This window comes from Salvelinus namaycush, unplaced genomic scaffold (assembly GCF_016432855.1).
Source record: "Salvelinus namaycush isolate Seneca unplaced genomic scaffold, SaNama_1.0 Scaffold300, whole genome shotgun sequence".
Taxonomy (NCBI): Eukaryota; Metazoa; Chordata; class Actinopteri; order Salmoniformes; family Salmonidae; genus Salvelinus; species Salvelinus namaycush.
The window spans coordinates 1-113,448 of NW_024059898.1; the positions used below are offsets into that span (position 1 = coordinate 1).

The 113,448-nt window shown below is 44.6% G+C and overlaps 1 protein-coding gene and 1 non-coding gene across 2 annotated transcripts; one reads left to right on the plus strand and one right to left on the minus strand.

The window, feature by feature from the left end:
• Positions 1–13,712: 13,712 nt before the first annotated feature.
• Positions 13,713–82,801, minus strand: LOC120039803 (sodium-dependent noradrenaline transporter-like). Its single transcript, XM_038985178.1, has 14 exons — positions 82,504–82,801; positions 80,876–81,007; positions 64,898–65,135; positions 42,494–42,632; positions 36,254–36,388; positions 35,397–35,500; positions 27,967–28,091; positions 26,348–26,460; positions 24,238–24,366; positions 23,824–23,923; positions 22,323–22,423; positions 18,383–18,550; positions 14,189–14,263; positions 13,713–13,762 (listed from the first exon to the last, which is right to left on the minus strand). Exons 1-14 carry the CDS (start codon positions 82,799–82,801, stop codon positions 13,739–13,741), a joined length of 1,881 nt encoding a protein of 626 aa, XP_038841106.1. The 3' UTR covers positions 13,713–13,738.
• Positions 82,802–89,537: 6,736 nt separating this feature from the next.
• On the plus strand, positions 89,538–89,592 carry LOC120039804. The gene has a single exon (XR_005475503.1). It is a non-coding gene; the product is annotated as a U7 small nuclear RNA (small nuclear RNA).
• The last annotated feature ends 23,856 nt before the right edge of the window (positions 89,593–113,448 follow it).

Below are 113,448 nucleotides of genomic sequence, written 5' to 3' on the forward strand. Positions count from 1 at the left end.
GTGTTAGATATAACTACTGTACTTGGGTTATGATATAACTACTGTACTGGTTAGATATAACTAATGTAATGTGTTAGGTATAAGCTACCTGTTACTGTTTAGATATAACTACTGTACTGTGTTAGATAATACCTACTGTACTTGTGATTAGATATAACTACTGTACTGTGGTATATATAACTACTGTAGCTGTGTCAGTTGGGACATAACTACTGTATGGTGTTAGATATAACTACTGTCTGTGTAGGATATAACTACTGTAGCGTGGGTCAGGATATAAATACTGTAACTTGTGTTAGTCATAGAACGACTGTACTGTGTTAGAATATAACTATCTGTACTGTTGGCAACATAACTACTGTATTGTGTTAGATATAACTACTGTACTAGTGTTAAGACATTAACTACTGTACTGTGTTAGATATAAACTACTGTAGCTGTGTTAAGATATAACTACTGTAACTGTGTCCAGTGATATTACCTACTGTACTGTGTTAGATATAACTACTGTACTGTGTTAGATATAACTACTGTATTGTGTTAGATATAAAACGACCTTGTACTGTGTTAGATATAACTACTGTACTTGTGATGTAGATAAATCTACTGTTACTGTGTTAGATCATAACTACTGTACTGTGTTAGATATAACCTACTGTACTGTGTTAGATATAACTACAGTTACTGTGTTAGAATATAACTACGGTACTGTGTCAGAATATAACTACTGTACTGTTGTTAGATATAACTACTGTACTGTGTAGTCATAACTACTGTACTGTGTTAGTCAAACTACTGTACTGTGTTAGATATAACTACTGTACTGTGTTAGATATAACTACTGTACTGTGTCAGTCATAACTACTGTACTGTGTCAGATATAACTACTGTACTGTGTTAGATATAACTACTGTACTGTGTCAGATATCACTACTGTACTGTGTCAGAAATAACTACTGTACTGTGTCAGATATAACTACTGTACTGTGTTAGATATAACTACTGTACTGTGTCAGTCATAACTACTGTACTGTGTTAGATATCACTACTGTACTGTGTTGGACATAACTACTGTACTGTGTCAGATATAACTACTGTACTGTGTCAGTCATAACTACTGTACTGTGTTAGATATAACTACTGTACTGTGTCAGACATAACTACTGTATTAGATATAACTACTGTACTGTGTCAGATATAACTACTGTGTTAGATATAACTACTGTACTGTGTTAGATATAACTACTGTACTGTGTCAGATATAACTACTGTACTGTGTTAGATATAACTACTGTACTGTGTCAGTCATAACTACTGTACTGTGTTAGATATAACTACTGTACTGTGTTAGATATAACTACTGTACTGTGTCAGATATAACTACTGTACTGTGTTAGATATAACTACTGTACTGTGTTAGATATAACTACTGTACTGTGTTAGATATAACTACTGTACTGTGTCAGTCATAACTACTGTACTGTGTTAGATATAACTACTGTACTGTGTTAGATATAACTACTGTATTGTGTTAGATATAACTACTGTACTGTGTTAGATATAACTACTGTACTGTGTCAGTCATAACTACTGTACTGTGTTAGATATAACTACTGTACTGTGTTGGACATAACTACTGTACTGTGTCAGATATAACTACTGTACTGTGTCAGTCATAACTACTGTACTGTGTTAGATATAACTACTGTACTGTGTCAGACATAACTACTGTATTAGATATAACTACTGTACTGTGTTAGATATAACTACTGTACTGTGTTAGATATAACTACTGTACTGTGTTAGATATAACTACTGTACTGTGTCAGTCATAACTACTGTACTGTGTTAGATATAACTACTGTACTGTGTTAGATATAACTACTGTATTGTGTTAGATATAACTACTGTACTGTGTTAGATATAACTACTGTACTGTGTTAGATATAACTACTGTACTGTGTCAGTCATAACTACTGTACTGTGTTAGATATAACTACTGTACTGTGTTAGATATAACTACCGTACTGTGTTAGATATAACTACTGTACTGTGTCAGATATAACTACTGTACTGTGTTAGATATAACTACTGTACTGTGTTAGATATAACTACTGTACTGTGTTAGATATAACTACTGTACTGTGTTAGATATAACTACTGTACTGTGTCAGATATAACTACTGTACTGTGTTAGATATAACTACTGTACTGTGTTAGATATAACTACTGTACTGTGTCAGACATACCTACTGTATTAGATATAACTACTGTACTGTGTCAGATATAACTACTGTGTTAGATATAACTACTGTACTGTGTTAGATATAACTACTGTACTGTGTCAGATATAACTACTGTACTGTGTTAGATATAACTACTGTACTGTGTCAGTCATAACTACTGTACTGTGTTAGATATAACTACTGTACTGTGTTAGATATAACTACTGTACTGTGTCAGATATAACTACTGTACTGTGTTAGATATAACTACTGCACTGTGTTAGATATAACTACTGTACTGTGTTAGATATAACTACTGTACTGTGTCAGTCATAACTACTGTACTGTGTTAGATATAACTACTGTACTGTGTTAGATATAACTACTGTATTGTGTTAGATATAACTACTGTACTGTGTTAGATATAACTACTGTACTGTGTTAGATATAACTACTGTACTGTGTCAGTCATAACTACTGTACTGTGTTAGATATAACTACTGTACTGTGTTAGATATAACTACTGTACTGTGTTAGATATAACTACTGTACTGTGTCAGATATAACTACTGTACTGTGTTAGGTATAACTACTGTACTGTGTTAGATATAACTACTGTACTGTGTTAGATATAACTACTGTACTGTGTCAGTCATAACTACTGTACTGTGTTAGATATAACTACTGTACTGTGTCAGACATAACTACTGTATTAGATATAACTACTGTACTGTGTCAGATATAACTACTGTGTTAGATATAACTACTGTACTGTGTTAGATATAACTACTGTACTGTGTCAGATATAACTACTGTACTGTGTTAGATATAACTACTGTATTGTGTTAGATATAACTACTGTACTGTGTTAGATATAACTACTGTACTGATGTTAGATATAACTACTGTACTGTGTCAGTCATAACTACTGTACTGTGTTAGATATAACTACTGTACTGTGTTAGATATAACTACTGTACTGTGTAGTCATAACTACTGTACTGTGTTAGATATAACTACTGTACTGTGTCAGATATAACTACTGTACTGTGTTAGATATAACTACTGTACTGTGTTGGACATAACTACTGTATTGTGTTAGATATAACTACTGTACTGTGTTAGATATAACTACTGTACTGTGTCAGATATAACTACTGTACTGTGTTAGGTATAACTACTGTACTGTGTTAGATATAACTACTGTACTGTGTTAGATATAACTACTGTACTGTGTTAGATATAACTACTGTACTGTGTTAGATATAACTACTGTACTGTGTCAGATATAACTACTGTACTGTGTTAGATATAACTACTGCACTGTGTAGTCATAACTACTGTACTGTGTCAGTCATAACTACTGTACTGTGTTAGATATAACTACTGTACTGTGTTAGATATAACTACTGTACTGTGTCAGTCATAACTACTGTACTGTGTCAGATATAACTACTGTACTGTGTTAGATATAACTACTGTACTGTGTCAGATATCACTACTGTACTGTGTCAGAAATAACTACTGTACTGTGTCAGATATAACTACTGTACTGTGTTAGATATAACTACTGTACTGTGTCAGTCATAACTACTGTACTGTGTTAGATATCACTACTGTACTGTGTTGGACATAACTACTGTACTGTGTCAGATATAACTACTGTACTGTGTCAGTCATAACTACTGTACTGTGTTAGATATAACTACTGTACTGTGTCAGACATAACTACTGTATTAGATATAACTACTGTACTGTGTCAGATATAACTACTGTGTTAGATATAACTACTGTACTGTGTTAGATATAACTACTGTACTGTGTCAGATATAACTACTGTACTGTGTTAGATATAACTACTGTACTGTGTCAGTCATAACTACTGTACTGTGTTAGATATAACTACTGTACTGTGTTAGATATAACTACTGTACTGTGTCAGATATAACTACTGTACTGTGTTAGATATAACTACTGTACTGTGTTAGATATAACTACTGTACTGTTTTAGATATAACTACTGTACTGTGTCAGTCATAACTACTGTACTGTGTTAGATATAACTACTGTACTGTGTTAGATATAACTACTGTATTGTGTTAGATATAACTACTGTACTGTGTTAGATATAACTACTGTACTGTGTTAGATATAACTACTGTACTGTGTCAGTCATAACTACTGTACTGTGTTAGATATAACTACTGTACTGTGTTGGACATAACTACTGTACTGTGTCAGATATAACTACTGTACTGTGTCAGTCATAACTACTGTACTGTGTTAGATATAACTACTGTACTGTGTCAGACATAACTACTGTATTAGATATAACTACTGTACTGTGTTAGATATAACTACTGTACTGTGTTAGATATAACTACTGTACTGTGTTAGATATAACTACTGTACTGTGTCAGTCATAACTACTGTACTGTGTTAGATATAACTACTGTACTGTGTTAGATATAACTACTGTATTGTGTTAGATATAACTACTGTACTGTGTTAGACATAACTACTGTACTGTGTTAGATATAACTACTGTACTGTGTCAGTCATAACTACTGTACTGTGTTAGATATAACTACTGTACTGTGTTAGATATAACTACTGTACTGTGTTAGATATAACTACTGTACTGTGTCAGATATAACTACTGTACTGTGTTAGATATAACTACTGTACTGTGTTAGATATAACTACTGTACTGTGTTAGATATAACTACTGTACTGTGTTAGATATAACTACTGTACTGTGTCAGATATAACTACTGTACTGTGTTAGATATAACTACTGTACTGTGTTAGATATAACTACTGTACTGTGTCAGACATACCTACTGTATTAGATATAACTACTGTACTGTGTCAGATATAACTACTGTGTTAGATATAACTACTGTACTGTGTTAGATATAACTACTGTACTGTGTCAGATATAACTACTGTACTGTGTTAGATATAACTACTGTACTGTGTCAGTCATAACTACTGTACTGTGTTAGATATAACTACTGTACTGTGTTAGATATAACTACTGTACTGTGTCAGATATAACTACTGTACTGTGTTAGATATAACTACTGCACTGTGTTAGATATAACTACTGTACTGTGTTAGATATAACTACTGTACTGTGTCAGTCATAACTACTGTACTGTGTTAGATATAACTACTGTACTGTGTTAGATATAACTACTGTATTGTGTTAGATATAACTACTGTACTGTGTTAGATATAACTACTGTACTGTGTTAGATATAACTACTGTACTGTGTCAGTCATAACTACTGTACTGTGTTAGATATAACTACTGTACTGTGTTAGATATAACTACTGTACTGTGTTAGATATAACTACTGTACTGTGTCAGTCATAACTACTGTACTGTGTTAGATATAACTACTGTACTGTGTTAGATATAACTACTGTACTGTGTAGTCATAACTACTGTACTGTGTTAGATATAACTACTGTACTGTGTAGTCATAACTACTGTACTGTGTCAGATATAACTACTGTACTGTGTTGGACATAACTACTGTACTGTGTTAGACATAACTACTGTACTGTGTTAGATATAACTACTGTACTGTGTTAGATATAACTACTGTACTGTGTTAGACATAACTACTGTACTGTGTCAGTCATAACTACTGTACTGTGTTAGACATAACTACTGTACTGTGTCAGTCATAACTACTGTACTGTGTTAGATATAACTACTGTACTGTGTTAGATATAACTACTGTATTGTGTTAGATATAACTACTGTACTGTGTTAGATATAACTACTGTACTGTGTTAGATATAACTACTGTATTGTGTTAGATATAACTACTGTACTGTGTTAGATATAACTACTGTACTGTGTTAGATATAACTACTGTACTGTGTTAGATATAACTACTGTACTGTGTAGAAAAAACTACTGTACTGTGTTAGATATAACTACTGTACTGTGTAGTCATAACTACTGTACTGTGTTAGATATAACTACTGTACTGTGTTAGATATAACTACTGTACTGTGTTGGACATAACTACTGTACTGTGTTAGACATAACTACTGTACTGTGTTAGATATAACTACTGTACTGTGTTAGATATAACTACTGTACTGTGTCAGTCATAACTACTGTACTGTGTTAGATATAACTACTGTACTGTGTCAGTCATAACTACTGTACTGTGTTAGATATAACTACTGTACTGTGTTAGATATAACTACTGTACTGTGTCAGCCATAACTACTGTACTGTGCCAGTCATAACTACTGTACTGTGTTAGACATAACTACTGGACTGTGTAGTCATAACTACTGTATTGTGTTAGATATAACTACTGTACTATGTTAGACATAACTACTGTACTGTGTTAGATATAACTACTGTACTGTGTCAGTCATAACTACTGTACTGTGTCAGATATAACTACTGTACTGTGTTAGATATAACTACTGTACTGTGTTAGATATAACTACTGTACTGTGTTAGATATAACTACTGTACTGTGTTAGATATAACTACTGTACTGTGTCAGTCATAACTACTGTACTGTGTTAGATATAACTACTGTACTGTGTTAGATATAACTACTGTACTGTGTTAGATATAACTACTGTACTGTGTTAGATATAACTACTGTACTGTGTTAGATATAACTACTGTACTGTGTCAGTCATAACTACTGTACTGTGGCAGATATAACTACTGTACTGTCTTAGATATAACTACTGTCTGATTTATTTATCGGTTTTATCTCTCTCTCTCTTGCTCTCTCTCCATATACTGAGCCCCTCTATCTTACTCTTGCTCTAGCTCCACCTCCCTATCTATCTAAACTGACCACGTCTCCATCTCTTTGACTTCCTCATTCCTAAGAGTCACAGCTAAAAAAACGCCAGTGACCCTTGGCCCACAGATTGACAAGCCCCTAAATATCACAGGGTTTCAACTCTCCCTACCTCGGTAGGATGCGTGTAAATGTGTATGAGGAAGAGGAGAAACAGCAGAATGGACAGCATGGAACATTCTCCATACCATGACTCCCTATGAACAGTTCTCAAACACATTAACACAGTTCCAATAATGACCTCTTGTCACGTTCTGACCTTAGTTCCTTTGTTATGTCTTTATTTTAGTTTGGTCAGGGCGTGAGTTGGGGTGGGCATTCTATGTTGTTTTTCAATGTTTTGTTCTGTTGGTAGATTTCTATGTGTTGGGCCTAGTATGGTTCTCAATCAGAGGCAGGTGTCAGTCGTTGTCTCTGATTGGGAGCCATATTTAGGTAGCCTGTTTTTCATTGTGTTTTGTGGGTGATTATTTTCTGTTCTGGTTTTTGTTTCACCGTACAGGAGTGTTCGTTTGTCGGTTTATTGTTTTTGTTCAGTGTTCATTTTTTTGTTTTAAAACAATATGGACACTTACCACGCTGCGCATTGGTCCTCCTCTTCTTCCAACCACGACAAGCGTTACAGAATCACCCACCAACCAAGGACCAAGCAGCGTGGTAAATTGGAGCAGTGCAATCTGGACTATGTAACAACCTGGGAGGAAATAGAGAGGTGGTCGATCGATCCAGGGAGAGTGCCGGAGCCTGCCTGGGATTCTCTGGAACAGTGCGAGGAGGGATACAGGAGAATGGAGTTGGTGACAAGAACACGGCAGAGCAACAGGCACGAGAGGCAGCCCCCCCCCAAAAAAAAATTGGGGGGGGGGGCACATGGGGAGTGGGGCAGAGTCAGGTTGGAGACCTGAGCCCACTCCTCGTGCTTATTGTAAGCAGCGCGTTATTGGTCAGGCACCGTGTTATGCGGTTAAGCACACGGTGTCGCCAGTATGCGTCCATAGCCCGATGCGCTATAGGACAGCCCCCCGAAAGTGTCATGCGAGTGTGGGCATCCAGCCAGGGCGTATTGTGCCTGCTCAGCGTGTCTGGTCTCCGGTACGCCGTATCGGTCCAGGGTATCCTGCGCCAGCTCTGCGTGCTGTGTCTCCGGGGCGCTGGGAGGGTGCAGTGCGTGCTGTGTCTCCGGGGCGCTGGGAGGGTGCAGTGCGTCCTATGCCTGCGCTCCGCTCGTGCCGGGCGAATGTGGGCGTTGAGCCTAAGGAAGAGGTGCGCGTAGTATGCACTAGATCTCCAGTGCTCACCCACAGCCCGGTTCAACCTGTGCCTGCACTCTGGAGGGTCCGGGCTAGAGTAGTCATCCAGCCTGGGAGAGTGGTGCCAAGGCTGCGCACCAAAGCTCCAGTGCTCCCCCACAGCCCGGTCCTTCCGGTGCCTCCTCCAAGCACCAGGCCTCCTGTAGGTCTCCCCAGCCTGGTGGGTCCTGTGGCAGCCCCACGCACCAGGTTGTCTCTCCGTCTCCTCCCTCCAGGTTCTCTCTCCAGGCCAGAGCCGCCCGTCTGTCCTGAGCCGCCTGAGCCGCCCGTCTGTCCTGAGCCGCCCGTCTGTCCTGAGCCGCCTGAGCCGCCCGTCTGTCCTGAGCCGCCTGAGCCGCCCGTCTGTCCTGAGCCGCCTGAGCCGCCCTTCAGTCAGGAGCCGCCTGAGCCGCCCTTCAGTCAGGAGCCGCCTGAGCCGCCCTTCAGTCAGGAGCCGCCTGAGCCGCCCGTCAGTCCAGAGGCGCCCGTCAGTCCAGTGGTGCCCTTTACTAGGGTCTCCAATCCAGGGACAGTGACGAGGGTCGCCGTTCCTAAGGTGTCACAGAAGTGGGCCGAGACTATGGTGGAGTGGGGTCCTCGTCCCGCTCCAGAGCCGCCACCGCGGTAAATGCCCACCCAGACCCTCCCCTATAGGTTCAGGTTTTGCGGCCGGAGTCCGCACCTTTGGGTGGGGGGTACTGTCACGTTCTGACCTTAGTTCCTCTGTTATGTCTTTATTTTAGTTTGGTCAGGGCGTGAGTTGGGGTGGGCATTCTATGTTGTTTTTCAATGTTTTGTTCTGTTGGTAGATTTCTATGTGTTGGGCCTAGTATGGTTCTCAATCAGAGGCAGGTGTCAGTCGTTGTCTCTGATTGGGAGCCATATTTAGGTAGCCTGTTTTTCATTGTGTTTTGTGGGTGATTATTTTCTGTTCTGTGTTTTGTTTCACCGTACAGGAGTGTTCGTTTGTCGGTTTATTGTTTTTGTTCAGTAAAACAATATGGACACTTACCACGCTGCACATTGGTCCTCCTCTTCTTCCAACCACGACAAGCGTTACACCTTTTTACTTAATGGAAGATGTGGTCGTACAGTATCAATAGTAGAATATCTGGGTGTAACTCTACATGTGGGTATTCCATTTTTCTAGTAATTGTTTAGTTTTGTTCTCAGGCTAAACTAGAACATTGGATATTGTTAATTGAATAGGATCTAATTAGGTCAATGAATTAGCAACAGCAAAAAGACCAGAAAGCCTGTAGTCAGTCTCTGTGGGTGTGAGCTGTTCAGAAAGAGAGAGAGACAGGGAACAGGGAACAGGGAGAGAAAGAGAGAGGGGGACAGAGAGAGAGAGAGAGAGAGAGAGTCTTAAAAAGCACTGCACAGTCACACGTGATAGCTTTTGGGGATCCCTCCAGAAATATGTGCATTAATACCATTGAGCAGTTTGGCAATAGGCATTCAGGAGAAACAGACAGGGATTATGTACTGTTCTGGATCCCACACCTGCTGCTGATTAAAAACAATAGCAGCATAGCCGGCCACTCAGCCGACAGCAGAGCGGAGCTCAGGGACAGTGGCACAAAGCTTTGGTCATTGTGTGGTGGCCTGTGTGGTGTGGGGTATGACATGGGCACAGAGCAGCAGCACATGAAGAGAAAAGAGACACGACAGCAGAACGCCACCGTTAGCTACAGTACTGCAATGAGAAATCCTCGCTCAGCAGAAACAGAGAACACTGTCAAAATACTGTCAAAGAGCAGCATCAACCGTGTTGTTAAATTGCTATTTGGCTCACCACACACTAAGCATCTGTTAACGTCATATTATATGTGGAGAGTGCTAAAACTCTGTATCATATACAGTGATTCTGATGCCTTTGAATCATGGATACTAGATCTGATGGATGTGAGATGTGAGATTTGTTTGACTAACTCGTTATTGTTATTTTTATTGTATTGCTATTTTTCCTTTAGTTTATTTAGCAAATGCTGTCATACTTTTTTTTTTAAACTCGGCATTGTTGGTTAAGGTAAGCGTTTCACGGTATACAACATATTCGACGCATGTGACAAATAACATTTGATTTGCATCAGTCTGTGTAAGGTGAGAGAAATGAATAGGCTTTGTTGTAGTTATAAATGATTCACCTCTGTATAAAGCTAGTGCCATTAGCTTCTCTTTGTACTGTATATCCTTCACTTGTTGCTGAGAGAAAAAATAAAAAAAATAATTTAAGGAACCTGCATTCCTCTCTACTCCTGTGAATATGCAATGTTTTTGCACCGGCAGAGACGCTTCGCTGTATCTGTGTCAGTCAACGCTGCAGAATATATATCCTGATGAAACATAAACAATATAATTCCCACATAGCTTTACTTCAAAAAATAACTGACAATAAACGCATGATGCAGGAAGCTGGAGCCTCCAGCAGTGAAAACGGAAGTTTATTTTTTTCTTCTGTTGAAGTACAATAATGCAACACTTGCTGAATCAGTGGAGAGACAGACAGAGAGACAGAGGGAGAGACAGAGACAGAGAGACAGAGAGAGACAGAGAGAGACAGAGAGAGACAGAGGGAGAGACAGAGACAGAGACAGAGAGAGACAGAGAGAGACAGAGAGACAGAGAGACAGAGAGAGAGAGAGAGAGAGAGAGAGAGAGAGAGAGAGAGAGAGAGAGAGAGAGAGAGAGAGAGAGAGAGAGAGAGAGAGACAGAGAAAGACAGAGAGAGACAGAGAAAGGTATGTAGATGCTCCCTTCCAGAAGAAGAATCCTCTTTCCCTCATCAGAGAACTCCAAACATCCCCCTTTCTGGTTCCTCTATTATCTAAGCCCCATGCATTCATCCTTTGGCTACTGTACAGTCTACCCTCTCTAACACAACACAATGGACTGGGAATTCAATTCCATTCACAGAAGCTTATAATCCCATTCTTCCAACAATAAATCAATGCTTATACCCCCATCTGTGTGTGTAGAAGAACTCTTTATTATAATAGTGTGCATATTTTGACTTCTTCATAGATAGTTGTCACTCACGTTCAACAGGACTTTTGTATTGTACACAGTGTTCTGTAAACTTAGCTCAGGTAATGCCAGGGCTCTACATTCACGTTGCAAAGTTACCCCGGTTACACTGGAGAATACATCTGTAAATAGATTCATCTGACCTACATCAAACACAATGATATAACAGTAACAGTGGACAGTTACGTTTAAAAGACTTTACATTCACGTTTTGTTTATAAACAATTTGATAAATACAAGATTAGATATATAACAAAAGAATATATTTATATATTTTTCCATATCTTATACTCCACATACAATATAATTGTTGTGTGTGGCTTGCTTCCTGCCATTAATGTTATTTCACAATAAAAAATAAAAAATTACATTTCAACTCCATTTCAATAAATAAAGAAACAGAAAAGAGAAACAGAACAAAACAAAAAAGAAAGACAAAAACAGCAGACATCTCTAAAAAAAGGGGTGAACATTTTGGCACTTCCTTGGTGGTGAATTTTCTTTAAGTCAAGTTTGACAAAAAATAGGCTTCAGCAGATGACAATGTAACATATAAAGACACCATAAACGATTTAACATAACAATCCAATGAATGAGGCATTTCAAACTTAAAATACACTAGCTATCCTTCCACACACACACACACACACACACACACAAACACACACACACACACACACACACACACACACACACACACACACACACCACTCTTTGAAAGAGAAGCTCCTGATTTCCCTCACCCATATGGACCACAAAACAATGCATTGGAAAGATGCAACATAACAAAGAGAACATTGTATGAAAAGTAAAGAAACGTCACTTGTTTTGTTGAGTCTACCTGTGTTAGTGCTGTAATTCAGTTAAGCTTTTGATAAAACAGGGCATTTCTTGCATGCCTGAAAACATTCCCTAAAACACTAAGAGTGCTTACCTATCCATAGAAAACTGAAACAAGTATTTCTGTTAAAGACTTCTTTCAAGTGCTGGATTCAACTTCATTTAATCAAAGCCTCCCTTTGTGTCTTCACCACTCTTCAATTACTACTGTTTATCCACAAGCACGGTGAAGGCAAAATCATTGGATCAAGGGCACAAGCCTCTCTGAAGAGGAAAATATGTTAGTACTATGCAACACATTAAAGTTGGTACACACAGTACCATTAGTAACCATAGCAGGACAATGTAGACCTCTACTCTGTGTAAAGGCCGCGTGTAAAGCATAAGGACGACCACTTGTAAGACAAAACACTTCTGAATCTCAACATAAATTGTTCCCTTTTCTGTAAGACAGGTGACAAAAGCTTCAGATCTGTTTCAGGTAGGTTTCAAAAGATGGAGAAGGCAACTGGGAAAAACCTCTACTGCTGTAAGATGAATATCTAAAGGACATTGTCATTCAAACTGAATAACGTATGTTGGTAACCATAAAGTGTATCTATCATCCACGAGCTCTGATCTGCAGGAGGATTCCTGAGTTGTCGGGCAAAACCTTTCTGTATGGACCAATGAAAGCATTTACCTTTCTGTATGGACCAATGAAAACATTGACAGTTTCTGAAGTGTCTAGCTCGATAAGGCACTGACACAGTTGAGCTGCTGTTATCTAGAGTAGTGACTGGGGACCTACTCAGTCAGACATACAAAGAGGGCAATGAAACTAGATTTCTTCCCTTTCTCGTTCACCTAAAAGCTTGAGGGTCCTCTTTGAAAAGAATCAAGAAGATAAAAAGCAATGTGAGTCATGTTTGTCTCCCCCTGCCTAGAGTATACATGATGACAGAACTGGTCATTTGGTACATTTTGACTTGGTTTAAGTGTCTAACTCATGTATAACTAATGAACACAGAACAACAGTCATCGTAAAAAAAAACATGTAAAAAAACAAATGATATGAAAAACAATAACATGTCCATGAACAAAGAAAACACCTGTAGATGCTCTGCATGGAATGTCTCCATCTCATGAGTTGTATACATTTTTAAAAATGACGATGATGATGATGTCACATGGTAAAAAGTTTTAAATAAAAAGATACTTCAAAAGCAAAAACATGGAGGATACTGAGTTGACTCTGTAGGCAGAGGTTGATGAGAGAATCTGTAGTCACTCGACAGAGAGAGAGGGAGATGAGGGGCGGAGTGGAAAAGAGGGGATGGCAGGTCGCAGGTTGGCTCAGCACCAACAGAACACAGAGAGGCAGAAAGGAGCATGGCGTTTTCCCTGTCCATCCTCCAGTAGCAGGAGGCTCAGCAGCAGGAACATCTGCTGTCGAAACACAATGACTCCAACACCCCAGAATTGTGAGTAGTGGGGAAGGTTGGGTGACATCAGGTTGTCAGATAGCCAACCAGTGCTTGAGCTGAAATAGAAAATAGTGAATTTGATAAAGCCTCATTGCCAATGCAGTATGGAGCATCATTAGAGGTCACATTCATTCATAGTTTTCCATTCTGGTCATCACTCTGTCTACCTCCACTATACCTCTCTGTTTTCCAGCCCTTACAGATGTAGAACCTTAAACACACTACAAGTTTGCATTTCCTGCTGTGCAAGAAAATTGTCAGGAACAAAAGAGTGATCAAATTGAGTTTTAAAAATGTTTCTAAAGTTTGTCATTTTCACTTTAAAATGTCAGACTTAATTTGCCATAATGAAAAATATATCAACCCCTACAAAAATGTCCATTCATTATAATACACATAATAATTCAAATGTCCTGTTGCTGCAGGATTATTTTCCTGCTCTAGCACACTGGCTCAAATTAAGATCCAACATCTGTACTCACCGTGAACTGTCTGATGGTAGCTCCCTCCGCCACCAGATGATGTTCGTGTTCTGGTGTGATGCAGTAGGCTATCCTCTAAAAAATAAACCATTACAGTACATTATATCACATAACTCATACCTTACAATAAACACATAGTCTTACACTGCATAAAACAGAATCCAAAGAGTTTAGATGCACATTGTCCCAAGCACAAGAGATATGATCTTGAAGCTTGTAATAAACTAGCGCTTTAATGTATGGTCACAGTTTATTCTAAAGATCCACCATTTCTTCTATAGAGAAGGAACTTCGAGATAGCTGAAATATGTCGAACAGCGTTCTGATTCTGATGTGATCAGGCTGGACTGGATGTACACTGTACTGTAGTGTGTACTGCATGACCTCTGATGTCTCTTCCAGATTGCCCCCATCCTCATATCTGACTGAGTGCACTTGGTGTGATAACAGTATGATAGACTGTGATCTCAGCTGGAGGAAAAGCATGGGAGATAGTCATGGAAGGAGTCTAAACACTGCCAGGATATCAGAAGGAAATGCCACGAGGAGTGAGTAGGAAAACACAAGGTAACACTGTTTACTGCTCAGGAAGATAATCAAAGCTGTGGAATGTTGTTTTTATGATTGTACTGTACACTGTTCAGGCTTTGAACCCTCAAGATCTCTAACCAGCGTCCCAAAAGTACTGACATCATCAACCATCAACCATTGAAAAGGCTAAAAGCTAAATGCCTGCCATTGATCTAAGATTATCTTTGCATAAAATAAACACATACTATCCCAGGGGGGCAACCCTGGTTGAAATTACGTCATAATCTGGTTATAAGGATGGCATTTAAACCAGTTTTGACCGCTGGGATACAGATAAGAGGTTGCTATTTACCACAGCTTTCAAGCTACATGACTTCAAGCTACAGTACATACTGTACCTGCCAACATTAACACACTACATGTTAAAACCTCTTAAGGATTGGACCCTTTTTCGCCTAAAATTATATACCCAAATCTAACTGCCTGTAGCTCAGAACCTGAAGCAAGGATATGCATATTCTAGATACCATTTTTTTTATTTTTTTTATTTAACTAGGCTAGTCAGTTAACAAATTCTTATTTACAATGACGGCCAACCCCGGCCAAACCCTGACAATGCTGGGCCAATTGTGCACCGCCCTATGGGACTCCCAATCACGGCCGGTTGTGATATAGCCTGGAATCAAACCAGGGTCTGTAGTGACGCCTCTAGCACTGAGATGCAGTGCTTTAGACCGCTGCGCCACTCGGGAGCCATTTGAAAGGAAACACTTTGAAGTTTGTGGAAATGTGAAATTAATGTTGGAGAATATAACACATTAGATCTGGTAAAAGATAATACAAACAAAAAAACATGCGTTTTCTATTTATTTTTTGGTTCCATAATCTTTGAGATGCAAGAGAAAGGCCATACATTAAGATAGTAGCCTATGTGTCATTTAGATTGTGTCCACAAGATGGCAGCAGTGTGTGTGTAACGTTTCAGACTGATCCAGAGAAGATTTACCTCACTACACAACATTTTGCATCAATTCTGCCAGGAGTTTGCCCAAATGTGCCGAATTGGTCAATTTATACATTTTCAAGTACATAACTATAGAGAACATACAAAAATGCTATGGAAATAAAAAATTGATCATTAGCTCCCCTACAGAAAAGACACATCTAGATGGCCCTGCAGGGTGGGTGTGGAGCCAGAGACAGCAGTGGGGTCAAACTGTAGAACCCAGTTCCTACATTTGAATATCAAAATCGATTTTTTCAAACAAAACTACACTACATTTGTGACCCGATTCAGGAAACTAGGCGTATTTCGCAAGTCACGACCTCACAGGGGAGCTGTTTGAACGTCCAAAATATTTTTTTTGAAAAATGCGTTTTTTGGCAGAAATGCCTTTTCAAACGTGAACTTTCATGTGCCTTAATATCAAACTTGTATGCCATCTGTAAATATTAATACAATTGTTAAATTACGAGCCTAGTTGGTTTAGCCACAGAAAAAGTGAGCAACCTTCCCATTAGTCATGATTTACTTGAGATAATGAGTGGGCTGGACATGCCGAGAGTTGGATTTGGATTGGTCTACCATATAGCCCACGTCTGTCTATTGGAGCTGGTCAGTATGTTTAGGTAATCGTGTCGATCGCTGCTTTTTTTTAAAAATGTATCGTGTTGTATATTTGTAAGTCGCTCTGGATAAGAGCGTCTGCTAAATGACTTAAATGTAAATGTAAATGTAAAACTGAATAAACCTAATGTCAAGTTAAAGTGTACTGTTAGCTAGCTAACATTAGCTGGCTGGCTCGCTAGATAACGATATGTGTACGCTCTCCACTTTCTGGAAGACCGAGTTTTGAAATCAGTGGAATTCGAGCATGATAGCTAAGGAGATAGAGAAAACACCAGTCTGGATTACACTGTCAAACTAAGGCAACCATTCATGGCATCAGACAGGAGACACGTCCAACCATGATGTATACTGGTAAGATTTTCAGATATTACACGTTTCTAATTTTGATAGAAAGTGAGCTGTTAGCTAGCTAACGTTAGCTGGCTGGGTCGCTAGCTAACGTTAAGTGTATGAGCTTATTCTTCGTATCTCAGACACATTTGCTTGACTAGTTATAGCCATAGAACCTGGTTGGTTAGCTACCTGCAGATTCATGCAGGGTAGTAACGTCATGAGTTGTGATTATGGTCCATTGTTTAGCTTGCTAGCTAGCTAGCTACATATCTTAACAAAAGACCCCACTCTAATTTTGACAAAGTATTTTCATTTCAAGTTAAAGTGTACTGTTAGCTAGCTAGCTAACGTTCGCTGGCTGGCTTGCTAACTAACGTTACATCATGCGTTGGGATTCATTGTATACCTAGCTAGCTATCTAGCTACATTTCTTAACAAAAGACTCTCATCTTAGTGTGCCAGAGCGCAGAATAGTTGATGCATTTTTGAACGCTTCACACCTGTTGAATATGTCCGGTGTCAGCAAACATCGGCAACAAAGCGTATTTCAATTGTTGCCAGCAGCACAGTTACAGTCATCAACGCTCTGGATAACATGAAAAAAACCTAACCAGCTCTGCTATGGGGGAGTAAAATGGTCAGTGTGGGGTGTTCTCGCATTATGTGTCTGGAAGTAGCTAGCCAATGTTAGCCAGTTAGCTTGGGTGCTTGACTGTAGTTGTGAGGGCAGAGCTTTCGTAACAATCCTACTTATTGGCCAGAGCGTCCAGTGTGCACTCTGAACGCAAAACCACAGATAGAGCAATAGGGCGAGTAATGTTCAATGAGCTGTTCTCTCTCTCAGATGTCTGGAAGTAGTTGGCAAGTTAGTACAGAACGCACGGATCAACCCTTAAAGATATTGGTGGGGCTTAGGCTTAAGAGGGTGTGAACAATGTTGAATGGGTGTAGACAAAGAAGGGCTCTCCAATAGTAGCACCAAAACATTGAAAGACGGTTTTCTCAAAAGTGAGTTTACAAGTTGAACAACTTTCAAAGCAAATTTACTTTCCCATTGTTTCCTCAAATGCAGTGTATGATATAACATTTTGTAGCTCTAAATCTCTACTTTTATCCAATGTAAAAAAAAGAAATTCAAATGTTGCTACATAAGACCGAATCCAGGTGGTGAGTCACATTTTATCTCTGGGACCCTCAGGATGACAAATCAGAGCAAGATTACTGAATGTAAGTACATTATTTACCTTCAGAGGTGACTGTCTCAAACCAGTGTTTTGTTGTTGTGCATTATCCTCAAACAATAGAATGGTATTTTATTTCTATAACAGCTACTGTAAATTGGACACTGCAGTTAGATTAACAAGAATTTAAGCTTTCTGCCCATATAAGATATGTCTATGTCCCGGAAAGTTGGCTGTTGTATACGTTTTCTAGTCACATTATCGCATATGACCAACAACCTTCCCGGTATAGGGACACCGATCCCGTAGAAGTTTTAATGTTTTTTCATGTATGTAAATTGTAAAGTCTTTTGTCTGTAATGTCTTTTATGTTATATGTCGGACCCCAGTAAGACTAGCTGTCGCCATTGGCGTTGGCTAATGGGCATCCTAATAAATCAAATCAAATCGATCTAAGGTTATCTTTACATTATATAAACAACAGCTATGCAGATGAGAGGGATTTGTTTTTCCACAGACCTGTTTGAATGTCCCTGGCATACTGAGGAACTTGTAGATGGCGTAGATGGGCACAAACATCATGGAGGACAGAGCTACGCCCCAGCCAATCACATTGGACCATGAAGGAAAGACATAGTCATCATAACTCAGGCCCGTGGACGTCACGATGCTGGCTATCACCACGACCTGGGGAGAGGAGAGAAACAACAGAACAGATAGCTAGGTCATCATACAAACTGAGGACAGGAGAAACAACAGAACAGATCGCTAGGTCACCATATAAACTGAGGACAGGAGAAACAACAGAATGGTTAGCTAGGTCACCATATAAACTGAGGACAGGAGAAACAACAGAACGGCTAGCTAGGTCACCATATAAACTGAGGACAGGAGAAACAACAGAACAGATCGCTAGGTCACCATATAAACTGAGGACAGGAGAAACAACAGAATGGTTAGCTAGGTCACCATATAAACTGGGGACAGGAGAAACAACAGAACAGATCGCTAGGTCACCATACACACAGAGGACAGGAGAAACAACAGAACAGATCGCTAGGTCATCATACAAACTGAGGACAGGAGAAACAACAGAACAGATCGCTAGGTCATCATACACACAGAGGACAGGAGAAACAACAGAACAGATCGCTAGGTCATCATACAAACTGGGGACAGGAGAAACAACAGAACAGATCGCTAGGTCACCATACACACAGAGGACAGGAGAAACAACAGAACAGATCGCTAGGTCATCATACAAACTGAGGACAGGAGAAACAACAGAACAGATCGCTAGGTCACCATACACACAGAGGACAGGAGAAACAACAGAACAGATCGCTAGGTCACCATACAAACTGAGGACAGGAGAAACAACAGAACAGATCGCTAGGTCACCATACACACAGAGGACAGGAGAAACAACAGAATGGTTAGCTAGGTCATCATATAAACTGAGGACAGGAGAAACAACAGAACAGATCGCTAGGTCATCATACAAACTGAGGACAGGAGAAACAACAGAATGGTTAGCTAGGTCATCATATAAACTGAGGACAGGAGAAACAACAGAACAGATCGCTAGGTCATCATACAAACTGAGGACAGGAGAAACAACAGAATGGTTAGCTAGGTCATCATATAAACTGAGGACAGGAGAAACAACAGAATGGTTAGCTAGGTCATCATATAAACTGAGGACAGGAGAAACAACAGAATGGTTAGCTAGGTCATCATACAAACTGAGGACAGGAGAAACAACAGAATGGTTAGCTAGGTCATCATATAAACTGAGGACAGGAGAAACAACAGAACAGATAGCTAGGTCATCATACAAACTGAGGACAGGAGAAACAACAGAATGGTTAGCTAGGTCATCATATAAACTGAGGACAGGAGAAACAACAGAATGGTTAGCTAGGTCATCATACAAACTGAGGACAGGAGAAACAACAGAACAGATAGCTAGGTCATCATACAAACTGAGGACAGGAGAAACAACAGAATGGTTAGCTAGGTCATCATATAAACTGAGGACAGGAGAAACAACAGAATGGTTAGCTAGGTCATCATATAAACTGAGGACAGGAGAAACAACAGAATGGTTAGCTAGGTCACCATATAAACTGGGGACAGGAGAAACAACAGAATGGTTAGCTAGGTCACCATATAAACTGAGGACAGGAGAAACAACAGAATGGTTAGCTAGGTCACCATATAAACTGAGGACAGGAGAAACAACAGAATGGTTAGCTAGGTCACCATATAAACTGAGGACAGGAGAAACAACAGAACGGTTAGCTAGGTCACCATATAAACTGAGGACAGGAGAAACAACAGAACAGATAGCTAGGTCACCATATAAACTGAGGACAGGATAAACAACAGAACGGTTAGCTAGGTCACCATATAAACTGAGGACAGGAGAAACAACAGAACAGTTCGCTAGGTCACCATATAAACAGAGGACAGGAGAAACAACAGAACGGCTAGCTAGGTCACCATATAAACTGAGGACAGGAGAAACAACAGAACAGATAGCTAGGTCACCATATAAACTGAGGACAGGATAAACAACAGAACGGCTAGCTAGGTCACCATATAAACTGAGGACAGGAGAAACAACAGAACAGTTCGCTAGGTCACCATATAAACAGAGGACAGGAGAAACAACAGAACGGCTAGCTAGGTCACCATATAAACTGAGGACAGGAGAAACAACAGAACAGTTCGCTAGGTCACCATATAAACAGAGGACAGGAGAAACAACAGAACGGCTAGCTAGGTCACCATATAAACAGAGGACAGGAGAAACAACAGATCTGCTAGGTCTTGATGCTGGCTATCACCACAAAGTAAGGAAAGGAGAAAAAACAACAGAGTGGTTATAATATTCCCAACGAGACATCATACAGAGCTTCTGTAGAAATAACGAATACTCCTCCTCCACTCCGCCACTGTTCATTTTGACAAAATAATGTAAGCATTGCAGAGATGAAATTGAGTTGAATAGAACAGACTAGGGCATGGTCGCTCCCTCTGGGGTTTGAACATACTGTAGTAGACTTTCACTGTAAGTACTCTGGTTCACCAGGCTGCTGTAGACTAGAGACTGGAGGCCCATCACCACTGAACTGTAGCTCTGTAGCTTTGTAACTGTTGCCCCAGAGAGCAGCAAACATCACTAGTAGTTATAATACAACACTGGAAGGTCAGGGAAGTGTCTCTTCCTCATCTCCAACTGAATATCAAAGGCCAACAACATTCTTCTATGTCCTTCTTCTACAAATGCCATCTACGCAACAGCCAAAGTTGCATGCTATCTTCCTGATATTAGCTGTTTCTGCCTTGCTTCTGGAGGTAAGGCTAGCAGAACTATGGTAGCATACACTACACATTAAAACTAAACACTGATAGCTCTCCTCAGACATAAGGTTTAAAGATCATGGTGATATATTGGCTTACAATCTAATCTACCTCTTTTCCTGGCTTTCAACCTTCCTCTGCTCTTTTTATTTCCTGTTTGCCATATAAAACATATAAACTTCCCATATGGAAGGAAGACTATTGACTTATGACTGATTATAATCAATGTAAAAGCATTAAGGGAATAACATAATTTCCCACCAAGACAAATAATTTGCTTTTGGTAATCCTTATCTATACAAACCCATACAGTATCTGTGCTTCATTGACATAGCATATTTCTAATATTATAAAATATAGAGACCTACACATCCTTAACTAATTACCAGTGCACTGAACATTCTGTAAATCAATAAGTTGTAGTTCAATCAATCAAATGTATTTATAAAGCCCTTTTTACATCATCCGATATCTCAAAGTGCTATACAGAAACCCAGCCTAAAACCCCAAACAGCAAGCAAAGCAGATGTAGAAGCACGGTGGCTAGGAAAAACTCCCTAGAAAGGCAGGAACCTAGGAAGAAACCTAGAGAGGAACCAGGCTCTCAAGGGGGCCCAGTCCTCTTCTGGCTGTGCTGGGTTGAGATTATAACAGTATGGCCAAGATGTTCAAACATAGTTATATTGTAGTTGAATCAGTTTTCATGGTGAGTTCATGTGATGCTAATCTATTCCTGGAGATACAGTACTTCTAACATGGAGGCGAACAACCTTTAAAAAAATATAACAGGAAAACATATTTCCTGTGGCAAATATTACTTATATTACAAATTGCTGGCACATAATAGGAGTTTAAAAAGACTATAGTACAGTATATGGCAGCCAGTAACAATTAAGTTGTGAATTTCCTAATGTTGTGAATTTCCTAATTTAAGCACAATGACATAGATCATGATTCCTACAGTATGTTTAATACCTTAGGCTTGTGTCAGGTACTTTGCCCTCCCATCCCCAACCCCAGCACCATGCCAAAGGCTTCCACCCCACCCCTGTCCCCCAACCAGCCCTTTCTTGCCCCCCGGGGGTCTTACCAGTAGGAAGGTGGGGCTGACAAACTTCCAGCACAGCCTCCAGTAGAGACCTGGCTTGAAGCCCATCATGCGCTCGATATCCTCACTGAAGCGGTCCACGCCTGGAGAGGAAACACAGGGCAGAAGACCAGGGCATGAACTCACGCACACAGAACCAGACCCATAAACCCACTGCAGACCTGGGTTCAAATAGTACTTGTTTCCTTACAAACACTGAAGCTGAGCTTGATTGATTGAGCTTGCCCGGTGCAATACAACCAATAGTCCCGAAAGTAGAAACCCTGCCCATCTGGCACTACGGGAAGGTTGATTCAAACACTCAACGTACTTGAAAGAAAACAAGTACTATTTGCACCCAGGTCAGACCCACACTCCGCTTTGCTTCTGATGTCTCAAGTTCACAGGAGAACTAACGCTCCTCTCATCAATTTCCATACATAACAGGTGGAGCATTGGCTGAGAAAGAGCTTCATGGCACACAACTTCAATTTCTTGTATAATTATGAGTTCACACAGCAGTAAAAATGCAACTCAATGATATCTGTTTCATAAAAGTCTCTGAGCCTTCCAATTATGTTATATTATAATTTCACACAGGGTTAAGTCTGCCTATAAGGAGATGGACTGTGTCCCAAACGGCACTATATAGTGCACTACTTTTGACTAAAAGTAGTACACTATATAGGGAATATGGTGCCATTCGGTACACAACCATGATGTTTCTATAGCTTGGGCATACTGTTTCTTTATCAGGGCAGCCCAGGCCTGTTAACATCTACAAGAAGACCCTCTCCGTTTATCTCCTCCCTACAACAGCTCAGCATCTGAGGTGCTCTGTCTGTCTCACCTCCTCATGAGGTTCAGTTTCAACAGTTAATGCTGATTATAAATCATGGTGTACATTCATGGGCTGTAGTTTAAAGATAAAGCACAATTCATCTTGTCGACGTACAGTATTATCTCTGTGCAATACATAAAACACTAAACAGAATGCATACAACTGTTCACACACCATATAATCATTCACTACTCTCCCTCACGCAGAGGAGAGGAGTATTGGGAGAGATGGAGATCTATTAGTGAAGAGAGGCAGTCTAGAAGATAAGAGGAGGGAGGGAGTGTATGGAGAAATGGAAAGAGGAGTATTGGGAGAGATGGAGAAAGGGGGTTAACAGTGGAGGTCTAAGGAAGGGAAGCACGGTGTCTCTACACTGCCAGTAAAGGTCAGGTGTAGCTGCAGGGCCTGGGTAGTGAAGATGCCATGGAGTTAGGGAGGTTGAGAGAGCCCAGCGGAGGAGAGGGCAGGCCAGGAGAGGGCAACTGTGGGCAGGGGGTGATGGAGGGTGGGGTGATGGAGGGATGGACAGAACAAAGGGCTGGGCTCTAATGAACAACAGAAGAGGATGAGGAAAGGTACAGTAGATAAGCAGGTTCACCACAGTAAGAAGTCAGCATTAGTATGTGCCTCTGTACTAGGCTAAGGGGGACCGATTATACATACCGTAGAACCAGGACACCCCAATGGCCTCAATCAGCACCCCAAACAAGATGGAGGTCCCCGCCGCGTAGTTATCCAACAAAGTCAGCACATATATACCTCCCTGACAGACAGAGAGAGAGAGACAGATACAGAGACACAATGACAAAAGGTTGTTGCAGATGTTACTGAGGGCAACCTGGCTGCAGTTAACTACTGTGAGCTGACAAGGATAAGCATGAAACAAAGCTTATCCAGTCAGTCAATAACAATACTTCACATGGTTGGACAGGGCTTTCCCTTTTCTGTCTTTGCTGTGACTGATCCACCTAAATCACAGAGGCACACTCTATCTTGTGTCTCTTTGGTTTGATTTATGCAATCATATGACAACTATGGAAATCATATGTGACTCAGAGGAACAGGAAGTGACCTCACATTAGTGACGCAGAAGAGCGCGACAAGGAAGGTTCCGAATGCCGTGGCGAAGGTGAACAGCTTCCTGTTCCTCTTCAGGATCTTGAAGTCGTCCGACAGTCCTGTGATGACTGCCTCCATACCGCCCATCTAGAAGACAGACAGACAGACAGACAGACAGACAGACAGACAGACAGACAGACAGACAGACAGACAGACAGACAGACAGACAGACAGACAGACAGACAGACAGACAGACAGACAGACAGACAGACAGACAGACAGACAGACAGACAGACAGACATTAGGATGATTCAGTGGCACAAACACATTAACCGTAGTGCCTACAGCAGCAATGTAACAGAATCACACAAAGTCTTCGCACCCAAACAGAATACCTTTGGCCTAGAATATAAATGATCAGACCTAGCTTTCTTAGTGCAGTGCTACATTGGGCATGACTACTACTGTAAAATAAAATGTTCCCCTACTGTGGAATTTCCTTTCTCTCTTCATTTACAGTAAACGATCACCTTGTGTAACTGAGAAATTGAATGAGGAAAAATGTAAATCTCTGTGAACAAAGTTTTCCTGTGTTTCAGGTTGCGGTGCATGTGATTTTCCACCTCATGCTTCATGGTTATTGGGTAACAGTCAAAACAACTGCCTTCCCACACTGCCTCTAGTCTAGACAATACCTAGAGCACTCACTGCAACCATGGGAAAGTAGAATAATGCAGAGAGAGACAGAGCGAGGGACAGCGAGAGGGACAGAGAGAGACAGAGAAAGAGAAAGACAGAGAGAGGGACAGCGAGAGAAAGAGAGAGACAGAGAAATAGAGAGACAGAGAGAGGGACAGATAGAGAGAGAGAGAGAGAGAGAGAGAGAGAGAGAGAGAGAGAGAGAGGGAGAGACAGAGAGAGAGAGAGACAGAGAGAGAGAGACAGGGAGAGAGAGAGAGAGAGAGAGGGAGAGAGAGAGAGAGAGACAGGGAGAGAGAAAGAGGGAGAGAGAGAGAGAGAGAGACAGGGAGAAACAGAGAGAGAGAGAGACAGAGAGAGAGCGAGACAGGGAGAGACAGAAAGAGAGAGAGACAGAGAGAGAGAGACAGGGAGAGAGAGAGAGAGACAGGGAGAGAGAGAGAGACAGAGAGAGAGCGAGACAGGGAGAGACAGAAAGAGAGAGAGACAGAGAGAGACAGAAGAGGGAGAGAGAAGAGAGAGAGAGAGAAACAGAGAGACAGAGACAGCGAGACAGATATAGATAGATAGACTGGAGGAGATTACATAGTATTCTAATCTTCACATACTATAAATCCACTAGATAGATCAGATAAACCCACCATAAGATAGAAACAAAAGGTCAGTGCCCTGTGGTGGGACATAGCATGCAGTCATTCAAGAGACAGAGCGAGAGAGACAGAGCGAGGGACAGCGAGAGGGACAGAGAGAGACAGAGAAAGAGAAAGACAGAGAGAGGGACAGAGGGAGAAAGAGAGAGACAGAGAAAGAGAGAGACAGAGAGAGGGACAGATAGAGAGAGAGAGAGAGGGAGAGACAGAGAGAGAGAGAGACAGAGAGAGAGCGAGACAGGGAGAGACAGAAAGAGAGAGAGACAGAGAGAGAGAGACAGGGAGAGAGAGAGAGAGGGAGAGGGAGAGAGAGAGACAGGGAGAGAGAAAGAGGGAGAGAGAGAGAGAGAGAGACAGGGAGAGACAGAGAGAGAGAGAGACAGGGAGAGACAGAAAGTTAGAGAGACAGAGAGAGAGAGACAGGGAGAGAGAGAGAGAGACAGGGAGAGACAGAGAGAGAGAGAGACAGATAGAGAGCGAGACAGGGAGAGACAGAAAGAGAGAGAGACAGAGAGAGCAAGACAGGGAGAGAGAGACAGAGAGAGAAAGAAGAGGGAGAGAGAAGAGAGAGAGAGAGAGAGAGAAACAGAGAGACAGAGACAGCGAGACAGATATAGATAGATAGACTGGAGGAGATTACATAGTATTCTAATCTTCACATACTATAAATCCACTAGATAGATCAGATAAACCCATCATAAGATAGAAACAAAAGGTCAGTGCCCTGTGGTGGGACATAGCATGCAGTCATTCAACCCTGAGGAGGGCCAGTAACTCACAGAGCTGTCGATGCCCAGAGTCAGCAGCATGATGAAGAATACTATGGCCCAGAAGGTAGATCCAGGCAGGGTGGAGATGGCCTCAGGATAGATGATGAACACCAGTCCTGCACCTGCACTCACACAAAGATACACAGATAGAGACACTTGTGATAGGACATACCAGAGCCAACTGATTACCATCAGTCTATAAAACGGTGCCTTGTTTGGTGGGATGATGAAATAAAACAGTAAATTGTTGGGTGGGATGTTGATGTATAACTTCCTTGTCCTGAGCTTGACCCTGTCCACAAGGTCGTTTTAGAGGAAATAAGAGATGATTTAACAATGGAAAGGAAAGTGAAAGAAGGAGGAGCGGATGGAGAAAGACAGAAGTGAGGACACAAGATGACAAAGAAATGACAGACAGCTAGAGACAGTGGAAAGTAGAAGACAGAAGAACTAGAAAGCAAAGCAGATTTTTAACAGATCCCATTCTTTTTGTATGTCTGCCAACCCCTCTCCACAGCAGGCCAGTATTTATGTGACTTCTTGGAAACTGTTTCCCTTAAAAAAAACTGTTTGAAATGTTCTCTGGTATTTCAATTCCATCTGAACCCCAGAGCCTCTCAGCTACTGTTGCAATCAATTATATTAAAAGCATTGCACGTTGCTGCTCATTCTTAAAGGGATGATTCACCCATTTTGAATGTTACATCATTTTTGTGCATCACTGAGCGATGTTTGATCGATTCCCGGGATCATTTCATGTTTTCATGTGTATCTGAGCTATTGCCGTACAAGCAGGCAGAAATACAGCCGGTATGATGACTTTTGCATCACTTGTCATACCAGCTGTATTTCTGCCTGCTTGAATGGCAGTAGCTCAGATATACATGAAAACATGAAATCGCTTACAGATGCACAAAAAAGATATAACATTCAAAATGGGTGAATTTTTTCTTTAAGTTGTTTGATTTAGTGAGCAGTAACAGTAAGCTTGAGGAATGTTTAGTTCCATGATGAATTGATATGTTTTGACTGGGTTTGAAACTCTCTAAATGGTGTGTAGATGACTGACTGTTGGGTGTTGTCAGAATCCTGTCCTCCCTTAGAGCAGGTGACTCCCCTCGCTCTTCTCAGGGTCAGACAGGGACTGTTCATGTGTTGAGTCTGTCCTAGCTGAGTCATAGCCTGGGTGGATCCACCATACAAACACAGCACTCTGGGGGCTGGCCAGGGAAAAGAGAATACTGTGGGTAGCCTGCGATATAGCCTTATACTGTATGTTTCCTAATAAGGCATGTCTATCTTCCTATCTTTTTCTTTGTGTTTTATGAGGTATCTATGCTGTGGACAGTTTGGTCATAAATCTGGTTCTAAATGAAGTTGGGTGTGTTGTTGGAGTGTGTGTGGTCTGGGTGTGTTACGCATGTCATCCTCCTGTGTGTGTACATGTGTGTATGTGTGTATGTGTGTGTGTGTGTGTGTGTGTGTGTGTGTGTGTGTGTGTGTGTGTGTGTGTGTGTGTGTGTGTGTGTGTGTGTGTGTGTGTGTGTGTGTGTGTGTGTGTGTGTGTGTGTGTGTGTGTGTGTGTGTGTATGCGTGCATGCATGCATATCTAGTAGGGTTCCTTTCACCTTCGGTGGCCACGTCCTCTATCCTGACTCCGTGTTTGTAGGCCATGTAGCCGAGCACAGAGAAGATGGCAAACCCTGAAAAGAAGCTGGTGACACAGTTCACTGTGCTGGTCAGGATAGCATCCCTGTTGGGAAGAGAACACACACACATAAAACATGTTTAGAAAAATAAAGCTACCATGATAGTACCAGGACAGGTTTTAGAACAATAATAAACCCACCATATTAACACTTCGACTATTGGACTTCCTGTTGCTTCCTTGAACCATAGTCAATCTAAACCAACATTTCTATTGGAACCATATCTTGGGTCTTGTCTTGAGGGTCTTGTCTTGAGGGTCTTGTCTTGAGGGTCTTGTCTTGAGGGGCTTGTCTTGAGGGGCTTGTCTTGAGGGTCTTGTCAAGGTATTAGAATACAGAATAACGAAGGGGCCGTAACCCCCCACCCCACCACCAAGCCCTGGGTCCAACCTCACCACATCACAGCAAGCTTCTGCCACAACGTGGACCCAGCAGAGATCTCCCAGATCCGGAACGTGGTAGCCCACCAAGGAGCACTGTTAGGACGGCAGCAAGAACAGGTCTCCCAAATCTCCGGGAACCTTCGGGCACTTGCTGAGTCCCTCCAACCATGGCACGCCCCCAACCCAGGAGGAGCCAATGCCCAGGTCTCATCGCCCAGTGCTACAGACGTCGTTGTGGTTCCTCCAGGGAACCTGCACCGGGAGCCCAAGATCCCAGCCCCTGAGCGGTATGACGGTCACCCGGGAGGATGCAAGGGGTTTCTCACTCAGTGTACTCTGGTGTTCGGGCTACAGTCCTCCTCATTCCACACCGATCGGGCCATGATCACCTACATCATCTCTCTACTCTCGGGCAAGGCCCTGGCGTGGGCAATGGCGGTGTGGGAACAGCAGCCACCATCTTGCAGAGCCGTAGTAGCCTTCACTGCCAAGCTGCAACGAGTCTTCAACCACCCAGTCTGCCGGACGAGAAGTGGCTAGCCAACTGTTCAACCTCCGCCAAGGGGCCATTGAGTTCCGCATCCTCGCCGCCGAGAGTGGGTGGAATACGGAGGCACTGGTTACCGCTTTCCACCAGGGTCTGTCTAACTCCATCAAAGATGAGCTGCCCACTCGGGAACTGGGAGAGGACCTCGAGTCCCTGAAAACACTGACAATCAGGTTTGACAACCGGGAACGGGGGAGACAGCACCCTTTTGACACCACTCCAGAATTCCGGTTTCCTGAGCACCCCCAAGGCCACCGAGCCCAGCATGGAGGATCCCATGCAGCTGGGTCGCACACGTCTGAGCCCACAGGAGCGTGACAGGCGCATGTACAAAGGCTCCCCGGGGTCATCTGTATTCTCTCTCGACCCCTGAAGCAGCAGTCATGGACAATTACATCCGGGAATCGCTGGAGGCAGGTTTCAATCGCCCCTCTACATCCCCTGCTGGTGGATGTAAGAAGGGATGGAGACCTGCATCCCTGCTTCGCCTACAGAGGGCTGAACCAGATTACAATCAAGAATTGTTACCCCCTATCCCTGATGACCTCCGCATTGGAGTTGGTCCAAGGGGCCCAATTCTTCACCAAACTAGACCTCCGCAACGCTTACAATCTGGTGAGAATCAGGGAGGGGGATGAATGGAAGACAGCCTTTAATACCCCTAGTGGCCACTATGAGTATTTAGTCATGCCCTTCAGATTATCGACCTCACCGGCAGTCTTTCAAGCATTGGTCAATGACACCCTGAGGGATATGTTGAATCGGTTCGTCTTTGTTAACCTCAACGACATCTTGATTTTCTCCAAGGCCCTTCCAGACACATACTGCATGTCCACCAAGTCCTGAGACACCTCCTGCAGAGTCAACTATATGTCAAGATAGAGAAGTGTGAGTTCCACATATCCCAGGATTCCTTCCCGGGTCACATTATCTCTATCACAGGCACCCAAATGGACCCCGTAAAGATTGAGGCGGTCGCAAACTGGCCCCGTCCCACCTCTCTCAAGCAGGTCCAGGGGTTCCTTGGGTTTTCCAATTTTTACAGGCGTTTTACATACAACTTTGGTGCGGGTGCAGAGCCTCTCACGGTCCTAACCCGCAAGTCCCAGACCCGTTTTTGCTGGACCCAGAGGATGACAGGGCATTCATGGAGCTCAAGGGACGTTTCACCTCTGGACCCATCCTCGTTCATCCTGATTCGACTCGTCCCTTTGTGGTGGAGGTGGACGTCTCGGACACCGGAGCAGGGGCGGCCATTTCACAGCGGAACAAGTAGGACAAGAAACTGCACCCATGCCCTTTTTCTACAAACGGTTCGCAACTACGATGTAGGCAACCGGGAGCTCTTGGCAGTTAAGTGGGCTCTTGAGGGGTGTAGACACTGGTTGGAGAGGGCACCTCATCCTTTCGTGATCTGGACAGACCATAAGAACTTGGTCTCCATTCAAGAAGCCAAGAGGTTGAACGCTCGCCAGGCTAGGTGGGCTCTGTTTTTTAATATGTTTGATTTTACACTAGCCTATCGCCCGGGATCCAAGAATCAGAAGGCAGATGCCCTGTCGCTCCAACATGATATCTCCAACGAGTTGAGGGATCCCGAGCCCATCATCCCCAGCTCACGCATTGTGGCCCCTGTGATATGGAGTATTGAGACCACGGTCCGACAAGCCCAGACCCGAGAACCTGACCCCGGCGATCAGCCCGGTCCCAAGTACTACAATGGGGACACTCCTCTAAATGAACTGGGCATCAAAGGGTTAATCGGACACTGGAGTTCCTGAGGTGGAAATTCTGGTGGCCCAACATGATGGAGGATGTGAGATCCTTTGTTGCGGCCTGTTCCATCTGTGCCCAAAGCAAGTCATCACGTCAGCGACCGGCCGGGTTGCTCCAACCTCTACTCATCCCCAGCCGGCCCTGGTCACATCTGTCTGTAGATTTTATTACAGGGTTAACTCCATCTCAAGGGCTTACCACTATCCTGGTGGTGGTCGATCGGTTCTCCAAGGCAGCCCATTTCATCGCCTTACCCAAGATGCCTTCAGTGAAGGAGACCGCTGATCTCGTGATTATCCATGTCTTTCGACTACACGGAGTTCCCCCGAACATTGTCTCAGATCGTGGGCCCCAGTTTGCCGTATGGTATTGTAAGGCCTCTTCTCGGGATTCCACCCTCAGTCGAATGGGCAAACTGAGCGGGCCAACCAGGAGCTGGAGAGGTTCCTCCGCTGCTTTGTCTCCACTCAGGCCAGCAACTGGAGCAAGTTCCTCGTCTGAGCAGAGTATGCTCATAACACACTGCTGAACTCGCCATTTGAGTGTCAGTTCGGGTTCGACCCCCCCCTATTTCATGAACAAGAGGCCGAAGCGGAGGTGCCATCAGCCGAGGCGTTCATTCGACGATGTCATCGCATCTGGATCAGAGCGCGATCCTCCTTGCTCCACTCCTCTGCCCAACACCAACATCAGGCAAACCGGCACTGAAGACCTCTTCGACTCCTCCGACCGGTTCAATGGGTGTGGCTGTCCACCTGTGATCTTCCCTTAAAGTTGGACTCGCGGAAGCTCGATCCACGCTACATAGGACCATTCAATATCCTGAGTCGCATCAACCCGGTCACCTATCATCTTCTCAGGTCCATGAGAGTCTGTCCGTACTTTCATGTCTCCCGTCTCAAGCTGGTAAGGACCAGTCCATTCTCTCCCCTGACACCTGCTCCTCCGCCCCCTCAACTTATGAATGGCCGCCCGCCTTACACGGTCCAGTGTCTGTTGGAGGCTCGTTGAGTCCGAGGGACCCTGCAGCAGAGGTGTGGACTCGAGTCACATGACTTGGACTCGAGTCACAAATATGATGACTTGGAACTCGACTTTGACTTTAACACCGATGACTCGTGACTTGCCTTGGACTTTAGCCTTTTGACTCGACCTGACTTGATACCCTCCCCAAGACCAAATATAAAAATGTATGCTATTAAAAAAAGTGTGCAGCGCATCAACTCTTCATTTAACGGATTACAGTTTGATTCGGACAGCAGCCAATCAAATTGTGCCAGCTGAGAAAAAGTTGTGCGTGGCAGTGCAGAGGAACGTCGGCGGGTGAATTCAGATGGAGCCCTTGGAAAGATGATACCCAAAATTATTATTTTCGGATATAAATACGACGCTGTATCAACAAAAAACGGATTGCAACTTGCAAAACATTCGTGAAGAAAATTACAGACGGAGGCACAACAATTTCCAACTTTGTTCGACATTTGAAGCTGCACAAAGAACGGTAAGTCGTGGCTAATATAGCCGACAGCTATATAATTTATCAATTTACTAGTGTAGCATGTAGGCTAACGTAACGTTAAATCAATGAGCCTCCACACAGTCAGTCAGTGCGGGAACGTGATCATTGCACCCAAGATTGATCTACAATTCGTTAGCCAGATGGTAGCCTAAATCCTGCCTGATGTTACTGCTGTTCCTAAAACCATTGACACACGTTAGCCTACTGTAACCACACAGAGAGAGAGAGAGTGTGTGTGTGTGTGTGTGTGTGTGTGTGTGTGTGTGTGTGTGTGTGTGTGTGTGTGTGTGTGTGTGTGTGTGTGTGTGTGTGTGTGTGTGTGTGTGTGTGTGTGCGTGTGTGTGTGTATGTGTATGTGTGTGTGTGTGTGTGTTAAGGTTGGGCGATTGTGTACAAGCCTACATCGACCGATTGCGCCCCATAGTGATCCTCGATCACTATTGGGGGGGTGGGGGGGTCTTTCTCATGGCTACCCATGTATTTCCATGGAAATATAACGTTTATTTGGAAAGTAATAAATATATAGATATTTTTTAAAGGATTCATGATTTGCGTAAATGTAATATACTAACTATTACTCTTGTTAAAAATATGAAATGGTATTACATTTGGTGAAGAGCACATTATGACTTGGTTAGGACTCGAAACTCAAGGTTTAGGACTTGAGACTTGACTTGAGACTTGACTTGATACTTGCCTGTCTTGACTTGGGACTTGACTTGGGACTTGAGTGCTAAGACCTGAGACTTACTTGTGACTTGTAAAACAATGACTTGGTCCCACCTCTGCCCTGCAGTACCTGGTGGACTGGGAGGGCTACGGTATCGAGAAGCAGGCGTGGGTGCCTGCCCGGGACATCCTGGATCCGGGTCTTGTTAGAGAATTCAAACAACTACGTGGTGGTCATCATGGCTGTCATGGTTCCTCCTGGCACCAGAGGGCAGCAGAGACCGCCCTAAAGACTTTTATTGGACTCAGGTGTGTCTTATTATTTCATGATTGTGTCCTTGTTAAAAGAGGTGTGTTTTTTGTGGTTTCTTTGCAGAAGCTTGAATTGTTTACAGTGTGTGTTTGTTTATTGTGTGAGTTTGAGACTTAGTGTACTATGATCCTGCGGCTACTGTTTCTCAGTAAAGTATTTATGTTTATCCTTAACCACTGATTCCTCGTCTGGTCTCTTCTCTGCACCTGGGTTCAACCTCACCACATCACAGAAACAATAAAAAAGAGTCCCACCCCCCCACCCCTGTTTTGGTAAGAAGCAGTGGGATGCGACTGGAGAAATGTAACCTCTCTCAAATTCATAGACAGAGCTATAGATTCAAGGACTGACCATCCACGATATCAAATGTATAGTGTAAACCATGCTTTGAGGCTATATCGTGTTTGTTTACATTTACTTTGTTTACAAACTTTGGAGTAAAACAAAGCTTATATTTTGGGTTCTGTTGGGGTACGACAGTTGAACTAAGCTCATGAGGCATTTATAAGTTATATTCTTCAAGAATCAATGAGTACATATCATTAATTAATATGTCCAAAAATGGATACATCAACTGCTGATTGCCCCTTTAAAAAGTTTAATTTTGTATTGGTTTTAATGAACCATTTTGATGCCAGAGGGACTGGATGTTGTTTGAGAGCCTTTGAGGCCCACCTGGAAATCAAACTAGGTGAAAGCCTGAAGATTGTTTGTGGTCAGTAACCCACGATCAGTCAGCAGACATCAACCCATGTTCAGTCAGCAGACAGACCGAGAGAACATGGACCACAGTCTGACCTCAACCGTCCCAGCTGTGTACAATATGGAGAATAATACAACCAGCTGCTAGCCACTCAGATGTCCTTTGAGAATATCTACGGATGTAACAGCCAACTTTCACAAGTCCTCATTCAGCCTCTCAGCTCCCAAATATGGCCCAGCTGAGCACACATGAGGCCTTCAGCTGTGTTGGGGGGGGGGGGGTGTTTAGATCAGGACAAGTAATCTATAAGAGTGGGAAATTGGCTGTACAGCGTCACACTACAATAACCCTACCCAGCTAACACATAACGTTCTGAGAACCATATGTTTCCGAGAGCTTGGTGAGAGCATGGTAGTCCTATAGTCATTTTGCATACAACCTTCCCACAATGTTCTGTGAATGATGCAGGACACCCAGTTAGCACATACTGTTCTGAGAACCATATGTTTCTTTGGTGGGAAATTCACAACGTTTCCTACAGATTTGTAGCAGATAGCTATACACCTTGACAAACTTAGCAGTGAGTGAGTGATGACCATAAAAACACACAAGACTGATGGCTATAGCTAATTAGCTATGTTCAACAAGTATATTATTCTTCTGTCTTTATCTAGCTCTATTTGTGATATTTTACCTTGCCTTGCTGGCTTGCTAGTTTGCTAGGTAATCAATCCTGTGATGACATCTGTGATGTTGTAGATGATAACCATCTGAATACATGAGCTGCATCTGAAGTTGGATGTGGTCACTTCAATGTAAACAAGCCCATTTTCTGGTGCGAACCTGCGCATGCAACTTTTCATGATGCGGCCGGGAAATTGGTCTATAGAATGGGTGGACAATGGTCCATGGACAAACATTACTGTACTGTTACCACTGCAGCCAGCGAGACACCTACTGACCTATACATACACAAACACAGCTGGAATACAAAAGAGACCATATATCTACACACATTTTTTTTTAAGCAGAATGGGTCTGATAGCAGCACCCACCTCTCCACTTTCACAGGAACCTATTAGTGATGACAAGGATCAGCAGACCGCACAGTCTAATGTCTGTTTCTCTGTGAGGGGTTTAGAGGATGACAGAATGGCAGGAAAGGTAACACTGCCTATGGCTATAGCCATCATCTGGCCTAGCATGGCCTGCACTTATCCTGTTAGCTCCAAGCCAGAAGGTCCACTGGCCTGATACACATCACCTTTCTGTCCAGTTAAAACAGGAAAGATAAACCTTAAGAGAACTAAACAAAGCACAGGATCTGTTCTATCTCGTTGCCTGGTTATGGGTTATAGAAGGTCATGTAAGCCTTGTAAGGTCATGATAGAGAAGCACTGAGGACAGCACCGTGATATCAACACAGTGATACGTCTTACCTGTAACAGTTGTTGTCAAATTTATTGTAGCTGGCAAATGCAATGAGCACTCCAAAGCCAGCTCCCAATGAGTAGAAGATCTGGGTAGCAGCATCAATCCACACCTACAGCAGGAACATAGAACGATACTTTATGTGTTGCTCTCAAAGATTTGTCCTTGTGGCCTGTGTGATCCAGCGGTGACAGCCTCTGACCCCGGCCCACTGCCCTTTGACTCACCCTTCCCCTATCCCCCCTATCTTTCCAACACTTTACTATCTCTTCAATCAAGCAAAGAAATTAAGAAACTGCCCCATTCCTTGAAAATATATATATATTTGTCATCAAAGAGCCCATGGCATTACAATACAATACAGAGAAGAGCACTACATTTGACAGAATCTCTCCTGAGTACTGACTATCTACTGACTATTGGCTCTAAATAATCTCGTCTCTGATATGATTCCTCGGCCATATTTTCAAAAAGAGCTCCTTACCGTTCATTTACTGAGTTTTATATTGAATATGGCATATTTTATTCCTATATTTTTTCCCTCCACTTTGTTTACAAAAACAGCTAACACATGTTTTGGTTTCTAAATTAGTTAATTACATTTATTTCCATATTGGACGTGACTATGGGAGCTCTAGCAGTAACACTGTCCTGCACTCTGAGGCTGTGTCTCCCAGTAAAAGGTTTACAAATTCTTGTATCTTTTTCAAAATTCCCAGGTTTTAAGAAATCCTGTTCGGTGGATCCCGGATTTCTAGTTAATTCTCTCTTGATTCCGGGATCCTGGGAATTTTGTAAGTTATTGGAAATATTGCATCCCTAATATCAGTAACACATTGTATTGTACTCTAAAGACCTGTCTGACCTTGGGGTCGTTGAGTTGTTTAAAGTCGATGTGGAGGTAGGCCCGTATGCCGTCCATAGCCCCTGGCAGAGTGATGCCTCTGATCAGCAGGACGAACAGCACCACATAGGGCATTGTGGCCGTGATGTACACCACCTGGACACAACACAACACAACACAGAACATTAGCTACATGACAACAGTAGTGTTCAATACACCACCTGGACACAACACAACACAGAACATTAGCTACATGACAACAGTAGTGTTCAATACACCACCTGGACACAACACAACACAGAACATTAGCTACATGACAACAGTAGTGTTCAATACACCACCTGGACACAACACAACACAGAACATTAGCTACATGACAACAGTAGTGTTCAATACACCACCTGGACAACATAACATTACAGATTACTCATTATTGCTGTGAGATCATGTCCTATGACATGCAGACATCATGTGAATTGTTGTATTCTCCCTGGTCTGTCAGCTTTGGTTATCGTATAGATGTTCTTTTTCAGATGTGTGTAGACTCACGCACCAAGCCGTACTAAACAGGGCTTAGATCTGTCAACTCAGAGACTGGTTATTGTCACACTCAGGTTACTGTTTATAGATTTTATTTCTCAAGGTAGTGTAGCACAACCACAGTTCATTTTGTGTACAGTAGGAGTAAGTGCTATACTAGGGAAAGGGAAGGGGGATACCGAAATGTGTCTTCCGCATTTAACCCAACCCCTCTGAATCAGAGAGGTGCAGGGGGCTGCTTTAATCAACGTCATCGGCGCCCGGGGAGCAGTTGTTGTTGGGGGTTAACTGCCTTGCTAAAGGGCAGAATGACAGTAGGAGTGTGTGTTGTATTACAGTAGGAGTGTGTGTTGTACTACAGTAGGAGTGTGTGTTGTACTACAGTAGGAGTGTGTGTTATATTACAGTAGGAGTGTGTGTTGTATTACAGTAGGAGTGTGTGTTGTACTACAGTAGGAGTGTGTGTTGTACTACAGTAGGAGTGTGTGTTATATTACAGTAGGAGTGTGTGTTGTATTACAGTAGGAGTGTGTGTTGTACTACAGTAGGAGTGTGTGTTGTACTACAGTAGGAGTGTGTGTTGTACTACAGTAGGAGTGTGTGTTGTATTACAGTAGGAGTGTGTGTTGTATTACAGTAGGAGTGTGTGTTGTACTACAGTAGGAGTGTGTGTTGTACTACAGTAGGAGTGTGTGTTATATTACAGTAGGAGTCTGTGTGTTGTACTACAGTAGGAGTGTGTGTTGTATTACAGTAGGAGTGTGTGTTGTATTACAGTAGGAGTGTGTGTGTTGTACTACAGTAGGAGTGTGTGTTGTATTACAGTAGTTGTGTGTGTTGTATTACAGTAGGAGTGTGTGTTGTACTACAGTAGGAGTGTGTGTGTTGTACTACAGTAGGAGTGTGTGTTGTATTACAGTAGTTGTGTGTGTTGTACTACAGTAGGAGTATGTGTTGTACTACAGTAGGAGTGTGTGTTGTATTACAGTAGGAGTATGTGTTGTATTACAGTAGGAGTGTGTGTTGTATTACAGTAGGAGTGTGTGTTGTATTACAGTAGGAGTGTGTGTTGTATTACAGTAGGAGTGTGTGTTGTATTACAGTAGGAGTGTGTGTTGTACTACAGTAGGAGTGTGTGTTATATTACAGTAGGAGTGTGTGTTGTACTACAGTAGGAGTGTGTGTTGTATTACAGTAGGAGTGTGTGTTGTACTACAGTAGGAGTGTGTGTTGTACTACAGTAGGAGTGTGTGTTGTATTACAGTAGGAGTGTGTGTTATACTACAGTAGGAGTGTGTGTTGTATTACAGTAGGAGTGTGTGTTGTATTACAGTAGGAGTGTGTGTTGTACTACAGTAGGAGTGTGTGTTGTACTGCAGTAGGAGTGTGTGTTGTATTACAGTAGGAGTGTGTGTTGTATTACAGTAGGAGTGTGTGTTGTATTACAGTAGGAGTGTGTGTTGTACTACAGTAGGAGTGTGTGTTGTATTACAGTAGGAGTGTGTGTTGTATTACAGTAGGAGTGTCTGTTGTGTTACAGTAGGAGTGTGTGTTGTATTACAGTAGGAGTGTGTGTTGTATTACAGTAGGAGTGTGTGTTGTACTACAGTAGGAGTGTGTGTTGTATTACAGTAGGAGTGTGTGTTGTATTACAGTAGGAGTGTGTGTTATACTACAGTAGGAGTGTGTGTTGTATTACAGTAGTTGTGTGTGTTGTATTACAGTAGGAGTGTGTGTTGTACTACAGTAGGAGTGTGTGTGTTGTACTACAGTAGGAGTGTGTGTTGTATTACAGTAGTTGTGTGTGTTGTACTACAGTAGGAGTATGTGTTGTACTACAGTAGGAGTGTGTGTTGTATTACAGTAGGAGTGTGTGTTGTATTACAGTAGGAGTGTGTGTTGTATTACAGTAGGAGTGTGTGTTGTACTACAGTAGGAGTGTGTGTTATATTACAGTAGGAGTGTGTGTTGTACTACAGTAGGAGTGTGTGTTGTATTACAGTAGGAGTGTGTGTTGTACTACAGTAGGAGTGTGTGTTGTACTACAGTAGGAGTGTGTGTTGTATTACAGTAGGAGTGTGTGTTATACTACAGTAGGAGTGTGTGTTGTATTACAGTAGGAGTGTGTGTTGTATTACAGTAGGAGTGTGTGTTGTACTACAGTAGGAGTGTGTGTTGTACTGCAGTAGGAGTGTGTGTTGTATTACAGTAGGAGTGTGTGTTGTATTACAGTAGGAGTGTGTGTTGTATTACAGTAGGAGTGTGTGTTGTACTACAGTAGGAGTGTGTGTTGTATTACAGTAGGAGTGTGTGTTGTATTACAGTAGGAGTGTCTGTTGTGTTACAGTAGGAGTGTGTGTTGTATTACAGTAGGAGTGTGTGTTGTATTACAGTAGGAGTGTGTGTTGTACTACAGTAGGAGTGTGTGTTGTATTACAGTAGGAGTGTGTGTTGTATTACAGTAGGAGTGTGTGTTATACTACAGTAGGAGTGTGTGTTGTACTACAGTAGGAGTGTGTGTTGTATTACAGTAGGAGTGTGTGTTGTATTACAGTAGGAGTGTGTGTTGTACTACAGTAGAAGTGTGTGTTGTATTACAGTAGGAGTGTGTGTTGTACTACAGTAGGAGTGTGTGTTGTATTACAGTAGGAGTGTGTGTTGTATTACAGTAGGAGGGTGTGTTGTATTACAGTAGGAGTGTGTGTTGTATTACAGTAGGAGTGTGTGTTGTACTACAGTAGGAGTGTGTGTTGTATTACAGTAGGAGTGTGTGTTATACTACAGTAGGAGTGTGTGTTGTATTACAGTAGGAGGGTGTGTTGTACTACAGTAGGAGTGTGTGTTGTATTACAGTAGGAGTGTGTGTTGTACTACAGTAGGAGTGTGTGTTGTACTACAGTAGGAGTGTGTGTTGTATTACAGTAGGAGTGTGTGTTGTATTACAGTAGGAGTGTGTGTTGTACTACAGTAGAAGTGTGTGTTGTATTACAGTAGGAGTGTGTGTTGTACTACAGTAGGAGTGTGTGTTGTATTACAGTAGGATTGTGTGTTGTATTACAGTAGGAGGGTGTGTTGTATTACAGTAGGAGTGTGTGTTGTACTACAGTAGGAGTGTGTGTTGTATTACAGTAGGAGTGTGTGTTGTATTACAGTAGGAGTGTGTGTTGTATTACAGTAGGAGTGTGTGTTGTACTACAGTAGGAGTGTGTGTTGTATTACAGTAGGAGTGTGTGTTGTATTACAGTAGGAGTGTGTGTTGTATTACAGTAGGAGGGTGTGTTGTATTACAGTAGGAGTGTGTGTTGTACTACAGTAGGAGTGTGTGTTGTATTACAGTGGGAGTGTGTGTTGTATTACAGTAGGAGTGTGTGTTGTATTACAGTAGGAGTGTGTGTTGTACTACAGTAGGAGTGTGTGTTGTATTACAGTAGGAGTGTGTGTTGTATTACAGTAGGAGTGTGTGTTGTACTACAGTAGGAGTGTGTGTTGTATTACAGTAGGAGTGTGTGTTGTACTACAGTAGGAGTGTGTGTTGTACTACAGTAGGAGTGTGTGTTGTATTACAGTAGGAGTGTGTGTTGTATTACAGTAGGAGTGTGTGTTGTATTACAGTAGGAGTGTGTGTTGTATTACAGTAGGAGTGTGTGTTGTACTACAGTAGGAGTGTGTGTTGTATTACAGTAGGAGTGTGTGTTGTACTACAGTAGGAGTGTGTGTTGTATTACAGTAGGAGTGTGTGTTGTACTACAGTAGGAGTGTGTGTTGTACTACAGTAGGAGTGTGTGTTGTATTACAGTAGGAGTGTGTGTTGTACTACAGTAGGAGTGTGTGTTGTATTACAGTAGGAGTGTGTGTTGTACTACAGTAGGAGTGTGTGTTGTACTACAGTAGGAGTGTGTGTGTTGTATTACAGTAGGAGTGTGTGTTGTACTACAGTAGGAGTGTGTGTTGTATTACAGTAGTAGTGTGTGTTGTATTACAGTAGGAGTGTGTGTTGTATTACAGTAGGAGTGTGTGTTGTACTACAGTAGGAGTGTGTGTTGTATTACAGTAGGAGTGTGTGTTGTATTACAGTAGGAGTGTGTGTTGTATTACAGTAGGAGTGTGTGTTGTATTACAGTAGGAGTGTGTGTTGTACTACAGTAGGAGTGTGTGTTGTACTACAGTAGGAGTGTGTGTTGTACTACAGTAGGAGTGTGTGTTGTATTACAGTAGGAGTGTGTGTTGTACTACAGTAGGAGTGTGTGTGTTGTATTACAGTAGGAGTGTGTGTTGTACTACAGTAGGAGTGTGTGTTGTATTACAGTAGGAGTGTGTGTTGTATTACAGTAGGAGTGTGTGTTGTATTACAGTAGGAGTGTGTGTTGTACTACAGTAGGAGTGTGTGTTGTATTACAGTAGGAGTGTGTGTTGTATTACAGTAGGAGTGTGTGTTGTACTACAGTAGGAGTGTGTGTTGTATTACAGTAGGAGTGTGTGTTGTACTACAGTAGGAGTGTGTGTTGTACTACAGTAGGAGTGTGTGTTGTATTACAGTAGGAGTGTGTGTTGTATTACAGTAGGAGTGTGTGTTGTATTACAGTAGGAGTGTGTGTTGTATTACAGTAGGAGTGTGTGTTGTACTACAGTAGGAGTGTGTGTTGTATTACAGTAGGAGTGTGTGTTGTACTACAGTAGGAGTGTGTGTTGTATTACAGTAGGAGTGTGTGTTGTACTACAGTAGGAGTGTGTGTTGTACTACAGTAGGAGTGTGTGTTGTATTACAGTAGGAGTGTGTGTTGTACTACAGTAGGAGTGTGTGTTGTATTACAGTAGGAGTGTGTGTTGTACTACAGTAGGAGTGTGTGTTATATTACAGTAGGAGTGTGTGTTGTACTACAGTAGGAGTGTGTGTTGTACTACAGTAGGAGTGTGTGTTATACTACAGTAGGAGTGTGTGTTGTATTACAGTAGGAGTGTGTGTTGTACTACAGTAGGAGTGTGTGTTGTACTACAGTAGGAGTGTGTGTGTTGTATTACAGTAGGAGTGTGTGTTGTACTACAGTAGGAGTGTGTGTTGTATTACAGTAGGAGTGTGTGTTGTATTACAGTAGGAGTGTGTGTTGTATTACAGTAGGAGTGTGTGTTGTACTACAGTAGGAGTGTGTGTTGTATTACAGTAGGAGTGTGTGTTGTATTACAGTAGGAGTGTGTGTTGTATTACAGTAGGAGTGTGTGTTGTATTACAGTAGGAGTGTGTGTTGTACTACAGTAGGAGTGTGTGTTGTACTACAGTAGGAGTGTGTGTTGTACTACAGTAGGAGTGTGTGTTGTATTACAGTAGGAGTGTGTGTTGTACTACAGTAGGAGTGTGTGTGTTGTATTACAGTAGGAGTGTGTGTTGTACTACAGTAGGAGTGTGTGTTGTATTACAGTAGGAGTGTGTGTTGTATTACAGTAGGAGTGTGTGTTGTATTACAGTAGGAGTGTGTGTTGTACTACAGTAGGAGTGTGTGTTGTATTACAGTAGGAGTGTGTGTTGTATTACAGTAGGAGTGTGTGTTGTACTGCAGTAGGAGTGTGTGTTGTATTACAGTAGAAGTGTGTGTTGTACTACAGTAGGAGTGTGTGTTGTACTACAGTAGGAGTGTGTGTTGTATTACAGTAGAAGTGTGTGTTGTACTACAGTAGGAGTGTGTGCTGTCCTAAGCGGTAGGGTACAGCACAGTGTCTCAACAGTACCTTGCCGGAGGACTTGACACCCTTCCAGAGACTGAAGTAGAGAAGAAAGACCACAGCCACCAGACAGAGGACCAGCTCCCAGCGAGGCATGCCCAGGTCCTGGATCCCCCTGCTCTCATGGAGGTGGAGTACGCCACGCCTGGAGAACACACACACACTAAGGCTGAGTCCCGATTCTACAAGCTTCTACCGTAGTGTCCTTTGCACACTTTCACATGGCCAATGCTTACACCAACCCTATGCTTTTAAATCAACGACGGGGAGTCGGAAAGTGTGTACTTCTGGAAAAGGGTGTAGAATCTGGAAGCATCCACATACTTAACAAGACAGTGGTGTGCTTCTACACCTGCATTGCTTGCTGTTTGGGGTTTTAGGCTGGGTTTCTGTACAGCACTTCGAGATATTAGCTGATGTACGAAGGGCTATATAAAATAAACTTGATTGATTGATTGAGTGTGGAGGATGACATGCGTAACACACCCAGACCACACACACTCCAACAACACACCCAACTTCATTTAGAACCAGATTTTTGACCAAACTGTCCACAGCATAGATACCTCATAAAACACAAAGCATAGATACCTCATAAAACACAAAGAAGGAAGATAGACATGCCTTATTAGGAAACATACAGTATAAGGCTATATCGCAGGCTACCCACAGTATTCTCTTTTCCCTGGCCAGCCCCCAGAGTGCTGTGTTTGTATGGTGGATCCACCCAGGCTATGACTCAGCTAGGACAGACTCAACACATGAACAGTCCCTGTCTGACCCTGAGAAGAGCGAGGGGAGTCACCTGCTCTAAGGGAGGACAGGATTCTGACAACACCCAACAGTCAGTCATCTACACACCATTTACTCCAGTCTGAACTTAAACCACTTCAATCAGGTAGAAAGTGTGTAGAAATGATAATGAACTCAACAACTTTTCTTCAATCACAGTATTTTCAATAAAGAGCTATCAGCAGCACTATTTTGATTGATTTTGTGGTCTCAAGCCAGTGAGATTATTAACATGAATATGGGCAAAATGTAATTACTGACAATGAATGAGGTGGGAATGTTGTTCACTTGTCATATAATTGCCACATTTAATATCAATATAGCATTAAAAATAGTTTTCCAGATTGTATTTTGGCGATTATTTTTCGCGATGTGAATACTGGGTCACGACAGAGACAACCTGGTTCAATTTGGTTCCTGAGGTGTTAAAACCTGTAACGTCCTGACCAGAGTTCTTATGTGTTTTGCTTGTTTAGTGTTGGTCAGGACGTGAGCTGGGTGGGAATTCTATGTTGTGTGTCTAGTTCGTCTGTTTCTATGTTCAGCCTGATAAGGTTCTCAATCAGAGACAGCTGTCAATCGTTGTCCCTGATTGAGAATCATATATAGGTGGCTTGTTTTGTGTTGGGGATTGTGGGTGGTTGTTTCCTGTCTCTGTGTTTGTGTTCTGCACCAGATAGGACTGTGACGGTATGTTCTTTTGTTATTTTGTATAGTGTTTTTGTTTTGTCTAATTAAATTCATTATGTCAAATTACCACGCTGCACATTGGTCCTCTGATCCTTCTCGCCTCTCCTCGTCTGAGGAGGAGGATGAAGTAGACTGCCGTTACAGAACCACCCACCAAACCCGGATCAAGCAGCGTGAGAACGGGCAGCAGCGACAGCAGCAGCGGTACCAGGAGGAATGGTCATGGGAGCAAATATTGAACGGAGAAGGACCCTGGGCTAAGGTTGGAGAATATCGCCGCTCTCGGGAAGAGATGGAGGCAGCTAAAGCCCAGGAGCGGTGGTATGAGGAGGCAGCACGGAAGCGTGGCTGGAAGCCCGTGAAGAAACCCCAAAAATTTCTTGGGGGGAGGCTAAAGGGTAGTGTGGCGAAGGTAGGTAGGAAACCTGCGCCCACTTCCCATGCTTACCGTGGAGAGCGGGAGTACGGGCAGACACCGTGTTATGCGGAAGAGCGCACGGTGTCTCCTGTACGTGTGCATAGCCCGGTGCGGGTTATTCCACCTCCCCGCACTGGCCGGGCTAGAGTGAGCATTGAGCCAAGTGCCATGAAGCCGGCTCTACATATCTGGCCTCCAGTACGTCTCCTCGGTCCGGTGTACATGGCACCAGCCTTACGCATGGTGTCCCCGGTTCGCCAACACAGCCCAGTGCGGGTTATTCCACCTCCCCGCACTGGACGGGCTACGGGGAGCATGCAACCAGGTAAGGTTGGGCAGGCTCAGTGCTCAAGGGAGCCAGTACGCCTGCACGGTCCGGTATATCCGGCGCTACCTTCCCGCCCCAGCCCAGTACCACCAGTGCCAACACCACGCACCAGGCTTCCAGTGCGTCTCCAGAGTCCTGTTCCTCCTCCACGCACTCTCCCTGTGGTGCGTGTCTCCAGCCCAGTACCTCCAGTTCCGGCACCACGCACCAAGCCTCCTGTGCGTCTCCAGAGCCCTGTACGCACTGTTCCTTCTCCCCGCACTCGCCCTGAGGTGCGTGCCCTCAGCCCGGTACCACCAGTGCTGGTACCACGCACCAGGCCTATAGTGCGCATCGAGAGTCCAGTGTGCCCTGTTCCTGCTCCCCGCACTAGCCTTGAGGTGCGTGTCTCCAGTCCGGTACCACCAGTTCCGGCACCACGCACCAGGCCTACTGTGCGCCTCAGCAGGTCAGAGTCGGCCGTCTGCCTAACGCCGCCTGCACTGCTCGTCTGTCCAGCGCCGTCTGAGCTGCCTGCCTGCCCAGCGCCGTCTGAACTGCCTGCACTGCTCGTCTGCTCAACGCCGCCTGCACTGCTCGTCTGTCCAGCGCCGTCTGAGCTGCCTGCCTGCCCAGCACCATCTGAGCCATACGCCTGCCCAGCGCCGTCTGAGCCATCTGTCTGCCCAGCGCCGTCTGAGCCATCTGTCTGCCCAGCGCCGTCTGAGCCATCCGTCTGCCCAGCGCCGTCTGAGCCATCCGTCTGCCCAGCGCCGTCTGAGCCATCCGTCTGCCCAGCGCCGTCTGAGCCATCCGTCTGCCCAGCGCCGTCTGAGCCATCCGTCTGCCCAGCGCCGTCTGAGCCATCCGTCTGCCCAGCGCCGTCTGAGCCATCCGTCTGCCCAGCGCCGTCTGAGCCATCTGTCTGCCCAGCGCCGTCTGAGCCATCTGTCTGCCCAGCGCCATCTGAGCCATCCGTCTGCCACGAGCCATTAGAGCCGCCCGTCTGTCCCGAGCCATTAGAGCCGTCCGTCAGTCAGGAGCCGCTAGAGCCGTCCGTCAGTCAGGAGCTGCCAGAGCCGCCAGCCAGTCAGGAGCTGCCAGAGCCGCCAGCCAGTCAGGAGCTGCCAGAGACGCCAGCCAGTCAGGAGCTGCCAGAGCCGCCAGCCAGTCAGGAGCTGCCAGAGCCGCCAGCCAGTCAGGAGCTGCCAGAGCCGCCAGCCAGTCAGGAGCTGCCAGAGCCGCCAGCCAGTCAGGAGCTGCCAGAGCCGCCAGCCAGTCAGGAGCTGCCAGAGCCGCCAGCCAGTCAGGAGCTGCCAGAGCCGCCAGCCAGTCAGGAGCTGCCAGAGCCGCCAGCCAGTCAGGAGCTGCCAGAGCTGCCAGCCAGTCATGAGCTGCCCTCCAGTCATGAGCTGCCCTCCAGTCATGAGCTGCCCTCCAGTCATGAGCTGCCCTCCAGTCATGAGCTGCCCTCCAGTCATGAGCTGCCCTCCAGTCATGAGCTGCCACCCAGTCCGGAGCTGCCACCCAGTCCGGAGCTGCCACCCAGTCCGGAGCTGCCACCCAGTCCGGAGCTGCCACTCAGTCCGGAGCTGCCACTCAGTCCGGAGCTGCCATTCAGTCCGGAGCTGCCATTCAGTCCGGAGCTGCCATTCAGTCCGGAGCTGCCACTCAGTCCGGAGCTGCCATTCAGTCCGGAGCTGCCATTCAGTCCGGAGCTGCCATTCAGTCCGGAGCTGCCATTCGTCCTGAGCTGCCTCTCTGTCCGGAGTTGCCCCTCTGTCCTGAGCTACCTCTCTGTCCTGAGCTACCTCTCTGTCCTGAGCTACCTCTCTGTCCTGAGCTACCTCTCTGTCCTGAGCTACCTCTCTGTCCTGAGCTACCTCTCTGTCCTGAGCTACCTCCTAAATCATGTGGGGGCCTTGGGGAGGATTCTTAGGCCAAGGTCGTGGGCGAGGGTCGCCACTCAAAGGACGCTAAGGAGGGGGACAAAGACAGTGGTGGAGTGGTGTCCTCGTCCACCGCCGGAGCCGCCACCGCGGACAGATGCCCACCCAGACCCTCCCCTTGAGTTTTAGGGGTGCGTTCGGAGTCCGCACCTCAGGGGGGGGGTACTGTAACGTCCTGACCAGAGTTCTTATGTGTTTTGCTTGTTTAGTGTTGGTCAGGACGTGAGCTGGGTGGGAATTCTATGTTGTGTGTCTATTTCGTCTGTTTCTATGTTCAGCCTGATAAGGTTCTCAATCAGAGACAGCTGTCAATCGTTGTCCCTGATTGAGAATCATATATAGGTGGCTTGTTTTGTGTTGGGGATTGTGGGTGGTTGTTTCCTGTCTCTGTGTTTGTGTTCTGCACCAGATAGGACTGTGACGGTATGTTCTTTTGTTATTTTGTATAGTGTTTTTGTTTTGTCTAATTAAATTCATTATGTCAAATTACCACGCTGCACATTGGTCCTCTGATCCTTCTCGCCTCTCCTCGTCTGAGGAGGAGGACGAAGTAGACTGCCGTTACAAAACCCAGTCACAGCATCTATACATTCATCATGGAACTAACCATTCCACAAGCTTACTGTTACTGCTCACTAAATCAAACAACTTAAGAATGAGAAGCAAAGTTCAAAGCTTTTATCTCAACATACTATGATCACCATTTGTTCTGTATCCATTCAATCATCTAGCTAACAGAATCACGAGGGAAGAATGAAGGACTCAGGGTTTGGAGTACCTGAGAAAATATGTTCTACTCTTAACATGCACAAAAGCACGCATGCATGCACACACACACACTCTCTCACACTCCTTCAAAGACCTTGGCAGCTAGAGGTTTTAATAACAGACTTTGTCAACCCTCTTGGGAGCCATTCCCCTCAAAGCACTCTGACTACTACTCTCAGTTGAAGGGGCGCTCAAAGGTTCAAGTGCTTTACCGGAACATATATAAAAGAGGGGAGATGGCAGGAAGACAAATGGTGTCTCATCCTTCCCTACATAAATATTGTTTCCTGCTATCTCCTCATTCCCAGATCATCCTCGGATCTTCCCAGGACAGGCATACTGAGCCACACCTGCTCTGAGTCCCACCGGACTGACAGCGGATCTGGATCAACTTCCAGCTCAGCGATATTAGGGAGCATCCCGTTCCTGCTCTGCATCTCAAGTGGCACCCTATTCCCTTTATAGTGCACTACTTTTGTCCAGGGACCATAGGGATTTGGTCAAAAGCTGTGCACTATATAAGGGAATAGGGTGCAATTTAAAGACACTGCCTTGCTCAAAGGGAAGCAGGGGTCAGAGGTCATAGTGTTTAAATTATCAACGGTATTGACCAATATTGACCTCTAGCGAGAACGGCCATGTGTTTTTTTCCCTCTTCTTCTAAACTGAGTAAGGAGGAAGGAGTAAACGTGAGTCATCACAAGTGGACAGTATTATGGGACATCTGATCTCATTCTAATATCAGAGGGTGCCCTAAAACAATTTAAGTTTACATCGAGATGACAGATAGTTTGTTTCTGCTTTGAAAACACGGCGTTTAAAAACCCGGTAATCATAGCTCCCTGAGGAGCGGGTTGATGGCTGCTTGTTTCTTCATCTCCAGTCTTTGAAACAGGCCTGAGGCTCAGTGTTACAGCCCAGCCGAGGGCTCACCGCCATTGGGGAGAGAGATGTGGGACCCCATGGAGCCGACAACAAAGAGCCAGGCCAGAATTATGCTCACCACGAAGCTCATATCCAAGACAACATGATCTTTAGGGTCTCCTCTGTCTCTCCAAGACCTGATGTTTTGTCTGCTGTCTGTTTCTGGAGCCCTCAAAGTTGTTGTCATGTGTTGCTGCCATGCTATGTTGTTGTCTTAGGTCTCTTTACGTAGTGTTGTGGTGTCTCTCTTGGTGTGATGTGTGTTTTATCCTATATTTGTATTTTTAATCCCAGCCCCGTCCCCGCAGGAGGCCTTTTGCCTTTTGGTAGGCCGCCATTGTAAATAAGAATTTGTTCTTAACTGACTAGGTATCCCCCTTTCCCTAATACTATGTTCACTTGCCTAGTTAAATAAAGGTTAAATCAAATCAATCAAAATAACACCCATCCTATTCATCAGAGAAACAGCTGTCTAAGAGCTGCACATCAAAACAATCCATCCTTTAACTTCATTATCTGTTTCTGATTCCTCCTCTCTGTCTGTTTGACCGGTGGGCTAGCGAGGCGATCCGATCCGGCGGGCAGCCTCTCTCTGTGATTATGCTGATAAGTGTAGCTACGAAATGACATGTGGAACTGATGCCCCCGGATGGTTACACAACCCACTGCCTGGCAAGCCAGAAGAGAAGACACAGGAACAACTGTCTGTCCAGACTAGACACCAAGGACAAGGGGACTGTCAGATCAGACAGCCCAGTCCTAAATATGTCTATAAATATGTCGTGATTTATATCCTGATGATAATACATTTAAAGCTGCTAGAACCGAAGAGAAAACGAGAGATAGAGGAGAGGGCAGGGGAGGAAAGAGGAGAGGAGAGGAGAGGAGAGGAGAGGAGAGGAGAGGAGAGGAGAGGAGAGGAGAGGAGAGGAGAGGAGAGGAGAGGAGAGGAGAGGAGAGGAGAGGAGAGAGGCTGTCTAAGAAGGACAGAACGGAACAAGAGACAGACACGTTGATATTTCTGACTAGTCATGTATAGGCAGGGGGTCTAGGGTTGTTGTGGTGCTTCCAGGCTGTACAGTCCATCTTATATCACACTAACCGTAAATGTTATCAAACATCAACGCATGTTCTTTGGACCAGTTATTCTAAAAACAAACTCTTATCTGCTTTCCCTGAAATGGTCAACACATCAGTGATCTGAAGCTATTTGGCCAAAGTATATCAATCCCTAAGGCCTCTTTTACAAATTCTGGCCTAAAATGTTCTTTAAGAAGCATATATACACAACAGAGACACACATATAATATGGTAGTGATATGAACAATATGCCATTAAAAAAAAGGACAACAATGTCTTCCAGGAAAAAATTCAAGCAATACTGTATGCTTTATCAAATATTATTGACTAGTATTAATCTCTTTGGCCATTTTCTCAGACATGTACAGCATGTTCTCCAGAATGAGGTAAACGTCTGACTTGACTTTAAGTAGACACACCAAGCAGGATCACTAATTACTACAAATACCCTCAGAACCATGCAAGTGGAACTGATGGAAAGTGAGATTGATCAAATAAAAGCTAATTATCTCTTACGTAATTGTTCAAGCAATTTCGTCAAAAAACTGTTTAATTGAGCACTTCATCAATCGAGTGACATTGAAATCAATCGTCTAAAAATGCAAATAGCCCTTTTTTAAGGAAGGCTACACTCTTAGAAAAAATAGTTCCAAAAGGGTTCTTCGGCTGTCCCTATAGGAGAACTCTTTTTGGTTCCAGGTAGAACCCTTCTTGGTTCCATGTAGAACCCTCTATAGAAAGGGTTCTACATGGAACCGAAAAGGGTTCAACCTGCAATTAAAAATGGTTCTTCAAAGGGTTATCCTATGGGGACAGCCGAAGAAACCTTTAAGTTTCTAGATAGTGTAACAGTTTAACTTTAGTCCGTCCCCTCGCCCCGACCCGGGCGCGAACCAGGGACCCTCTGCACACATCAACAACAGTCACCCACGAAGCATCGTTACCCATCGCTCCACAAAAGCCGTGGCCCTTGCAGAGCAAGGAGAACCACTACTTCAAGGTCTCAGAGCAAGTGACGTCACCAATTGAAAGGCTATTAGCGCGCACCACCGCTAACTAGATAGCCATTTCACATCCGTTACACTCACCCCCCTTTCGACCTCCTCCCTTTCCGCAGCAACCAGTGATCCGGGTCAACAGCATCAATGTAACAGTTTAACTTTAGTCCGTCCCCTCGCCCCGACCCGGGCGCGAACCAGGGACCCTCTGCACACATCAACAACGGTCACCCACGAAGCATCGTTACCCATCGCTCCACAAAAGCCGTGGCCCTTGCAGAGCAAGGGGAACCACTACTTCAAGGTCTCAGAGCAAGTGACGTCACCGATTGAAAGGCTATTAGCGCGCACCACCGCTAACTAGATAGCCATTTCACATCCGTTACAATAGCACTTTTATTTCTAAGAGTGTATCAGGTTGCTGGATCGAATCCCCGAGCTGACAAGGTAAAAAGCTGTCATTCTGCCCCTGAGCAAAGCAGTTAACCCACTGTTCCCCGGGCGCTGAAGACGTGGATGTCGATAAAGGCAGCCCCACACACCTCTCTGATTCAGAGGGGTTGGGTTAAATGCGGAGGACACATTTCAATTGAAGGCATTCAGTTGTACAACTGACTAGGTATCCACCTTTTCCTTTCCTTTCCCTTTCCATCAAGTCAAGCTATCCCTGATACTAAATCAAACACAGCTATTTTAGCATGTAAAGGATGTAAAGAATCTATAGAAACCATCTGTTGTTGATGAAACGGTGTGAAAATCTAATGTTTCAACGTTCACACAGGATGTGTATAGCATGTCTGCTGATTTAAATACAGATCGTTGTTGAACTGACCATGCAAGGACCACTGGGATATTCCTACTAAGACCAAAGTCCAGCCTGAGGATGTATTGGACTGTTGGACTAGATGTACCAAGCTTCTATCACATACCTTTACCCTGGTCATACATCTACAAACATGACTGATTACTTCTCTCAGTGTCTAGGTGATTGGCCAGTTGCTAGGTTGATGTTCTATATGGAGACATATTTGTGCTGGATTTAAGATTGAAGCATTTGACCTTGAGAACTATGGGCACCTGGGGGGTAGACAGGTCATAACCTAACAAGTGTTCATGTTGACCTGTGCCCTGACCCCTGACTTTTAGGGATTAGCCTCTACCATGCAGAGTGCCGAGTGAGCCACCCTGCCACGTGACTCACCTTTAACACTAATTGAACTGCCATGGTTTACAAACACATGTTAACATAATAAAACTAACTAGGTTATCTAACAAGAATAATACATACATAGCACTGTGTATCAAATACATGCTGTGTCAAAAGGAGTTTAAATCAATGGTCTATAAACAGTCTCCTCTGACCTTCCCAGAGAACATGATAAAAAAATATTCCATTAAGGTTCAGCTAACCTCTGGTGGACTTGCAACGGCTCTTGGATATATCCCACTGATAGAGGGTGGGCTAGAGAGCCAACTAGAGTCAGAGGGGGAGAAACATGTCTAAAGCAGGGAGACAACTAGAATCAGAGGGAGAGAAACATGTCTAAAGCAGGGAGACAACTAGAGTCAGAGGGAGAGAAACATGTCTAAAGCAGGGAGACAACTAGAGTCAGAGGGGGAGAAACATGTCTAAAGCAGGGAGACAACTAGAGTCAGAGGGAGAGAAACATGTCTAAAGCAGGGAGACAAATAGAATCAGAGGGAGAGAAACATGTCTAAAGCAGGGAGCCACCTAGAGTCAGAGGGAGAGAAACATGTCTAAAGCAGGGAGCCACCTAGAGTCAGAGGGAGAGAAACATGTCTAAAGCAGGGAGACAACTAGAGTCAGAGGGAGAGAAACATGTCTAAAGCAGGGAGCCAACTAGAATCAGAGGGAGAGAAACATGTCTAAAGCAGGGAGACAACTAGAGTCAGAGGGAGAGAAACATGTCTAAAGCAGGGAGCCACCTAGAGTCAGAGGGAGAGAAACATGTCTAAAGCAGGGAGACAACTAGAGTCAGAGGGAGAGAACATGTCTAAAGCAGGGAGACAACTAGAGTCAGAGGGAGAGAAACATGTCTAAAGCAGGGAGCCAACTAGAATCAGAGGGAGAGAAACATGTCTAAAGCAGGGAGACAACTAGAGTCAGAGGGGGAGAAACATGTCTAAAGCAGGGAGCCACCTAGAGTCAGAGGGAGAGAAACATGTCTAAAGCAGGGAGCCAACTAGAATCAGAGGGAGAGAAACATGTCTAAAGCAGGGAGACAACTAGAGTCAGAGGGTGAGAAACATGTCTAAAGCAGGGAGCCAACTAGAGTCAGAGGGAGAGAAACATGTCTAAAGCAGGGAGACAACTAGAGTCAGAGGGAGAGAAACATGTCTAAAGCAGGGAGACAACTAGAATCAGAGGGAGAGAAACATGGCTAAAGCAGGGAAACAACTAGAGTCAGAGAGAGAGAAACATGTCTAAAGCAGGGAGACAACTAGAGTCAGAGGGAGAGAAACATGTCTAAAGCAGGGAGACAACTAGAATCAGAGGGAGAGAAACATGTCTAAAGCAGGGAGACAACTAGAGTCAGAGGGAGAGAAACATGTCTAAAGCAGGGAGACAACTAGAATCAGAGGGAGAGAAACATGTCTAAAGCAGGGAGACAACTAGAGTCAGAGAGAGAGAAACATGTCTAAAGCAGGGAGACAACTAGAGTCAGAGGGAGAGAAACATGTCTAAAGCAGGGAGACAACTAGAGTCAGAGGGAGAGAAACATGTCTAAAGCAGGGAGACAACTAGAGTCAGAGGGGGAGAAACATGTCTAAAGCAGGGAGCCAACTAGAGTCAGAGGGAGAGAAACATGTCTAAAGCAGGGAGACAACTAGAGTCAGAGGGGGAGAAACATGTCTAAAGCAGGGAGCCAACTAGAGTCAGAGGGAGAGAAACATGGCTAAAGCAGGGAGCCAACTAGAGTCAGAGGGAGAGAAACATGTCTAAAGCAGGGAGCCAACTAGAGTCAGAGAGAGAGAAACATGTCTAAAGCAGGTAGACAACTAGAGTCAGAGGGAGAGAAACATGTCTAAAGCAGGGAGCCAACTAGAGTCAGAGGGGGAGAAACATGTCTAAAGCAGGGAGCCAACTAGAGTCAGAGGGGGAGAAACATGTCTAAAGCAGGGAGCCAACTAGAGTCAGAGGGAGAGAAACATGTCTAAAGCAGGGAGCCAACTAGAGTCAGAGGGAGAGAAACATGTCTAAAGCAGGGAAACAACTAGAGTCAGAGAGAGAGAAACATGTCTAAAGCATGGAGACAACTAGAGTCAGAGGGAGAGAAACATGTCTAAAGCAGGGAGACAACTAGAATCAGAGGGAGAGAAACATGTCTAAAGCAGGGAGACAACTAGAGTCAGAGGGAGAGAAACATGTCTAAAGCAGGGAGACAACTAGAATCAGAGGGAGAGAAACATGTCTAAAGCAGGGAGACAACTAGAGTCAGAGAGAGAGAAACATGTCTAAAGCAGGGAGACAACTAGAGTCAGAGGGAGAGAAACATGTCTAAAGCAGGGAGACAACTAGAGTCAGAGGGAGAGAAACATGTCTAAAGCAGGGAGACAACTAGAGTCAGAGGGGGAGAAACATGTCTAAAGCAGGGAGCCAACTAGAGTCAGAGGGAGAGAAACATGTCTAAAGCAGGGAGACAACTAGAGTCAGAGGGGGAGAAACATGTCTAAAGCAGGGAGCCAACTAGAGTCAGAGGGAGAGAAACATGGCTAAAGCAGGGAGCCAACTAGAGTCAGAGGGAGAGAAACATGTCTAAAGCAGGGAGCCAACTAGAGTCAGAGAGAGAGAAACATGTCTAAAGCAGGTAGACAACTAGAGTCAGAGGGAGAGAAACATGTCTAAAGCAGGGAGCCAACTAGAGTCAGAGGGGGAGAAACATGTCTAAAGCAGGGAGCCAACTAGAGTCAGAGGGGGAGAAACATGTCTAAAGCAGGGAGCCAACTAGAGTCAGAGGGAGAGAAACATGTCTAAAGCAGGGAGCCAACTAGAGTCAGAGGGAGAGAAACATGTCTAAAGCAGGGAGACAACTAGAGTCAGAGGGAGAGAAACATGTCTAAAGCAGGGAGCCAACTAGAGTCAGAGGGGGAGAAACATGTCTAAAGCAGGGAGACAACTAGAGTTAGAGGGAGAGAAACATGTCTAAAGCAGGGAGCCAACTAGAGTCAGAGGGGGAGAAACATGTCTAAAGCAGGGAGACAACTAGAGTCAGAGGGAGAGAAACATGTCTAAAGCAGGGAGACAACTAGAGTCAGAGAGAGAGAAACATGTCTAAAGCAGGGAGACAACTAGAGTCAGAGGGGGGAGACATGTCTAAAGCAGGGAGACAACTAGAGTCAGAGGGGGAGAAACATGTCTAAAGCAGGGAGACAACTAGAGTCAGAGAGAGAGAAACATGTCTAAAGCAGGGAGACAACTAGAATCAGAGGGAGAGAAACATGTCTAAAGCAGGGAGACAACTAGAGTCAGAGGGAGAGAAACATGTCTAAAGCAGGGAGACAACTAGAGTCAGAGAGAGAGAAACATGTCTAAAGCAGGGAGACAACTAGAGTCAGAGGGAGAGAAACATGTCTAAAGCAGGGAGCCACCTAGAGTCAGAGGGGGAGAAACATGTCTAAAGCAGGGAGACAACTAGAGTCAGAGGGGGAGAAACATGTCTAAAGCAGGGAGACAACTAGAGTCAGAGGGAGAGAAACATGTCTAAAGCAGGGAGCCACCTAGAGTCAGAGGGGGAGAAACATGTCTAAAGCAGGGAGACAACTAGAGTCAGAGGGTGAGAAACATGTCTAAAGCAGGGAGACAACTAGAGTCAGAGGGAGAGAAACATGTCTAAAGCAGGGAGCCAACTAGAGTCAGAGGGAGAGAAACATGTCTAAAGCAGCAGTCTCCTGAGGAAGCTAGGCTTTTGGCCATCCTTTTACCTCACCCCTTTTTAGAGCCCCATGTGTTCATAATTACTGACCCAGGTCTGCCCAGGTCCTTCAGCCTCTGCTCTTACTCAATCACTCTTTCCCATCCAGTGGTCTACAGGCTCCCCTCGTCCACATTATATTACATTCAAAAGTCACGCCCAACTTAACTCCATGTAACTGTGTGATTGATAACCTACCACAGATGTAGGAATAGATTTTTGAGAGGATTCACACGCACATGCAAAAATTATATCAAACGTTTTACCATTGCAACATTTGATAGGCTACAGTCACATTCAAAGCGAAAGTGAGTTCACAGATGGCGATCCCTCATCGTGATTAGTAATTTGCAACAATCTCAATGAACGTAATCATTATCTTTCTTTTGCAGTATCTCAAACTGTCGTAATTGCCAGCTGAGATAAACTTTTGTGAATTGATTATACTCCTGGTTCAGAGTTTCTTAACATCATCCTAAAACCTGCTTTGAGCTGGGAGTTTTTTTTGTCTTAACACTGATTTTAACAGGATTCCTTGGGCCTTTTCTGAGACACTTCATGGATACAGGCCCAGACGTGTGCCTGGTGTCTGTTATCTTTGGCCTTTATAATTAGGGTACAGGGTCTGACACAAAGCCACTAATAAGCATTTTTCTATGGCTGGCCATGCTTTCCACCTGGCTACCCCTACCCCGGTCAACAGCCCTGCGATCCCCACAGCAACTCGCCTAAACCTCCCCCACTTCTCCTTCACCCAAATCCAGATAGCTGACGTTCTGAAAGAGCTGAAAAATCTGGACCCCTACAAATCAGCCGGGCTAGACAATCTGGACCCTCTCTTTCTAAAATTATCTGCCGAAATTGTTGCAAACCCTATTACTAGCCTGTTCAACCTCTCTTTCGTATCGTCTGAGATTCCCATAGATTGGAAAGCTGCCGCAGTCATCCCCCTTTTCAAAGGGGGAGACACTCTAGACCCAAACTGCTACAGACCTATATCTATTCTACCCTGCCTTTCTAAGGTCTTTGAAAGCCAAGTTAACAAACAGATTACCGACCACTTCGAATCTCACCGTACCTTCTCCGCTATACAATCTGGTTTCAGAGCTGGTCATGGGTGCACCTCAGCCACGCTCAAGGTCCTAAACGATATCATAACCGCCATCGATAAGAGACATTACTGTGCAGCCGTATTCATCGACTTGGCTAAGGCTTTCGACTCGGTCAATCACAACATTCTTACTAGCAGACTCAACAGCCTTGGTTTCTCAAATGATTGCCTCGCCTGGTTCACCAACTACTTCTCCGATAGAGTTCAGTGTGTCAAATCGGAGGGCCTGTTGTCCGGACCTCTGGCAGTCTCTATGGGGGTGCCACAGGGTTCAGTTCTCGGGCCGACTCTCTTCTCTGTATATATCAATGATGTCGCTCTTGCTGCGGGTGATTCTTTGATCCACCTCTACGCAGACGACACCATTCTGTATAGATCTGGCCCTTCTTTGGACACTGTGTTAACTAACCTCCAGATGAGCTTCAATGCCATACAACTCTTCTTCCGTGGCCTCCAACTGCTCTTACATGCAAGTAAAACTAAAGTATTTGGTTGGGAGGAGTATTTGGTTGGGAGGAGTATTTGGCTGAGAGGAGTATTTGGTTGGAGCGGAGTATTTGGTTGAGAGGAGTATTTGGTTGAGAGGAGTATTTGGTTGGAGAGGAGTATTTGGTTGGGGAGGCGTATTTGGTTGGGGAGGAGTATTTGGTTGGAGAGGAGTATTTGGTTGGAGAGGAGTATTTGGTTGGGGAGGAGTATTTGGTTGGGGAGTAGTATTTGGTTGGGAGGAGTATTTGGTTGGGAGGAGTATCTGGCTGAGAGGACTATTTGGTTGGAGAGGAGTATTTGGTTGGAGAGGAGTATTTGGTTGGGGAGGAGTATTTGTTTGGGGAGGAGTATTTGGTTGTGGAGGAGTATTTGGTTGGGGAGGAGTATTTGGTTGGGAGGAGTATTTGGTTGGGAGGTGTATTTGGTTGGGAGGAGTATTTGGTTGGGAGGAGTATTTGGTTGAGAGGAGTATTTAGTTGGAGAGGAGTATTTGTTTGGGGAGGGGTATTTGGTTGGGGAGGAGTATTTGGTTGGGGAGGAGTATTTGGTTGGGGGGAGTATTTGGTTGGGGAAGAGTATTTGGTTGGGGAAGAGTATTTGGTTGAGAGGAGTATTTGGTTGGGGCAGTATTTGGTTGGGGGGAGTATTTGGTTGAGAGGAGTATTTGGTTGGGAGGAGTATTTGGTTGGGGGGAGTATTTGGTTGAGAGGAGTATTTGGTTGGGGGAGTATTTGGATGGGGGAGTATTTGGATGGGGGAGAATTTGGTTGGGGAGAGAATTTGGTTGGGGGAGAATTTGGTTGGGGGGGGAGTATTTGGTTGGGGGAGTATTTGGTTGGATATTTGATTTAAAATACTTGATTTGAGTGAAAGTTGAGTGAATGGCAATTCTGGTACTTTGATAAAGAGGACAACAATACAATAGTGTTTCAAGACGTGATTTCAAGATTTGATGTTTGATTCAAAATAAATCTGTTTTCTTATTGTCTTATGTATCACTAAAAATACATTTTATCCAAGGTATTGGAAAAAGAAGTCTGAGCGGGTTATGGTGTATGTTTCAGATCCCCTGTGAGTGTTCACAATGTCTAGACTTGGAACACATGACCTATTGATCTCCCAGCAGCGGACTTGTTCAATTAAGACCGATAAAGGTTGTGTGAGACTTCCAACGGAGGTGTTCTGAGTTCTAACCTTTTGATAATCTAATAGCTATTTAATGGATAATCTGAGCTGCTAATAGAATAAAATGGCTCTCAATTTAGGTAGAAAAATATAAATAATTTGTTGAGTAACAGATTAGTTTGTTATATTAATTAGAGAATGTCATCAATAATATTACGCAAAGTCAATGTATTGAAATATCTGAACATTTTGCAGTGTCCTCAAAATATTAGGATATTTCTTTACAGTGACTGTGCATAATAGTATTGATGGCATTCTCTAATTAATATAACAAACTGATCTGTACTCAAACTGTATAAACTTACATGACTGATTGACCTTGATTGATATAAACTGAGACAACCCATCAGCACCATCAACACAGAAGGTATATATTTACCCAGCCTCTTGGTAGCCCAGCTTGGTTTCTGAGAATTGTAGTCTGTCATTAGGTGTTGATAGCTATGTTGAGCCCCTGTGATAGCATTGTAACTGACACCTGCTGTGTGTCCGCCCCTGGATGTTGCCATGACACTAATGACTATACTCCAGGGACCTTTGCACTGCAGCACCACAGATTGCAGGGCAGCCGTGATCAATGAAACCAATAATAAAGGCCTAATAGGAGAGGAAATGAGGGCCTAGCACATCCTCAGTCAGCTGAGGAGAGGACAGCAACACATCACACAGCAACACATCAACGTGGCCTGGTGTGAGAACCAGAGCAATGCAGCAGCAAAGGAAAAGTAAGCTGTGTGTGTGTGTGTGTGTGTGTGTGTGTGTGTGTGTGTGTGTGTGTGTGTGTGTGTGTGTGTGTGTGTGTGTGTGTGTGTGTGTGTGTGTGTGTGTGTGTGTGTGTGTGTGTGTGTGTGTGTGTGTGTGTCTTGAATGTTACAGGTTAACCACATGCCCTCAAATCTCTAAAATCTCTTGAGAAAATGTCTCCTCTGTCCCTGTCCATCTCTAGGGGATACAGGAGGATCAAATCTCCATATCTAAAAACTAAGAACACCTGCAGCTCCTTGAGACTCTCAGAGATCACTGCTCATTACATAAGGAGGCAAACTTACGTCGGAAAGAAAGAGAAAGAATAGAGAGGGAAAACATGAGGGGAAGAGATAGAGAGAGAAATTAAGAGAGAGAAAGAGAGAAAGTAAGAGAGGGAGAAAAATAAAAAGATAAGAAAAGGACAGAAAGAGGTAGAAAATGAGAGAGAGAACGAGGGGAAAGGGAGAGAGAAAGAGAGAATGTAAGAGAGAAAGAGGGAGAAAAAGAGAAGAAAAAAAAGAGAAAGAGGGAGAAAAGGAGAGGGAGAAAATGAGGGAAAGAAGGAGAGAGAGAAATATGTTGACTCAGTCACTGTGATCTCTCCCAGAGCATGCAGTGGTCTGATGGTCTTGTTCCTGTTCCTGGTGCTCTGTGGGAGCAGGGGGTTTATGTCCCCCACACAAGACCAGACTGAAATATACAATGAGATTAGAAGTGTTGTCAGAGAAAAATCACTGTCTATTCTAGAGATTCCACTGCCTGGGTCTCTGTGTTGTTCATTCAGCCTGTCTAGAATCAACTACAGTTATACTGGGATATAGTGGCTCTCAGGGGAGTATGGACCTAAAGCTCTTTGATAGAGCCGTTGTCAATACACCAATGCGTATTCAAGGTCTGTGAAGATGGTAAAATACACAAAGAACAACATTTTCTGGTAAATAAATGCAGGAAGATATGCTGTAAAAGGAACCAACTTGACTCCATTGACTTCCTATAATTACCAAGAATTGAAGGTCTATGAATAATTTTTACAGTACGGTAGAAGCAGTGGTTAAGTGGAGGGTAAACACACATAAACGTTGTTCACCTAACTTTTTTTCCCTCCCAAAAGTTTACCCACCTTTTGCACAAAAATGCATTGAAAGTATACGGAGAGTAACTTTATTCACCACAGATGGCGATCAGAGCAGAGTTTACACACCAATTTTCTTACCACTACATCACTGGGTCAAAAGAATGAGAGTGCAATTTTATGCTAAAAGAAAGAAAATATGATGTAACGGAAACTGACTGTATTCAAGTTTAGAGGGATTGATGAGAGAAAAACATTGGAGGAAATCCAGAGATGTTGATTACATAAACACACGAGACATCAATGCAGATCAGCATTCTGGTAGACGGTCTTTCATCTGCTCTTATTGGCCGCCTGTCACGCACTCTTAGGCCGCGTCCCAAATGGCTCACTATTCCTTATATAGTGCACTAGTAAAGTTTAGAATGCAAGCTTAGAATGTTTTGTTTGCCTCCCTGGCGCTCTACTCTGTACTGCACATCAGCTGCAGGATAAGGATGCTGCTGTATGTCCCAGTCATTTCAGACGACTTCCTTCGGGCTGCAGAAGTAATCTTCACACAGAGCTCTGGAAAGGAATTCTTTGAAGTGCAAACGGATGGGGCTTTTCGTGTCAACTTCAAATGCAGCATCTAAGCTTTTTTTATATGCCTTTCTGTAGAGCAATCGGTATATGGGCGGATGGCTTCAGACATTTTGGGGATACTGCACAAACTTTTTAATGACAGTGGCACACTTCACAGTGGAATTGTTTGAGTATGAGTAGGGTTGCAAAATTCCTGAAACATTCAATAAATTCTCTGGTTTTCCCGAAATTCTGGAAAGGCAGGTTCCTGGAATCAGGAGGGAATAAGCAGGAAATCTGTAAGCCTCCAACCAGGAATTCTGGAAAACCGGGGAATTTATTGAAAGCAGGAATTTTGGTATCCTAAAATGAAGTGTCATATACACTGGTACCATGCAAAGATGCAATAATAGTCAATAAAAACACTTTCAATTTAGATTCATTGCTTAGTAAAGGCCTTTGTTGCCTGAACACGTTCTGCTCAGCATGTAAGCAGATTGAGCCACGTCATCAGAATCTACTGAATGGTAAAAGTCACTCTTCAATGAGACAAGGCCCCAGAAGCATAAAGACACACTGTAAGACTGTGACTCTGCAGAAGTCCAAGGCTTATCTATTCCTCAAGCCACTCCAGGACTTTAGACTTCATACTGGTCAGTCTTGGTAAGATGTAGAGTGAGTAAGCAGGGGTTTCATGGCAGGTGATGAGAGTGAGTGTGTGCAGTTTGCTGTCCACTCACTGATGTACACTAACTAAATATTGATTTATGAAGACCTGCCATACTGTACACGCCATTAATAATACATTTAAAAACAGTTATTTCCTGTTTATGAAATGCTTAAGTGTACAATTTCCACTTCAAAAAGTGGTCAGACTAAATAACCAAGCTTCTAAAAGGTTAAGCCTACTTCTAACACATTTAGTCTCTAATGAAAATACTTGATTTGACACAGTTCATATTTGGCACAGTAGGTCAGCTCTATCCCAACGAGAAACATGTTAAAAGGCTGGTTTCTTGAATCTTTTAGATACCGCGACAGAGGAGGGTCAGACTCAAGACACACGTCAGAGGCACAGGTCAAGAACAGGACAGGACCCACTGTACTCACTCATAGAACAGGGACAGGACCCACTGTACTCACTCATAGAACAGGACAGGACCCACTGTAATCACTCATAGAACAGGGACAGGACCCACTGTACTCACTCATAGAACAGGACAGAACCCACTGTACTCACTCATAGAACAGGAACAGGACAGAACCCACTGTACTCACTCATAGAACAGGAACAGAACCCACTGTACTCACTCATAGAACAGGAACAGGACAGAACCCACTGTACTCACTCATAGAACAGGAACAGGACAGGACCCACTGTACTCACTCATAGAACAGGAACAGAACCCACTGTACACACTCATAGAACAGGGACAGAACCCACTGTACTCACTCATAGAACAGGAACAGGACAGAACCCACTGTACTCACTCATAGAACAGGAACAGAACCCACTGTACTCACTCATAGAACAGGAACAGGACAGAACCCACTATACTCACTCATAGAACAGGAACAGAACCCACTGTACTCACTCATAGAACAGGAACAGAACCCACTGTACTCACTCATAGAACAGGAACAGAACCCACTGTACTCACTCATAGAACAGGAACAGAACCCACTATACTCACTCATAGAACAGGAACAGAACCCACTGTACTCACTCATAGAACAGGAACAGGACAGGACCCCCTGTACTCACTCATAGAACAGGAACAGGACAGAACCCACTGTACTCACTCATAGAACAGGAACAGAACCCACTGTACTCACTCATAGAACAGGAACAGGAGAGAACCCACTATACTCACTCATAGAACAGGAACAGGACAGGACCCACTGTACTCACTCATAGAACAGGAACAGGACAGGACCCACTGTACTCACTCATAGAACAGGGACAGGACCCACTGTACTCACTCATAGAACAGGAACAGGACAGGACCCACTGTGCTCACTCATAGAACAGGAACAGAGACAGAACCCACTGTACTCACTCATAGAACAGGAACAGGACAGGACCCACTGTACTCACTCATAGAACAGGAACAGGACAGAACCCACTGTACTCACTCATAGAACAGGAACAGGACAGGACCCACTGTACTCACTCATAGAACAGGGACAGAACCCACTGTACTCACTCATAGAACAGGGACAGAACCCACTGTACTCACTCATAGAACAGGGACAGAACCCACTGTACTCACTCATAGAACAGGAACAGGACAGGACCCACTGTACTCACTCATAGAACAGGGACAGGACCCACTGTAGTCACTCATAGAACAGGACAGAACCCACTGTACTAACTCATAGAACAGGAACAGGACAGAACCCACTGTACTCACTCATAGAACAGGAACAGGACAGGACCCCCTGTACTCACTCATAGAACAGGGACAGGACCCACTGTACTCACTCATAGAACAGGGACAGGACCCATGGTACTCACTCATAGAACAGGGACAGAACCCACTGTAATCACTCATAGAACAGGGACAGAACCCACTGTACTCACTCATAGAACAGAGACAGCACCCACTGTACTCACTCATAGAACAGGGACAGAACCCACTGTACTCATAGAACAGGGACAGAACCCACTGTATTCACTCATAGAACAGGGACAGAACCCCCTGTACTCACTCATAGAACAGGAACAGGACAGAACCCACTGTACTCACTCATTAAACAGGGACAGAACCCACTGTACTCATAGAACAGGGACAGAACCCACTGTATTCACTCATAGAACAGGGACAGAACCCCCTGTACTCACTCATAGAACAGGGACAGGACAGAGCCCACTGTATTCACTCATAGAACAGGGACAGAACCCACTGTACTCACTCATAGAACAGGAACAGGACAGAGCCCACTGTACTCACTCAATGAACAGGAACAGGACAGAACCCACTGTACTCACTCATAGAACAGGAACAGGACAGGACCCACTGTACTCACTCATAGAACAGGAACAGAGACAGAACCCACTGTACTCACTCATAGAACAGGAACAGAGACAGAACCCACTGTACTCACTCATAGAACAGGAACAGGACAGGAAACCACTGTACTCACTCATAGAACAGGAACAGGGACAGGACCCACTGTACTCACTCATAGAACAGGGACAGGACCCACTGTACTCACTCATAGAACAGGGACAGAACCCACTGTACTCACTCATAGAACAGGGACAGAACCCACTGTAATCACTCATAGAACAGGAACAGGACAGGACCCCCTGTACTCACTCATAGAACAGGAACAGGACAGAACCCACTGTACTCACTCATAGAACAGGAACAGGACAGAACCCACTGTACTCACTCATAGAACAGGAACAGGACAGGACCCACTGTACTCACTCATAGAACAGGGACAGGACCCACTGTACTCACTCATAGAACAGGAACAGAGACAGAACCCACTGTACTCACTCATAGAACAGGAACAGGACAGGACCCCCTGTACTCACTCATAGAACAGGAACAGGACAGAGCCCACTGTACTCACTCATAGAACAGGAACAGAGACAGAACCCACTGTACTCACTCATAGAACAGGAACAGGACAGAACCCACTGTACTAACTCATAGAACAGGAACAGGACAGAACCCACTGTACTCACTCATAGAACAGGAACAGGACAGAACCCACTGTACTAACTCATAGAACAGGAACAGGACAGAACCCACTGTACTCACTCATAGAACAGGAACAGGACAGGACCCCCTGTACTCACTCATAGAACAGGGACAGGACCCACTGTACTCACTCATAGAACAGGGACAGGACCCATGGTACTCACTCATAGAACAGGGACAGAACCCACTGTAATCACTCATAGAACAGGGACAGAACCCACTGTACTCACTCATAGAACAGAGACAGAACCCACTGTACTCACTCATAGAACAGGGACAGAACCCACTGTACTCATAGAACAGGGACAGAACCCACTGTATTCACTCATAGAACAGGGACATAATCCACTGTACTCACTCATAGAACAGGGACAGGACAGAACCCACTGTACTCACTCATTAAACAGGGACAGAACCCACTGTACTCACTCATAGAACAGGGACAGAACCCACTATACTCACTCATAGAACAGGGACAGGACAGAACCCACTGGACTCACTCATAGAACAGGAACAGGACAGAACCCACTGTACTCACTCATAGAACAGGACAGAACCCACTGTACTCACTCATAGAACAGGACAGAACCCACTGTACTCACTCATAGAACAGGACAGAACCCACTGTACTCACTCATAGAACAGGACAGAACCCACTGTACTCACTCATAGAACTCTGCAGCCGGTGTCATCTTGTACTTGGCATAAGACGTCCCGTTGCCCAGGAAGGATCCGTTTAGAAGCTTGGGGTCTGTGCAGTTCGGACTGTTCCAGGCGTTGCCACAATGGAGCCAGGGCAGCTCACTGGTCATAGAGGAGAACAGGTAGTACAGGGACCAGGCTATGATGACGTTGTAATAGAAACCCACATACAACGCTATGATGATCACAGTGTAGCCCACACCTGAGGGAGGGAGGGAGGGATATGAATGAGAGAAACAGAGAGAGAAACAGAGAGTGAGAGAGAGAGCAGAGAGAGAGAGAGAGATGGTTACATAGTGTAGGTTACATAGGGTTACAGAGGGTGGAAAGCTGTTACTCCTGTGTAATGCCAATCATAAATGTGTATGTGTCACAGGGAACACAAATATCAAACCAAACTATGCAGCATGTATCCACAAGGCCTTGGACAGCAGAGACTACTGAAAACAAGCAGGGCAGTGGAATACCAGCTAGTATTATGTTTAAAAAAGAACTTGAGGAAATTTGAGCATTCAACCACTTATTTCACCTGATTCAATGTATTATTTGAGCAGAATGTGATGTGCTATAACTCTACCATCAGAACAAGCAGCAGATGAACTTAACAATGTCACTTTAACGTTGTCTTTTACCCCTTTTTCTCCCCAATTTCGTGGTATCCAATTGGTAGTTACAGTCTTGTCGCTGCAACTCCTGTACGGACACAGAGCCATGCATCCACCGAAACACAACACAACCAAGCCGCACTGCTTTTTACACAATGCCCGCTTAACCCGGAAGCCAGCCACACCAATGTGTCAGAGGAAACACCGTACACCTGGCGACTGTGTCAGCGTGCATGCGCCCGGCCCGCCACAGGAGTCGCTAGAGCACAATGGGACAAGGACATCCCTGCCGGCCAAACAACAATATACAATAGACTTAATGTGTAACATACTGTAAATCACAACACTGCCTGTAAACTTCTGGTGAAGCTTTCAGGTTCAACAGTTCAGATGTCATGGTGTGTGTGGTAACAGTATGCCATGGTGATAAGGCTGTCAGTAGTAAAACTAATCAACAAACAGCCTTTATGTGTCCATCTTCATTACAATGCATATCTCTGTTTCTACACTATATCTACTGTATGTTTATTGTTGTACAGTGTGTTGAGATTTACTGTATACTTCTAAAAGACCACATCTCTCCTTCCTCTCTCCTCTGATCAAGGCTTTTGGAAAAGTGGACAGGGAGAGCTGAAGACGGGAAAATGAAAAAGAGAGATACTGTATATAGGAGAAAGGAGAGATGAAGACAGGAAAATGAAAAAGAGAGATACTGTATATAGGAGAAAGGAGAGATGAAGACGGGAACATGAAAAAGAGAGATACTGTATATAGGAGAAAGGAGAGATGAAGACGGGAACATGAAAAAGAGAGGTACTGTATATAGGAGAAAGGAGAGATGAAGACGGGGAAATGAAAAAGAGAGATACTGTATATAAGAGAAAGGAGAAATGAAGACGGGAACATGAAAAAGAGAGATACTGTATATAGGAGAAAGGAAAGATGAAGACGGGAAAATGAAAAAGAGAGATACTGTATATAGGAGAAAGGAGAGATGAAGACGGGGAAATGAAAAAGAGAGGTACTGTATATAGGAGAAAGGAGAGATGAAGACGGGGAAATGAAAAAGAGAGATACTGTATATAGGAGAAAGGAGAAATGAAGACGGGAACATGAAAAAGAGAGGTACTGTATATAGGAGAAAGGAGAGATGAAGACGGGGAAATGAAAAAGAGAGGTACTGTATATAGGAGAAAGGAGAGATGAAGACGGGAACATGAAAAAGAGAGGTACTGTATATAGGAGAAAGGAGAGATGAAGACGGGAACATGAAAAAGAGAGGTACTGTATATAGGAGAAAGGAGAGATGAAGACGGGGAAATGAAAAAGAGAGGTACTGTATATAGGAGAAAGGAGAGATGAAGACGGGGAAATGAAAAAGAGAGGTACTGTATATAGGAGAAAGGAGAGATGAAGACGGGAACATGAAAAAGAGAGGTACTGTATATAGGAGAAAGGAGAGATGAAGACGGGAACATGAAAAAGAGAGATACTGTATATAGGAGAAAGGAGAGATGAAGACGGGAACATGAAAAAGAGAGATACTGTATATAGGAGAAAGGAGAGATGAAGACGGGGAAATGAAAAAGAGAGGTACTGTATATAGGAGAAAGGAGAGATGAAGACGGGGAAATGAAAAAGAGAGATACTGTATATAGGAGAAAGGAGAGATGAAGATGGGGAAATGAAAAAGAGAGGTACTGTATATAGGAGAAAGGAGAGATGAAGACGGGGAAATGAAAAAGAGAGGTACTGTATATAGGAGAAAGGAGAGATGAAGACGACATGAAAAAGAGAGATACTGTATATAGGAGAAAGGAGAGATGAAGACGGGGAAATGAAAAAGAGAGGTACTGTATATAGGAGAAAGGAGAGATGAAGACGGGAACATGAAAAAGAGAGGTACTGTATATAGGAGAAAGGACAGATGAAGACGGGAACATGAAAAAGAGAGGTACTGTATATAGGAGAAAGGAGAGATGAAGACGGGAACATGAAAAAGAGAGATACTGTATATAGAAGAAAGGAGAGATGAAGACGGGAACATGAAAAAGAGAGATACTGTATATAGGAGAAAGGAGAGATGAAGACGGGGAAATGAAAAAGAGAGGTACTGTATATAGGAGAAAGGAGAGATGAAGAAGGGGAAATGAAAAATAGAGGTACTGTATATAGGAGAAAGGAGAGATGAAGACGGGGAAATGAAAAAGAGAGATACTGTATATAGGAGAAAGGAGAGATGAAGAAGGGGAAATGAAAAAGAGAGGTACTGTATATAGGAGAAAGGAGAGATGAAGACGGGGAAATGAAAAAAAGAGGTACTGTATATAGGAGAAAGGAGAGATGAAGACGGGGAAATGAAAAAGAGAGATACTGTATATAGGAGAAAGGAGAGATGAAGAAGGGGAAATGAAAAAGAGAGGTACTGTATATAGGAGAAAGGAGAGATGAAGACGGGGAAATGAAAAAGAGAGATACTGTATATAGGAGAAAGGAGAGATGAAGACGGGGAAATGAAAAAGGGAGATACTGTATATAGGAGAAAGGAGAGATGAAGACGGGAACATGAAAAAGAGAGATACTGTATATAGGAGAAAGGAGAGATGAAGACGGGAACATGAAAAAGAGAGATACTGTATATAGGAGAAAGGAGAGATGAAGACGGGGAAATGAAAAAGAGAGGTACTGTATATAGGAGAAAGGAGAGATGAAGACAGGGAAATGAAAAAGAGAGGTACTGTATATAGGAGAAAGGAGAGATGAAGACGGGAACATGAAAAAGAGAGATACTGTATATAGAAGAAAGGAGAGATGAAGACGGGAACATGAAAAAGAGAGATACTGTATATAGGAGAAAGGAGAGATGAAGACGGGGAAATGAAAAAGAGAGGTACTGTATATAGGAGAAAGGAGAGATGAAGACGGGGAAATGAAAAAGAGAGGTACTGTATATAGGAGAAAGGAGAGATGAAGACGGGGAAATGAAAAAGAGAGGTACTGTATATAGGAGAAAGGAGAGATGAAGACGGGGAAATGAAAAAGAGAGATACTGTATATAGGAGAAAGGAGAGATGAAGACGGGAACATGAAAAAGAGAGGTACTGTATATAGGAGAAAGGAGAGATGAAGAAGGGGAAATGAAAAATAGAGGTACTGTATATAGGAGAAAGGAGAGATGAAGACGGGGAAATGAAAAAGAGAGATACTGTATATAGGAGAAAGGAGAGATGAAGATGGGGAAATGAAAAAGAGAGGTACTGTATATAGGAGAAAGGAGAGATGAAGACGGGGAAATGAAAAAGAGAGATACTGTATATAGGAGAAAGGAGAGATGAAGACGGGAACATGAAAAAGAGAGATACTGTATATAGGAGAAAGGAGAGATGAAGACGGGGAAATGAAAAAGAGAGGTACTGTATATAGGAGAAAGGAGAGATGAAGACGGGAACATGAAAAAGAGAGGTAATGTATATAGGAGAAAGGAGAGATGAAGACGGGAACATGAAAAAGAGAGATACTGTATATAGGAGAAAGGAGAGATGAAGACGGGAACATGAAAAAGAGAGATACTGTATATAGGAGAAAGGAGAGATGAAGACAGGAACATGAAAAAGAGAGATACTGTATATAGAAGAAAGGAGAGATGAAGACGGGGAAATGAAAAAGAGAGGTACTGTATATAGGAGAAAGGAGAGATGAAGAAGGGGAAATGAAAAATAGAGGTACTGTATATAGGAGAAAGGAGAGATGAAGACGGGGAAATGAAAAAGAGAGATACTGTATATAGGAGAAAGGAGAGATGAAGAAGGGGAAATGAAAAAGAGAGGTACTGTATATAGGAGAAAGGAGAGATGAAGACGGGGAAATGAAAAAGAGAGGTACTGTATATAGGAGAAAGGAGAGATGAAGACGGGGAAATGAAAAAGAGAGATACTGTATATAGGAGAAAGGAGAGATGAAGAAGGGGAAATGAAAAAGAGAGGTACTGTATATAGGAGAAAGGAGAGATGAAGACGGGGAAATGAAAAAGAGAGATACTGTATATAGGAGAAAGGAGAGATGAAGACAGGGAAATGAAAAAGGGAGATACTGTATATAGGAGAAAGGAGAGATGAAGACGGGAACATGAAAAAGAGAGATACTGTATATAGGAGAAAGGAGAGATGAAGACGGGAACATGAAAAAGAGAGATACTGTATATAGGAGAAAGGAGAGATGAAGACGGGGAAATGAAAAAGAGAGGTACTGTATATAGGAGAAAGGAGAGATGAAGACAGGGAAATGAAAAAGAGAGATACTGTATATAGGAGAAAGGAGAGATGAAGACGGGAACATGAAAAAGAGAGATACTGTATATAGAAGAAAGGAGAGATGAAGACGGGAACATGAAAAAGAGAGATACTGTATATAGGAGAAAGGAGAGATGAAGACAGGGAAATGAAAAAGAGAGATACTGTATATAGGAGAAAGGAGAGATGAAGAAGGGGAAATGAAAAATAGAGGTACTGTATATAGGAGAAAGGAGAGATGAAGACGGGGAAATGAAAAAGAGAGATACTGTATATAGGAGAAAGGAGAGATGAAGAAGGGGAAATGAAAAAGAGAGATACTGTATATAGGAGAAAGGAGAGATGAAGAAGGGGAAATGAAAAAGAGAGGTACTGTATATAGGAGAAAGGAGAGATGAAGACGGGGAAATGAAAAAGAGAGATACTTTATATAGGAGAAAGGAGAGATGAAGACGGGGAAATGAAAAAGAGAGATACTGTATATAGGAGAAAGGAGAGATGAAGAAGGGGAAATGAAAAAGAGAGGTACTGTATATAGGAGAAAGGAGAGATGAAGACGGGGAAATGAAAAAGAGAGATACTGTATATAGGAGAAAGGAGAGATGAAGACGGGGAAATGAAAAAGAGAGGTACTGTATATAGGAGAAAGGAGAGATGAAGAAGGGGAAATGAAAAATAGAGGTACTGTATATAGGAGAAAGGAGAGATGAAGACGGGGAAATGAAAAAGAGAGATACTGTATATAGGAGAAAGGAGAGATGAAGACGGGGAAATGAAAAAGAGAGATACTGTATATAGGAGAAAGGAGAGATGAAGACGGGAACATGAAAAAGAGAGGTACTGTATATAGGAGAAAGGAGAGATGAAGAAGGGGAAATGAAAAATAGAGGTACTGTATATAGGAGAAAGGAGAGATGAAGACGGGGAAATGAAAAAGAGAGATACTGTATATAGGAGAAAGGAGAGATGAAGATGGGGAAATGAAAAAGAGAGGTACTGTATATAGGAGAAAGGAGAGATGAAGACGGGGAAATGAAAAAGAGAGATACTGTATATAGGAGAAAGGAGAGATGAAGACGGGAACATGAAAAAGAGAGATACTGTATATAGGAGAAAGGAGAGATGAAGACGGGGAAATGAAAAAGAGAGGTACTGTATATAGGAGAAAGGAGAGATGAAGACGGGAACATGAAAAGAGAGGTAATGTATATAGGAGAAAGGAGAGATGAAGACGGGAACATGAAAAAGAGAGATACTGTATATAGGAGAAAGGAGAGATGAAGACGGGAACATGAAAAAGAGAGGTACTGTATATAGGAGAAAGGAGAGATGAAGACAGGAACATGAAAAAGAGAGATACTGTATATAGAAGAAAGGAGAGATGAAGACGGGGAAATGAAAAAGAGAGGTACTGTATATAGGAGAAAGGAGAGATGAAGAAGGGGAAATGAAAAATAGAGGTACTGTATATAGGAGAAAGGAGAGATGAAGACGGGGAAATGAAAAAGAGAGATACTGTATATAGGAGAAAGGAGAGATGAAGAAGGGGAAATGAAAAAGAGAGGTACTGTATATAGGAGAAAGGAGAGATGAAGACGGGGAAATGAAAAAGAGAGGTACTGTATATAGGAGAAAGGAGAGATGAAGACGGGGAAATGAAAAAGAGAGATACTGTATATAGGAGAAAGGAGAGATGAAGAAGGGGAAATGAAAAAGAGAGGTACTGTATATAGGAGAAAGGAGAGATGAAGACGGGGAAATGAAAAAGAGAGATACTGTATATAGGAGAAAGGAGAGATGAAGACAGGGAAATGAAAAAGGGAGATACTGTATATAGGAGAAAGGAGAGATGAAGACGGGAACATGAAAAAGAGAGATACTGTATATAGGAGAAAGGAGAGATGAAGACGGGAACATGAAAAAGAGAGATACTGTATATAGGAGAAAGGAGAGATGAAGACGGGGAAATGAAAAAGAGAGGTACTGTATATAGGAGAAAGGAGAGATGAAGACAGGGAAATGAAAAAGAGAGATACTGTATATAGGAGAAAGGAGAGATGAAGACGGGAACATGAAAAAGAGAGATACTGTATATAGAAGAAAGGAGAGATGAAGACGGGAACATGAAAAAGAGAGATACTGTATATAGGAGAAAGGAGAGATGAAGACAGGGAAATGAAAAAGAGAGATACTGTATATAGGAGAAAGGAGAGATGAAGAAGGGGAAATGAAAAATAGAGGTACTGTATATAGGAGAAAGGAGAGATGAAGACGGGGAAATGAAAAAGAGAGATACTGTATATAGGAGAAAGGAGAGATGAAGAAGGGGAAATGAAAAAGAGAGATACTGTATATAGGAGAAAGGAGAGATGAAGAAGGGGAAATGAAAAAGAGAGGTACTGTATATAGGAGAAAGGAGAGATGAAGACGGGGAAATGAAAAAGAGAGATACTTTATATAGGAGAAAGGAGAGATGAAGACGGGGAAATGAAAAAGAGAGATACTGTATATAGGAGAAAGGAGAGATGAAGAAGGGGAAATGAAAAAGAGAGGTACTGTATATAGGAGAAAGGAGAGATGAAGACGGGGAAATGAAAAAGAGAGATACTGTATATAGGAGAAAGGAGAGATGAAGACGGGGAAATGAAAAAGGGAGATACTGTATATAGGAGAAAGGAGAGATGAAGACGGGAACATGAAAAAGAGAGATACTGTATATAGGAGAAAGGAGAGATGAAGACGGGAACATGAAAAAGAGAGATACTGTATATAGGAGAAAGGAGAGATGAAGACGGGGAAATGAAAAAGAGAGGTACTGTATATAGGAGAAAGGAGAGATGAAGACAGGGAAATGAAAAAGAGAGGTACTGTATATAGGAGAAAGGAGAGATGAAGACGGGAACATGAAAAAGAGAGATACTGTATATAGAAGAAAGGAGAGATGAAGACGGGAACATGAAAAAGAGAGATACTGTATATAGGAGAAAGGAGAGATGAAGACGGGGAAATGAAAAAGAGAGGTACTGTATATAGGAGAAAGGAGAGATGAAGACGGGGAAATGAAAAAGAGAGGTACTGTATATAGGAGAAAGGAGAGATGAAGACGGGGAAATGAAAAAGAGAGGTACTGTATATAGGAGAAAGGAGAGATGAAGACGGGGAAATGAAAAAGAGAGGTACTGTATATAGGAGAAAGGAGAGATGAAGACGGGAACATGAAAAAGAGAGGTACTGTATATAGGAGAAAGGAGAGATGAAGAAGGGGAAATGAAAAAGAGAGGTACTGTATATAGGAGAAAGGAGAGATGAAGACGGGGAAATGAAAAAGAGAGATACTGTATATAGGAGAAAGGAGAGATGAAGATGGGGAAATGAAAAAGAGAGGTACTGTATATAGGAGAAAGGAGAGATGAAGACGGGGAAATGAAAAAGAGAGATACTGTATATAGGAGAAAGGAGAGATGAAGACGGGAACATGAAAAAGAGAGATACTGTATATAGGAGAAAGGAGAAATGAAGACGGGGAAATGAAAAAGAGAGGTACTGTATATAGGAGAAAGGAGAGATGAAGACGGGAACATGAAAAAGAGAGGTACTGTATATAGGAGAAAGGAGAGATGAAGACGGGAACATGAAAAAGAGAGATACTGTATATAGGAGAAAGAAGAGATGAAGACGGGAACATGAAAAAGAGAGGTACTGTATATAGGAGAAAGGAGAGATGAAGACGGGAACATGAAAAAGAGAGATACTGTATATAGAAGAAAGGAGAGATGAAGACGGGGAAATGAAAAAGAGAGGTACTGTATATAGGAGAAAGGAGAGATGAAGAAGGGGAAATGAAAAATAGAGGTACTGTATATAGGAGAAAGGAGAGATGAAGACGGGGAAATGAAAAAGAGAGATACTGTATATAGGAGAAAGGAGAGATGAAGAAGGGGAAATGAAAAAGAGAGGTACTGTATATAGGAGAAAGGAGAGATGAAGACGGGGAAATGAAAAAGAGAGGTACTGTATATAGGAGAAAGGAGAGATGAAGACGGGGAAATGAAAAAGAGAGATACTGTATATAGGAGAAAGGAGAGATGAAGAAGGGGAAATGAAAAAGAGAGGTACTGTATATAGGAGAAAGGAGAGATGAAGACGGGGAAATGAAAAAGGGAGATACTGTATATAGGAGAAAGGAGAGATGAAGACGGGAACATGAAAAAGAGAGATACTGTATACAGGAGAAAGGAGAGATGAAGACGGGAACATGAAAAAGAGAGATACTGTATATAGAAGAAAGGAGAGATGAAGACGGGAACATGAAAAAGAGAGATACTGTATATAGGAGAAAGGAGAGATGAAGACAGGGAAATGAAAAAGAGAGGTACTGTATATAGGAGAAAGGAGAGATGAAGAAGGGGAAATGAAAAATAGAGGTACTGTATATAGGAGAAAGGAGAGATGAAGACGGGGAAATGAAAAAGAGAGATACTGTATATAGGAGAAAGGAGAGATGAAGAAGGGGAAATGAAAAAGAGAGGTACTGTATATAGGAGAAAGGAGAGATGAAGACGGGGAAATGAAAAAGAGAGGTACTGTATATAGGAGAAAGGAGAGATGAAGACGGGGAAATGAAAAAGAGAGGTACTGTATATAGGAGAAAGGAGAGATGAAGACGGGGAAAATGAAAAAGAGAGGTACTGTATATAGGAGAAAGGAGAGATGAAGACGGGGAAATGAAAAAGAGAGGTACTGTATATAGGAGAAAGGAGAGATGAAGACGGGGAAATGAAAAAGAGAGGTACTGTATATAGGAGAAAGGAGAGATGAAGAAGGGGAAATGAAAAATAGAGGTACTGTATATAGGAGAAAGGAGAGATGAAGACGGGGAAATGAAAAAGAGAGATACTGTATATAGGAGAAAGGAGAGATGAAGAAGGGGAAATGAAAAAGAGAGATACTGTATATAGGAGAAAGGAGAGATGAAGACAGGGAAATGAAAAAGAGAGATACTGTATATAGGAGAAAGGAGAGATGAAGAAGGGGAAATGAAAAATAGAGGTACTGTATATAGGAGAAAGGAGAGATGAAGACGGGGAAATGAAAAAGAGAGATACTGTATATAGGAGAAAGGAGAGATGAAGAAGGGGAAATGAAAAAGAGAGATACTGTATATAGGAGAAAGGAGAGATGAAGAAGGGGAAATGAAAAAGAGAGGTACTGTATATAGGAGAAAGGAGAGATGAAGACGGGGAAATGAAAAAGAGAGATACTTTATATAGGAGAAAGGAGAGATGAAGACGGGGAAATGAAAAAGAGAGATACTGTATATAGGAGAAAGGAGAGATGAAGAAGGGGAAATGAAAAAGAGAGGTACTGTATATAGGAGAAAGGAGAGATGAAGACGGGGAAATGAAAAAGAGAGATACTGTATATAGGAGAAAGGAGAGATGAAGACGGGGAAATGAAAAAGGGAGATACTGTATATAGGAGAAAGGAGAGATGAAGACGGGAACATGAAAAAGAGAGATACTGTATATAGGAGAAAGGAGAGATGAAGACGGGAACATGAAAAAGAGAGATACTGTATATAGGAGAAAGGAGAGATGAAGACGGGGAAATGAAAAAGAGAGGTACTGTATATAGGAGAAAGGAGAGATGAAGACAGGGAAATGAAAAAGAGAGGTACTGTATATAGGAGAAAGGAGAGATGAAGACGGGAACATGAAAAAGAGAGATACTGTATATAGAAGAAAGGAGAGATGAAGACGGGAACATGAAAAAGAGAGATACTGTATATAGGAGAAAGGAGAGATGAAGACGGGGAAATGAAAAAGAGAGGTACTGTATATAGGAGAAAGGAGAGATGAAGACGGGGAAATGAAAAAGAGAGGTACTGTATATAGGAGAAAGGAGAGATGAAGACGGGGAAATGAAAAAGAGAGGTACTGTATATAGGAGAAAGGAGAGATGAAGACGGGGAAATGAAAAAGAGAGGTACTGTATATAGGAGAAAGGAGAGATGAAGACGGGAACATGAAAAAGAGAGGTACTGTATATAGGAGAAAGGAGAGATGAAGAAGGGGAAATGAAAAAGAGAGGTACTGTATATAGGAGAAAGGAGAGATGAAGACGGGGAAATGAAAAAGAGAGATACTGTATATAGGAGAAAGGAGAGATGAAGATGGGGAAATGAAAAAGAGAGGTACTGTATATAGGAGAAAGGAGAGATGAAGACGGGGAAATGAAAAAGAGAGATACTGTATATAGGAGAAAGGAGAGATGAAGACGGGAACATGAAAAAGAGAGATACTGTATATAGGAGAAAGGAGAAATGAAGACGGGGAAATGAAAAAGAGAGGTACTGTATATAGGAGAAAGGAGAGATGAAGACGGGAACATGAAAAAGAGAGGTACTGTATATAGGAGAAAGGAGAGATGAAGACGGGAACATGAAAAAGAGAGATACTGTATATAGGAGAAAGAAGAGATGAAGACGGGAACATGAAAAAGAGAGGTACTGTATATAGGAGAAAGGAGAGATGAAGACGGGAACATGAAAAAGAGAGATACTGTATATAGAAGAAAGGAGAGATGAAGACGGGGAAATGAAAAAGAGAGGTACTGTATATAGGAGAAAGGAGAGATGAAGAAGGGGAAATGAAAAATAGAGGTACTGTATATAGGAGAAAGGAGAGATGAAGACGGGGAAATGAAAAAGAGAGATACTGTATATAGGAGAAAGGAGAGATGAAGAAGGGGAAATGAAAAAGAGAGGTACTGTATATAGGAGAAAGGAGAGATGAAGACGGGGAAATGAAAAAGAGAGGTACTGTATATAGGAGAAAGGAGAGATGAAGACGGGGAAATGAAAAAGAGAGATACTGTATATAGGAGAAAGGAGAGATGAAGAAGGGGAAATGAAAAAGAGAGGTACTGTATATAGGAGAAAGGAGAGATGAAGACGGGGAAATGAAAAAGGGAGATACTGTATATAGGAGAAAGGAGAGATGAAGACGGGAACATGAAAAAGAGAGATACTGTATACAGGAGAAAGGAGAGATGAAGACGGGAACATGAAAAAGAGAGATACTGTATATAGAAGAAAGGAGAGATGAAGACGGGAACATGAAAAAGAGAGATACTGTATATAGGAGAAAGGAGAGATGAAGACGGGGAAATGAAAAAGAGAGGTACTGTATATAGGAGAAAGGAGAGATGAAGACGGGGAAATGAAAAAGAGAGGTACTGTATATAGGAGAAAGGAGAGATGAAGAAGGGGAAATGAAAAATAGAGGTACTGTATATAGGAGAAAGGAGAGATGAAGACGGGGAAATGAAAAAGAGAGATACTGTATATAGGAGAAAGGAGAGATGAAGAAGGGGAAATGAAAAAGAGAGGTACTGTATATAGGAGAAAGGAGAGATGAAGACGGGGAAATGAAAAAGAGAGGTACTGTATATAGGAGAAAGGAGAGATGAAGACGGGGAAATGAAAAAGAGAGATACTGTATATAGGAGAAAGGAGAGATGAAGAAGGGGAAATGAAAAAGAGAGGTACTGTATATAGGAGAAAGGAGAGATGAAGACGGGGAAATGAAAAAGAGAGATACTGTATATAGGAGAAAGGAGAGATGAAGACGGGGAAATGAAAAAGGGAGATACTGTATATAGGAGAAAGGAGAGATGAAGACGGGAACATGAAAAAGAGAGATACTGTATATAGGAGAAAGGAGAGATGAAGACGGGAACATGAAAAAGAGAGATACTGTATATAGGAGAAAGGAGAGATGAAGACGGGGAAATGAAAAAGAGAGATACTGTATATAGGAGAAAGGAGAGATGAAGACAGGGAAATGAAAAAGAGAGGTACTGTATATAGGAGAAAGGAGAGATGAAGAAGGGGAAATGAAAAAGAGAGGTACTGTATATAGGAGAAAGGAGAGATGAAGACGGGGAAATGAAAAAGAGAGGTACTGTATATAGGAGAAAGGAGAGATGAAGACGGGGAAATGAAAAAGAGAGATACTGTATATAGGAGAAAGGAGAGATGAAGACGGGAACATGAAAAAGAGAGATACTGTATATAGGAGAAAGGAGAGATGAAGACGGGGAAATGAAAAAGAGAGGTACTGTATATAGGAGAAAGGAGAGATGAACGAAGGAGATTATAGGGGAAACCCAGTGGGTACAAACTGGTTGAATCAACGTTGTTTCAATGTAGTTTGTCAACGTATTGTGACGTGGACTCTGTGTGTAAAATACAATGGATTTGCTAAAACTGTTGTTTTGAGTGTGAAATTTCAACCAAAGGATTATGTCATCATGGTTACCAATTTTCAACATAGACAAAGCTTGAATAAAATATGTTGAATTTGTATGTGAGTTATATCCACTAGCATAAAAAAATAATAGGCTGGGCAGCACCTCTTACTGGAGAATGTATCTATCTACGGCTATCCCTTTGGTCTCCCATCCAGGGTTTTAAAAAAGCCCAGCCGTGCTTTGCTTTGAAATGTATCACTGACACCATTGTGCTATCTGAGAATGAGAGATCTCCACTTAAAAACAAAATAGATTCACTGTTGCTATTAAAGTCATTTCCAAAGGGTAGGTTTAACAGAGGTTTAACATATAGCACTAATGATACTATTTAGGCCTATATAGCCTTTGCATCAACAGCTATTGTTTCAATTCAACTTGAAAATAGACAATAAATAGGCCTAGGGTTTCAAGTTTAGCTTGATTTCAAATTTAATCTACAAGTTAATAATCAATATGTTGGATTCAATGGCTCCATCTCAACCAGAAATCTAAGTTATAGAATAAGACAAAATCAAATACAACTTTATTTCAAGTGCATTTAAAGTTTGATTTGATTATATTTTGTCCTATTCTATAACTTTGATTATTGGTTGAGATGGAGCCATTGAATCCAACATATTCATTATTAACTTGTAGATTAAATTTGAAATCAAGCAAAATTGGAATTAAAGCCAGACTCAGTGGCACAGAGGAAACTTTCCAAGCAGAAGATACATCTCCTTCAAATGGTGACACTGTAACTATAAATGTCTTCTTATGTAATCATATAAAGCAGATGTGTTGAAGATCGCAGGTCTGTGGAGATCTTCACAATTTCTATAATAATCTGCCTGGAATCTCCAACAGCATTGATCACTTGCATCATGTATATACTTTTAATGTAATCCTTTACAGTAATCCAGGTCATTTGGTTGTGCTATTACATGAAGCACTGTGATAACACATTAAGTTGTTGTATTAATCAGCAAAATCACTGTCATTGTGTTACCATTTCAACTTTGTTGTGCTTTTAAATGGCTTAAAGTGCATTGATACACATTTAGGTGACAACTAAACCAAAACCAGACATAGTTTTTCCATTGGAATTTGGTTTTGCTTTTAGATGGTTGAAGGCATACTGACCACATTTACATGCACATCAATATCCCGTTATTATTCAGGATACTCAAGTATTCTGTGTTTGAGTTGACGCATATAAACATCACATCCAGTTTACAATAACCTGAAAAAGCTTGAATCCCGGTTGTAAGAAACCTGGATAAGATGCCTGGGACAGGCTGATCTAAGACGGGATACTGTGGCATGTAAACATCCTATCCCATTTACTGTTGTTTCTGTGGTCTGTGCTGTCAGGCTCAGTTTCACATATCAGGAGTGTTGTGTGATGATGTTTTCATCTGATTGTCAAACTAATCACTTCAAAAAGTAGGTTACCTGCTCAGTTCCATCCACAAAAGTAATTCCATAATAATTTAGCCTACTATAATTAATTTACTACAATTGAAATTACATTTCTGCTTATAATTTCCGACATTTGGGAGGCCATATTATAATTTCGAGCATTTGCCATTTGTTTGTCAACTGAAGATTGATACATGCAGCTTCTCTTCTGTCATAACTTCTGCCTAGTTACATCTTCTGCCTAGTTACATCTTCTGCCTAGTTAAATAAAGGTTATATAAAAAAGAAAAAGAAATACTTGTTGCCCCAGAAGACTAAATAAAGTAGTGCTCACCAGAATAATATCTTCCATGGATAAAATGAATGCATTAGTAATCTAGTTAACACCGGTAAATTTGTCTGTCCACATGTCATCAGTTTGACCTGTTTTAAGGAAATTAAAAGCTGAGAAAACGACGAAACACATTTCGGATAAGACTTTAGTTCGTCTTGGGTGCATATTTTATGTGGTTGAAATACTGTCTGCTTGCATAACAGTGTGAAAGATAACACATTACAGAAGCATTTGCATTTTCTCAAGAGATGCTGAAATAAATCAATTATATTTCTTAACTTCTGTTCCCGAGACAAAATTAACATTTGTTGTATAATTTCACTACGAGAAATCCATAATTCTGCAAGAGTTAATATTATATTACACTACATGTGAGAGGTTATAGGCCTACAGTCAGTGTCCATAGTTCAGTTACTATTCCATTTAACCCAAATTAACTTAAATTAGAAGTATTCCGTTAATTCATGGATACAGGGATACTCATGAGCGGGATATATCATCTATATTACGGACTTAATTTTTGCTGGACCCCAGGAAGAGTAGTTTCTGCCTTGGCAGCAGCTAATGGCCATCCATAATACTGACAAAATATCAAAGGTGCATGTAAACAGCTTATACCGAATAAGACCTTAAGCGGGATATGAGCTACTATCCGGAATACTGTGCGCCTTTAAACGTGGTCACTGATAACACATTGGTAATTCAACAAACTTTTGGCTGTCTTTTTGAGTGGGTGAATATAGGTTGCAATCTCATTCATCAACGTCTTGTCAACATTGTCCATATTGAAATGATGTGGTGTGCCCACTGGGAAGGAACATTAAAAGAGCGGGGAAAGGAAGGAGGGGAAAGGACAAGAGGTGAGTGAAAAAAGAGAGAGATGTTCAAAGATAGAGAAGAAAAGAGAGGCCAGGAGCCTTGAGAAGGTGAGAGGTGGGAGATGAGGCAGAGGTCAGGAAAGAGATGGAATACAGAGATGGGAGAGAGAGCGAAAGCTCACCTTTAAAGACAGGGCAGATCTTCCAGACTGTAGCAGCTCCTTCCCTATTGTACTGTCCCAGGGCTAGTTCCATATAGAACAGAGGCATCCCAGCAATCACCAGGAACAGAATGTAGGGGATTAGAAAGGCACCTGAAATCACGACAAAAACCCACAAAACAACGTTTTTGAACGTGATCCTTTTGGCACGTTCAGCCAAGACAACATATTTAGCATTTTGTGGGTGTTTTTGCCCTAGCAATTTGTGTTGATGATGATATCTAACGAAAAATCACATGAAACAGACATCAACATGGACTCTCCAGGCACAGACAGTGAATTGTCCATGCTTGGTAGCTTTTTATGTTCCAGTGAATTCGAGGAAGAATAAAATTCCCTTCATCTAGTATAATTAAAAATATCTTGTATGCAACATTTTAACTAAAAGCTGAGCATTGGGCTGCATTACAGCCTTTCATAGAGCGCCAAATGAACATGACCCACAGCTGAAGAGTTGGCACCACAGGACACAACACTGCAACACTCAGTTCACCAGATAAAGATACACATGTCTATTGTCACCACGTGAAGTGTAATGCTGCCAAAGGGGACAGGAAATGTAGTAAACACTGTTATTACAACAAGCTACTGAAGGTCTGTGGTGGCAAACCCAAAATGTCACTTTGTAATTAACAAGGAACTTTGGTTTGTTAACATTCACTTGGCTCGATTTTAGATATATTCAGGTACAATTTTTATGTTTTCTCTTGTTGTGGTCATTTGATTTGGTGATTGTTGGCAATCAATAATCTCTGTAGTTAGCCTTTGCTCTGTTGTTCATTCTTCAGATTTGTGATAACCATGACTGGCACTTCTAACAGATGTTATCTAAAACTCTTCTTATCAAACAAATGCAGCACACATATTACAAGTGATTGGCTTACTTATTCCACCACCACTACTGAGCCACTGAAATCTAATCCATTTTAAGTGTAGCCCCCCAGACCCCGGTGAAGACCGAACGCGGCCCGCAGGAAAAATGGGTTCCACACCGCTGATCTAGACACATTTAAATTAAGTTATTCATTATTAACATATTTGCATAGCTATCTGTTCAACTGTGAGTATTTAAATATTTCCCATCAGCAATAAAGCACTTATGAGCCAGCAACTGGTGTGAATGGGTTACGAGTCAACCCTTTACAGTAAGATACAGTAGCACCCAGATACAGTGAATGTATTTGCAGTTGAGTCAACCACACTGACCTGAATGAATTTATCCAATGAGGTATTTCCGTATTCCTCTTAAACTACACTGACCTGAATGAATTTATGTAGTGAGGTATTTCCGTTTCCCTCTTACCAGCAAAGCCTCTTGGCTCAAGAAAGCCTGCGCAAAGCTATTTGAGGATTTCAAAAAATCACTGACTAGTGACTGGTACGTATGGTAGCATACAAACTAACAGATTGGCACATATTATCATAAACTCACGAAGAAAGTTATTTCACAACAGTAAAACAAACTTGATATTAGTTCCAAAGCAGTCTCGCGTTGCCATACCAAGCCTGGTTCTCGACGAGGATAGTTCCAAAGAAACCTGGGAATGTCTTAACAGAAGTCTTTACAGAAGTTATAACAGTTCACTCACCACCTCCATTCTTGTAGCAGAGGTAAGGGAATCTCCAGACATTGGCCAAGTCCACTGCGAAGCCTATGACGGATAGGAGAAAGTCTATTTTCTTTCCCCATGTTTCCCTCTCCTCCAGCTCCTCAGCGGTGCAGGGGGTGCCGTGCGTGCTGGGGGTTGGCATGATGGTCGAACTGGTATACTGGACCCCATTTTGGTCCTTCACCAGTATCAGTTCCACCTCCTTCTTCTCCACATTGCAGGGTTTCAGCGGGGCCACTGGTGACAGCTTGTGGTCTGGCAGGACCTGGATGTTCATCTTTTCTCCGGTGTCGGTGTGCAGCTCGCCAACGGCCGTGTGCTCTCACCTCACGGAGGAAGTATCCGTGGCGGAGGTGATGCTCGCGCTGCGGTGGACCGTGAAGACGATGGGAGTCCCGCTAGCGTGGAAAGGCAAACTCTGCATAAGTGATTATTTTCTCCACGAACTACAGTGGACTCCACCGCATTCATCGGCTAGAGAGGTAAAAAAAAATACATTCAGAAGTTTGTAGAAGTGGAATAGTTATACGTTTATAGCTACACTAGCGCACAGAGAGGAATAGCCAAAATATGGGCGATAGAAAAGGATTTCCTTGTTTCAGAAACCTCAGTCATGTTTTACAAATACATTGTCTTATATTATATTAAATCATATAAACTACTAGTCATGCCATTGGAAACGTATTTCAAAATGTTAAAATAAACGTAAATAACAGGTGAACGTCGTAGAATAGGCTTAGGCTATTCTATTGCTCCTGCGTATTTCTCATAATCCCCGTGCGCATTTGTTGAAGGCAGCTAAGCAACATTGGTTAATCAATCAAATTGATACAAACTGGCAGCAATACACCATAAAATATCAGTTAAAAGTACAATAGTATAGTCAGTGACGTATAGTATCGTTATTAAAGCACATTAAAACCCGTATAAGTAGAAGAGGAGCCACGGTTGGTCCGTACTTGTGAAGCTACGGACACCTCTCCATGACCCGTTGCTGCTGTCGTCCTGCTGCGTCTGAGGAGAGACTGCCCATTCTGATGGAACTTTAAGACTCGCCTTCTCATGAGAGATAGACGATATACATTCAGAGCTTTTAAATCAGGTCCTCTCTCTCTCTCCACGTGATTTTTTATAATTGAAAATGTTCTTTCTGCTCCTCCCTCTCTCACTTCATGTTGGATATTTCTTGGCACGCCGTCGCCACTGTTGTGAAGTGCGCGCCAACATGCGCCCGTGGTCCCCCCTTTGCTGCTATGACAGCCTCCACTCTTCTGGGAAGGCTTTCCACTAAATGTTGGGACATTGCTGCAGGGACTTGCTTCCATTCAGCCACAAGAGCATTAGTAAGGTCAGGCACTGATATTGGCCGATTAGGCCTGGCTCTCAGTCGGTGTTCCAATTCATCCCAAAGGTGTTGATGAGATTGATTTTAGGGCTTCTGTGCAGGCCAGTCAAGGTCTTCCACAACGATCTCGACAAACTATTTCTGTATGAACCTCACTTTGTGCACGGGGGCATTGTCATGATGAAACAGGAAAGGGCTTTCCCCAAACTGTTGCCACAAAGTTGGAAGCACAGAACCGTCTGAATGTCATTGTATGCTGTAGTGTTAAGATTTCCCTTTAATGCAACTAAGGGGCCTACTACGAACCATGAAAAACATCCCCAGACCATTATTCCTTCCCCACCAAACTTTACAGTTGACACTACGCATTGGGGTAGGTAGCGTTCTCCTGGCATCTGCCAAACCCAGATTCAACCGTTGGACTGCCAGATGGTGAAGTGTGATTCATCACGCCAGAGAACGCGTTTCCACTGCACCAGAGTCCAATGGCGGTGAGCTTTACACCATTTCGACTTCACAATAACAGCACTTACAGTTGACTAGGGCAGCTTTACCAGGGCAGATATTTGACAAACTGACTTGTTGAAAAAGTGGCATCCTATGACGGTGCCACGTTGAAAGTCACTGAGCTGTTCATTAAGGTCCTTCTACTGCCAATGTTTGTCTATGGAAATTGCAAGGCTGTGTGCTTGATTTTATACACCTGTCAGCAATGAGTGTGGCTGAAATAGCCAAATCCACTAATTTGAAGGTGTGTCAAACATACTTTTGTATATACAGTGCATTCGGAAAGTATTCAGACCCTTTGACTTATTCCACATTTTGTTACATTACAGCCTTATTTTAAAATGTATTAAATTGTTTTTTTCCCTTGTCAATCTACGCACAATACCCCATAATGACAAAACAAAACAGGATTATTGTTTTATTGCAAATGTAAAAAAATAAATTAAAAAAATATCACATTTGCATAAGTATTCAGACCCTTTACCCTTTTTGTTGAAGCACCTTTGGCAGTGATTATAGCCTTGAGTTTCCTTGGGTATGACGCTACAAGCTTGGCACACCTGTATTTGGTGAGTTTCTCCCATTCTTCTCTGCAGATCCTCTCAAGCTCTGTCAGGTTGTAAGGGGAGCGTCGCTGCACAGCTATTTTCAGGTCTCTCCAGAGATTTTTGATCGGGTTCAAGTCCGCACTCTGGGTGGGCCACTCAAGGACATTCAGAGACTTGTCCTGAAGCCACTCCTGCACTGTCTAGGCTGTGTGCTTAGGATCGTTGTCCTGTTGGAAGGTGAACCATCGCCCCAGTCTGAGGTCCTGTGGAGAAGGTTTTCATCAAGGATCTCTCAGTACTTTGTTCCGTTCATCTTTCCCTTGATCTTGACTAGTCTCTCAGTCCCTGCCGCTGAAAAACATCAACACATCATGATGCTGCCACCACCATGCTTCACCATAGGGATGGTGCTAGGTTTCCTCCAGACGGGACGCTTGACATTCAGGCCAAAGAGTTCAATCTTGGTTTCATCAGACTAGAGAATCTTCTTTCTCATGGTCTGAGAGTCTTTAGGTGTCTTTTGGCAAACTCCAAGCGGGCTGTCATGTGGCTTTTACTGAGGAGTGGCTTCCGTCTGGCCACTACCATAAAGGCCTGATTGGTGGAGTGCTGGAGAGATGGTTGTCCTTCTGGAAGGTTCGCCCATCTCCACAGAGGAACTCTGGAGCGCTGTCAGAGTGACCATCGGGATCTGGGTCATCTCCCTGACCAAGGCCCTTCTCCCCTGATTGCTCAGCTTGGCTCTAGGAAGAGTCTTGGTGGTTCCAAACTTCTTACATTGATGGAGGCCACTGTGTTCTTGGGAACCTTCAATTGTTTGCAGAAATGTTTTGGTACCCTTTCCCAGATCTGTGCCTCGACACAATCCTGTCTCAGAGCTCTACGTACAATTCCTTCGACCTCATGGCTTGGTTTTTGCTCTGACATGCACTGTCAACTGTGGGGCCTTATATAGACAGGTGTGTGCCTTTCCAAATCATGTCCAATCAATTGAATTTACCACAGGTGGACTCAATTCAAGTTGTAGAAACATCTCAAGGATGATCAATGGAAACAGAATGCACCTGAGCTCAATTTCGAGTATCATAGCAAAGGGTCTGAATACTTATGTCATTCAAGTATTTCAGTAATTATTTTATTGTTTTTCTGCAAAAATGTCAAAAAAACTTTTAGAATAAGGCTGTAACGTAACAACATGTGGAAAAAGGGAAGGGGTGTGAATACTTTCCAAATGCACATGTGTACATACACGTTGAATTTAATCCGTGGTAAATGTAGCATAGGATACAGAGAATGCAATAGGCCTTCTTCTCACTCAAGTAGATTTGGATTACTTATTATAGGACATTTTCAAAGTGTTGACAGGAAATGTAAAAGTGTTGACAGACTTAATGTTATTCGTTTTTTTGTAGCATATTGAAACCATTACATTTTTTGAAAGTATGAACAGTTAAAAATGACAGTTCTTTTTTTGTTCCATTTTCATTTTTTCAACAAAAAAAATTATATTTTACCGAAAGCAAGAAAATAAAACTTATTTCAGAAATGTTTTAATTTGGACTTTATTTATCTGTTTCTTCTCTCAACTAAATATATTGAATTACAGTTTTCTAAGAAGCGGTAAAAGCACTGTGTTCCATACGTAATTAAATAACACACCAGCTTTTGCCATGGGCAATGATTTCTATTAGATATGGTTGATCAGTTCATCCCATTAAAGTCAATGAATGTCCCCTTAACGCTCTCCAGTGCTTTCCAGGCTTCTCTTATAAAACCTTAAAAGGGCTGTTTGGGGGCATTTTGTTTGTAAAGATTAAATAATTGAAGTGATAGAAAAGGAAAGAGCGAGGTGAGGCCTATATGGATGGGTTATATGTTATTAGTGGTGTTTTCCTCTGTGGCATCTTGGATTTATTTCCTCCCATTTAACAGAGTTGTGAAGGTAGGCTACATTTGAATAGGTGAACCCAGGACAAACAGGTGGCAAACAAAACCTACAAAATCTGTCTAAAGTTCATGTTTTGATTCATTTGAATGCCTATTCATGTTAAAGAATAAATGGCAATAGAAAAACATGCACTAACCAAGGACTGAATCTTAACATACATAATGTGAATTTCCATACACATCTTCCAGTGATATCAATGTATTAAGATAGCCGGGAATACAAACTTGTGAAACATATCAGTTTGGTTTCCAGGCTAGTATTACGCAACAGTTGGAGTGACGTCTCAGGACCGATTTTCATCCTTAGGTGACATATTACATCCTTACACTTCGATGGATAGGCTGTCCAGCGTTGTGCCTGGTTGTCAGCCTAGAAGATGACCTGTGACTGGAGATGGATTGCAATGATGGCCTAGATCAGCTCTACGGTCCTCTGGTTGTCTCGACAGGGACATACTTGTCCTCCAAAACCACAGCAGTTCTGATAACCTCTGACACCAACCCACATGACATGGAGCACCATCATTCTGTCGTAAGGAAGCGTCCCTTCCTTTTAGATGCAGATCCTAGTGACCTAGGTCTAGGATAACTACTAACACCCAGGCCGGCATTTACTGCTGCCTTACCCTTATATCTGAATCCCATTCTAACTGCTTACGGCAAAGCAATCTCTTCCCTCCCTTCTGGCCTCTATCAACCATCCCTTCCAGGCACCTGCAGCCAGTCTGTCTTCCTCCATGCATGTCTGCCTGCCTCCATGCCTGTTTTTCTGCATTTATGTCTGCCTGCCTGCCTGCCTGCCTGCCTGCCTGCCTGCCTGCCTGCCTGCCTGCCTGCCTGCCTGCCTGCCTGCCTGCCTGCCTGCTGCATACCTACCTACCTCCCTACCTCCCTACCTCCCTCCCTACCTACCTACCTACCTACCTACCTACCTACCTACCTACCTACCTACCTACCTACCTACCTACCTACCTACCTACCTACCTACCTACCTACCTACCTGCCTGTCTGACTGTCTGTCTGTGTTCCTGTCTGCCTGCCTGCCTTTCTGTCTCTGTGTACCAGCATCCGTCTATCCATCTGCCTACCCACCTGCCTCCTTCCCTTCCTCTCCCTCTCTTCTTTCCCTCCGTCTTCCCTCTGGCCCGGGGCCTCTTCTCTCCATGGGCCAGCTAGATCCTGATCTCAGATCAGATGTTGATGAGATGTGAAATGTCTCTCACAACAGTCCAGAAAGGCCCCAGCCTCCTCTAGGACCACAGCCAGCCAGGGACCCCTGTGCTCTCTGTCCACACCGCTCTCCATCTTCCAGGCCTGCCCTGCCATCGGAGTACCACCCCATCTCTTAACCCTGGAAAGAGCAGAGGCATTTCCACCTCTGCCTGGCCATTCAGGCTCAGTCCAAGTGACCCAGACAAGAGAGTGGAGAAATGTTGTTTGAGCTAGGATGAGTAGGTCACTTTACTTTAGATTGTTTTCAATATGTTTTTGAGATTAAATGAAATGAGCGGTTTCTTAAGTACCATGTTCTTATGTTTCATATTGTACTGAATGCATTGCCAAAGTTATATGGCATTCAAGTTGATTTCCATGCACTTGTAATATGAACTTAGGCTACAGTACTTTATGTTTCTTTATAGATTTAGCCCACATTAAAAAATACTAAAGTTTACTATGGAATACTACAGTACTTACTGTAGACTCCTGTAGTAAACTGTAGTATAATGTAGAATACTATACTACACACTAATATCCCTCGATCATGTGAACAACTTAGTATATAATTTTGCAGTATACTGTAGAATACTATAGTAAATACTACAGTATTATCCCCAAAAAACATTGTAGTAAATACTATATTTAGTATTAGTCCGCAAAAACACATTTTTTGAAATACTACAGTATTTCATTTGCATTTACCCTGCCCATTCCTCTCACCATATCCCAATTTGTGAGAAACCTACAAGCCAAGTATAGTTGAAGTCGGAAGTTTACATACACTTATGTTGGAGTCATTAAAACTCGTTTTTCAACCACTCTACAAATTTCTTGTTAACAAACTATAGTTTTGGCAAGTCGTTTAGGACATTTACTTTGTGCATGACACAAGTAATTTTTCCAACAATTGTTTACAGGCAGATTATTTCACTTAGAATTCACTGTATCACAATTCCAGTGGGTCAGAAGTTTACATACACTAAGTTGACTGTGCCTTTAAACAGCTTGGAAAATTCCATAAACTGATTTTGTGGCTTTAGAAGCTTCTGATAGGCTAATTGACATCATTTGAGTCAATTGGAGGTGTACCTGTGGATGTATTTCAAGGCATACCTTCAAACTCAGTGCCTCTTTGCTTGACATCATGGGAAAATAAAAAGAAATCAGCCAAGACCTCAGAAAAAAAAATTGTAGACCTCCACAAGTCTGGTTCATCCTTGGGAGCAATTTCCAAACACCTGAAGGTACCACGTTCATCTGTACGGACAATAGTATGCAAGTATAAATACCATGGGAATTGTGAAAAACTGAGTTTAAATGTATTTGGCTAAGGTGTATGTAAACTTCCGACTTCAACTGTATATACCATATTCCATACAGGTTATAAAAAAGAGCAGAAGCTCTGAACTCTCCGTTCAGAGCCCAGTCCTACCTACCTACAGGTTATAGAAAATTTGCTCTCTTCATATTTCTCCAGTAGGTTTCCTCAAGGAGAAAGCCCCCCCCCCCCCCCCCCCCCCTTCTATGTCCCCAAAAGCACTACAGTAAATCATGCAGTATACTACAGTCCACAAAAGCACTACAGTAATTACTATAGTATATACTACTTTTTTTTTACCACAGTATCAGTCCGCAAAAACACCACAGCAAATACCACAATAAAGTCCGCAAAAACACTATAGTGATTTTTATAGTAATCCTAACATAGTATATAGTCCACTATAGTATTTTTTCATGTGGGAGTGGGTGGGAAAGTAATAGTGGGTGGTTGGGTTGGGTTGGAACATCTTGTTTATAGAATTCTAATTTCTGAAATGTTCTCATGCATCATAGATTTGATCATTGTGTGAAATTCACACCAATATTGTAATTTATTAACAGGACATGATCGTGGAAATTTGCTAATTCTTTTGATTTTGAATTAGATTTACAAATAAAATGTGTTATAATGTATTCATTTACATTACCAGTCAAAAGTTTTAGAACACCTACTCATTCAAGGGTTTTTCTTTATTTTACTATTTTCTACATTATAGAATAATAGTGAAGACATCAAAACTATGAAATAACAAATATGGAATCATGTAGTAACAAAAAAAGTGATTCTTCAAAGTAGCCATTCTTTGCCTTAATGACAGCTTTGCACACGCTTGGCATTCTCTCAACCAGCTTCGTGAGGTAGTCACCTGCAATGCATTTCAATTAACTGGTGTGCCTTCTTAAAAGTGAATTTGTGGAATTTCTTTCCTTCTTAATACGTTTGAGCCAATCAGTTGTGTTGTGACAAGGTAGGGGGGTATACAGTAGATAAAAGACCAAGTCCATATTATGGCAAGAAACAACGGTTTTATAGTCTTTAAGGTCAGTCAAAACGGAACATTTCAAGAACTTTGAAAGTTTCTTCAAGTGCAGTCATAAAAACTATCGTGCGCAATGATGAAACTGGCTCTCATGAGGACCGCCACAGGAAAGGAAGACCCAAAGTCACCTCTGCTGCAGAGGATAAATTCATTAGAGTTACCAGCCTCAGAAATTGCAGCCCAAATAAATGCTTCACAGAGTTCAAGTAACATACACATCTCAACATCAACTGTTTTCTGAGGAGACTCCGTGAATCAGGCCTTCATGGTCGAATTGCTGCAAAGAAACCACTACTAAAGGACACCAATAATAAGAAGAGACTTGCTTGGGCCAAGAAACACGAGCAATAGACGTTAGACCGGTTGAAATTTGTCCTTTGGTCTGGAGTCCAAATTTGAGATTTTTGGTTCCATACGCTGTGTCTTTGTGAGACGCAGAGTAGGTGAACGGATGATCTCCGCATGTGTATTTCCCATCGTAAAGCATGGAGGAGGAGGTGTGATGGTGTGGGGGTGCTTTGCTGGGGACACTGTCTGTGATTTATTTAGAATTCAAGGCGCACTTAACCAGCATGGCTACCACAGCATTCTGCAGCGTTACGCCATCCCATCTGGTTTGCACTTAGTGGGATATATCATTTGTTTTTCAACAGGACAATGACCCAAAACACACCTCCAGGCTGTGTAAGGGCTATTTGACCAAGAAGGAGAGTGATGGAGTGCTGCATCAGATGACCTGGCCTCCACAATCCCCCGACATCAACCAAATTGAGATTGTTTGGGATGAGTCAGACCGCGGAGTGAAGGAAAAGGAGTCAACAAATGCTCAGCATATGTGGGAACGCCTTCAAGACTGTTGGAAAAGCATTCCAGGTGAAGCTGGTTGAGAGAATGCCAAGAGTGTGCAAAGCTGTAATCAAGGCATATGGTGGCTATTTAAAGAATCTCAAATATAAAATATATTTTGATTTGTTTAACGCTTTTTTTTGGTTACTACATGATTCCATGTGTTATTTCATGTCTTCACTATTATTCTGCAATGTAGAAAATAGTAAAAAAGAAAGAAAAACCCTTGAATGAGTAGGTGTTCTAAAACTTTTGACCGGTAGTTTATGTGTGATTTATTTTATATACAGTAGATGCGTATGCACATGTTCTAAATTGTATGTCCTCACTTTGAAGAACTGACTCCACGCTGAGCACATTTTATAATTTATGCCCTGATCTATGGAAGTACACAATGTGCTGGACGAGACCTAGTGCAAGCTGTCATTACCAGCGTTGAGCCCTGTTAGTGTCCCTGAACATGCCTTATGTAGGGCAGCACTTTACCATGTGCATCTATGTAGCCTGGCTGGGTAATCATCATACCAGGAGAATGGCACTAGCAGTCAGGTCAAATGAGATTTCTGAGGGGCTCCTTAGGATGTGTGTGTTGGCTCTAAACACCCTGTCTCAAACATCATACTCTACTATACACTTCAGCTTCTTTTACAAATCCTCTGGTTCATATTGTGGTTAATTTCCTTTGTGCCTATAAGCCTCTCCGTGTGACCTACAGATGTGAAGAGATTTAAGTACCCCAGCAATGTTAAGTCTTACTGAGTCAGACCCCATCCACACAGTGAGAAAAAAAACTCCCTTCAACTGTCATTTGATCAATCAACAATTAATAATAGGACTTTTCATCCAGTTTCAGCTGCTTATAACAGACATACAAATTAATCACCAATCAGAGATGCACAAAAGCTCTTCGTAGTGACAATAGGATCAGCTGTGCAACAAATTTGAAGCAGGGTTTATTGGTTGGTGTGGAATGCTATTTGGCATCACAGAGAAAAGATGGTTAGAGTGATTGATAAATCGGTGTAAAGCCTAATTTACCACTTCCCAAAAATTTAAAAAAAATAAAATTCTATCAAATACATTAATAATTCCTTATTAATCAAGCAAAATATCCTATAAATCAACTTCAATTTCCTATCAATCGAACAATAAGATTGATTGACAAGGGGACATGGGTTTGTGTTTGCAGTGTGGGCACCTTCCTCTGCTCAGGCGTTGCTGACGCATGCCAGATCTTACAACGCTTGCATAGCTATTTTACGTATCAGCTAACCCCATCATATGTTGTAGCAATCTGGTTCCCGACTGGCACAGTCGATGATGTGGCACGCAACCATTGGTTGATGGATGCAACGTCTGAGCAGGGGAAGGCGACCTGTGTCTGTGCTCAGTAGTCAGACATGTAATCAATCTTATTGTTTCGTTGGCAGGAGGCCTTTTGTTGGTTTTATAGTCTTTAGTTTGGACATGCCTGTAGTTTCCCTTTTGTACATATTTATGTTTCCTCACCATGTGAACAAATAATAGTCTGCTTTGACTGACCAACCAAGAGGTGAAGATAGACAGAGCTGGCCCTGGACCACGTTTAGGTTGCTGTGTCCTAGGGCACATGTATCTTCAACACCTAGGCGCATACGCTGATTTCTCACATAAATGCACACATTCATTCAGGTTACAGACCATGTAACTAGGCCTAGGACCCCTACACAAAGCGAGTGCAACAATATTCGTAGGCTAGTTATTGGTTTCGTAGCAAACTAATAACTGGCCTACCTAACAAACCTTCCTCTCCCAGCTGTCTCCCATCTTCTCTGGCCACTTTCACCCCATTAAGGATCCTCTTTTCCAACCTAAGAGCAAGCTGACCCACACTTGAGCTAGAGCTCAGGAAAACTCTATCCCGCTCCAAACAGATGTCTGGAAACAAATCACACACACTCTATCCCAGGGTTGTGAAATTATACAATGAGTTGGAAAACAAACGTGCACAACCAAATATCGGTTGGTTGGCCATTGATATTCAAAACTTTCTCCCAAAATATTTTTCTTTGCCCAGAACTTTGTTATTATTCTGGAAAGCCGTTGAACAGGATTTTCTTTTTCTTTTTGAGAAAATAAGAGAATTGAGAAAATCAAGAAGATGTCCTCTGCCAGTTTAAGCTAACTGGAGGAACTAGTAAGTGCCAACAATGTGGTGTTTTGGCACTCCCTGAAACTCCCAGAGGGCTGAACGGTAAACTGGGGGACTGTGCTACAGCCAAGGATGACTGGGTGTCAGCTGGAAGAGCAAGAAGACCCTACAGATACAGTCAACTCCAAAATTATTTGGCAAAAAAAATACTATCAAAAACTGTTGAGGGCCTACCGAGTGGCGCGGTGGTCTAAGGCACTGCATCGCAGTGCTAGCTGTGCCGCTAGAGATTCTGGGTGCGAGTCCAAGCTCTGTCGCAGCCGGCCGCGACCGGGAGACCCATGGGGCGGAACACAATTGCCCAGCTTCGTCCGGGTTAGGGGAGGGTTTGGCCGGCAGGGATGTCCTTGTCCCATCGTGCACTAGCAACTCCTGTGGCGGGCCGGGCGCAGTGCACACTGACACGGTCGCCAGGCGTACGGTGTTTCCTCCGACACATTGGTGCGGCTGGCTTCCGGGTTAAGTGGGCATTGTGTCAAGAAGCAGTGCGGCTTGGTTGGGTTGTTTCAAGGACGCACGGCTCTCGACCTTCGCCTCTCCCGAGTCCGTACGGGAGTTGCAGTGATTTTTTTATTTTATTTTTTTGTTAAACAAAATATATTTCCTGAGCAATTGTATTAGTACAAAATGATATAATTTTAAAATGTTTGTTGAGCGTATAAAATAGCTCAGTATTTATATAATTTATTTTATACAGTCTTGTTTGCTCATCTTTATCAAGGATGTCAATCATTTTTGAGGTGACTCTATGTCACACCTCTATGTTCAATGCCTGACTGGGGGGTGGTGGACTCTGTAGGGGGGCATAGATGTACAGCACCTCCTAGGCTCCATCTTAAATATCAACACATGAATCAACACGTGTATACACTCAGATAGACACTAGGTCACTGTCCTTTACAGTCAAGGGAGGGTCCTACTACTTACAGTGTTTAGCACCCATCAAGATTGATTGACAGACACTCGGCACACATGTTCTTAGTGGGAACCTCCAGGCATGAAACACACATAAGTTCATCTTTCAGTGTTTGCTGTCTGTATTATTAAGCCGTCAACGCAAAGGAGAACATGCGCCCATCTGACTCCTCCTACCTTCCTGATGAGATAAATAAAAGCCATTCAATTGCAGCGTGTCAATTAGCCTGTTGTTGCTGTCAGGGATGACCTTTTCTTTATGGCCCTGGCCAGCACTGAGGCCTCTCATCTGTCTGACCGCTCGGTCCAGCCACAGCCCCAATGACCAGCCACATCTCTGCAGGAGAGGAGACCAAACCCGATTACAAACACTGATCGCCTACAATCTAACCAGACAGGTTTACCCCCGGGTAGGGTTGGAATGGATACGGCAATATTGAGAGAGATGCAGAACAGACTGAGAAAGAGAGAGAGTAGGAGAAAAACAACACCAGACAAGACAACAACAATGTGATTTAATTGATTTGAATTGTGATTAAAATTAAATGGGCTCTGTACATTTTAAAAGGTTAAATCCAATTGAAGGTGGAAATCACAGCTGGCAATCACGGTCTGTCTAACAGCAGGCTTTTAATGAAGCACCCTGGTCCCCATCATTTATCTGGAGGTGTGTGTGTGTGTGTGTGTGTGTGTGTGTGTGTGTGTGTGTGTGTGTGTGTGTGTGTGTGTGTGTGTGTGTGTGTGTGTGTGTGTGTGTGTGTGTGTGTGTGTGTGTGTGTGTGTGTGTGAGAGAACGAGATAGAGAAATTGCATCTGGGTAGTATACACTCTTCATGCATCGTTCTAGGGCAACAGACATCATGTTGACAGTTATCAACTGACAAGTCACAGCTATGATGTAGACCTGTTACTTTTGTCATGACTTTCTCTTATGTATTGTATGTTGAAGTATAGGTTCCATTTCATTGAAGAAAACAATGAGGACCAATATGATCCAGTGACATTTAGACCTCTCCTAGATTCCCAATCCTTCATCTTTTGAATAATTATTTCCCCAGGCTGTGTTATGTTATCAATAACTCTTTACTGAATGAAACATATTAATACTGGATAACGTCATGATCTCCATCTATTGTTCATTGTCAGCTCCTGACTGCACTGCTCTGTAATGTCAACGAGGAGCGTTATTGGTCATATTGGTAAGTTCATCTTTAAAAAAAGTCCCAGATTTTCTAGTTAAATTAAATATTACAATCTAACTGCTATACATGTTGAGTTGAGTCAAAGATACTCTGTGGTTGAGTGAGTAAACCCTTTCTTCTCTAACAGATGTGTGGTTTTAACATGATAAAGTGTATGTAAATACCTCCATCTAGTGGTTAATTTAGAACTGCGCACCTGTTTTTTGTTCTGGCAGTGGACTATGGGAATATCTCAATTGCATACTCTGTGCGTCCTCTTTTCTCTCTCCTCATCTCCTTCTCAAAACCCATTGGATGAGAATGCCAGAGGTCCCGCCTCTCTGACCTTCTCCTCCAATGGGTTTTGAGAAGGAGGCAAGGAGAGAGGACTCGAGGAGTATTCATTTGCGATCTTTCCTATGCCCGCAGTGAACATTGACCAATTAGGAGTCGGGGGTGGAGAATGGCGAGAACAACAATGAACAACATTTTGATCAATGGGTTAGTAACGCTCACATAACATTCAAGTGATGCTCCAGAACTTGTGTATGATTTCAGACAATAGTTTTGAAAGTAGTGCTCACGTTTATGTACTAGAGTACGTCATCCAACTGTGTATTACGTCATCCATTTCGTATGATATGTTGTTGAATTTTTTTTGCAATTCATACATTATGTTAGGAATCCAATTCGTACAATATGTTACAAATTTGTTGTGCTTAAGATCCCAGACTGCATCTTTAACTCAAAGTTGTGACATGGGATTTACACTAAACACCGATTGACATCTAGGCTTACTGTTAATGATGTAGAAGTCCTATTGTTGACCTCTAGGCTTACTGTTAATGATGTAGAAGTCCTATTGTTGACCTCTAGGCTTACTGTTAATGATGTAGAAGTCCTATTGTTGACCTCTAGGCTTACTGTTAATGATGTAGAAGTCCTATTGTTGACCTCTAGGCTTACTGTTAATGATGTAGACGTCCTATTGTTGACCTCTAGGCTTACTGTTAATGATGTAGAAGTCCTATTGTTGACCTCTAGGCTTACTGTTAATGATGTAGACGTCCTATTGTTGACCTCTAGGCTTACTGTTAATGATGTAGACGTCCTATTGTTGACCTCTAGGCTTACTGTTAATGATGTAGACGTCCTATTGTTGACCTCTAGGCTTACTGTTAATGATGTAGAAGTCCTATTGTTGACCTCTAGGCTTACTGTTAATGATGTAGACGTCCTATTGTTGACCTCTAGGCTTACTGTTAATGATGTAGACGTCCTATTGTTGACCTCTAGGCTTACTGTTAATGATGTAGACGTCCTATTGTTGACCTCTAGGCTTACTGTTAATGATGTAGACGTCCTATTGTTGACCTCTAGGCTTACTGTTAATGATGTAGAAGTCCTATTGTTGACCTCTAGGCTTACTGTTAATGATGTAGACGTCCTATTGTTGACCTCTAGGCTTACTGTTAATGATGTAGACGTCCTATTGTTGACCTCTAGGCTTACTGTTAATGATGTAGAAGTCCTATTGTTGACCTCTAGGCTTACTGTTAATGATGTAGACGTCCTATTGTTGACCTCTAGGCTTACTGTTAATGATGTAGACGTCCTATTGTTGACCTCTAGGCTTACTGTTAATGATGTAGACGTCCTATTGTTGACCTCTAGGCTTACTGTTAATGATGTAGAAGTCCTATTGTTGACCTCTAGGCTTACTGTTAATGATGTAGACGTCCTATTGTTGACCTCTAGGCTTACTGTTAATGATGTAGAAGTCCTATTGTTGACCTCTAGGCTTACTGTTACTGATGTAGTCTTATTGGGGGGAAATGCGCTTGACCACTTTGAATAGATTTGCTTGTAGACGTGTGTGTTCAGAACAGTTGTTTTTTAGCCTCACCTCATGGTGAACGTTGCTTGAAGTTTACTTCTCAGTTGGTAGTGTCAGTTGGTAGTGTCAGTTGTATGACGTCATTCCCAGAGTTTGTTTAATCTTGTTAAAGATAAAACAAGCCTTTGTTGTCTAAAAGCAATAGTTTGTTTTAGTATGGGCCCTTCTTTAGACATATCTGTCATGCACAGAATTCATTCAGGATTGTCAAGGTACTGTACTTTGTTATTTATCCAAAAGAGGGCGCTAGACGATGACACAGACAACTAATCAAGAGCTTTTGGGTCTGCCAAATCAAATGTAGAAAGGTGAGTAAAGGTGAGAGTAAATTGTGTCGAGAGTATGCTTTCGTGTGTGATCAATTATCTCCCACACATGGCTTTGCTGCTTGTTCAAAGCTTCTGTTTGCACTCTAACCATAAGTTTACAGTGGCCTTGCTCTAACCCCCTGATCTGCACCACACAGCACACTTTCATAGCTCTGCTCTACCCTGAGGAAATGCCCCACTAGGTCTATACAAGAGATTGTGTAGTGGAGAACTATGTCCAGCAGCTCCTTTAGTCAACTCACTTCCTGCTGTGAATGTCTGTACACAAGCTGACCCCTGTTTACAGGAACTTTTTCCCCATGACTGGGTCACTGTGAGTGGGAGAGTCTGTCCCTGGCTGCTTGGCTGCCTAGTGTTCACTGACGCCGCACTTACCGTACACCAGGGGTGTCAAAGTCATTCCATTGAGGGCCTAGTGTCTGCTGGTTTTTGTTTTTTCCTTTCAATTAAGTCCTAGACAACCAGGTGAGGGGAGTTCCTTACTAATTAGTGACCTCATCAATCAAGTACAAGGAAGGAGCGAAAAACCCGCAGACACTCGGCCCTCCGTGGAATGAGTTTGAAATGTGCCGTACACAGTGAGCAGTGGGCTGAAGCTGGGGTTGTGCCTAGGAGCTGGGGTTGGAGCAGGGGCTGGGACTGGGGCTGGAGCAGGGGCTGGAGCAGGGGCTGGGACTGGAGCAGGGGCTGGAGCAGGGGCTGGGACTGGGGCTGGGACTGGGGTTGGAGCAGGGGCTGGGACTGGGGCTGGAGCAGGGACTCGGGTTGGAGCGGGAGCTGGGACTGGGGCTGGAGCAGGGACTGGGGTTGCAGCGGGAGCTGGGACTGGGGCTGGAGCAGGGGCTGGGACTGGGGCTGGAGCAGGGGCTGGAACTGGGGTTGGAGCGGGAGCTGGGACTGGGGTTGGAGCAGCGGCTGGGACTGGGGCTGGAGCAGGGGCTGGGACTGGGGTTGGAGCAGGGACTGGGGTTGGAGCAGGGGCTGGGACTAGGGTTGGAGCAGCGGCTGAGACTGGGGCTGGAGCAGGGGCTGGGACTGGGGTTGGAGCAGCGGCTGGGGCTGGGGCTGGAGCAGGGGCTGGGACTGGGGTTGGAGCAGCGGCTGAGACTGGGGCTGGAGCAGGGGCTGGGACTGGGGCTGGAGCAGCGGCTGGGACTGGGGCTGGAGCAGGGGCTGGGACTGGGGTTGGAGCAGCGGCTGAGACTGGGGCTGGAGCAGGGGCTGGGACTGGGGCTGGAGCAGCGGCTGGAACTGGGGCTGGAGCAGGGGCTGGAGCAGCGGCTGGGACTGGGGCTGGAGCAGTGGCTGGGACTGGGGCTGGAGCAGGGGCTGGGACTGTGGCTGGAGGAGGGGCTGGGACTGTGGCTGGAGCAGGAGCTGGGACTGGGGTTGGAGCAGCGGCTGGGGCTGGAGCAGGGGCTGGGACTGGGGTTGGAGCAGCGGCTGGGACTGGGGCTGGAGCAGGGGCTGGGACTGGGGCTGGAGCAGCGGCTGGGACTGGGGCTGGAGCAGGGGCTGGGACTGGGGTTGGAGCAGGGACTGGGGTTGGAGCAGGGGCTGGGACTAGGGTTGGAGCAGCGGCTGAGACTGGGGCTGGAGCAGGGGCTGGGACTGGGGTTGGAGCAGCGGCTGGGGCTGGAGCAGGGGCTGGGACTGGGGCTGGGACTGGGGTTGGAGCAGCGGCTGAGACTGGGGCTGGAGCAGGGGCTGGGACTGGGGCTGGAGCAGCGGCTGGGACTGGGGCTGGAGCAGGGGCTGGGACTGGGGTTGGAGCAGCGGCTGAGACTGGGGCTGGAGCAGGGGCTGGGACTGGGGCTGGAGCAGCGGCTGGAACTGGGGCTGGAGCAGGGGCTGGGACTGGGGCTGGAGCAGCGGCTGGGACTGGGGCTGGAGCAGTGGCTGGGACTGGGGCTGGGACTGGGGCTGGAGGAGGGGCTGGGACTGTGGCTGGAGCAGGAGCTGGGACTGGGGTTGGAGCAGCGGCTGGGGCTGGAGCAGGGGCTGGGACTGGGGTTGGAGCAGCGGCTGGGACTGGGGCTGGAGCAGGGGCTGGGACTGGGGCTGGAGCAGCGGCTGGGACTGGGGCTGGAGCAGGAGCTGGGACTGGGGTTGGAGCAGCGGCTGGGACTGGGGCTGGAGCAGGGGCTGGGACTGGGACTGGGGCTGGAGCAGCGGCTGGGACTGGGGCTGGAGCAGGGGCTGGGACTGGGGTTGGAGCAGCGGCTGAGACTGGGGCTGGAGCAGGGGCTGGAGCAGCGGCTGGAACTGGGGCTGGAGCGGAGCTGGGGCTGGAGCAGGGGCTGGGACTGGGGCTGGAGCAGGGGCTGGGACTGGGGCTGGAGCAGGGGCTGGGACTGGGGTTGGAGCAGGGGCTGGGACTGGGGCTGGAGCAGCGGCTGGGACTGGGGCTGGAGCAGCGGCTGGGACTGGGGCTGGAGCAGGGGCTGGAGGAGGGGCTGGGACTGTGGCTGGGGCTGGGGCTTGGGTTAGGGCTTGGCAGGCTGAGGCTAGGCAGTCCGGGGCAAAGCCTTATATGGCCTTTCACTGGCATCCCGGTGGCAATTACACTCCAAGACAGGCATGGTAAATGCAACGTAGGCGAGTAGTTAGGAAAAATCTCTCCTCTACTACGTCAAAGGCTTCTGTCAGTGGAGACTGGAGAGAGAGAGAGTCTGTGTGAAGAACTGGGAAATGTTTGATGGGGAGCTGGGGAGACACAGAGGTGACAATTAGTTTAGAGGGCTGGGTAATACTACTGAATGAATGAATTGTGAGTAACTAACTTGTTACCATACTGTTCCATGTAATAACTTTATTCCGTTCTGTAAAGTAAAGTGCTACCGAATGTTGTACAAAGGACCACCGCTTTCATTCTGTCACGCCCTGACCATAGTTTGCTTTGTATCTTTTATGTTTTGGTTGGTCAGGGTGTGATCTGAGTGGGCATTCTATGTTGTATGTCTGGTTTGTCTATTTCTATGTGTTTGGCCTGATATGGTTCTCAATCGGAGACAGGTGTTTTGCGTTGTCTCTGATTGGGAACCATATTTAGGTAGCCTGTTTTGTATTGTGGGTTGTGGGTTATTGTCTATATGTTAGTTGCTTGTGTCTGCACTGTTTATATAGCGTCACGTTCGTTTGTTGTTTTGTAAGTTTGTCAAGTGTTCTTCGTTTCTTCTTTAATAAATAGAAGAATGTATTCACTTCACACTGCGCCTTGGTCCTCCTCTCTTTCTCCCGAAGACGATCGTGACAGAATAACCCACCATCAATGGACCAAGCAGCGTGAAATGGAGGAACAGCGCTTTGTGGAGAAATGAACTTGGGAGGAGATTCTGGACGGTAAGGGACCCTGGGCACAGGCTGGTGAATATTGCCGCCCAAAAGCTGAGCTGGAGGCAGCGAAAGCGGAGAGGCGGCTGTATGAGGAGGCTGCACGTAAGCGCGGCTGGAAGCCAGAGAGGCAGCCCCAAAGATTTCTTGGGGGGGGGCACACGGGGACTGTGGCTAAGCCAGGTAGGAGACCTGAGCCAACTCCCCGTGCTTACTGTGGAGAGAGAGCGACCGGGCAGGCACCGCGTTATGCAGAGATGCGCACGGTGTCCCCGGTGTGCAGGCATAGCCCGGTGCGGTACATAACAGCACCTCGTATCGGCCGGGCTAGATTGGGCATCGAGCCAGGTGCCATGAAACCGGCTCTACGCATCTGGTCACCAGTACGTCTCCTTGGGCCGGGGTACATGGCACCAGCCCTACGCATGGTGTCCCCGGTTCGCCAGCACAGCCCAGTGCGGGCTATTCCACCTCGCCGCACTGGCCTGGCTACAGGGAGCATTCAGCCAGGTAGGGTTGGGCAGGCTCGGTGCTCGAGACCTGTAGTGCGCCTCCACGGTCCGGTATATCCGGTGCCTTCTCCACGCACCAGTCCGCCTGTGACAGCCCCTCGCACCAGCCCAGTACCACCAGTGCCTACACCACGCACCAGGCTTCCTGTGCGTCTCCAGAGCCCTGTACGCCCTGTTTCTCCTCCCCGCACTCGCCCGGAGGTGCGTGTCCCCAGCCCAGTACCACCAGTGCCGGCACCACGCACCAGGCTTATAGTGCGTCTCGGCAGTCCAATATGCCCTGTTCCTTCTCCCCGTACTCGCCTTGAGGTGCGTGTCCCCAGCCCGGTACCACCAGTTCCGGCACCACGCACCAGGCCTACAGTGCGCCTCGGCACGCCTGAGCTGCCCGTCTGTCCAGCGCCGCCTGAGCTGCCCGTCTGTCCAGCGCCGCCTGAGCTGCCCGTCTGTCCAGCGCCGCCTGAGCTGCCCGTCTTTCCAGCGCCGCCTGAGCTGCCCATCTGTCCAGCGCCGCCTGAGCTGCCCGTCTGTCCTGAGCCGTTAGAGCCATCCGTCAGTCAGGAGCCGCCAGAGCCGCCCGCCAGTCGGGAGCCGCCAGAGCCGCCCGCCAGTCGGGAGCCGCCAGAGCCGCCCGCCAGTCGGGAGCCGCCAGAGCCGCCTTTCAGTCCGGAGCTGCCCGTCAGTCCGGAGCTGCCTCTCAGTCCTGAGCAACCCCTCAGTCCGGAGCTGCCCCTCAGTCCGGAACTGCCCGTCAGTCCGGAGCTGCCCCTCAGTCCTGAGCTACCCCTCAGTCCGGAGTTGCCCGTCAGTCCGGAGATACCCCTCAGTCCTGAGCTACCCCTCAGTCCTGAGCTACCCCTCAGTCTTGAGCTACCCCTCAGTCCTGAGCTACCCCTCAGTCCGGAGCTGCCCCTCAGTCCGAAGCTGCCCCTCAGTCCGGAGCTGCCCCTCAGTCCGGAGCTGCCCCTCCATCCAGTGGCGCCCTCTAGGATGGTCTTCAGTCCGGGACCCGCTGCAAGGGTCCCCGCTCCAGAGGCGCCACCAAAGCGGGTTATGACTATGGTGGAGTGGGGTCCACGTCCCGCGCCGGAGCCGCCACCGCGGACAGATGCCCACCCAGACCCTCCCCTATAGGTTTAGGTTTGCGGCCGGAGTCCGCACTTTGAGGGGGGGGGGGGGGGGGGGGGTACTGTCACGCCCTGACCATAGTTTGCTTTGTATGTTTTATGTTTTGTTTGGTCAGGGTGTGATCTGAGTGGGCATTCTATGTTGTATGTCTGGTTTGTCTATTTCTATGTGTTTGGCCTGATATGGTTCTCAATCAGAGACAGGTGTTTTGCGTTGTCTCTGATTGGGAACCATATTTAGGTAGCCTGTTTTGTATTGTGGGTTGTGGGTTATTGTCTATGTGTAGTGTTTGTGTCAGCACTAGTTTTCATTAGCTTCACGTTCATCGTTTATTGTTTTGTATTAGTTTGTCAAGTGTTCTTCGTTTTCGTCTTCGTTAAATAAATCAAGTATGTATTCATTTCACGCTGCGCCTTGGTCCTCCTCTCTTCAACGTTACGACGATCGTGACACATTCGGAGTAATTTTTTGTCAATGTATATTTTGCAGACCTGGGTTCAAACACATACAGTATGTATTTGAGTATCTGGTATTAAAAATATGTTCAAATACACAGCCCAAAACAAGTACTTTTATATGAGTATTTTAATGGTTACTTGTAAAAACCAAAAAGTCTGCCAAATTGTATTTGACAGGATTTTCAAATACTTATTTCAAGTACTATTTTGAAATACCTGCATGGGAGTGTATTTGAATCCGTGTATTTGAGTATTTCAAAAACTTTCCAATTGTCTTTCCAAATACATAAACATTTTCAACTAATTGTCTTTTCAAATAAAATATATCTGAATACTTACTTCGAATGTATGTGAAAGTAATTGAGATATTTGAAATAGTATTTGGACCCAGGTCTGATATTTTGACCCAAAAAGGTCTATTGAAACAGATTCTGTATTACTGAATTGAACTTAAAGACACAATGTACTGTGTATTGAACTGTTCTGCTTATAATTGTTACTGTTACTAGGCAGGCCAAAGTACGATATGTGACATTGCCAGCATTGCCTGGATTACGCAAGAAAGTCAGACTGTTTAATTTCCTAACACAGTCATTGAACTGTGAACCATAAACTGAAAACAGTCAGTTTTGGCTGTTGTGCAATAAGATAGAAGGGGGTAAATATGTAAACCCATGACACCCACTACATAATATAATAATAATAGTATGTGCCATTTAGCAGATGTTTTTATTCAAAGTGACTTACAGTATTGAGTGACCCCAATGAGAATTGAACCCATAACCCTGGTATTGCAACTTGTAAGTGCCATGCTCTACCAACTGTGACACAGTTTTCTACAGAGGCCCCAGAAGTCCAAAGAGAGCAGAAGAGTAGAGCTCAAATGACTTAAAATAGGATGTTTAATGGGCCTCTTTAATTACAGGCTGCTGTAGGCCCTGTGATCTGTCTTCCTGGGGACTTCTGGTTTTCAGTGAAAGAGGGAAGGAAAGAGATTACGTTATTTAAGGTTAGTTCCCCTGATATCTTAAATAGATGCCATGAAACGCACAACTAAAATGGCCTGTTCTGGATTATGGGCAAAAAGGTATTAGTAGGCTATTTATATTTACAGGAGGCCAACATTCTCTTGCCTATAATTTACATTGTTACTTTAATGTCACAGTACCCTACATTTCACTTTAAATTTATGTCAAACAAAAAACAATGATTACAAAGTTAAACAAACCATACAACTCTATGCACAAGGCCTACTTTTATAAATTTCCCAAGAAATTTTTACAAAAACACATGTATTTGAAGAACAGTGCAGATGCAACGTTTGGTAATCATCATTGTTTTTTGTTTGACATACATTTTAAAGTGAAAAATTGGATTCTCAGCATCATTACCGTGGAATTGCCTGTAGGGTAAAGCTTACTACATTCAAGGTAGATTTTGAAAATAAAAGAGGACTTAGCTAGGAGTGCCAAAGACATAAAAGCACATGAGGTTTTTCTTCCAGCTGCAGTCTGTTACTGATGCTTTGGGTTGGGTCGTTGTGGTAAAGACGCTGTAAAGATTCTGTTGTAAAGATTCCGTTCATGTTTATTTTACTGTATACAGTAATTGTACTGTATAATTTTACTGTATTGTATTACAGCTATAAAGGCTAAAAGGAAAGCAGAATAATTTATATCGTAGGCCTATACAGTTTAGGAATACAGAGTATGTTGCTGTCTGTTCCTCAGGTCAAAGGCTGATATGACATCAGCATTATGTTGTTTGTAGGAATAGGAATAGGAGGGGGAGAGTTGGGTAGTTCACTGTGTCATATTTTCCTCTGCTTATGCCAAACGCAGGGGTTGTGTTACACACTTTCTCTCTCTCACTCCCTCTCTCGCTCTCTCTCTCTCTCTCTCTCTCTCTCGCTCTCTCTCTCTCTCTCTCTCGCTCTCGCTTTCTCTCTCGTCTCTCTCCGTCTCGCTCTCTCTCTCACTCCCTCTCTCGTCTCTCTTTTATCTCTCTCTCTCTCTTTCGCTCTCTCTCTTCTCTCTTGTCTTGCTCTCTCTCTCTCTCTCAAACAAACAAACACGTGGTTTATTTGATTATTTTCCAAACTGCCACGTCTCAGAGTTGTGTGTGTGTTTTGGTAAAGACCCACATACACAGAGGACTGTTTGTCTGTCTGACTGTGTGTGTGACTGTGTGAGAGAGAGAGAGAGAGAGAGAGAGAGAGAGAGAGAGAGAGAGAGAGAGAGAGAGAGAGAGAGAGAGAGAGAGAGAGAGAGAGAGAGAGAGAGAGAGAGAGAGAGAGAGAGAGAGAGAGAGAGAGAGAGAGAGAGAGAGAGAGAGAGAGAGAGAGAGAGAGAGAGAGAGAGAGAGAGAGAGAGAGAGAGAGAGATAGAGAGAGCTGCTGTCCCCCTTTTCTGCCTCTCTCTCAGTATATGACCACTGAGTATATGATATGAGTCAGCAGTGGTGCTGACGACAGTGGGACACTGACTGTGTCTCAGAGTCCTCTCCTCCCCTGCCAGACCGAGTATCCCAGGCTACATGACAGGCAGCACCTCTTTTATTCACACAAGCAGCCCAGGAGGCCGGCCTGGTTGGGGCCGGGGCTGGTAGAGGGGGCAGGGCCATGGTATGGTAATGTGCTCAGAGGAAGTGAGCGCAGGGTAGTGGAATGCTGCTGAGATTAGTAGGACTGACTGACTGCCTGGGAGTTGAGCTGGCTGATCAAGGCTGGCAGGACAACGCTAACCGCTAGCTGCTGAAAGCCTATCCGGAGATACTGAGGATTATTAGCGTCAGGGCCTAACCAGCGGATGAAAACATGCCCCATTTCACAGTGGTACCAGTGGAGGACAGCGCTACGTCCAACTATGACAGTCTGGAAGGAATTAACTGGGTGGACTACAGAGACACAGGACAGGGGGGACACCCTGGACATCTAGACACTGTCAGCTCTGATGGTGAGTCTCTCTCTCTCTCTCTCTCTTTCGCTCTTTCTCAGACAACAGACAACTGTTCCTCTCAACTCTTTACAAAGTAGAACAACATAGTTGTTTTGTTAACTAAGAACTGCTTGGAAGAACAGACAGACAACTGAGATGTTTTCTATAGTGTGTTGTTATGAGTGTGACCTGAGGAGAAGTTGTGGGAATGCTTTACATTGTCCTGGGGGCTGGCTGGGACAGAACAGCTGGTTGTATGTTTACCATGGCAATCCTCCAACCTACCTGGCAGATTTACTTTCCTGGCAGACAGTTCTCCAGCCTATTTTTGACAGCTCAGGGAATTTTCTATGGGGTGTTATCGATTTCAGAGATTCAGGACAGATTACCCCATCATGAGCCCCCTCATGCCAAATATGTCTGTGGTGACAAAGGGAAAATAATTGGAAGGAGGAGGGGGTAGAGGGGGCGGAGATGCAGGGGGACCAGCCCTGCTTAGGCCTCAAGTGTTCCATCTGACAAAAGATGGAGCACTCTTTGTGCAAAGCGTTTATTTCTTTTCACACACAGGGGTTGAGCAGGCTGTTAAACCAGTGTGAAACAGCTTTTTCTTTCTCTCAGTTGATCTCGGCTGTATATCTAGCTATAGTCCCTCTTTCAGTTTCTCAATTCGCTTCTGTATCAAGTACGAGAAAGTGGATAAACCACTCCTAGGTGGAGAGGAGAGGAGTTTGTAGCTAGGGGGCAGGATTATATGAGACTGCTGATATGCAAGGCTGACATGGGAACCGACCAGGCGTGAGTCTGCTGTATGAGGGAGAGAAAGGAGAGCTTTAATAAAAGGGATCTGCCTCGTAATGAAGCACCCACACACAACCACAGGCTGGCCGGCCGGACACACAGACCTACCCCTGCCTGGCCTTCCATCCATTACTGCCAGGGTAATGAATACACCACAACCACAGGCTGGCCGGGCGGGCACACAGACCTACCCCTGCCTGGCCTTCCATCCATTACTGCCAGGGTAATGAATACACCGCAACCACAGGCTGGCCGGGCGGGCACACAGACCTACCCCTGCCTGGCCTTCCATCCATTACTGCCAGGGTAATGAATACACCACCATCACAGGCTGGCCAGCTGGGCACACAGACCTACCCCTGCCTGGCCTTCCATCCATTACTGCCAGGGTAATGAATACACCACCATCACAGGCTGGCCAGCTGGGCACACAGACCTACCCCTGCCTGGCCTTCCATCCATTACTGCCAGGGTAATGAATACACCATCATCACAGGCTGGCCAGCCGGGCACACAGACCTACCCCTGCCTGGCCTTCCATCCATTACTGCCAGGGTAATGAATACACCACAACCACAGGGTGGCCAGCCGGACACACAGACCTACCCCTGCCTGGCCTTCCATCCATTACTGCCAGGGTAATGAATACACCACCATCACAGGCTGGCCAGCTGGGCACACAGACCTACCCCTGCCTGGCCTTCCATCCATTACTGCCAGGGTAATGAATACACCACCATCACAGGCTGGCCAGCTGGGCACACAGACCTACCCCTGCCTGGCCTTCCATCCATTACTGCCAGGGTAATGAATACAACACAACCACAAGCTGGCCGGCCGGACACACAGACCTACCCCTGCTGGCCTTCCATCCATTACTGCCAGGGTAATGAATACACCATCATCACAGGCTGGCCGGGCGGGCACACAGACCTACCCCTGCCTGGCCTTCCATCCATTACTGCCAGGGTAATGAATACACCATCATCACAGGCTGGCCAGCTGGGCACACAGACCTACCCCTGCCTGGCCTTCCATCCATTACTGCCAGGGTAATGAATACACCACCATCACAGGCTGGCCAGCTGGGCACACAGACCTACGCCTGCCTGGCCTTCCATCCATTACTGCCAGGGTAATGAATACACCACCATCACAGGGCGTGTACACAGTACTGAGTTATAGAGGAAGTGGGTGCTCAATGTTCTGGCCTGGGATGAATTACTATTGTTTCCAAGATAGTTACTATTGGTTGAGCAGTTTTATCTCTCCTGCGGAAAATGCGTGGGCAGGGAGAATGCGTGGACAGGGAGAATGCGTGGACAGGGAGAATGCGTGGGCAGGGAGAATGCGTGGACAGGGAGAATGCGTGGGCAGGGAGAATGCGTGGGCAGGGAGAATGCGTGGACAGGGTGGGCAGGGAGAATGCGTGGGCAGGGAGAATGCGTGGGCAGGGAGAATGCGTGGGCAGGGAGAATGCGTGGACAGGGAGAATGCGTGGACAGGGAGAATGCGTGGGTAGGGAGAATGCGTGGGTAGGGAGAATGCGTGGGTAGGGAGAATGCGTGGGCAGGGAGAATGCGTGGGTAGGGAGAATGCGTGGACAGGGAGAATGCGTGGGCAGGGTGGGTAGGGAGAATGCGTGGACAGGGAGAATGCGTGGGTAGGGAGAATGCGTGGACAGGGAGAATGCGTGGACAGGGAGAATGCGTGGACAGGGAGAATGCGTGGGCAGGGAGAATGCGTGGACAGGGAGAATGCGTGGGCAGGGAGAATGCGTGGACAGGGAGAATGCGTGGACAGGGTGGACAGGGAGAATGCGTGGACAGGGAGACTGCGTGGACAGGGTGGACAGGGAGAATGCGTGGACAGGGAGAATGCGTGGACAGGGAGAATGCGTGGGCAGGGAGAATGCGTGGGCAGGGAGAATGCGTGGACAGGGAGAATGCGTGGGCAGGGAGAATGCGGGACAGGGTGAATGCGTGGGTAGGGAGAATGCGTGGACAGGGAGAATGCGTGGGCAGGGAGAATGCGTGGGGTAGGAGAATGCTTGACAGGGAGATGCGTGGACAGGGAGAATGCGTGGGCAGGGAGAATGCGTGGACAGGGAGAATGCGTGGGCAGGGAGAATGCGTGGACAGGGAGAATGCGTGGACAGGGTGGACAGGGAGAATGCGTGGGCAGGGAGAATGCGTGGACAGGGTGGGCAGGAGAATGCGTGACGGGAGAATGCGTGGGCAGGGAGAATGCGTGCAGGGAGAATGCGTGGACAGGAGAATGCGTGGGCAGGGAGATACCGTGGGGCAGGGAGACGTGGACAGGGAGAATGCGTGGGCAGGGAGAATGCGTGGGCAGGGAGAATGCGTGGGCAGGGAGAATGCGTGGGCAGGGAGAATGCGTGGACAGGGTGGGCAGGGAGAATGCGTGGACAGGGAGAATGCGTGGGCAGGGAGAATGCGTGGGCAGGGAGAATGCGTGGACAGGAGAATGCGTGGGTAGGGAGAATTGCGTGGACAGGGAGAATGCTTGGGTAGGGAGAATGCGTGGTAGGGAGAATGCGGTGGACAGGGAGAATGCGTGGACGGGAGAATGCGTGGGTAGGAGAATGCTGGACGAGGGAGAATGCGTGGACAGGGAGAATGCGTGGGTCAGGGAGAATGCGTGGACAGGAGAATGCGTGGTAGGGAAATGCGTGACAGGGAGAATGCGTGGGCAGGGAAAATGCGTGGACAGGGAGAATGCGTGGGCAGGGAGAATGCGTGGACAGGGAGAATGCGTGGGCAGGGAGAATGCGTGGACAGGTGGGCAGGGAGATGCGTGACAGGGAGAATGCGTGGACAGGGAGAATGCGTGGGAGGGAGAATGCTGGACAGGGAGATGCGTGGGCAGGGAGAATGCGTGGACAGGGAGAATGCGTGGGTAGGGAGAATGCGTGGACAGGGAGAATGCGTGGGCAGGGAGAATGCGTGGACAGGGAGAATGCGTGGGCAGGGAGAATGCGTGGACAGGGAGAATGCGTGGGCAGGGAGAATGCGTGGACAGGGTGGGCAGGGAGAATGCGTGGACAGGGAGAATGCGTGGACAGGGAGAATGCGTGGGTAGGGAGAATGCGTGGACAGGGAGAATGTGTGGACAGGGTGGGCAGGGAGAATGCGTGGACAGGGAGAATGCGTGGACAGGGAGAATGCGTGGACATGGTGGGCAGGGAGAATGCATGGACAGGGAGAATGCGTGGACAGGGAGAATGCGTGGACAGGGAGAATGCGTGGGTAGGGAGAATGCGTGGACAGGGAGAATGCGTGGGTAGGGAAATGCGTGGGTAGGGAGAATGCGTGGGTAGGGAGAATGCGTGGGCAGGGAGAATGCGTGGCAGGGAGAATGCGTGGAGGGAGAATGCGTGGACAGGGAGAATGCTTGGACAGGGAGAATGCGTGGGCAGGGAGAATGCGTGGACAGGAGAATGCGTGGACGGGAATGCGTGGACAGGAGAATGCGTGACAGGAGAATGCGTGGGTAGGGAGAATGCGTGGACAGGGAGAAGTTTGGACAGGGAGAATGCGTGGCAGGGAGAATGCGTGGACAGGGAGAATGCGTGGGCAAGGGAGAATGCGTGGACAGGGAGAATGACGTGGACAGGGAGAATGCGTGGACAGGGAGAATGCTTGGACAGGGAGATGCGTGGACAGGGAGAATGCGTGGCAGGGAGAATGCGTGGGTAGGGAGAATGCGTGGACAGGGAGAATGCGTGGACAGGGAGAATGCGTGGACAGGGAGAATGCGTGGACAGGGAGAATGCGTGGCAGGGAGAATGCGTGGACAGGGAGAATGCGTGGACAGGGAGAATGCGTGGACAGGGAGAATGCGTGGGCAGGGAGAATGCGTGGACAGGGAGAATGCGTGGGCAGGGAGAATACGTGGTCAGGGAGAATGCGTGGACAGGGTGGGTAGGGAGAATGCGTGGGTAGGGAGAATGCGTGGACAGGGAGAATGCGTGGACAGGGAGAATGCGTGGACAGGGAGAATGTGTGGACAGGGAGAATGCGTGGACAGGGAGAATGCGTGGGCAGGGAGGAATGCGTGGCAGGAGAATGCGTGGACAGGGTGGGCAAGGAGAATGCGTGGGCAGGGAGAATGCGTGGACAGGGAGAATGCGTGGACAGGGAGAATGCGTGGGCAGGGAGAATGCGTGGACAGGGAGAATGCGTGGACAGGGTGGACAGGGAGAATGCGTGGACAGGGAGAATGCGTGGGCAGGGAGAATGCGTGGGCAGGGAGAATGCGTGGACAGGGTGGGCAGGGAGAATGCGTGGACAGGGAGAATGCGTGGGCAGGGAGAATGCGTGGACAGGGTGGGGCAGGGAATGCGGTGGGCAGGGAGAATGCGTGGGCAGGGAGAATGCGTGGACAGGGTGGGCAGGGAGAATGCGTGGGCAGGGAGAATGCGTGGGCAGGGAGAATGCGTGGACAGGGTGGGCAGGGAGAATGCGTGGACAGGGAGAATGCGTAGACAGGGAGAATGCGTGGACAGGGTGGGCAGGGAGAATGCGTGGACAGGGAGAATGCGTGGACAGGGAGAATGCGTGGGTAGGGAGAATGCGTGGACAGGGAGAATGCGTGGGCAGGGAGAATGCGTGGGTAGGGAGAATGCGTGGACAGGGAGAATGCGTGGACAGGGAGAATGCGTGGACAGGGAGAATGCGTGGACAGGGAGAATGTGTGGACAGGGAGAATGCGTGGGTAGGGAGAATGCGTGGACAGGGAGAATGTGTGGACAGGGAGAATGCGTGGGTAGGGAGAATGCGTGGGTAGGGAGAATGCGTGGACAGGGAGAATGCGTGGACAGGGAGAATGCGTGTGCAGGGAGAATGCGTGGACAGGGAGAATGCGTGGGCAGGGAGAATGCGTGGACAGGGTGGGCAGGGAGAATGCGTGGACAGGGAGAATGCGTGGACAGGGTGGGCAGGGAGAATGCGTGGACAGGGAGAATGCGTGGACAGGGAGAATGCGTGGACAGGGAGAATGCGTGGGTAGGGAGAATGCGTGGACAGGGAGAATGCGTGGGCAGGGGTGGGTAGGGAAATGCGTGCACAGGAGAAATGCGTGGGTAGGGAGAATGCGTTGGACAGGGAGAATGCGGGACGGGAAATGCGTGGACAGGAGAATGCGTGGGCAGGGAGAATGCGTGGACAGGGCAGAATGTGCGTGGGCAGGGAGTAATGCGTGGACAGGAGATACGTGGACAGGGTGGACAGGGAGAATGCGTGGACAGGGAGACTGCGTGGACAGGGTGGACTAGGGAAATGCCGTGGACAGGGAAATGCTGGACAGGGAGAATGCGTGGCAGGGAGAATGCGTGGGCAGGGAGAATGCGTGGACAGGAGAATGCTGGGCAGGGAGAATGCGTGGGCAGGGAGAATGCGTGGGCAGGAGAATGCGTGGGCAGGAGATGCGTGGACAGGGAGAATGCGTGGGCAGGGAGAAATGCGTGGGCAGGGAGAATGCGTGGACAGGGAAATGCGTGGGCAGGGTGGGTAGGAGAATGCGTGCACAGGGAGAATGCGTGGGTAGGGAGAATGCGTGGACAGGGAGAATGCGTGGACGGGAGAATGCGTGGCAGGGAGAATGCGTGGACAGGGAGAATGCTGGGGCAGGGAGAATGCGTGGACAGGAGAATGCGTGGGCAGGGAGAATGCGTGGACAGGGAGAATGCGTGGGCAGGGAGAATGCGTGGGCAGGGAGAATGCGTGGACATGGTGGTCAGGGAGAATGCATGGACAGGGGAATGCGGACAGGAGAATGCGTGGGTAGGGAGAATGCGTGGACAGGAGAATGTGTGGACAGGTGGGCAGGAGAATGCGTGGACAGGGAAATGCATGGACAGGGAGAAGCGTGGACATGTGGGCCGGGAGAATGCATGGACAGGGAGAATGCGTGGACAGGGAGAATGCGTGGACAGGGAGAATGCGGGGGTAGGGAGAATGCGTGGACAGGGAGAATGCGTGGGTAGGGAGAATGCGTGGGTAGGGAGAATGCGTGGTAAGGGATGCGTGGGCAGGGAGAATGCGTGGGCAGGAGAATGCGTGACAGGGAATGCGTGGACGGGGAATGCGTGGGCAGGGGAGAATGCTGTGGCAGGGAGAATGGTGGACAGGAGAATGCGTGGACAGGGAAATGCGTGGCAGGGAAATGCGTGGCAGGGAGAATGCGTGGACAGGGAGAATGCTGGACAGGAATGCGGGACATGGTGGGCAGGGAGAATGCATGGACAGGAGAATGCGTGGACAGGGAGATGCGTGGGAAAGGGAGAATGCGTGGGTAGGGAGAATGCGTGGACAGGGAGAATGCGTGGGTAGGGAGAATGCGTGGGTAGGGAGAATGCGTGGTAAGGGAGAATGCGTGGGCAGGGAGAATGCGTGGGCAGGGAGAATGCGTGGACAGGGAGAATGCGTGGACAGGGAGAATGCTGTGGACA

Bases quoted from the DNA above. Each gene is read 5' to 3' on its own strand.
- LOC120039803 (XM_038985178.1), bottom strand. From the start codon at position 82,801: ATGAACATCCAGGTCCTGCCAGACCACAAGCTGTCACCAGTGGCCCCG. The intron at 81,008-82,503 runs GTGAGTGAACTG...TCGTGATTTCAG, and splicing joins CTGCTACAAGAATGGAGGTG to GTGCCTTTCTAATCCCCTAC. The intron at 18,551-22,322 runs GTAAGACCCCCG...TCCTCTCCCCAG, and splicing joins TCAGCCCCACCTTCCTACTG to GTCGTGGTGATAGCCAGCAT.